The sequence below is a fragment of the Capra hircus genome, chromosome 17, assembly GCF_001704415.2.
Source record: "Capra hircus breed San Clemente chromosome 17, ASM170441v1, whole genome shotgun sequence".
NCBI classification, from domain to species: Eukaryota; Metazoa; Chordata; class Mammalia; order Artiodactyla; family Bovidae; genus Capra; species Capra hircus.
In genome coordinates this window covers 66,516,114-66,619,605 of record NC_030824.1, presented here as the reverse complement: position 1 = coordinate 66,619,605, position 103,492 = coordinate 66,516,114, and the positions used below count along the sequence as shown (strand labels likewise).

Genomic DNA, 103,492 nt, shown 5'->3' with positions numbered 1-103,492 from the left:
AGGTAGCTTCTGTGTAGGTCCCTGATGTCCCCCAGAGGATCAGAGAGAGATTTTAGGGAAGTCTTTACTTCCTGCTGTTTCTGGGCGCTATAGGTCCCCATTTTACTGTAACGGTGTCTTTGGAAAAATAGAAATGAAATAATATATTGGGTAAGCTGCCTCTGAGGGCTGCCCTGGTGGCTTGGATGGTAAAGAATCCACCTGCAATGCAGGAGACCCAGGTTCAATTCCTGGGTCAGGAAGATCCCCTGGAAAAGGGAATGGCTACCCATTTTCTGCCTGGAGAACCCCACGGACAGAGGAGCCTGGTGGGCTACAGTCCCTGGGGTCGTAGAGAGTCGCACTCTACTGAGCGACTTTCACACCTGTCACACACACGCAAGCTGCCTCTGAAGCGTAAAATCTCATGAGGGCCTTTGCAACCGGGCAGAAATTCCAATCCCGGACAAGCGTCTAAATTCCATCACGGCTGACTCTGTTTAAAGGATTCCTGCTTGAAAACTCTTTGTGCATCTTTCCATTCTGCCGTGCTGGCTTGGTTAAGCCCCGCTCCTCCATGTACTGCTGTTCTGGGATGTGTACAATTGCCTAGACATGCTCAATTGGTTTATTTCTGCACTTTATACCAAAAAAAAAAAAAAAGAGTCTGCCCTTGGTAGTGGTTATATTACATACATAACAGTCCACAAATGCATTTTTGCAAGAATATAATTTTGTGTTCTACCTCAACTTATTTTCCATTTCCTGCCCTATTCTGCAGTGTGGCAGAGTTGATCTCTGCCCTTCCTGAGGTTCTCCTGGCCCTGATCCCAAGATTGTGCTGCAGGCCTGGGGTCTCACCGGGCGTGGGGCCCGGCAGCAGGCCTCTGCACACAAAAGTTCCCTGCCACAGCGCCCGTTTGCCCCGGCCCGGCAGCTTGTGGTGCTGTGTCTGGGATGTAGGGCTCCTTGCCCACCAACATGCTTCTTCCCCTTAGGAGTGCCACCAAGCAACAGCGTCCAGCTCCCCTCAACTCCAGGACCCCCAGCTTTCCCCTTCTTTCCGCTTCTTCCTAGCAGTGGGAATTTCTAGTAGCAGGTAAGTCTTCCCTTCGTGTTTCTGGCCAAGGTGCTTTCACTACACCCTCTAATCCTCTCTCCCTCTTGCCTTCAAACCAACGGTTTCCTCTAACTAGGAATCCACTCCCTTCTCTAGGGCTCAAGCCTTTGGGGAAAGAAAAAAACACAATAAAGCCAGTATTTCTGCTTTCCAGCGTGGCCCCCCAAACGGCAAGCAGGAGGCCCCAGCTGAACGGTAAAGGGAACCCCAACTCTCATTTCAAGTCACACTTTCAGCAGGAGATTCTGAACATGAGCATGAAGGATTTTAATTTTATTTATTTATTTAGGGGTGATTAAAAATATGTATTGAAGGGCCACTAGGAGCACAAATTTACAGGCATACAAACAGCTATTCTCAGTTCTCAATGCATGCTCAGCTGTGTCCAACTCTTTGCAGCCCCGTGGACTATAGCCCTGCCAGGCTCCTCTGTCCATGGGATTCTCCAGGCAAGAATACTGGAGTGGGTTGCCATTTGCTTCTCCAGGGGATCTTCCTGATTCAAGGACTGAACCCGGGTCTCCTGTGTATCCTGCACTGCAGGTGGAGTCTTTACACAAAAATGTGTAATCACCCCCAATTTCCAGGAATTTATGTTTTACATCAATTTCTAAAAATCGAAGTACAGTTGATTTATAGCATTGTGTTCGTCTCTGCTGTACAGGGTCTTCGCTGGTGGTCCAGTGGCTACAGTGCAAGGGGCCTGGGATTCGATCCCTGGTCAGGGAATTAGACCCCACGTGCCACAGCAAGGAGTATGCAAGCCACAACCAAAGATCCTTGATGCTGCAGTGAAGACTGAAGGTCCCACGTGCCTCGACTAAGACTCAGCTCAGCCAAAAAAAAAAAAAAATTCTACTGTACAGAAACGTGGTTCAGTGACATACATACATTCTTTTCTGAATTATATATTCTCTCCCATTATGGCTGATCATAGGATATTGAATATAGCTCTGTGGGTTATATGCAGGACTTTGTTGTTTATTCATTTTGTATATAAAAGCTTACATCTCCCCAACCAAGAATTTTTAAGTCTCTAATTAAAGAATACCCTTCTCTCCGAAGTTGCGGTCTAATCTTTATACAAACGTGTGCATACAGTAAAAAGTTGCATGTCTCAAAAATTAGTTCAGGAGTTATTCAAACTCTCTTTTCTGGAGAAAATTAGCAAGGCATTTCTAGGTTTTTGAATAATATTCCCCTTATACTTTAAGATGGCCGAACAGGCCCACACTTCTGGCTTGTCTACTAATTTTTGTAAGAAAGTGAAAAGTAGTTACAAACAACTCACAGGTATAGGAAATCTATTTTCACTCAGTGCGTGTCTAGGAGAAGCATCCTGCTTCCATCCTAAACGTCGTTCCAAACTCGGCATCATTCGGCAGACTTCTAATTATGGTGCAGGGCTGTGGCCATGATGCTTCCCCGTTTCATTTAATGATTGACTCCGTTTCCATCCAAGCAGCTACTTCAGGAGCACTTTAAGATAATTTCATTTTCAGGATATTAATGGACATTTGTATATGAACCTACAGTTTACAGAATACTCTAGATCTATTATTTTTTGGCTCCTCAAAATTACTCTGAGTAGTTGTGGGTTTTTCTGAAGGACTTTCAAAATAGCATCTGCAGCTGACATTTGCGTACAGACAAGTGCTGAGGATGGGCTTACTTAATGAGGGGATTCCCAGCCAGCTCTCTGGGGATGTACAGAAGATGCCTGCCTTTGACATATTAGCATAACCATAACTCCTCCCATTTCTGTCATTTTTGTGGAAATCTGTGAACAGCCTTACTTTGAATATACTACATACTGAAATACTCAAGCGGTTTTGAAAGTATACTAAGAAAAGGGTTATAAAATAAGATCACTGGGAAAAAGAGTTTTAGTTTATACAAGCGTGTGTGCATGCTAAGTTGCTTCAGTCGTGTCCAACTCTTTGCAACTCCATGGACTGTAGCCCACCAGTCTCCTCTGTCCATGGGATTCTCCAGGCAAGAATGCTGGAGTGGGTTGCCGTGCCCTCTTGCAGAGGATCTTCCCTACCCAGGGATCGAACCCAAGTCTCTTATGTCACTTGCATTGGCAGGTGGGTTCTTTACCATGAATGTCACCTGGGACGCCCTAATTTATATACACACACACATATATGTAATTTATATATAATTTCAATATGGAAAACCCCAGTGGCTCAGCAATAAAGAATTCACCTGCAGTGCAGGAGATGCTGCTTCCATCCCTGGGCCGGGAAGATCCCCTGGAAAAGGAAATGGCAACCCACACCAATATTCTTGCCTTGGAGATCCCATGGACAGGGGAGTCTGGTGAGCTACAGTCCATTGGGTCACAAACAGTTGGAAACGACTTTGCAACTAAACAACAGCAACACAATTTAAATATATATGTCACAATCAAAATTGCAAGTAATGAACGTTTCTTGTAAGTTTTACAACCCAGAAGGTATTCAGTCCTAGAGAGTGAGTGAGAGAGAGAGTGAGACAAAACAAGAGAGAGAGAAATCTTGGCTTTCTCTTAATAAGATTTCTAAATCTTGGAACTTCCTCTCCTTAGAGACAGAAAGGGTGAGAACAGAAAACGTGAGCGTTAGAGGCAATCTTTCTTACAAAAATAAACATTTACTCTTTCTCGCACACACACCCGCTACAATGACAGGAAGAGTTCCTCGTTTCTTTTTTGTCTCCAAAATGTGGACGGCAGGCTTCTTTTATCCAGCTGTATTTCCAGGGTGAGTTGACATGGTCCCTGAGACGTTACTACAGCCAGAGATTAGAAGTCGCCATCGAATCCGCTCCCCACCCCTCCCACCCCACCCCAGCCGACCAGACTTTCAGTCTCCTCTGCCCATCCTGGAAGGTACCTTGACGGTCTGTGGACGTCTCTTCCTCCTCGCCCTAATCCAAGCCTCCACTGCTCTGAGCCAAATTATCACACAACCCGTCCCCACCGCCGCCCTGCGCAGCCGCCCCGCGCAGCCACCCCGCAGGCTAGGAGCCTCCCAAACGGACCTGCAGCTGCAGAGCCGGGAAAGAGGCTGTGGACCATGGGACGAAATGCTTAGAACTTCAACTTCTCTCATCCTTTAAAATGACTATTCTTCTGTATTCTATAATCCACCTATGATTTAAGGATAAACTTGCCTATATTGGTGTGCAGGTTGTAACTTTTATTGATGCTGCTGCTGCTGCTGCTGCTAAGTCGCTTCAGTCGTGTCCGACTCTGTGCGACCCCATAGACGGCAGCCCACCAGGCTCCCCCATCCCTGGGGTTCTCCAGGCAAGAACACTGGAGTGGGTTGCCATTTCCTTCACCAATGCATGAAAGTGAAAAGTGAAAGTTAAGTTGCTCAATCGTGTCCGACTCTTAGCGACCCCATGGATTGCAGCCCACCAGGCTCCTCCATCCATGGTATTTTCCAGGCAAGAGTACTGGAGTGAGGTGCATTGCCTTCTCCGAACTTTTATTGATAGTGGCATACTATTTAAAAAGTACAGTGGCCACTACTCTACATGGCAGTCACAGTGAATTTTAAAAGTGCAGATCAGATCTTGTTAATTCTTTAGCTTAAACTGCTCAATGGCTTCCCATCATCCACAGAGCCCAAAGCCTTGGCAGCTCCTACAAACCTGGAAGGCTGTGCCTCGTCCCTGGTCACCCCGCAACCCTGCCCCTGTCCTAGGCGTGGGGCTCTGTCCCCTCTGCCTCTCGGCTCCTCCCCTGAAGCCAGGCTTTTCCCCAAGAGAAAGCGCACACGCCCTGCCCTCTGCCTCTGTGAAGCTTTGTGTGTGTATCTGTTAGTCGCTCAGTTGTGTCTGACTTATTGTGACCCCCGGACTGCAAACCGCCAGGCTCCTCTGTCCAGGGGATTAGGTCTCAGGTGTAGTATCTCTTCCCTGACGACCCCTGCCCTGCACACCATCATCTCTCCCCTATACCAAGTGTCCCTGCGTTCAACTCTCTTAGCACCCTGCATGCTCCATCGTGGGACTTAGCGGGGTTGCTCTTATACAGGTATAGCGCTTTGTTCAATGTCTTCCACACGAGGCCATAATCTTCATGAGAACCTCTTTACCGCTGTAACTCCCAGCACCTCGTTCGGGCACAAAAGAAGAACGGAAGAATGAATTCAAGTAACAACTCCTACGCTCACACTTGATTCCCGAGAGTGGGAGGGCCTGGGAGGGTCCGCAGAGCATCACCGCAGGAAACTCTGGCATTTCTGGGGATCATCTGCCCTGCTCCAGACAACTTAATTCTGGGTCCCAGTGAACCACCTGTTTCTCTATGAGGCCTTTTGAGAGGCCCCTGAACAATCCCGCCCTAGCATCCTCTGGAAAGCTTTATCACATCACTTAGGGATAAGGGAAAAGAGAAAGTCGCTCAGTCGTGTCTGACTCTCTGTGACCCCATGGACTGCGCATGGAATTCCCCAAGCCAGCATACTAGAGTGGGTAGCCTATCCCTTCTCCAGGGGATCTTCCCAAACCAAGAATTGAACCAGGGTCTCCTGCATTTCAGGCAGTCTTTACCAGCTAAGCTATCAGGGAACCACCTCCTTTCCCTTCTGTTTCTGCACCAAGATTGACTGTCTTCAGGACTTGGAGCTTATTGTTTATCTCTGGGACTGGTGTAAAAGAGGCATTTCAAAAGTGACTGGAGATTTCTGGTATTATAGGTCGTTTTATTAAAAAAGAAAAAGAATTGCTTCAACTTGTTTAATTTCCAGAATTCTCAAATAGTTAAATCTATTCCTTAGACCAGGCAAATGCATTGGGAGGGGTATCTTTGTTTTCAAAAATTTTGTTGAAGTAAGGTTGATTTGCAGCGCTGTGTGTTAATTTCTTATTTAACTTATATGCAGAGTACATCATGAGAAACGCTGGGCTGGAAGAAGCACAAGCTGGAATCAGGATTGCAGGGAGAAATATCAATAACCTCAGCTATGCAGATGACACCACCCTTATGGCAGAAAATGAAGAGGAACTAAAGAGCCTCTTGATGACAGTGAAAGTGGAGAGTGAAAAAGTTGGCTTAAAGCTCAACATTCAGAAAACTAAGATCATGGCATCGGGTCCCATCACTTCATGGGAAATAGATGGGGAAACAGTGTCAGACTTTATTTTTATTTTTTGGGGCTTCAAAATCACTGCAGATGGTGACTGCAACTATGAAATTAAAAGATGCTTACTCCTTGGAAGAAAAGTTATGACCAACCTGGATAGCATATTGAAAAGCAGAGACATTACTTTGCCAACAAAGGTCCATCTAGTCAAGACTATGGTTTTTCCTGTGGTCATGTATGGATGTGAGAGTTGGACTGGGAAGAAGGCTGAGCGCTGAAGAATTGATGCTTTTGGACTGTGGTTTTGGAGAAGACTCTTGAGAGTCCCTTGGACTGCAAGGAGATCCAACCAGTCCATTCTGAAGGAGATCAGCCCTGGGATTTTTTTGGAAGGACTGATGCTAAAGCTGAAACTCCAGTACTTTGGCCACCTCATGGGAAGAGTTGACTCATTGGAGGAGAAGGGGATGACAGAGGATGAGATGGCTGGATGGCATCACGGACTCGACGGACGTGAGTCTGAGTGAACTCCGGGAGTTGGTGATGGACAGGGAGGCCTCGCGTGCTGCGATTCATGGGGTCGCAAGGAGTCGGACCGACTGAGCGACTGAACTGAACTGACTGAACTGTGTTGATTTCTGCTGCACAGCACAGTGATCTAGTTACACACGCATGTTCTTTTCCGTGATGGTTTATCACAGGATATTGAATACAGCTTCCTGTGCTCTACGGTAGGACTTTGCTGTTTATCCACCCTATACATACTAGGTTGCATCTGCAAACTAGAAAGACGTAGGAAGGGGAGGATATAAAATGTCGGGTTTCACAGACACAGCACATTTAGGAAATGCTGAATCTAAGGAAAATCAGTGGCCCGTAAGCAGGGTGACCATACAGCCAGCCTGCCTGGCACAGTCCTGATTCCCACCCGTTACTCTGGCTCCATTGGAATCAGCCCTCATGGTCACTCTCAGGAGGGTCCCAGCTGGAATGCCAAACCATATGGTCACCTCCAGTGCGCAAATCCCCATCCCACTACCCCTCCTGCTCCCTCTTTGTTCTCTGTGAGTCTGTTCCTGTTTTGTAGATATGTTCCTTTGTGTCGTGTTTTATATCTCACATGCAAGTGATATCATATGGTATTTGAATTTCTCTGACTTAACTTCGCTTAGTGTGGTAATCTCTAGGCCCATTCACGTTGCTGTAAATGGCATTATTTCACTCTTTTTATGGCTAAGTAATATTCCACTGTGTAAATACACCATAGCTTCTTTATCCATTCATCTGTGGGTGGACAGTTAGATTGGTTCCATGTCTTGGCTCTTTTATTTATTTACTACTGGCTGTGCCGGGCCTTCACTGCTTGCCTGGACTGTCTGTAGTCATGGAGAGGGGGGGCTCCTCTCTTGCTGGGGCGCAGGCCTCTCACTGCGGTGGCTTCCCTTGTTGAGAGCACAGGCGCTAGGGCGCTCGGGCTCCAGTACTTGTGGCACGTGGGCTCAGTAGCTGGTCTCGCAGGCCCTAGAGTGTAGTCTCAGTGGTGGCGACGCTTGAGCTTAGTTGCTCTGAGGCCTGTGGAATTTTCCCAGACCAGGGATTGAACCGGCATCCCCTGCCCTGCAGATGGATTCTTATCTACTGCGCCACCAGGGGAGTTCTTGGCTATTTTAAGTAGTGAACATAGGGGTGTGTGTATCTTTTCAAATGATAGTTTTGCCTGGGTGTATGTCCAGGAGTGGGGCCGCCGGGTCATATGGCAACTCTATTTTTAATTTTTTAAGGAATCGTCATACTGTTCCCCATAACGGCTGTACCAATTTCCACTCTGGGTGGAATATGACTTGCTTTGATGTATTAAGCGCTTCTTAAGAACTGGCTTTGTTGAGGGGGTGGAATAAGAGAGTTAACAGTCTGCCTGGTTCTGCTTTTTTCTTCTCCCTCTCAGAGAAACTAAGTTAAAAAGGAGGGTGACTCAAGGACTGAGCGTAAGCCTGGAATAAACAGAGAGTACATGGACGTTGCTTTTGCCACAGTCATAGGCCATAAGAAAGAAAAGGAAGAAAAAGACATTCCTGATGCTCTTTGCGGTAATTACACAACATGGAAACATTAGGTAGTTAGAAAAATGCTTTCTTGGAACTTAGAATGAATTTAAAACACAACAAGTAATTGTTTCTCTTTTTATGACGCCAACCTCATACAGATCACTTATATTCATACCTAACAGCTTGGTCCCAAACCAAGCATATTTGATTCATGTAGTATCTACCGGATTCTACTCACAGGAGATTCTTAATCTTAGCCCCTGAGATGTTTAACTTTTAAGCTTGGATCCTAATAAGGGTTCAACTTGCTTGCTTCAGTATCAAGAACTGCGGTGGAACAGTTACCATACAAGGGCAGGAAGGCTTCCAGGGGGGACGGGGGCGGGGGCGCGCTCGGGCACAGTGTTATGTAACCACAAGGCGAGTGCTGCGAAGGGGAAAGCTCCCTCTGTCTTCCTTAAAATTATTAAATGCTAAAAATGTCTCAAAGACACCTAACAAGCGCATCTGAGTTGCTGGAGTTAGCAGCTCAAATATAATTAGACCCAGAAAAATCAGTTCAAGCTCATGGGCTCTTGGGACTGCTATTTCAGATAACTTTAGATACTCGGTGTCCCCAAGAGACAGCTGTAAAAATGTATGTACAGTATGTTTCAGTAAGAGAAATGTCATTTCCTTTTTCACTGACAATGAGTTATGAAAGTTGACCTACAGACCGTCTCCAAACGAGCCGCATTCCAACAGCTCCCTCCTAAGTCAGTGGTTGGGCTGGGACATAGTTTCCCATGGAAACAATTTTAGATATGGTGGTTCAGATGGCCAGATATGGCCAAGAAGCCCATTAACCTAATTTTGCTACAAACTCTGACCACCATGTATGTCAGACGATGCTTCTCTGTAAGAAAATGCTTCCTAACTTCTCAGCTGGGATTCCTGTAACTCACCTTTCCTGGCCGGCAGGAGTGGGGGACGCCCTGAATGCAGAGGCTGCTGGGGTGGGCGGTGGAGGCTGGCCCGGGGCGAGGCGGGCTCCTCCACAGCAGCAGCAGGGCCCCCGAGGTGACCGGAGGCCTGGGGGTGCGAGGCCCTGGAGGCAGTGTACCTGTGAAGGAAACCGCCGTCACTGTGTCGGCAGTATTTTCTTTCCTTTTGGCAAGAACTTCCTAAATGCTCAATAGGGTGTGACCACCTTCCACTGAGCACGGACTCTGCGCTAGAGCACAGTGTTCACTGCTGTGTCCACCTCATTTCGCTTGTTTTTCCAAGCAAAGTCAAGATCTTTGAGGCCAGGTGTTTCATCCAGATGTAGAAACAGGGCGGGGTGAGAGGGGGAGGAAGGGCCACAGACGGGTTGGGGAGTGGGCTGTGCGTGCTCTGACGCGTCTGACTGCTTGCGACCCCACAGACTATATGCAGCCCGCCAGGCTGCTCTGTCCATGGGATTCTCCAGGCAGGAATACTGGAGTGGGTGGCCAGGCCCTCCTCCAGGGGACCTTCCTGATTCAGGGATCACACTCACGTCTCCTGCGTCTCCTGCGCTGGCAGGCGGATTCTTTACCTGCTGAGCCACCTGGGAAGCAGGGCAGCCCTGGGGAGTGGGCAGCGAGGCACAAACTACTGGGGCTATGATAGGCTCAGGCCTATTGCGCAACACAAGGAACACAGCCAATATTTTGCAAAAACTGTAGATGCCAAGTAATTTAAACAATCGTATAGAATTTTTAAAAAAGGAAAAAGGAAACAGGGCAGGAAAGCACAGGGATATAAACTTGCCTAAATTCAGAGTGACAGCCCGTATGTGAACTCAAGCTTGTTTGACCCAAATCCATATTGTTTCCCAGGGACTTGGGGAACACTTCCAACAGCCTACTGCTCATTTTCATTCAGTGGTTTTCATTAAGACAGTAATTAACACCTCAGCAAGTGGATAGGATTAATTGATTAAAGAAATGCTAAGAGCTTTATATGTAGATGATGCAAGGATGTATGAGCTGGGAATCGAGTAGATACAGGACATCCGAACATGAACATTACTTAGGCGGCATTACAGAGCCGCTGAGCCGCGCTGCACGAGCGGACATGACTTGTTGTATAGAGCAGTGGCTTACGGGAGCTCCCTGTGGCTGAAGGCCTAGCACAGAAGGCCTCGTGAAGAATGCTGGACTCGAGCTGCTCTCTGAAGAAATGAGTCTAGATGGAGGACATGCCTGATGGAGGGCTCAGATGAGCAAAACTTGCTTGCTAATGATTCTTTAAGAGATAGGACTACCTTGATTTGTTTCATGCTGCAGAGAAGTGCAAAGTTAAGACTGAAAAGTTGGGGCCAGATGGTGCAGAGACCTCTGAGATTTCTTTGTTGTAATTCAACTTCCGGAACAAACAATATAAAAAAATATTTGAACCGGCAACATTCAAAAATAAAATTTATAGAAAGGAGAGGAGGAAGAATTCCTCCCTTTCACACAGACAACCACCAAGTCTCCTGTGCATCCTTTCAGTGTGTGTCTGTGTGTGGACAGAAGCAATCACAAACACATGTGTTATTTTCCCCCTTTACTTGTTTTTCTGACCACACGGCAGTGAAAGCACCAAGTTCTTAACCACTGGACCGTCAGGGGACTTCCTTTCCCCTTTCATTAAAAGGTAGCATATGCTCTGTAGAAATTTTGGATAGAAGTAATTTACCTTTTTTCTTACTATTTGAAATGATTGTTTCCTTATTAAAATATAATGGCATTTCCCACTGTGGATTTATAAAACAAACACTGAGAACTGGGATCCAGGAAAGGGACAGTAACATCCTGAGGTGGGCCTACCCAGCGCCAGCTTTGTATCTGCGGATCTAAATCCTGGGAAGCGGGACTGTGGGTTGATGAGGCGGTCTTCCTCGTCCACACCCGCTGACACCTGTACACTCCTCGCCTGCGCTCTCTTCTGTGTTATAACTCCCTGCTTGTGTGTCTGCCTCATTTGCTTAGTTGGAATCCTTTGAGGCAAGGACTATAGAACTCATTTATCTTTGTATCATCAACTTCTAATACAATGCCTGGTAAACATGAGATTATTAAATGAGTGTTCAAATGATTTCATAAATGGAGAAAAAGCGACTGTGATGTTAAAAAATGACTTAATTTAGCTGAATCCTAGGTTCCTGGTGGCTCAGACGGTAAAGCGTCTGCCTACAATGCGGGAGACCCGGGTTTGATTCCTGGGTGGGGAAGATCCCCTGGAGAAGGAAATGGCAACCCGCTCCAGTATTCTTGCCTGGACGGAGGAGCCCGGTGGGCCACAGAGTCGGACACGACTGAGCGACTTCACCTCACTTTAGGTTATTTGAATAAAAGGAGAAGAAATGGTACCTCCTCTCGGGCAATGTGTTCTGATACAACAGTGTGGAGGTGTGTTAAGAGCAGGCAGTAGAAAGGAAGCGTGAAGCCACTGGGGGGAGGGAAAGAGGACAAAGATGAAGCAAAGCAGGGCCCTCGAGCGACCAGGAGGGAGCTGGGCCGGGGACGGCAGTGGAGACCCAGCCTGGGCAGAAGTGCGGCTGTGAGAGCCACTGGAAGGGGGGGGCGGGAGCTGAGATTATGCTCGAAGAGCTCAAGCTTAAACATAAACCTTTTTTTTTTTTTTAATAGAGAAAATTGAGGAAAGCAGAATTGAGTAGAGAGGCCTGAGTGGTGAAAGTTTGAAATAGTTTTAGGGGCTGAGAGGAAAAGCTGACAGAAAGAAACAGCTGCTTCATAGCCTTTCTGGAGTGAGGCCAGTTATAGCTGAAGTAAGAGTGTTGGTGAGCGATGAAGAGAGTATTCAAAGCGGGAGATGATGAAGTTGTCATTCTTCTGTGTCAAATGCTACATGAGGTGCTCTGGGCCTACAGAGATGAAAAACCAACATGCCCTCAAAGAGCTTTTGTCTAGTAGGGAAAAAACTGTCTTCAAAATATACTTAGTTCCAACGTTACTGCCTTACTTTTTAAATAGTATTATAACATAGTTAACACTGGAATATGGCTTCTACATACTCTGTCCACACATGAGAAAAGCAATCTCTTAGGCACTTTCAGTTATGGTTATGAAGAATAATTGTGGTATACAGGTATATTATTTCCTGAAGCTGTGCTATGTCAAATGTTGACACCATTCCAAAAAAGAAGTTATCTTTCTGGATCTATTAAGAAAATTGTTGTCGTTAAATTTTTAATTGGTTAAAAACAAACAGGTCATTTCAGTCTCCATAAATACAAACTGATTTTATCAGGGTCCTTAAAAGCAAAGTATCTGTCCCAGTTGATCTCAGAATCAAACCAAATCTGCTCTGATGGAAAGTTGCTAAGAAAGTTAAACTCAGTCAGGTGTGGGTCCCCAGAGCTCACACAACACAGGAAACGCATGTGAGCCAGAAGTACGTTGACTTAAACATGGTAACAACCACAACTGGACAGAAAAAAATTACATATCTGTTCAATTTAAATGTGCAAAAAGTTCCCACAGTTACTTTTCCAAATGTCATGAGAAACATGATGCCTTCCAAGTTAGGGCTTGCGAAGTAACTCGCCTTTTCTGCATCAAATCCAATCTCCAAATCAGCAAGGTACATTTTAGAGAGGTTTTCAGAAAGCATTTGGCATTTAACCTTTAAAAGCTAATCTTTAACCTAAAGACACCTGGGCATTACAAATTTTCGTTCTAATTAATAAATTTCAGCTAAAAGGCAGTAATTTTTACAAATCTGTTTTTGATAATAGAGTCTCAGCCATTTTTTTACAAATTGTTTCAATAAAAAATTACTTAGAATTCATTTCTGAAAACCCATTGAAAGAGCAATTTAAAAAGTCCTCAAAGCCATTACCCTTTCTCTTTTTTTCTATAAAACTCAGCTCTATCTTATATTACTTATAGTCTTTGTAGAGGATCAGTTCTTCATGAATAGTCTTCTTGAGTAAAAAACAAACTCAAAAGAGCTTCTCTTTTTCTCTTGTCAAGAACTACCATGAATGCACAAACAGATGTTTGGAAATGTTCTATGAAAATACCGTCTGAAACAGCATGCAGCTGAAAACAAACCAAATGTCTATAAATCTTAGTACATCTTCATGAATAAACAATATATAGCAAGTAAAACAAGTTTCTTGAACAAAATTTTCAAACTCTTAAGTGAAAAGCAAAATAGCATTGATTCATATGTTCAAAATGATCCAATTTTTGGTTTTGTTGTTGAAAATTATAGTTGAATATCTTTAGAAGCCAGGTAATCCCAGTGTTAAATAAATTGTTTCAGAGCAGATGAAAGAAAACTTGCAAATCCTTTTTAAGAAGGATTAACATTAGTATAACACTGATATCCAAACCTGTAGAGATAGCACATAAAAAAAATTATAGACCAGTATCACTTATGAATATTGATGCAAAAACTCTAAATAAACTATTAACATCTATATAATTTCTAACTCTAATATCACATTAAGAAAATAATTCACCATGGCTAAGTAGGTTTTATGCCAGGAATGTACAGATAGTTGAGTGTGAAAAATTTATTAATCATTCACCTCATTAATAGATTTTAAAAGAAAGAGCATATGCTTATCTTCATAGATGGGGGAAAACTTCAACAAAGTTAACAAGCATTCCTGATACAAATTCTTGAGAAAACAGGGTATTTCCTTCACATTACCAATTAAAGGCCAGCATTTTCATTAATGCAGAATTATAAGGTGTTCCTACTGAAGTCAGAAATAAGACAGATGCTCCTGCCTCTACTACAGTTTTATGAGCGGTATTGGCCAATGCAACCAGGTAAGAGAAAACAATGAGAAAAGAATTAAAACTATGCCTATTTGAATATGATAATGATAGGATATCTGGAAAACTTTGGAGAATTAATTAAAAAAAAAAAAGAATTTAGCAAGATGGCAGGATGCAAAATTAATATGCAAAACAGCCTTCAGATACATAAATAACCAGTTAGAAAAAACTCCATTTAAAATGGCAATAAAAGATAAAATACTTAGGAATACATTTAAGAAATGTAAAAATTTTATATGAAGAAAACTATAAAACCACTGGAAAAACAAGTGTGTGTGTTAGTTGCTTAGCTGTGTCTGACTCTTTGCGACCCCATGGCCTGTAGCCCCCCAGGCTCTTCTATCCATGAATTCCCCAGGCCACAATACTGGAGTGGGTTACCATGCCCTTCTCCAGGGGATCTTCCTGACCCAGGGATCGAATGCAGGTCTCCCACAATGCAGGCAGACTGTTTACTGTCCGAGTTAGCAGGGGAGCCCGTCTGTAGGAAACACTAAAAGCATGTTTGAGCATCTAGAAAGACATCGCTTGTTTGTGCATAGAATGTTTCATCATCAAGATGCCAGTTCTATGTTAAACATTTAATACAAAAAATGGCACCAGGATTTTTCTTCTCAAACTTGAAAAGTTGAAACTAAAGTTTGATCTCAAATCACTTTGTCACCTTGGAACAGAAGAGTGACTTCAGGAAGAAAGCTGTACTCGGCCTTCCTCTAAGAACTGAACTCGCCACCCGAGTCAGTCCTCTCACCTCCGGCAGATGCGCTGCCATGGGGGTTGCTGAATCATTCAGTTTTCAAAAGAAGCTAGAAACGCACGTGAAATTTTACATGTGACTGTGTTGACAGCCAGTTTAAATGAAAAGTAAAATACAGGTTAGGCAAAACATGCCTTGCATGTCTATCTAGACCACAGGCTGTCTGCTTCTGATCTTTTGAAAGTTGACAAACTTTTTCTGTAAAGGTTCAGCTGGTAAATATTTCAGGTTTTGTAGGCTACATACCACCTCTGTTGCTTATTCCTATGTTTACATCATTTAAAAAGTGTAAAAAGGCGTTCTTAGCTCCAGGGCTGTAAAAAATGGGCCTTGAAGTTGGCTCCTGGGATGGTAGTTTGCCATTCTTGGTTCATAGAAATCATTAGCCTTGAGATTCAAAGATAGTCACATCACCTGGCCTCTTATCTCTTACAAATAATTTTTTAAAAATCAAGCTGGAGAAAGTATAATATAAATTCACTGCAGTGGGAGAGTTCGTAATGCAGTACGTTTTCCTCCTAGCATACAGACAGTATTCAGAGAGCACATCCTGAAAGGGGATTTATGTGCAATTTTGAGACACCCTCCCATCACCTGTCCCATTGTAACTGCTCTTACGATGGCATATTAGCAGGAAAATGGTTTCTATTTTATTCCAATCGTGTTCTTAAACAAACAAAAAACCCCAAAAACAGTATTATTGGGTTTACAATTTAGATTTTTCTGATCAAGAATTATTAGAGTGGTTCTTGCTTCTTGGCTGTACTTGCCTTTTCTAATCCCTTAGAATCATGTTTAATAAAGTTTAGGGTAATAGTATCAATTTCTGAGACAGGCCAAGAACTTCCTAATCCTATTAGACTAATGATGCGGCAAACATCAGAGGAAAAGTGCTATCCAGTTCATCCTTATGGATTTGTTCCTGGCCCAGCCTCAGAAGTGACATTTCAGTGATCTGACCTGGCTCGGAAAATTGAAACTCATTAGGAGACTATAAAATTTTTCCTAGGGTTCTTTAAAAGATAGGTAGTGAGATTTTAATAACTACATGTGAAGAAGGTTGTTAAGATGGAAATCATCTCAAATGCCTTTTAAACTTCACAATTCATTGAAATGACATCGGGAGTGTCAATCATACAGTACTGAATCAGATTTGATCCTGAATCACTAGCAATTTGACTCTAGGTCTACCGAAGTTGTCCTCAGTCTTCAGGTCAATTACAAAACCAATCCAGGACTAAGGATTACCTAGAGTTTTGCTGGACCAGTGTTCCTGGGCTTCTTAATCAATGTCTCTAATTTCAGGGAAGAACTCAAAAGCAGCTCTTCAAGATTAAGAACCGTGAGGTGCTGCAGTAGGCAAGCCAACAGTTAATAACAGTGGGCCAGCTGTTAATCCAGCCATCTCAAAGATGAAACCACATAAGCTATGCATTAAAAATAGTAGTACTAAAACTAAAAACTCATCGCTCCCTAATTATCTTACATTTTACCCTCATCCATGCTCTAGAGGATTCACATCTACTGTGTCTGCACGGTAAAAAGACTACATGATATTCAGCATCTTTCTCCAATCCGGCACTGCCATCACGTTGGTACTCTGAAATTCTCTATGCTGGGTGTATTTACATCACACAAATAGGCACATTCTAAAAACCAGGCCCCAACTCACTTTCCAAAGACTCGGTTTAGCTAAACATCTACTAGCCCACTGCTGGCTTAGGAGGGTACCACAGTCTCTGGGGGGCTCCTGAACAGACTCCATCTCAATCATTCTCAGGCTGTTGCTCAGCTGCATCCAACTCTTTGCGACCCCATGGACTGTAGCCCACCAGGCTCCTCTGTCCATGGAATTTTTCAGGCAAGAATACTGGAGTGGGTTGCCATTTTTTATCCCCCTTCCCAACCCAGAGATCAAGCCTCTGTCTTGCGTCTCCTGTACTGGGAGGCAGATTCTTTACCACTGTGCCACCTGAGAAGCCTCCATACTACACTTGACCTTAGGCAGATGCTGAGAAGTGATTCTCAGGCTAGCCCCTAAGATAGCAAAAATTAGTATGTCGAAGCTACCTAAATATTTATGAAATAGAATCTTTTAAGCCATCAGAAATGGCTTTCTTTTTGAACATATATACCTTCTCTCTAAAGAGGAAAGTACCTTTTAATTTTTTTAATTAAAACAATTTTTTTGGCCATGACATGCAGACTGTGGGATCTTTGTTCCCTTAGTCTGACCAGGGATCCAGCCTGGGCCCTCAGCAGGAAGAGCACAGTCTCCTGACCACTGGCATGCAGGGATGCGGAATCGCTTCAGTCGTGCCCGATTCTTTGTGACCCTGTGGACTGTAGCTGCCAGGCTCCTCTGTCCATGGGACCCTCCAGGCAAGAGTACTGGAGTGGGTGGCATGCCTCCAGGGCACCTTCCCGATGCAGGGATGGAACCTGTACTTCTTCCGTCTTCTACGTTGGCAGGCGGGTTCTTCACCACTAGCGCCACCTGGGAAGCCTCAACCACCGGACTGCCAGGGAATTGCCAGAAGCATCTTTTCTAAGAAACGGCAAACAAGGTCTGAGAAACTTTGGAATTCCCATTAGTATATTAGGGAAGGGCTTATGATGGGTTATTTTTATTTTTTGTCCTTTGTCTCTTACATCAAATACTTTCTCCTGCGAGAAGAGCTATTGCCCTAAGGCAACATAAACTGGCCTTGAGAACAAAGTTGGACCAGTAAGCTCCCCGCTCACATCCAGGAAGTGCTTAAGTAGGCCCCTGGCAACTCAACACAATTCAAAGACCAGATTCACTAACAAATGGTGTGGATACCATCTGGGTCACTTCAAACATATGGAGTACCTCATCCAAATTACTTAAAAGAACATCAAAATTGGACTGTGTGAAGAAAAATTAAGGCATGTATGCAAAAGGCATTACACACATTAGTCTTTTTTTTCTGATTAGTATGATATTTCTTTTCTTTAAGTTTGTCCTGCAAATACCCTAAATGCCAAAGTTGAACTGGAAAAAGATATACACACAAGACATACATTATTTTTAACCTACTCTTTTTTGAAGGTAGATGGAAAAAAAAAAAAAATCCCTGAACTCTGAGTATGCATGCTATACTAATACCACTATATCATCTTACAAGTGTATAAATTAGGACAAAGGGCATGTTTTGTTCTTTACAGCAGAAAGGCATCAACCATTTAAAAAAAGTAGCTTTCATGTTTGAGGAATTACTACCTAACTCTAAATTTAAGGAACATCAACTTTCTGTATTTTTTCCTGTGGGAAATTTGCAAATATGATGCAATATACTGAGACTCAATCAGACACATTTTCCACTAAATACTGAGAAATATTAATAGTAAAGTAGCCATTAGTTTTGAAAGTTATTTCCAAGCATGTATAATACAGTCTTCAGAGGTACCTTTAGTTCTTAATATTTGAATAAAACTAAAAAATGTTATGTCATGATGGCTTTGATCTATTAAAAAAAATTATTGGTAAGAGTAACAGACTTTACTTGCATTCTCCTAACTCTGATGAGCACTGAGGAGAATCAAAAACAGTGACAACATCCACACTCTGTACTTTATTTAAAATTAACAAAACGATAAAGACAGTTACAGGTAAATGACAATTCAGTACATTTAGCTGGATAGTATAAAAATTTACATATTCACAAGCACATAGCTCCTTCACCATCAACAACAACACGGAATGTTTTAGTCTATGTAGTCAAAGTCTTCTGGAATTCCAAAATTTTTATCAATTTTATTTTCTTCAAATCCAAATTTTCTTTTGGCCCAAGATTTTATGGCAAATATGTTATCTATAAAGAAAATTAAGAAATATTTTTGAGAGTTGGAAACATAATCATAAAATTTCAAATATAATTATACTCATTGAAAAAAATTTCTATTATTTTAGAAGCATCAAAATAAGGAAATTTCTGTATTTTCAAGAGTTATTGTTGTTTAGTCGCTAAGTCATGTCCAACTCTTTTGTGACCCCATGGACTACAGCCGGCCAGGCTCCTCTGTCCATGGGATCTCCTGAGAAAGAATACTGGTGTGGGTTGCCGTTTCCTTCTCCAGGGGATATACCTGATCCAGGGATCGAACCCACATCTCCTGCACTGCAGCTGGGTTCTTTACCACAAAGCCACCAGGGAAACCCATCTTCAAGAGTAACGACAATTAACTTTCAGAATAAAGAAAATATTAGTGATTGTTTTGAATAAACAGATTTCATATTCAAAAAATTCAGTAAATCAGTTGCCACTAAAGAATACCTGACTTAAAGAATAATCCAAAGACAGGGAGAGGCTGATGGTGCCTCTTTAACATCTCCAGAGCAGAGGCAGGGTTCTGTTACCTCAGGAATTAGAGCTGCTCCTGTCCCAGAGGGCACCCCTTTTCTTCCCTCCCCCAGCAGAGAAGTGGCTTCTAGACAGCCAGGCTAGGGAGCAGGGGTGAAGAGGAGGGGGTCACTGAAGGCTAAAAGGAGCAGATATAGCCTTAATGTCTTCTAGGGAATTTAAGTGCATCTTACCACCGAAAAAAGTGTTACATCTATCTAAGGGGACCCGAAGGAAATAAAACCAACTGTGCACAAAGATTTATGATCAAATCTTCATCTCAGTGTAACGAAAGAAAAAAATACAAGTACTCTACACGTCCAATCACCCAGAAGCGTGTCTATGCAAGGCAGGACCAGTGTGGTCACTTGGCAGCACTTAGAGAACAGGAATGATGGTGAGCTTTCTTTTTTTAATTTTAAATATTCTGTTTAATGTACTTATACCATCTTTATAAGGAATATGTACTGACTATAAATATATAAAAACCATGGTATACAACTTTCTGGTTCATAGTGCTCCTTAAAACGTGAAGCGCTGTGTTAGTTGTGATAATGAAACGAAGGGTTAAAATAGGTTCTTTTGGAGTGTTGTTGGCTGAATTAGCACTTCCCCCAAAGCTCCCTCAGAATGTGACTGTATTTGGAAACTGGGTCTTTAAAGAGGTGATTAAATTGAAACCTGGGGTGGACCCTGATCCGATTTAACTGGCAGTGTTGCAAGAAGAGGAGAGTGGACACACTGAGACGCCAGGGACGGGCACTGGAAAGGTCTGCAAGGACACGGAAGAAGCCGGCCATCTGCAAGCCACGGGGGGAGGGCTCAGGACACCACACCTGCCAACACCGTGGTTCTGGACACTCAGCCGCCAGAGCTGTGAGAAAGCCGATCGCTCTAGTTAAGTCACCTGCGCTGAAGTATGCTGTTTCACTGTATGGTATCATTAGGAAGTTACTATATGGAGTTTGATCACTTTCAAGAATAATGTTTTAGGAAGCTGAATTCCAAGTATCAAGTAATAATAATTAGTTTGAATAAAGTTAACCGCTAAGGTGAATACTGCTACATCAAATAGAATGTTAATAAAATATTCTGATTTCTTTAATTGTTATAGAATATCAGTTCAGTTCAGTCGCTCAGTCGTGTCCGACTCTTTGTGACCCCATGAATCGCAGCACGCCAGGCCTCCCTGTCCATCACCAATTCCCGGAGTTCACTCAGACTCATGTCCATTGAGTCGGTGATTCCATCCAGCCATCTCATCCTCGGTTGTCCCCTTCTCCTCCTGCCCCCAATCTCTCCCAGCATCAGAGTCTTTTCCAACTGGTTAACTCTTCATATGAGGTGGCCAAAGTATGGGAGTTTCAGCTTCAGCATCAGTCCTTCCAAAGAACACCCAAGACTGATCTCCTTTAGAATGGACTGGTTGGATCTCCTTGCAGTCCAAGGCACTCTCAAGAGTCTTCTCCAACAAAACAGTTCAAAAGCATCAATTCTTCGGCGCTCGGCTTTCTTTATAGTCCAACTCTCACATCCATCATGACCACTGGAAAAAGCACAGCCTTGACTAGATGGACCTTTGTTGGCAAAGTAATGTCTCTGCTTTTGAATATACTATCTAGGTTGGTCATAACTTTTCTTTCAAGGAATAAGTGTCTTTTAATTTCATGGCTGCAGTCACCATCTGCAGTGACTTTGGAGCCCCCCAAAATGAAGTCTGACACTGTTTGCACTGTTTCCCCATCTATTTCCCATGAAGTGATGGGACCCGATGCCACGATCTTCGTTTTCTGAATGTTGAGCTTTAAGCCAACTTTTTCACTCTCCTCTTTCACTTTCATCAAGAGGCTTTTTAGTTCCTCTTCACTTTCTGCCATAAGGGTGGTGTCATCTGCATCTCTGAGGTTACTGATATTTCTCCCAGCAATCTTGATTCTAGCTTGTGTTTCTTCCAGCCCAGCGTTTCTCATGAGGTGCTCTGTTGAGTTCAGTTCTGTCGCTCAGTCGTGTCTAACTCTTTGCGACCCCATGAACTGCAGCACGCCAGGCCTCCCTGTCCATCACCAACTCCCGGAGTTCACTCAGACTCACGTTCATCAAGTCAGTGATGCCATCCAGCCATCTCATCCTCTGTCGTCCCCTTCTCCTCCTGCCCCCAATCCCTCCCATCATCAAAGTCTTTTCCAATGAGTCAACTCTTCGCATGAGGTGGCCAAAAGCAGGGTGACAATATACAGCCTTGACGTACTCCTTTTCCTATTTGGAACCAGTCTATTGTTCCATGTCCAGTTCTAACTGTTGCTTCCTGACCTGCATATAGGTTTCTCAAGAGGCAGGTCAGGTGGTCTGGTATTCCCATCTCTTTCAGAATTTTCCAGTTTATTGTGATCCACAGTCAAAGGCATAGTCAATAAAGCAGAAATAGATGTTTTTCTGGAACTCTCCTGCTTTTTCCATGATCCAGCGGATGTTGGCAATTTGATCTCTGTTTCCTCTGCCTTTTCTAAAACCAGCTTGAACATCAGGGAGTTCACGGTTCACGTATTGTTGAAGTCTGGCTTGGAGACTTTGAGCATTACTTTACTAGCATGTGAGATGGGTGCAACTGTGCAGTAGTTTGAGCATTCTTTGGCATTGCCTTTGGGACTGGAGTGAAAACTGACCTTTTCCAGTCCTGTGGCCACTGCTGAGTTTTCCAAACTTGCTGGCATATTGAGTGCAGCACTTTCACAGCATCATCTTTCAGGATTTGAAAGAGCTCAGCTGGAATTCCATCACCTCCACTAGCTTTGTTCGTAGTGATGCTTCCTAAGGCCCACTTGACTTCACATTCCAGGATGTCTGGCTCTAGGTGAGTGATCACACCATTGTGATTATCTGGGTTGTGAAGATCTTTTTTGTAGTTCTGTGTATTCTTGCCACCTCTTCTTAATATCTTCTGCTTCTGTTAGGTCCATACCATTTCTGTCCATTATCGAGCCCATCTTTGCATGAAATGTTCTCTTGGTATCTCTAATTTTCTTGAAGAGATCTCTAGTCTTTCCCATTCTGTTGTTTTCCTCTATTTCTTTGCATTGATCGCTGAGGAAGGCTTTCTTATCTCTTCTTGCTATTCTTTGGAACTCTGCATTCAGAGGCTTACATGTTTCCTTTTCTCCTTTGCTTTTTGCTTGTCTTCTTTTCACAGCTATTTGCAAGGCCTCCCCAGACAGCCATTTTACTTTTTTGCATTTCTTTTCCATGGGGATGGTCTTGATCCCTGTCTCTTGTACAATGTCATGAACCTCATTCCATAGTTCATCAGGCACTCTATCTATCAGATCTAGTCCCTTAAATCTATTTCTCACTTCCACTGTATAATCATAAGGGATTTGATTTAGGTCATACCTGAATGGTCTAGCGATTTTCCCTACTTTCTTCAATTTTAGTCTGAATTTGGCAATAAAGAGTTCATGATCTGAGCCACAGTCAGCTCCCAGTCTTTTTTTTGCTGACTGTATACAGCTTCTCCATCTTTGGCTGAAAATAATATAATCAATCTGATTTCAGTGTTGACCATCTGGTGATGTCCATGTGTAGAATCTTCTCATGTTGTTGGAAGAGGGTGTTTGCTATGACCAATGTGTTCTCTTGGCAAAACTCTATTAGCCTTTGCCCAGCTTCATTCCATATTCCAAGGCCAAATTTGCCTGTTACCCCAGGTGTTTCTTGACTTCCTACTTTTGCATTCCGGTCCCCTATAATGAAAAGGACATCTTTTTTGGGTGTTAGTTCTAAAAAGTCTTGTAGGTCTTCACAGAACTGTTCAACTTCAGCTTCTTCAGTGTTACTGGTTGGGGCATAGGCTTAGACTCCTGTGATGGTATGGTTTGCGTTGGAAACGAACAGAGATCACTCTGTCCTTTTTGAGATTGCATCCAAGTACTGCATTTCGGACTCTTGTTGACCATAATGGCTACTCCATTTCTTCTAAGGGATTCCTGCCCACAGTAGTAGATATAATGGTCATCTGAGTTAAATTCACCCATTCCAGTCCATTTTAGTTTGCTGATTCCTAGAATGTTAATGTTCACTCTTGCCATCTCCTGTTTGACCACTTCCAATTTGCCTTGATTCATGGACCTAACATTCCAGGTTCCTATGTAATATTGCTCTTTACAGCACTGGATCTTGCTTCTATCATCAGTCACATCCACAACTGGGTATTGTTTTTGCTTTGGCTCCATCCCTTCATTCTTTCCGGAGTTATTTCTCCACTGATCTCCAGTAGCATATTGGGCACCTACTGACCTGGGGAGTTCCTCTTTCAGTATCCTATTATTTTGCCTTTTCATACTGTTCATGGGGTTCTCAAGGCAAGAATACTGAAGTGGTTTGCAATTCCCTTCTCCAGTGGACCACATTCCGTCAGACCTCTCCACCATGACCCGCCCTTCTTGGGTGGCCCCACACGGCATGGCTTAGTTTCATTGATATTCATGGCATAGAATATCAACAGATACTAAAACAAATCTTTATGTAACAATCTAAACCAAATCTCTACTTTCCATTAGAACCTAAGTGAGAAAACTAATAGCATGAGGTACTCTAGAATGGTCTGTTTAATTTGGTTGATGTCTGCATAATCTATGCATTCTTGAGAGTCACCAACAAATACTGCTACATAAGACAGTTATTAAGTATATTACAGGCCTTGCAGAACATAAAGAACCTATGCCTTCAAATTGACACAAGAAAGAGAAAAATTAACACTAAACAATTCCAAAGTGATATGTATGTTAGAGATAAAAGATCAAGTGTTATATGCACTGTTTCCAGACTCTGTGAGACTCTAAGAATACAGAAAGACTTGCAGAAAAGAAGAGGACAGCTGCGGCACTGCAGGAACCTTTGGATTTCCAGCCGGGATCAGGAGAGGAGGAGGAAACAGGTACTACAGTGAGGCTGGAGCCTCTGCAGGAAGGATACTGGGTCACCTGAGGGCAAGAAACCACTATATAAACCTTCAAAGATGAAGAACAAACAAACAAGCAAAAAGCCTCTCTACACAAGTCTTAATGAATCAAGCGACTGATTCAATATGTCCTTGGGCCACTGGATGTCTGCCTTTAAGACAGTGTTATCTGCAATTTTGATAGTTCATACCTGTCAATTTTTCTGTTGTGTGGAAACATTTATAATTGGATTAAAAACTTTTTCTTTTTTCTTAATTTATTTTTTATTGAAGGATGATTGCTTTATGGAATTTTATTGTTTTCTGTCAAACCTTAACATGAATCAGCCATAGGTATACATATATCCTCTCCCTTTTGAACCTCCCTCCCATCTCCCTCCCCATTCCACCATCTAGGCTGATACAGCGCCCCCCGTTTGAGTTTCCTGAGCCATACAGCAAATTCCCATCGGCTACCAATTCTACATATGGTAATGTAAGTTTCCATGTTACTCTTTCCACACATCTCACCCTCTCCTCCCCTCTCCCATGTCCATAAGTCTATTCTCTATGTCTGTTTCTCCACTGCTGCCTGCAAATAAATTCTTTATTTTTCTAGATTCCGTATATGTGCATTAGACTACGGTATTTATCTTCTCTTTCTGACTCACTTCACTCTGTAAAATAGGTTCTAGGTTCATGTACCTCATCAGAACTGAATCAAACGCATTCCTTTTAATGGCTGAGTGCTATTCCATTGTGTATATGTATCACAGCTTCTTTATCCATTCATCTGTCGATGGACATCTAGGTTGCTTCCATATTCTAGCTATTGTAAACAGTGCTGCAATCAACAGTGGGATACATGTGTCTTTTTCACTTTTGGTTTTCTCACGGTATATGCCTAGGAGTGGGACTGCTGGGTCATATGGTGGCTTTATCCCTAGTTTTTTAAGGAATCTCCATACTGTCTGCCATAGCGGCTGTATCAATTTACATTCCCACCAACAATGCAAGAGCATTCCCTTCTCTCCACACCCTCTCCAGCATTTATTGTTTGTAGACTTTTTGATGTTGGCCATTCTGACCAGTGTGAGGTGATATCTCATTGTGATTTTGATTTTTCTAATAATGAGCGATGTTGAACATCTTTTCATGTGTTTGTTAGCCATCTGTATGTCTTTTTTGGAGAAATGTTTGTTTAGGTCTCTTTTCCACTTTTTGATTGGACTGTTTGTTTTCCTGGTATTGAGTTGTATGAACTGCTTTTATATTTTGGAAATTAATCCTTTGTCAGTTGTTTCATCTGCTGTTATTTTCTCCCGTTCCGAGGGTTGTCTTTTTACCTTGCTTATAGTTTATAGTTTCCTTTGCTGTGCAAAAGCTTTTAAGTTTAACCAGGTCCCACTTGTATACTTTGGGAAAACTTTACTTTTTTAAAAAAAGACACAGCTTTAAGAGGGGTAGAATTTGTGTTAGTTTATATGATGGCAAACACAGGATAAAGGCAGGACTAGGACAGGGAGTATCACACGCGTGGGTCTACACCAGGACGTCACAACACCTATCCCCCTCACTCACCAAGAAGTCTCTCATAAAAAGTCATAAAAACTCCACTATCTTTGTTATCAGGCAAGGTTTTGTGTAATTTCATATATCACATTTAAAGTTACTTAATGTCACAAAACACTATTTATACCCTGATTTCTCATTCTACAAAACTGAAATACTGAACTACTGAAAAGTATATATGCTCAATTTTACATACATTTTAGGAGTTTTTTCATATGAAGAAACCAAATCTTAATAATTATATAACAATCTTTAGTTATAAATAGTACTGATGTTTTCTTTTTGTTTGTTTTGAAAACAGGAAGGTTTTCTGAGGTGTAATGTAACTCCATGATTTTTTTCATAACATTTTTACGTTGGAAGGGGCAAGTCATAAACTCAAATGGAAATATAGTTCTTAACAGCTGTTTCTGCTCTTCTAAAAATATCATCCTTCCTACATGATTTTAAAAGTTTTAGGTTCTTCGTCAGCTAGTAACACAACGGAAAAAGAAGTTGTTCACATTTTTTAAATTATAATTTTTGAAGTTTACGATCAATGGGAAAACATAAAAGGATTTTTTTAAAAGAAAGGAAAAATGGGAGTCTTTGTTTATCAATGTGTCTAATGGTGTGCTAAAGGGCTTACAGACTGTTTTACTGAATCCCTCTGAAATGTTGAGGCAAGTATTATCCACATTGAACAGATGAAGAAGCAAGCTCAGAGAGGTTCAATGAGTCACACAGTAAATAATGAGCGCAACAGGATTCCTTTCAAAGCCAAGTTCCTCTCTCAGCATATACACAGGCCTCCTGTTCCTACTGCTTGTTAACTGCGGGAAATCACTTTGTGACTTTTGATTTATTTTTAACGTAAAAAATCCATTTGCCTTTTTTCCACTCAAAATTTTGTACTTCTCACACCTATACAGTATCACTACATTTACTGGTTACTTGTACTTTATTGGGCACACATGTCACTGGTCCCTTCTATTTACTGTTAGTTGGCTGTTTTTGCCCTCTCTGCTCTTTTCATAAAGCATCATACTATTAGGAAATAACTTTGTAATAAGTAAGACTGCAATTTCATAGGAGCCAAAGGCCAGTTATATTGATTTTAATTCTAAAACAGACAAGGAAAAATGATTCTTAAGCTTTCAGTGAAGCACAGAAGCCTGAATATGGAATCAGGGAAATCTGGCTCAAGTCCCCGTTCTTCCAGCGACTAACCACCTTGGACTTTAGTAAGGCAGCCACTTCAAGCTTTCTGCATCTCGGCATCAATGCGGTCTTATCCACATGCCCCCAGAAACAGAACCAGGATGAGTGACACACACAGCGGCACTAAAGACTTCCCAGGGTGGGAAAGTCCAATCACCATGACTTTATGATTAAATGCTGGAGAAGCATCAGCCTAACTTCCACACAGGCTTTAAGAATAGTGATCATACCAGTATATAATTCACAACAAGCACTATTTATTAATTTTCTTCTAAACTGTAAGACACATAATTAATACCCTATAAATTACCATCTCTTAGAATATTCCTGGCAGACACCAGAGGGTGTATCCATTGGCAAATGGATTAATGGGGCATTTACATGAAAGCAGGTACACAGAGAAGACTATCTCGTGTAGTGGGAGAGAGCCTGGACTCTGAGACCTAATTCTTGTTCCAATGCTCAGCACCTGTGTGACTGTGGGATCCCAGTGGCCTCAGTTTCACCTCTAAAATTAGGGATAATAATCCTATCTACCTCACAAGACTGCTGTGGCGATAAAATGAAAATGCACCATAGACAGGCTTTACAATGCCTAGCTCATAGTCAGTCCTCAACAAATTAATATTATGAACAAGAAGACAAATCTTTCACATTCCACAAAACTCTTAAAAGTTGTATCTTGCATTAATATATATGAAGGTTAAGTGATTAGTCTAAGTGATTTATTGGGGAAAAGCTATATAAAACTTAAACTGAAAGCAATCACTTGTTTTACAAAAATGTCTCATACTTTACAAAATAACTCATAAGACTGTTTTTAATGATCTAAGATATGAAAACTTGATTAATACATACATTTCCAGAAATGTCTTTTCTTAAACGAAACTAGGCACAATCGCTTCTGCATTTGACACCCTAGAAAGTGCAGAAGAGTTTGACTAGTTTATCAGTAGTAACACACTGGTGTATATTACCATTATAATACATACCAGTCCATCTGTTAGCAGCTTCTTTGGCCACTTGATTTGCTTGACCTGAAAAAAACAAAAATCTCAATAAGTGACAATGTATTTCACAAACCTGCTCAACTTCCCAAAGAAATTTTAGATAGCTGCAGTTATATAAGTCATGAACACAAAGTCAACTTGACCAGGATCTCTTTCCTAAATGTCCCCTACTATTATTGTACTTGCTCTTTAAAAACAAAATGTTTAACTGAGATGTTTCTCAAATAATTTGTAACACCAGAAGAGGATAAAATAAGTTTATTGGTAAGCACTTTAGTATATACACATTTGTTGCTGTTTAGTTGCTAAGTCATGTCCAACTCCCTCAAGACCCTATGGATGGAGCCCACCAGGCTCCTCTGTCCACGGGATTTCCCAGGCAAGAACACTGGAGTGGGCTGCTATTTCCTTTTCCAGGGGAATCTTCTGCATTTGGGGATTGAACCCATGTCTCCTGCAGTGGACTGTTTACCACTGAGCCACCAGGGAAGCCCGTATACAAATTAGACCAAAATAAACCTGGCAATAAAATTTTAATGGTCATACAGTAGTGGCCCTGAAGGAGGAAATATTTACTTTATATTTAATTATATATCTTGCTATTAAATGTATCTGTATCTATATTATGTTGTTCAAGTCAATCTACACAGCACATAACAATGCCATGATCAAATGGGTTATAAACATTAGTCATAATGAGAGCATTTATTTATTGAAGTAAGATTTATATACCACAGAACTCACCATATTGAAGCATCCAATTCAGTGATTTTTAGTATATTTACAAGGTTGTACAACCATCACCCCTACCTATCTTCAGAGCTCTCATCACCCGAAAGGAAATCCCACACCTATCAGGAGTCACTCCACAGTCCCACTCCCTCGAGTCTCTGCAGACCACTACTTTCTGTCTCTATGGATTTGCCTATGCTGGATGTTTCATATAAATGAAATTATATGTCTGGCTTCTTTTCACTTGGCACAGTGTTTTCAAGGTTGGGCAACTGTAGTTGTATCAGAACGTCATTCCTTTTCATTATCAAATAATTGTATAGATATCCCACAGTTTGTTTAGCGGCTCATCAGTTGATGGACATTTGGGCTGTTATGACTAATATGGATAACAATTTTTCTGTGAACATGTTTTCAATTCTTTTGGGTATATATATCTGGGAGTGGAATTGCTGGCTCAAATGGTAACTGTATGTACATTTTGGGGAACAGATAACTTGTTTTCCAAAGTGGCTGCATCACTTTAACAACCCCACCAGCAATCCAAGAGTTACAACTTTTCCACAACCTCACCAACAATTACTTTGCTTTCCTTTTATAACAGCCATCCTAACGAGTATCTCCTTGTGTCGAGACCTGCATTTCCCTAATGACACCAGTGATGCCGAGTTTCTTTCCATATGCTCATTGGCCATTTGTGTATTTTCCTTGGAAAAACGTATTCAAATCTTTTGTGTGTTAGCTGCTCAGCTGTGTCCAACTCTTTGTGACCCCGTGGACTATACAGCCCACCAGGCTCTTCTGTCCCTAGAATTTCAAGGTAAGAACACTGGAGTGGGTAGCCATTCCCTTCTCCAGGGGATCTTCCCAACCCAGGGCTCCTGCACCGCAGGCAGATTCTTGACCATGTGAACCACCAGGGAAGCCCATTTGCCTGTGTTTAAACTTTTTATTGTTGCATCAGAAGAGTTCTTTTCAGATATAGGATTTGAAAACTATTTTTTCCTATTCTGTGGGTTTTCTTTTCACTTTCGTGACAACGTATTTTGACATACAAAAGTTGTCAATTTCGATGAAGTCAAATTTGTATACTTTTTATATGACTGCTTGAGCTTTTGATGTCATATTTAAAAAACCAAGGGTACAGACACAGATAGCTATGTGTTTTTCCTCTAAGAGTTCTATAGTTTTAGCTCTTGCATTTAAGTCTCTGCTCCACTTGAGTTAATGTTTGTATACACAGTGAAGTGGGAGGCGAGGATGATTCATTTACATGTGGATAACCAGTGGTGCCCAAGTCATTAGTTGAAAACAGTATTTTGTCCTGATTGAATGGTCTTGGTACCCGTGTTCAAAACTTTGTTTACTTCTGGACTATCAAGTCTATTTCATTAACCTATATGTTTATTCATTTACTAGTACCAAATCACCTCAATTACTCAAGTTTTTAAAAAAATTAATTAATTTTTATTAAATTCATCTTTAAACTTTTTGGCTGCACCCCACAGTATGTGGGATCTTAGTTCCCTGATCAGGATCGAACCCACACCCACACGATATTGGAAGGCATAGTCTTAACCACTAGACTGCCAGACAAGTCCCCAAACTTTTTATTTTGTTCTGGAGTATAGCCAGCTAACAATGTTGTGATAATTTCAGGTGGACAGCAAAGAGACTCAGCCATTATATATACAGGTATCCATTCTCCCCCAAACTCCCCTCCCATCAAGGCTGCCACATAACACTGAGCAGAGCTCCCTGGGCTACACAGTAGGTCCTTGTTGGTTATCCATTTTAACAGCAGTGTATACCTGTCCACCCCAAGCTCCCTAATTGTCCTTTCCTCTCATCCTCCCCCCTGGCAACCCGAAGTTTGTTCTCTGTGAGTCTGTTTCTATTTTGGAAGTAAGTTCATCTGTATCATTTCTTTATAGATTCTGCACATAAGGGATGTCATAGATGCTTCTGCTTCTCTGTCTGACTTATTCACTCAGTGTGACAGTCTCTAGGTCCACCCATGCTGCTGCAAATGGCACTATTTTTTTTGCTGCCTGAGTTGATTACTCAAGTTTTGTAATAAGTTTGGAAATTGCGAAATTTGAGTCTTCCAACTTTTTCTCCAAGATTCTTTTGGCTGCTTTGGGTCTCTTGCATTTTCATATGAATTTTGGAACCAACAACAATTTCTGCAAAAAAAGAAACTGGAATTTTGGAGATTTGAGTTAATCTTTAGATCGACTAGGGGAGTATTTCCACCTTAAAAATATAGATCTTTAACTTCATTAAAAGTTTAGTTTTCAGTACAAGTCTTGTACTTCTTCAGTGAATTTTACTCTTAAGCATTTTATTCATTTTGATGCTATTATAAGTGGAATTTTAACTCAATTTCATTTTCAGGTTGTTTATTGAGGGTTTATAAAATACAAGTATTTTTTTACACACTGATTTTCTATTTTGCCATCAGTTGAACTCACTTGTGAACACTAATAGTTGTACTTTGTTGTTTTATGGATTGTTTAGGGCTAAGATCATGTCAACTGCAAACAGATAGCTTTGCTTTTTTCTTTTTAATACAGATGCTTTTTATTTCTCTTTCTTATCTAATCGCCCTGGCTTGAATTTCCAGTGCAATACTGAATAGAAGTGGTAAGAGTGGGCATCCCTGGAGAAAGCATATAGTCTTTTACCACTCATTATGTTGGCTGTGCATTTTTTACAGAGACCCTTTTATTAGACTGAGGCCGTTCACTTCTATTCTCAGTTTGAGTGTTTTTATCACGAAAGGGTGTTGGATTTTATCAAATATTTTGTCTATTGACACAATCTTATGGCATTCCCCCACCTTTATTCTACCAATATGTTGCATTAGATTGATTTTTGTATGTTGGGTCAACCTTTCATTCCTGATAAATGTCACTTAGTCAGGATGTATAATCTTTATTTACGTACTGCTGGATTTAATTTACTAGTCCTTTCTCCAGAATTTTTACATTTGTAAATGATACTTAACTACAGTTTTTTTCCTTATGATGTCTTTGGTTTGGGTATCAGAGTAACATTGACGTCAAAGAATAAGTTAGGAAGTGTTTTCTCTTTTCTAAGTTTTTTTTTTCCATTGAAGTGATAGAATTCACCAGTATAGACTTAGTTTTTCATTGTGAGAAGCTTTTAATTCCCAGATCAATCTCTTAACGTGTTACACATCTATTTGTTGTTGTTCAGTTGCTCAGTCGGATCTGACTCTTTTGTGACCCCATGGACTGTAGCCCACCAGGCTCCTTTGTCCATGGGATTTCTCAGGCAATAATACTGGAGTGGGTTCCCATCTCCTTTTCCAAGGGATCTTCCTGACCCAGGGATTGAACTCACATCTTCTGCATTGGCAGGCAGCTTCTTTATCACTGAGTCACTAGGGAAGCCTATACATCTGTTTGCAAAGTTCATTTCTACTTGAGATGGTTTTGGTACTTTGTATCCTTTTAGAAACTTGTTCACTTTGTATACCTTGTCAAATTTACTGACATATAAACACTGCTCACAGTATTCCTTTACAATCCTTTTAATATCTATAAGGTCAATAATGATCTTTCTCTTTCATTCCCGATTTTATTAATTTAAATCTTCCTTCTTTCTTGAACAGCCAAAGGTTTGTCAAGTTTGTTGATATGCTAAAAGGACCAACTTTTGGCTTCACTGACTTTCTCTTGTTTTTCTGATTCTCCATTTCTCTTATTTCTGTTCTAGTCATTTTATTTTCTTCCTTATATTTAGTTGGGTTTAATTTGCTCTTCTTTTTCTAGACTAAGATAGAAGGCTAGGCTTTTGAGAGCCGTCCCTATTTTTAACACAATCATTACAATATTAATATAAGTTTTCCACTGAACAATGCCTTCATTGCATCCAGTAAGTTTTTTTTGTTTTCATTTTCACTGTCTCACAGTATTCCCCAGTCTCCCTTGTGATTCTGTTTGAGCCATCCCTCTTACGAGTGGGTTGATTCATTTCAACCTATTTGTAAATTTCTCAAATTTCCTTCTGTTAATTACCTTTTACATTCCACTATTATCAGAAAGCATACTTTGTATTATCAACTTATTTAAATTTATTGAGATATAAGCTTAACATTTGATCTATCTTTAAGAATATTACTTGAGAGGAATAAAGCTTCCCTGTTGGCTCAACTGGTGAAGAATCCACCTGCCAATGCAAGAGGTGCAAGAGACCCAGGTTCGATCCCTGGGTCTTCCCTGGGAAGATCCCCTGGAGAAGGAGATGGCAGCCACTCCAGTATTCTTGCTGGGGAAATCTCATGGACAGAGGAGCCTGGTAGGCTACAGTCCATGGGGTCCACACAGTCCATTGGGTCGCAGAGAGAGAGACACAACCGAGCGACTAAGCACATGAGAAGAGTAAGTCTTCCAGTGTTGCGGAGTGTCCCACAGAGATTCAGCTGGTCTGCAGCTTTAGCCTTCTAATCTCTTAAGTTCCATCTTTTTGTTCCATTCTTCACTCAGAATGGAAAACTGAAATTTTAAACTATTATTGTTGAATTGTCTATCCCCTCAATACTCTGGGGTTTTATGTATTTCAGTTCTCTATTGTTTGCTGTATATGTGTTTATAACTGTCATATCGTCTTGAACAGTTGACCCCTTTATCATCATAATTATAAACTGTACTTCTTTGTCTCCAGCAACAATTGTTGTTTTAAAGTCTATTTTCTCTGGTATTGGTTTAGCCACTCTAGCTCGCTTTTTGGTTACTGTTTTCATGTAATATCTTTTTCCAGCTTTTACTTTTACCATATTTGTGCCTTTGAGTCAAATGTTGAGTCTTTTGTAGACAGTAGTTTATGTGTTTTCAATCTTTCATGCTGATTCCCGCCTTTGAATTCGAGATTTTAATCCACTTACATTTAATATAATTACTGATAAAGTAGGATTTTGAGTGAACTCTGGGAGTTGGTGATGGACAGGGAGGCCTGGCGTGCTGCAATTCATGGGGTCGCAGAGAGTCGGACACAACTGAGCGACTGAACTGAACTGACGGATTTTCATTTGCCAATTGCTATTTATTTTCTATAAGTCATACAAATTTTTCTTCCTCAGTTCCTCCACAATTGCTTCATTTTATGTTAAATGGTAATTTTTAGTATACCATTTTAATTCCTTTATTTCTTTTACCAAATATTTTTGGGTTGTTTTCTTAGTGATTGCCCTAGGGATGACTATTAACATTTTAATTAGAATTACTACTAGTGTCAATAGTATACAGAAGTTTTGCTCCTATATAGCTCCATTTGCTCCCCACTTTTATGCTGTTACTGTCACAAAATGTATTTTATACACTGCATGCCCTAGAACATGTTTATCATTATTGCTTTATGCAGCTGTAATTTAAATTGGATAGGAGAATGTAAGAGATAGGAACAAAAATACACAATACTGTCCTTTAGATTTACTCATATAAATCTGCTGCTTTATTTCTTCATGTTGATCAAGTTACTGTCTACTGTTCTTTCACTGCAACCAGAAGGAATTCTATATTTTTCTTAGTGACAAACTCTTTCAATTATTTACCTGAGAATACCTTAGTCTGTTTTTCATTTTTGAAGAAAAATATTTCCAGATACAGAATTCTTGGTTCACAGCTTTTCCTTTCATCATTTTGAGAATGTCATTTTAATATCTCTGGCATCTATAGCTCCTAAGAATCTGATTGAAGTGAAGTGAAGTCGCTCAGTCGTGTCCAACTCTTTGCGACCCCGTGGACTGTGCCCTACCAGGCTCTTTCGTCCATGGGATTCTCCAGGCAAGAATACTGGAGTGGGTTGCCATTTCCTTCTCCAGGGGATCTTCCCAACCCAGGGACTGAACCCGGGTCTCCCGCCTTGCAGGCAAACGCTTTAACCTCTGAGCCACCAATATGATGAGTTACTTCTTTTTTTATTGCTTTCAATTGACAATTTGATCATTATGAGTTTATGTATGGATCTCTTTGAGGCTGTCCTAACTGGAGTTTGTTGAGCCTTTTCAATGTGTAAATTAATGTTTTTCATCAGATTTGGGACATTTTCAGCTTTTAGTCCCTTGGCAGCTTTCTCTCTCATCTCCTTCTGGGACAGCCATTATGGGAATCTTGGCATTTCTGATATCACAGTTTGTGAGACTCTGTTAATGTTTTTTCATTCTTTCTAATTTCTGTTTCTCAGATTGGATTATGTTAATGGAACCATCTTCAAGTTACTGAAGATAACTTTCTTTTGCCTGCTCAAATCTGCTGTTAATCCTTCCAGTGAATGTTTCAGCTAGCTACTATAGTTTTCAGCTCCAGAATTTCTACTTGGTTCCTTCTTTATTCTACCTCTTTATTTATATTCTCTACAGTAAATACCTTTCATATGAACCCTCAAACATGCAAACGTGTGTTCACATGTCCATGCATGTTAGTTCACATGTCTAGCACAGATTGTCACATGCATGCATCCTCTACAAGTGGCTGTGTTTCTGTGCACTTTACTGTACAGTAGTGTATGCAGTACAGTAATACAATATCTTTATTTCAAGTCCAGGATGTCCAAGAGCAAGCACAAAAGCAGTGGTAATGTAGCTGGTGCTGCTAAGAAGCACCAAGTGGTAATGATGGAAACAAAAGTGAAAATAATTGAGAGTGGAGCAAGGGAAAAAAATGGAATAGGAGGTGCAGAGACAGACAAGGAACAGCTGACGAAATTTTCGACTCAGGAAATGGTAAGGTAGAAGGTTGCACAAGGTTGCAGCAGCTCTTCAGACGCAACCCAATGCTGCCACGTCATCGACTATGATGAGAAAACAAGAGCTGCTACCCAGGCGTCAAGGGAACTTTTTTCAAGAGGGTAGACAGAACTGAAGCTAGCAAGGAAGCAGAACCCGCGCCGTCGTCAGGCATGAGCGAAACTGCAGCTTGCCCTCCATCCCCTGCTGCCGACAGTACTTCAACTCTGCCATCTCCCACCTCCTCTCCAGTCGGTAACTCGTCTTGCCTGTTCACTGGATGCCAGTCCCTAATATGTCAGCTGTTGTACTACACTACTGTGCTTTTCAAGGTACGGCACAGTGAGATTAAAAATGTTTTATTTTTTGTTTTTTAAATGTATTATTTGTGTGAAAAGTATTATAGCCTATTACAGTATATAGTATAGTACTATATAGCCAATTGTGTTGCTTGGTACCTAGACGTTTAACTGTTCGACTTACGAATGCGCTCTTGGAATGGAACTCATTTGTATGTAGGGGATTACTGTATTTGATGAGATATCATTCACAGATTTTCCTTTAGTTCCGTTCAGTTGCTCAGGCATGTCCGACTCTTTGTGACCCCATGGACTGCAGCACGTCAGGCCTCCCTGTCCACCATCAACTCCCAGGGCTTGCTCAAACTCGTACCCATTGAGTTGGTGATACCATCCAATCATCTCATCTGCTGTTGTCCCCTTCTCCTCCCATCTTCAATCTTTCCCAGCATCAGGGTCTTTTCAAATGAGTCAGTTTTTCACATCAGGTAGCCAAAGTACGCGAGTTTCAACTTCAGCATCAGTCCTTCCAATGAATATTCAGGACTGATTTCCTTTAGGATGGACTGGTTAGATCTCCTTGCAGTCCAAGGGACTCTCAAGAGTTTTCTCCAACACCACAGTTCAAAAGCATCAATTCTTTGGCACTCAGCGTTCTTTATAGTCCTACTCTCATATCCATACGTGACCACTGGAAAAACCATAGCTTTGACTAGACAAGACTTTGTTGGCAAAGTAATGTCTCTGCTTTTTAATATGCTGTCTAGGTTGATCAGAGCTTTTCTTCCAAGAAGTAACCATCTTTTAGTTTCATGACTGCAGTCACCATGTGCAGTGATTTTGGAGCCCCCCAAAATAAAAGCTGTCACTGTTTCCATTGTTTCCCCATCTATTTGCCATGAAGTGATGGGACCAGATGCCATGATCTTAATTTTCTGAATGTTGAGTTTTAAGCCACCTTGTCACTCTCCTCTTTTTCACTTTCATCAAGAGGCTCTTTAGTTCTTCTTCGCTTTCTGCCATAAGGGTGGTGTCATCTGAAAATCTGAGGTTATTGATATTTCTCCCAGCAATCCCAATTCCAGCTTATGCTTCATCCAGCCTGGCATTTTGCATGATGTACTCTGCTTTACAAAGATCATTTTTTCTCTTTAAAAAATGTATTTATTTTTGGTTGCACTGGGTCTTCACTGCTGCGTAAGGGCTTTCTCTAGCTGCAGCGTACAGGGGCTCCTCTTTGCTGCAGTGGTGGGGCACGTCAAAGAGCACTTCACTGTGGCCGTCCCTCTCGTTGCAGAGCACAGGCTCTAGGCACATGGGCTGCGGCAGTGCCTAGTGGGCTTGCAGGCTCAGTTGCTCCCCAGCACGTGGACTCTTCCTGGCCTGGGGACGGAACCCGTGTCCCCTGCATTGGCAGCTGGATTTGTATCTGCTGCACCACCAGGGAAGTCCAACATATTTTTCTTTGGCTCTTTTCACACATTTAAACAGCTGATTTAAAGTTCAAAATCATGCATGAGGTATATTTTCTTATTTCGTTACATGTCTTGCAATTTTTCAGTGGAAATTGGACATTTACAATAATATAATGCTTCAACTTTGGAAATCTGATTCTTCCCACCTTCCCAGGGTTGCTGTTGCGGCTACTAGCTATTGTTTAGCTATTGATTTCTCTGAACTAATTCTGTCAAGTCTGTATTTTTTTTTATGTATGGCTAATGAAGTCTCCAATCAGTTTGCTTACTGGTCAGCCAATGACTGAATACAGATTTCCTTAAATACCTGGACTAAATCTTCACATCTCTGCTGAGAGGCTGCATGTGTGTGCTTGAGCATGTTCCAACAATATTCAGTTAGGTGATTTACAACTCTGCTCTAGCCTCCACCTCTACACAGAGCGTCAAGGTCAGCAGGCAGTGGGAAGTTAGGACCGCTTCAGGTCGTCTATGAGAATGAGCATAGCCCAACGTGTGTATGGGCATTTAGATTTGTAGGAATATGTTGATTTCAAAGTATCTAAGAACATCTCTTTTGGCTTTTCCTTTAAAATTTTTTGGTCAGCCCACTGTTTTTGTTAACCTATTCATCACCCAAGAGAGCTGTGAAGTTAAAAACTCTTGCCTGTAACAGTTTTAGACAAATGCTTCCAAGGGGTGCTCCCCTGTTAGTGATGGGCATATTCCAAGTCAGGTGAAAAAAAAGGCAATACTTTCTATTGGTAGCTTTTAGGGGAGCATCAAAGATGGCAAATAATGACAACAATTCTTTGGCATGAGGGTCTTAAAGAGCTCCTGGGTCCATTCTACTCCCTCCGATACTAAGAATGCAGGGCTGTTATTTCTCAAGGTTACTGCTGAGCTGGAGAGCAGGAGATGAGAGTAGGGCAAGGTGAACACCACAAAGTTTGCCCTTTACAGAGATTTGGCCATTTTTCTTGACTAGGTAAGTCTTTAGTTCTGGAAAAGCTGTAATAATTTTTTCCAGTTTTCATGGAAGGGTACATTTTCAAAGGCCCTTACTCCACCGTTTTCATTGTCATCTGGGCATTTACTTCTAAGAAAAATCTCTTAAGCACTTATAAGATTTACTTTCCAAAACTTTCACTGTGAGAATTCATTTTTACTACAATTTATTTTATTTGTTCTTACTTTAATTTAATTAGCATGATGAAATATAAATATTTCCTACAGGGATTATTGAGCAATAAAAGATAATACATAGCTGTATCTACAATGGACATATGGGTTATAGCTATTACCCACAGAAAAATTGTTTCAAAATAAGCCATTATAAACTTAGAGACAAGCCTGATTGTTATAATTTGGGTGCTACAGCCATGCTAAGAACAAAATCCTATTAAAACCAATTTGTGAGACCCATAATCCTTTAATCTGTTCTGCAATAATATGATAGCCAAATCCTGGAAGTCCCTCATTATCAAAAAGCACATTTTAAAAACAATAATCTCATTGAGGAAAGAGGATTTCAGGTCAGTCAAGTTAAAGCCTAAAAAGTTCTCTAGATTTAGTGATAAGAAAATTACTGCCATTTACTACCTACATATTTAAATTTCTTGAATCTGTGGGTTTACAGGTTTAATCAAATTTGAAAAAAATTTAGCCTTTATGTCCTCAGATACTTTTCTGACCTGAAATGTCCCTACTGTGCCCCCATCCCCAATATACACCTCTTCTGGGACTCCAATTACACATATATTAGGGTCACTGAAGTTGTCTCATATTTCACAAACGCTATTTTCATTAAAAATTTTTCTTTTTCTCTGAGTTTCATTCTGGATCATATTTATTGCCATAGTCTTTAAATACACTAATCCTGCAAGTTTAATCTGCTATTAATCCAATCCAGTGCATTTTTCTTTTCAGACAGTGTAGTGTTCATCTCCAGAAGCTTGACTTGGATCTTTTTTTATGTCTTCAATGTTTCTATTTACTTTCTGAACATATAGAATGCATTTAGAATCTGCCTGCAATGCAGGAGACTTGGGTTCAATCCCTGGGTTGGGAAGATCCCCTGGAGAAGAGAAAGGCTATCTACTTCAGTATTCCGGCGTGGAGAATTCCATGGACTGTATAGTCCATGAGGTTGCAAAGAGTCAGACGCGACTGAGCAACTTTCATTTTCACAGTAACTTTTACATTTATGGCCTTCTAATTCCATTATCCAACAACACAAGAGAAGACTCTACACATGGACATCACCAGATGGTCAACACCGAAATCAGATTGACTATATTCTTTGCAGCCAAAGATGGAGAAGCTCTACACAGTCAGCAAAAACAAGACCAGGAGCTGACTGTGGCTCAGATCATGAACTCTTTATTGCCAAATTCAGACTGAAATTGAAGAAAGTAGGGAAAATCGCTAGACCATTCAGGTATGACCTAAATCAAATCCCTTATGATTATACAGTGGAAGTGAGAAATAGATTTAAGGGACTAGATCTGATAGAGTGCCTGATGAACTATGGACGGAGGTTCGTGACACTGTACAGGAGACAGGGATCAAGACCATCCCCATGGAAAAGAAATGCAAAAAAGTAAAATGGCTGTCTGGGGAGGCCTTACAAATAGCTGTGAAAAGAAGACAAGCAAAAAGCAAAGGAGAAAAAGAAAGATATAAGCCTCTGAATGCAGAGTTCCAAAGAATAGCAAGAAGAGATAAGAAAGCCTTCCTCAGCAATCAATGCAAAGAAATAGAGGAAAACAACAGAATGGGAAAGACTAGAGATCTCTTCAGAAAATGAGAGATACCAAGGGAACATTTCATGCAAAGATGGGCTTGATAAAGGACAGAAATGGTATGGACCTAACAGAAGCAGAAGATATTAAGAAGAGGTGGCAAGAATACACAGAACTATACAAAAAAGATCTTCACGACCCAGATAATCACAATGGTGTGATCACTCACCTAGAGCCAGACATCCTGGAATGTGAAGTCAAGTGGGCCTTAGGAAGCATCACTACGAACAAAGCTAGTGGAGGTGATGGAATTCCAGCTGAGCTCTTTCAAATCCTGAAAGATGATGCTGTGAAAGTGCTGCACTCAATATGCCAACAAATTTGGAAAACTCAGCAGTGGCCACAGGACTGGAAAAGGTCAGTTTTCATTCCAATCCCAAAGAAAAGCAATGACAAAGAATGCTCAAACTACTGCACAGTTGCACCCATCTCACATGCTAGTAAAGTAATGCTCAAAATTCTCCAAGCCAGGCTTCAGCAATACGTGAACCGTGAACTTCCAGATGTTCAAGCTGGATTTAGAAAAGGCAGAGGAACCAGAGATCAAATTGCCAACATCCGCTGGATCATGGAAAAAGCAAGAGAGTTCCAGAAAAACATATATTTCTGCTTCACTGACTATGCCAAAACCTTTGACTGTGTGGATCACAATAAACTGTGGAAAATTCTGAAAGAGATGGGAATACCAGACCACGTGACCTGCCTCTTGAGAAATCTGTATGCAGGTCAGGAAGCAACAGTTAGAACTGGACATGGAACAACAGACTGGTTCCAAATAGGAAAAGGAGTACATCAAGGCTGCATATTGTCACCCTGCTTATTTAACTTACATGCGGAGTACGTCATGAGAAACGCTGGGCTGGAAGAAACACAAGCTGGAATCAAGATTGCCGGGAGAAACATGAATAACCTGAGATATGCAGATGACACCACCCTTATGGCAGAAAGTGAAGAGGAACTCAAAAGCCTCTTGATGAAAGTGAAAGAAGAGAGTGAAAAAGTTGGCTTAAAGCTCAACATTCAGAAAACGAAGATCATGGCATCTGGTCCCATCACTTCATGGCAAATAGATGGGGAAACAGTAGAAGCAGTGTCAGACTTTATTTCTGGGGCTCCAAAATCACTGCAGATGGTGACTGCAGCCATGAAACTAAAAGACGCTTACTCCTTGGAAGAAAAGTTATGACCAACCTAGATAGTATATTCAAAAGCAGAGACATTACTTTGCCAACAAAGGTCTGTCTGGTCAAGGCTATGGTTTTTCCAGTGGTCATGTATGGATGTGAGAGTTGGACTGCGAAGAAAGCTGAGCGCCGAAGAATTGATGCTTTTGAACTGTGGTGTTGGAAAAGACTCTTGAGAGTCCCTCGGACTGCGAGGAGATCCATCCAGTCCATTCTGAAGGAGATCAGCCCTGGGATTTCTTTGGAAGGAATGATGCTAAAGCTGAAACTCCAGTACTTTGGCTACCTCATGGGAAGAGTTGACTCATTGGAAAAGACTCTGATGCTGGGAGGGATTGGGGGCCGGAGGAGAAGGGGATGAGAGGATGAGATGGCTGGATGGCATCACCGACTCGATGGACGTGAGTCTAAGTGAACTCCGGGAGTTGGTGATGGACAGGGAGGCCTGGCGTGCTGTGATTCATGGTGTCACCAAGAGTCGGACAGGACTGAGCGACTGAACTGAACTGAATTTCATTATCTGTGTCAATTCTCGATCAGTTTTGACTGAAGGAGTATTCTTCTCACTAATGAACATATTTTTCCTACTTCTTTGTATATGCTTGGTAATCTTTCATTGCAGGCCAGATATTACGAATTTTACACGGCTGGGTGCTGGGTATTTTTGTATATTACTGAGCTTTGTCTGGAATGCATTTAAGTTATTTTGCAATAATTTGATGCTTTCAAGACTTGCTCTTACGGTTTGTGAGCTAGGTTGAGAGTAGAGCTCAGTCCATCTTGGATACTCTACTCAGTGCCTCGTGAAGTACAAATGCTGAGAAGAGACACTGTTCCTGGTCCTGTCGGACTGCCTGGCACTGGTTTCCTGCTGGCCCTCTGCGACCGTTCTTTCCTCAGCTTTGGGCAGTCTCCTCACAAGCGTGCGCGGAACACCTGAGAGGAGCTCTCTCTAGACCCCAGGGCCCTCTGTCTGTGCCACTCTCTGCTCTCCCGCATGCTGTCCCGTGAACTCTGTCCACGCTGGTCTCCTTGACTCCCAGTTTCACCCTGACTCAGGGAGTCTGCAGGGCTCTTCCCAGCTTCTCCTTCCTTGTGCTGCGGCCAGGAAAATCTCTCAAAAAAAAAAAGCTGGGATAATTGTAAGGCCTACTTTGTCTGTTTCCTTTTTCTAGGAATCACTTTTCTTTGCCATCTAATTTCAAGTTTCTTGGAAACCATTATTTCGTATTTTTTGTTTCTATGTGTGCGTAAAGTCAGTACATTACTACTTTATCTTGGCTGAAAGTCAGAGTGCCACATTTGAATAAACTTTTGTGAGCTGTTCTGAATTTTAAGAGCAGAGGACTAGGCATTTCTCTATAAAAGCATGAACTAAAGTTAGTCTAAAAATTCTTTCTATAGGTGTACAGGCTCTGACAGCTATTTTCTTTTCATTCTGATTGTAGTTCTATAGTTTCCATAGGAAAAAATACTCTACCTTCACATCCAAAATATATTTTTGAAATAATGTAATTATCCTAGATATCTACTGTCTATTTAATATGCAATTTTCTATAATTATATATTTTATAAAAATAGATGATTTTTTTAATGGAATGAAAAAGTAATAGCACAAAGCCAGGAAAGACTCTTATCCTCTCATTCTCTGATTAAGGTAAAAAATGTACAATGTGAAAATGTCAAAAGTTCATACATGTGTAATAGATTAATGATTATAAATTTATAGGACCCAAATACAGATTCACGTTATATGGTTGCATAAATAAATACTAAAAGATAATCTAGGTGTGATGCTGATGAAGAGAGAGAAAATCTATTAACTTACTGTAAACCAGAAAATTTTTCTTCTCATTGACTTAGCCCTCCTACCCTGCTTAAAACTCATTCACATTGGCATATTTCCTTGGGTTGAAGAATAAATTACCAAAGTGTTAAATTTAAAGGTTAAGATGGAGAGCAGAATTCAGGCAACTAGTACAAAATTACAGTTGCAACTTCTCTCTCAACTGTGCTAGTCTTCTCTCCAGAAAATCCATCATCTTCAATATACCTGAAACTTCTCCCTTCAAGTTTTATCACCTTTCTAAGAAGTGATGCACTTGCCAAAATTGCTCCTTGGTTCAGAGGTACAAGCAATGTCAAATCTGAAGTTACATGCTCGAAAATAAGTTTCCCACTTCATGAATTAGTCTGGCACAAAATCCCTACTGATTTTCTGCACTATAAGATATACTGGCTTAGGGTCACCGTCAGTGAGGGCCAGAGTGATTCTGAAAGCCTAAGTAAGAGTTTTTAGTTAGTCCTGAGTGGACAGATACAGTCCAACTGGGGAAAGGTCTGTGAAAATGGGAGGCTACAAGTGGAGGTGATATTAGTCACAGTCATCTGCCCAGGGAAAGAGCTGTGGCAATACAAGAGGGACCACAAAGTGAAAAGCAGAAGCCGTGGCTGGGTGTGGCTACGAGCTGTGGGTCCCTAGACAGAAAAGAGAATGAGGCAGGTAAGCAAAGAGTTGACACTTCAAGAAAAAAAGTCCAAGAATTAGACAAAACTAAAGTCAGGAAGGTAGATCCAAGTGAAAGTAATAGACGAACGATCATATTTGGTTCCTGAAACAGAATTTTCAGGATCAACTGCCAGAGGGAATAGCCAGGCTGATCCTGAAAATAAGCCACCAGAAGTATTACAAATCTGGCTAAGAAAACCGTTCTTAAAAATGCTCTTTGACGAGACACTGCTCTGGGCAGGATACACAATATTTGCTGTCCTCTCTAACAAGTAGTCTGTGCTTCCTTTCACGGGCGACTGCCGGCGAGGCCTCGCTTCCTAGGAGAGAACGCCTAACCCGTCTCCTGCTGCGCTGATGTGCCCGTGTACACCGAGGGTCACGGGACAGTAGTTAGAACTTTAATAAAACAGAGTAGAGTGGCTGATTCTGAAGCAGATTTGGGTAGTATCAACAGATTCTTCTGTAGGAAGATGATACATGAAACGAAACCGGGGCAGCATGAAAGAGTCAACATTATCTCCTCAAAGAATTAACAGAAAATGACTGGCACAGACGGTTCTTCTTTCGAAGTCTCCACTTTGCTTTGAAAATCACCCTGGGTAATCGGCTGAATCAGGGCTAATATATATTATCTAGGCCATGTACTACATATATTTGAATGGCCCCTCTTGGAGTTGCGTAAAATGGAATCAATCTCTAAAATTAAGTTTAACTTTAGATTCTACTAACTGAACTGCTTAACATTTTTTTAGTTATAAATAACACCATCAAACTTAACTATAATCAAACTGTCCTCAGGTTAATTTAAAAATACTAAATATTTTTAATTTTCTCTCAAAGCCTTCAATCACATACTATAATATCCATTTTTCTAAATGTTTTACTTGATAATTTCCTAAATGAAAAGAAAATCTGAGACAGAAAAATATGAAAAAAGTCATGCATATTTTTCTAAACAATTAAGTATAATATCTTTCATTTCCTCAAATATTCAAAATTCTATCTTTATATAAATGTACAAAAAATATTGAAAATGCAGCTTTGGGCACTCTGGTTTAAAAGTAAGGAGAAACATCACTGGAATATTCAAATGGAAAATCAACACACCGATTAATTTTCTGCAATTTGTAAACTCAAATCTTTTGGTATTCTTTTCCTATAACAGTGTATTTCTTTCTGGATACAAGGTACTTGAGGTCAACTTAGCTTCTTCTCTGACTCCTCAGTTTCCTGAGCTTACATTTTACCCCACCAACTCTCCTTATTCTTGAACTGCTCAGTTTTGACTGTTCAGTGCTTTAACATTAAGCCTCCTTAATGGAAATATTAATGCAATAGTAATAGCATTAAGGGCTTTATTTTCTCATATACATGGAGAATGGTTACAAGGCAACTAGAAGTATAAAGTATCTTTCATTAGCAAAGTTAAGAACTCTTAGGGACTAACACAAACTTACGTATTTCTTCCACAACCTGTGGGTCACATTCTCTGTACTTTTCTACTTCAGCCTGTAGCTGTTCCTTTTGGTCTCGAAGTGAAGAAAGCTCTTTGGCTAGCATAGTTCGCTCTTCCTGCATCAACATAACATTATGTCCAGTAAGACAAACAAAATGCCATGTTATACGATTATACATTTTATAAACATTTTTATCTTATTTCTCATAACTGATACACACTGGGCTTTTGACAACATTAACATTAGTATACACACACACATACAGTCACAGTATAAGAACAAACTCAATTCTCATTTTTGTCTGCAATCTCCAATTATCTTCTGTATATGTTAACTGAATGGAAACTCAAAGATGATTATTACATGATAATTGTCATTTGTTATTACATGACAAATGGTAATTTTTTGGAGAGTTTCACAAGATTGTGTATACACACACACACACACACACCACTATATATATATATATATATATATGTAAATTTTATGGCAACATCAGACAGTATAAAGTTTTCCTTAGAAAAAGTGTTCTAGATAATTTTCTAGTCTTCAAGAATGATTAACTTTAAAAAATATTTAAAGATATCAGAAACAATAGAACTGTGACCTCCCATCACTTTCCTTTAAAGGTAAACCAAAATAAAACTTTGAAACAAAAAATGATCCAATAAACAGTATCTGAAATTTCTAGCCATGGTTTTCATTAACAGGTAGAAGTCACAGTGCTGTTGGTATTCCGTTTATATGTGTGAAAAATAAGCCCAAACCAAAATCAAATACTGGGAAAGGTTCTGGTATAGAATTATAGGATAAGTGTTACTCGCTCAGTCGTGCCCGACTCTTTGCGACCCCATGTACTGCAGCAGACCAGGCTCCTCTGTCCACGAGATTTTCAGGGCAAGGATACTGGAGTGGGTTGCCATTTCCTTCTCCAACTATAGGATAAGTTTGAGGGAAAACCAAGTAGAGTTCAAGCTCTCTAATGGGACTCGTTTAAGGTCCCTTGCTAGCTTGTATTTTTGCACTTTTGCCTTCAGTTGCTCTCTTTGGCTCCTTTTCCTAGCACTGATGCAACAGAATGCATGTACAGAGCTCTGATGTAGCAGCGTCCAACAGAACTCTGCAACAATAGAACGTTCTAGATCTGTGTTCTCCAGCGCAGGTAGCATTAACTACACGGGGCTACTAAGTACATGAAATGTGACTCTTATTACTGAGAAACTGAATTTTATTGTATTTAATTTTAATTCAAAAGTAAACAGCTATATATGATTATTGTAGGCCACATTAGCACAGTTCAGGAGTGATTTAAAATAACCACAAGATATGATGATCATTATTTGCTATCAATGCCCAAATCATACATAATCCTCAACGAAAAATGAGAGGAGAAAAAGCTAATGAAGCCAGGTGAAGCAGAGTGCTGAGTGTCTGTGTGAACACAGGGACAGCTCTCCACATATCCTGAACTGGGAGCCGTCCCAGACTGGTTATTAGCAACAAGACCTTTGCCACATTACTTAACCTTTTTGTGCTTTCAGTTCCTCAAACGTAAAAATGAAGACAGTAATAGAGGCCACCTACTTGGACTGTTGGCAAAATTCAATACGGAGAATGCCTTTGGAACAATACCTGCCTGGCTCACAGTAAGCAGAATATATATGATAGTTACATCTTCTTCCTTGGCAGCAGCAGCAGCAGCATCACCAGGAATATATCTAATAGGTAGACTAACTCCTGACTAGCGAACTCAGGATGAACGTTAAGAGTTCATCTTTCTCAGGAGTCATTCTTCTGATAGCTGTAGGCACCAACTAGGTTTGCTAGTGGTTTTCCCCCCTAGTTTCGGTGGTTAAAGTGGACTGGGTAATCTTCAGCAGACTGACTATTATGGGGCATGAATATGTCACCATTAGTTGAAGGTGCTTCTATAGGTTATTGCCAAAACAAAGGAAAAAAACCACAATTGAATTTTAAAAAGTGGTAATTGTTGCCAAATGAAGAAATACAAGTTTCAGGTTGTGCTCAGAACTCACCTTCCCTTAAATATTCTATAGCAATTACCATTCTCCAATTCCTGTCCATGGCTGTGCTGACTACTCACATAAAAGAATGTATGTAAAATAACTTTGAAAAGCATAAAGCCATGTAAATCTGTGATGTATTCTTTTGTACAATGTGACAAGTTTTTGAGTCTCTTTCACAAGTGGTACAGAAGCTGAGATGAAGGGCTTAGAGGTTCATGTTGATCTTCAACATTCTTTCAAGTTGTAAGTTCAAACTTGAGATAATGATAAAACTAAAAAGTAAAGTGATTTTTAAAAGCCCCTGCCCCTAATACAATACTTTAGGCAATGGCAACCCACTCCAGTACTCTTGCCCGCAGAGTCCCATGGACAGAGGAGCCTGGTGGGCTGCAGTCCATGGGGTCACTAGGAGTCGGACACGACTGAGTGACCTCACTTTCACTTTTCACATTCATGCATTGGAAAAGGAAATGGCAGCCCCCTCCAGTGATCTTGCCTGGAGAATCCCAGGGACGGGGGACCTGGTGGGCTGCCGTCTATGGGGTAACATAGAGTTGGACACAACTGAAGTGACAAAGAATACAATACTTTAGAGAACACTGTACTTTTTAAAATAAAGTACGTCAATGTTCATTTAAATAATTTTAAAATATTACAAGCCCACAAGGACCCTATATTGACAGTTTTCAATTGGTTCTGTGCCAAGACTTTTAAAAATCGCAACTCTTAAAAATTTACATAAACATTTAAACAGGGCTTACTTTGCGCCAGGCTCTCTTCTAAGTGCTTTGCAAATATTAGCTAGCTTAATCAAACAATAACTCAATGAAGTAGATTTTATTATTCCCCATTTTACAAGTGAGAAAACGGAGGAGAGTGAGTTTAGGAGACGAAAATGCAGGCAGTCTGGCTCCGGGGTTTATGTTTTTTTGCTACCCTGCCGTATACAATACAATAATGATAAATCTAGGTTCACAGTCAGTGGATCTACCAGGCCAAATGTTCACAGCGTTCGCTGGGGCTGGCTTCTTTCCTAGTAGGAGCAGCACCCTCCTCACAGGAAGCACTGCTGCTTTCCCTACACTGAGGACTGGCATTATTAAAGGATGTGCAGATACAGCTTACCGTCTCATGTCTGCCAACTTTAGCTTTCTCGATGCTCTTCTGTAGGTTCGCATACTTTTGGTTTCCCTCAGATAACTATAAAATTGAAACAAATAAAATGGCTTGCTAAGATAAACTGCCTTAATATAAAGTTTATGAATCAAGAAGACAAAATAAGATTTGCCTTCAGCCCAAGTCAGCATAACAAAAAATGTCAAAGACTACTTTGGGAACTGACTTCTCTAACTTGAGGAAAAACAAGTACCATGAATCACTAGGGCAGGCTGAAAAAGTTTAAAATATTTCTTCTTATCCTATACAAAAAAAATGAATATGTTATCAATCTTTTCAGTCTTCATTCATCAGATTCCCTGCCTCCGTCACAAATAACCTGAAGTATACCATTTAAAATTTTAATTTGAAAGTTCAACAAAATCTTTATATAAATTCTCTCTTCAAATTTTATTTCACTTCAGACAATTCTGAAGTGAATTCTTTTTCAAAATTCTTTTTGAAACACTCTGTTTCTTATAGACTGGTAGTACTGTGACCTGTTTCACTAACAGAGAGTCAAAAATGAAATTACTCTTAATTATTCTTCTTAAATAAGGTACTTTGTGAGGAATTATACACTGAGTTCTTAGACAAGAAAAAATCTGTCAGACAAACCTACTGCCAATTTGGGCTTCCCTGGTAGCTCAGTTGGTAAAGAATGGCCTGCAGTGCGAGAGACCCTGGCTTGATCCCTGGATCAGGAAGATCCCCTGGAGAGGGCATAGGCTACCCACTCCAGTACTCATGGGCTTCCTCGGCGGCTCAGATGGTAAAGAATCCGTCTGCAATGCAGGGGACCTGGGCTCAATCCCTGGGTGGGCAAGGGCCCCGGGACGAAGGTATGGCAACCCACTCCAGCACTCTTGCCTAGAGACTTCCCATTGACAGAGGAGCCTGGCAGGCTGTGGTCCACGGGGTCACAAAGAGCTGAACATGACTAAGCACAGCACAGCATTGCCAATATTACATGTTTTAGATACCTTAAAAAAAGCCAGTTTAAGCACTCAAGCTTAGAAAGTAGTAAGTTATACTGAAAATGGATTAAGTAACACAAGCATAAAGAGACCTTAGACACAGAATATTCATTAGCATGTGGTTGAGCCCACATCGAAAGGGACTGGTTAATTTCAGAACACTGCTTCCCGTCTCGATTTTATTAATCTTACCTGGGCCCCAAACTAAATAAATAATCACAGGAAATTCTCTACCACATCTTTTACTGTAAACTAGTTAGAAATCTTAGACTCATTGATTGGGTGAAAGTGAAAGTTGCTCAGTTGTGTCTGACTCTTTGCGACCCCCTGGATTCTACAGTCCATGGAATTCCCTAGGCCAGAATACTGGAGTGGGTAGCCTTTCCCTTCTCCAGGGGATCTTCCCAACCCAGGGATCGAATTCCGGTCTCCCACACTGCAGGCCGATTCTTTGCCAGCTGAGCCACAAGGGAAGCCCCTTGGGTAAGGGCTTTCTTAAAGTATATTCTACTCTTCATTCACTCTTAAGTTATAAACATTTGGAAAATAATTAACAAATGGATGAGCAATTTCTTTTGGCTGATTGTAAAAAAAAAAAAATGACCTTTCACAATATGACTTCATGATATGTAGAGGGTAAATTATACTTAGATACCCTTTTTTGCTTAAAAATCACAAACAGTATCTTCAAAAAGTTGGTAGCTTTACCCTGACTTTAAGAAATCTTCCACTTCTCAATATGCACAAAGGGAATATTGTTAGTATTCCTTTGGTTGTCTAGTCCCTGATTCTAATCCATAGCACAAACAAGATCCATCTGTGATGACATTACCACCAAACCAGTTACACCTCCTCTAGAGAGAGTAATTATCTTCCTAAGTTGAAATACAAAAATCTGCTGTAGAGTTAAGAGCCAAAATAAGCTTTAAAGCCCTAAATTTAGCAAGGAGACCTTGTTCTTTAAAACAAGAGTTCTCATTTATAAAACAACACCATGTTTAAAATGTTAATATTCCACCCTGAAGGACCCACCTGAAATAATTTAATAAATGCATGTAATAGCTACATTTAGGAGTATTTTCCAATGAAAAAATACACATAGGTATTAGTGTAACATTTTTATATTACAAATGTTTAAAAACTAACCAGATAGGTAGACATAAGCCAATATAAATGTAAAAATAAGCCAATAATTAATGGACATATTAATATATCTTAATTACATTAATGAAATGTCTCCCAGATATTGTATGTCTGCTTGTAATTATTTACAACTTAAAAGCTTTTGAAAGAGAGCTAATTCAGGAATTTCTTAACTCTGAAAATAACCTTACGTATTTTAGATGTGATTTCATGATTTGCCACTTTAACCATCTCTGTTAAATGATGGTATCAAATGAGAAGCTTCTGCTGATTATCCTAAGCACTGAAACAGTTTGGTTCAACTCAGCAGGGAAGGAGTCTTGGCTCTATGTTTAGTTCTTAAACTCTCAACTGCTCGAAACAATGAAAGCAACTTCCGTGAGGCAGCCCATGCTATCCGTTTCTCATCTACACATCTCTTAGAAGCAATATTGCCATAGTTCCTAATACATACCGTGGAATTAAACCAAATCTAGGCCTTCAGTGATTAAGAGCCGAGATTTTCAGCCACTGTAGATATAATCTAAACCAGTAGTCCTAAAGTTGAGCACACATCAGGGTCACCCGAAGGACGTGTTAAAGCCCAGGCTGCTGGGCCCCACCTCTTGCTTTGAACAGAAGAGGCCTAGGGCAGAGCCTCACAATGTGCGTTTCTAACATGCTCCCAGGTGATGGGATGCTGACGCTTCTGATTAGGGGCATCACACTTTTGAGAACTACTGAACTACTACAGAAATCTGTTTTTTTGCAGTAACAAATCCAACTAAAATACACAAGATATTAATATATGGGAGAACACTACCTAGTTCATCAGCAAAAATGAATTATTGCTAAGCACTGTAGTCTGGACCAGAAGCAAAGTATCTCAGCATTTGTCACTGAAAGAAACACAAAAGTCCACATTCACAAAATCAGAAAAAGAAGTGATATTCTATAATGAGAAAAAATATTCACCACAGGACTCCTTTAAGGAGCAAACTCTCTTGACATATTTCTGTAACATAAAACAAGAACCAACTACATACTATAACATTCCACTTCCAACTTTCATTAAAGCAAACAACTTTTAAAACCCACGTAACACAGAAAAAACAGCAGCAGCAGCAACAGAAACGACTTATAATTAGTAAGAACAGGATTTCATCTTTAGACTTGAGGAAGGATCTGACAATGCTTCTCTTTAATGCATCCCAGTCCCCTATACAGACTCTGAGGCTTCAGAGACATAATGCCAATGTTTTCTAAAGGGCTAATTCACTGCCTAGAGGAACAGAAAGATTGATTCAAGCTGGCTGCACTGGAATTCTGATTTGCTCCTTTTTAGAAATAAATTTTCAAAGCTTTTGAAAGAAATACAGAAGTCCTCATAGGTGGGCAAGAATGTCAAGGAAGGGAGGTTGGGGAGAAAAGGTAACAGTAACAGAAACCAGGTAAGCCTACTGCTTTATCAAAACTCATGCACAATATGGTATGGAAAAAAAGAGGTTCTACGTCTTGTTTCTCCTAAAAAAAAAAAAAAAAGAGAAAGAGAGACCCAGTATAATTTAAGATTTTATATATTTAAAAAGTCTTGAGTTGCCATGATCTTCTCAACCCAGGGATCGAACCCAGGTCTCCCACATTGCAGGCATATTCTTTACTGTCTGAGACACCAGGGAAGCCCTTTGAGAGACTATGTATGATCAAAAAACCAACCCCCTCAAATTAAAACCTTTAAGAAAACGCACAAAAGTTGCAAATGGTTATCTTTGTACTGTGAAACATAAAATTTTCTATATTGTGATCATATCTAACTATTATTTTAGAAACCCTTTTCCTGGGTAAGGGGGTAGAAGAAAGGGTTAGGTGAGGGAGAGTACCAGGTACAAACTTCCAGCTGCAAAATAAATGACTCATGGGCATGAAACGTACAGTGTGTGGAGTGCAGTCAATCACTCTAATATCTCTGTTAGGTGACATATCCTAACTATACTTATCATGGTGATCAGTTTGAAATGTACAGAAATATACAATCACAAGGCTGTGCAACAGGAACCAACAAAGCATAGTGACTCGGAAAAAGATCAAATCTGTGGTTACCAGAGACGGGGGTATGTGGGGGGAACTGCATGAGGGCAGTCAAAAGGTACTCACTTTTCAAAGAATTCATTCATTTATTTTAATTGGAGACTAATTACTTTACAATATTGTGGTGGTTTTTGCCTTACATCAACATGAATCAGCCACGGGTACACATGTGTCTCCCCATCCTGAACCCCCCAGTCTGTTCCCTACATCTGAAAAGACACAATTCTAGTTATTACTGCAAACCAGGGATATAATGTACAACATGATAAATACAATTAACCCTGTGTATGTTATATATGAAAGTTAAGACAGTAAATCCTAAGTATTCTCATCCAAGAAAAAATTTTTTTCTATTACTTTAATTTGGTATCTATAGGAGACGATGAATATTCACTAAATTTATTGTGGTAATCACTGCATGATGTATGTTAATCAAATCATTATGCTGTACACCTTAAATTTATATAGTTATGCCAACTAGATCTCAATAAAACTAGAAGAAAAATTACTTTCCTATTATAAGCAATATATGAATATATTTTCAAGATATTAAAATGAGTTTTTTAAAAAAAAGACTCAAACATCATAGAACTCAATGAAGTCATTAGGCTGCTTCTTACAAAACTTTAATCATACGATTCTGCAACAGCATTCCTTGAGATTTACCCCAGAATTTCATTCCTTTTAAAGACTAAATAAATATTCCAGTTTTGTATATACCACATTCTGTTTACCGATTCACCTGGTGATTAACCTTTGGGTTGTTCCCACCTTTTCACTACTGGGAATAACACTGCCCTGAACATTGTTACACCAGAGACCTCTTCCTGTTTTCAGTTCTTTGGGGGTATACACTTTGAAGTGGAACTGCTGGGTCATACAGTAATCCTGTTTAACCTTCTGGGGAAACACCATACTGTTTTCCATAATGACTTCACCATTTTACATTCCCATCAGCAATGCACAAGGTTCAATTTCTCCAACACTTAACATTTTTTCTTTCTCATCACAAGCTGTCCTAATGGGTGTGACATAATGCTGAACTTTTGTCATTTTTGTCCTTCATCAACTGTATAAAACAAGTTTTCTCCCTGTAGGTTTCCCCAAAAGGGATACTGGCAATAGCTTAAAAGAATGATAATCTGGTAGCTGAAAAATGACATTCCATTATTGTTTTAATTTGTATGTCTTTGGTTTTCAAGATTTAGCATCTCTTCATATGTCTAGTGGAGAAGGCAACGGCACCCCACTCCAATACTCTTGCCTGGAAAATCCCATGGGCAGAGGAGCCTGGTGGGCTGCAGAGTTGGGCATGACTGAGTGACTTTACTTTCACTTTTCACTTTCATGCACTGGAGAAGGAAATGGCAACCCACTCCAGTGTTCTTGCCTGGAGAATCTTAGGGATGGGGGAGCCTAGTGGGCTGCCATCTATGGGGTCGCAAAGAGTCGGACACGACTGAAGCGACTTAGCAGCAGCAGCAGCAGTATATGTCTAGTGATTATGTAAATGTATTTCTTCACCGACTTCTTTAATAATGTCCTACGACCATTATTTCATTGCATTGTTTACCCTTTTCTCATGTATTTTTAGGGACTATTTATATGTAGAAGATGGCAATTACTTGGTTAGAAATGTTTACCTATTGATGTCATGTTCCAATCTGCAAATTTTAATTCTTTGTGCAAATGCATCAACGTTTTGGCGTTTAGATTCTGCGTCTTGCTTTGAAAAGCCTCTCAAACTAATACTGCACAAATGCTTTCCTTCTATTACTATATTCTTCTGATCTTTCACTCTTTGAAAGGCCTCTGGTTTATTCTGGAAAAGGGCTGGGGTAGGGCTCTTACTTTAATTCATTTCGATGGACACCCAATTATCCCTACACCTTACTGAACAGTCTGGCCTTTTCCTCAGAATTGATAAAGATGTATTGCATCTTATCGTCAAGTAGACAGGTACACAGAAGCCTGCTTATAGCTTCTTTGAATGGCTATCCTTCTCCGTCTATTCTTACACAAATAACAAGTTTTAGAAATATTCATTTGGCTGTGTCGAGGCTTAGTGGTGGCATGCGAGGTCTTTTGCTGTAGGCTCTCCAGCTGTGGGGCAAGGACTCAAAAGTCGCAGCGTGCACGGGCTTGGTTTCTCCACGGCTTGTGGGATCGTAGTTTCCTGACCAGGGATGGGACCCTCATCCCCCTCCGTGAGGTGGACTCTTAACCACTGGGCCACCAGGTAAGACTTGCAAGTTTTAGTTACTATAGTATTATATACTGATGTCTGACAGGGAAAACCCTACCCCATTGTTCTTCCTTTCTGAAAGACTTCCTTGGTCCTTCTTGTTAATATTTCCTTACGTATTTATTTGGCTGTGCCAGGTCTTGGTTGCGGCACGCAGGATTCTAGACATAAGGGATCTTTTTAGTTGTGCAAACTCTCAGTTCTGCGTGTGGGCTATAGTTCCCCGAGCAGGGAATGAACCAGGGCCCCTGTATTGGGAGCATGGAGCCCGAGCCACCGGACCACGAGGGGAGTCCCTCTCAGCCCTTCTTGCAGTTTACCATATGAATATGAGAATTACCCACATAAATCTAGTAGGATTTTGGCTACTGTAACATGTAAGCGATATATAATAAACGGACATTTTTATAGGTGGGTTTAGCCGTTCATGGATATGCTGCTCCTTCACGCACGAGCTCTTTCGCGTCCTTCCGCAGAGTTCTGCAATCTTCTTCAACGACTGTCTTGCCATTTCTGGTTAGGGTTTAATACTGGTTTTGGTGCTGAGGGACAGGCAATGACCCCAGGCCTATGGCTACCATTGTAAGGAATGTTCTTTGCCACTGTGGTTGATTTCAAGTGTTAAATCTGGATAAGATCAGAGTCTTTGTTCAATGATTGTGGGGAACAATTTTCTCCTGCCCTCTGGATTGTAATCCGCATAGCTACAAGGAAGCAAATGGTCCACATTACTGCTGGCAGCCCTCTTGTAACCATGAAGAAAGCCAGCGCGAGGACAAAGGCATTGTATAAGAGGCCAAACCAAGAGAAACAGAGTCAGACTCCAGGTTAAAGTACGTTTACATATGCTCTACCTTTGAAATATTTTAATTTAAATGAGATATAGCATCAAAAGTGCCATTATTGCTCATACCAAGTCAACCTGGATTTTCCACCTTCACTACAGTAAGCATTTTAACTATTACAGCAGATAGTGCTTTAACAATAGCCTGTTTCATATAGTGCTGGCCAGCTATGACAGCTGTGAAATATTTTGGAAGACATCAAATGTCAACAATCTTATTCCTCTGTGCTGGGTTACAGCACTGTAGGAATGAGGAGAATAAAGCAATGTATGCCAGGAAGGCTCTTCATTCAATAAACATTTATGAAGTGCTCACTGTACATATGGTGACAATACTATTGGCTCGAGCCTTTCCGCTGAATACAGTAACAAATAACTCAAGGCATGGATGAGCACTGAATGTTGACTATTTTTGAAATATTTTCTTTATGCTACAAGACAATGCCACATTAAAAGGAAATACTCTCTGAAGCTAGTAAAAATACAGCAGGTTAATATTCCACTTAACCAGGAGATCAAACTTTCAGCAGTGCAACCCTGTGGAACACACTTCAGAACCTGAGAAAAGTATAGCAGGAATCCCAAATAATGGACACAGAAAAAACATGGGAATCCCATCAGGAAAGCAACATAAGGGGAAAGTGAAGCCACTCAGTAAGCACACGCTTGAGAAGAATTCTGACACTCACACGTAACACCTGATGAAGATGAGATCACGATAAACATTAGAGTGTAAAGAAACAAACTGTTAGAGCAGTGCACAGCAAATGGGGTTCGCATTCCTTCAAGCAGAAGTATCAGGAATCTGTTCAGTCAGACAGAGAACTAAATAAACTACAAGGAAAAAAAGGTAAGATGCCTTTAAAACTACTGCAAATGAACTATGAACTATTTTTAGATTCTAGGAAGCAATAAAAATATTAAGAAGGAGTTAAGAGAAACAGAAGATAAAGAGGTCCAACGAAGCCTTATGTCATGAGAGCTAAGCCAGAAATTGCGAGTACAGTCAAAGCCTTATACAGAATCCAACTGGAAGTCAGTCAGATCTTTTGAAAGCCAAAGGCATGCAAAATCCAACTGATACTGAGAGGGAAGTTAGATACAGTTATGGGGGATTACAGACTGTAACCATGAGAACTGGGCTCTAATACGACAAACTCAGAACCAAGGGCTACTAATTGTCTACCAGCTCCCATTATTTCTTAGTAATAGGACCTCAGACAATAGCGAAAATAAATAAGGAATTACTGTCTGTCAATGCCATCAGCAAGAATGTGTCCTAGATAGAGAGTCTCTGTTAAGGAACCCACCTTAAGGCTTCCCTGGCGGCTCAGCGGCGAAGAATCCACCTGCCAGCGCAGGAGACACAGGGGGATCCCACACATCAGAGCAGCTAAGCCCGTGGGCCACAACTACTAAGCCAGCGCTCTAGAACTCAGGAGCTGCAACTACCGAGCCGTGCAGCGCAACAACAGGAGCCACTGCATGAGCCGCACGCCACAGATAAACGGGAGCCCCCACCCTCTGCAATGAGAGCACAGCCCGCTCAGCAGGCAAGACCCAGCACAACCAAGAATCAACATTTAGGTTGGTGCAAAAGCGACTGCCGTTCTGCATTGCTGAAATTTGCTGTTTGATATTGGAATACATTCTTAAATAAATGTGGTTATGTTATTTATCATTTTAATGAACATTCCTTGCTTTATATTTTTATGCTAATGACTTACTACTTCCTGTTTACTTCATATTTATTTTAGACTAGAGAAATGTTGTTAAGGCAAAAAGCAAATTGGACTAATTTTCTTATTCGATTTTTTCTTATTCAGTGGTAGTTCAAGAAGTTTTGCAAAGGAGACGAGAGTCTTGAAGACGAGAAGCACGGTGGCCGGCCCCTGGAAGCTGACGACGACCAACTGAGAGGATCATCAGAGCTGACCCTCCTGCAAGTACATAAGAAGCTGCTGAAGAACTCAATGTCAACCATCCTATGGTCGTTCAGCATTCGGAGCAAGTTGGAAAGGTGAAGAAGTTCAGTAAGTGCGCGCCTCATGAGCTGACTGAAAATAAGAAAAATCATTGTTTAGAAGTGTCTTCTCTTATGCTATGCAACAACAACGAACCATTTCTCAATCGGACTGTGACATGTGATGAAAGAAGATTTTATACGACAACCAGTGACAACCAGCTCGAAGCTCCAAAGCACTTCCCAGAGCCAAGCTTGCACCAAAAAAAGGTCATGGCCACTGTTTGGTGGTCCGCTGCCTGTCTCATCCACTACCGCTTTCTGAATCCCAGCAAAACCATTCCATCTGGGAAGTATGCTCAGCAAACTGATGAGGATGTATCAAAAACTACAACGCCTGCAGCCAGCACTGGTCAACAGAAAGGGAGAACCCTTCCCTAAAACAATGCCCAATCACACATCATACAGCCAATGCTTCAAAAACTGAATGAATTAGGCTACGAAGTTTTGCCTCACCTGGCATATTTACCTGACCTCTCGACAACTGACTACCACTTCTTAAAGCATCTCAACAACTTTTTGCCAGGAAAATGCTTTCACAACCAGCAGGAGGGAGAAAATGCTTTCCGAGAGTTTGTTGAATCCCAAGACACAGATTTTTATGCTACAGGAATAACAAACTTAATCTCATTGGCAAAAATGTACTGATTGTAATGGTTCTTATTTTGATTAATAAAGACGTCTTTGAGCTTAGTAATGATTTAAAATTCAGGGTCTGAAATTGCAATTACTTTTTCACCAACCTAAATAAATAAATAAAATAAAAAGGATGTCTTAAAAAAAAAAAGAAATCCACTTGCGAAGAAAACTCAAAATCTACTTGGAAGGACAACCCTTTAATTATCTGCAATGACAGAACTGTTTAACAAGTAAATTTTTTAAATAAAGGGGAGATTTTAAATTACTTATAAAGATGAGTAGATTTGTAGTATTAATATTTTTGTGTTAAGAAATAACCTATACATATTTTGCATTGCATTTTGCATAACCTGGCTTGATTTAGCCAGTAAAGAATCAGCCTGCAATGCAGGAGACCTGGGTTTGATCTGTGGGTCAGGTCAATCTCCTGGAGGAGGGAATGGAAACCCACTCCACAATTCTTGCCTGGAGAATCTCATAGACAGAGGGGCTGTGCAGGCTACAGTCCATGGGGTCGCAAAGGGTTGGACATGACTAAGCACGCAAGCATTTTGCACTGTACTCATAGGGTAAAACTATAGGTGCAACTTAGTTCCTCCCCACAATCGCCAATAGTTCAGTGAGTGAAGTGCTTCCTTTGCCTCTAAACGAAGAATTGAGAGTCCCATGAATTTCTGATCACTCAATCAAGATATACAATTTTTTTAAGTTGGCAAACAAAGCCTTAATTCAGAAATTAGGATGTCTAACATAACAATCAACACTTCAACTCTTGATTTAAAGCTAAGACTTCTTTTCAGCAACCACAGGCTGCCAGTGGGTTTTACTAGAAAGGGTACATTGTCCTCTCTCCTAGAGTTTCTGTCCTCCCTTCAGTCCAGTGACTGCAGTTTCTGCCTCCTGTCCTCCACCTCTACCAAGCCTGGAGAGCGGGAGAGAGAACAGAACACGTAAAGGGAACTAGAAATACCATACTTAGGTAGCGTTAGGATGCCTCGGTGCTCTTGGGCCTGACATGTCTGCTAGGTCCTTGCGTGGCTGTGCTGCTGGGCTCTTTGCCGGCTTCTCTGCTGGCTTTCCTTATCTGTAACTTCCATGATGCAGGAGACACACTCCAGGGAGGCTGGACAACATTCCCCCTTCACCAACCCCCTTCTCCAGCTTGCCGTGCACTCCCTTCCAGCCTGATTTTTTGATTCATTACACACACACACACACACAGTCTCTCTCTCTCCCCCCATGGAAGGTATCAATGCCCTCTGGAACAGAATGTAATGTGCCTCCCAATGGGCTCCTGTTCTCTCACTTCTGAGAGTTGGTTCAAATAGAGTCCATGGGGGCACTCATGTATTGCAACAAGCTCCAGAATTGCTGGCCCATATTTTTATATATTATAATAACTGACAGAATCTACCAATAGATCTACATAGATGCTAAAATCAGCAAAATTACTTTTACATAAGGAATAACTTATTTTCCTAGTTTTCCAAGAGTATTGGGAAATGATATGCTCACATTTCAGTTCTAACATTTATGAATTCCTCTTGTGAGAATTAAGACTGTCCACTATTTAAACTGCTAATAAAAATGTTACTTAAATACTATTTAAAATGTTTTGATCCAGTAAGTTTTTCAGTGTAAGTAATTTAGTTTCATTAGAACCTACCCATCAAAAAATATAACAAGTTACTTGCTTAGAAGCACTAACGTGCTTAAGTTCAAGTTTCTATGTAACTTAAACATAATTAACAAATTTAAAGCTTTAAATTTCTTTCTAGGCCAGGTTATAATAAACTTCACATAAAACTTATAAAGCCAAAGAAAAAGTCATAAGGAAACAACACTGCTGAGAAATAGTGAGGAGAAAGTAGCTGCCCATAAAGGCTTTTCTCTTCTGAAAAGAAAGATGCTCTTTTCTATTTTTGCCTCATGTACTGGAAAGATTTAAGAGAACTTGGATTTTAAAGGGCTAAAAAAGTAAATGAGAGCTGCTTCTTCCATAGTCTAAGTAGTTCCAGCAGAATGAAGAGGGCATCCTAACACATTTGGATGGCAGCCTAACTCAAGAGCAGAGAGCAGTGAACCACACTAAGATTTGTGGCAAGTTTAAGGGTAGGAAATTTTTGAAAAAGTAGAAGGTATTTAACTTTAAAAGTTATAATAATTAAAAAAAAATTTAATTGAGGTTTTTTTTTTTTGCAACCAATCTAAATTTTTACCAAAGTTATAGACTAGGAAATTCATGGTTATAATTAAACATAAATACTATGGAACCCAAATAAAGCCTTTTATTTGAATCTGATGAAATGCAAGCCTGGAAGTTTGAACCCATGCCCTTTGGTCAAGTAAGAACCATACTTTAAACAAAAAAAGCACCCCACTGACAGAGCTATTTTTGTGAAACTTCCAGATACATAAAACAGCCAGAAACATTATAAATGTTGAAATACTAAAATGTACAAAACACTGATGTAGTTTTTGAAGGCAAAACAAGACAAATAAAACCAGGGCTATCCCAGGAAGCGGAGGATCTGCATGTCTCCGACACCGCCGCCGCCTGGTGGCGTGACATCGAAAGTGCAGCTCCGGTTTTTTGTGGAACAAACCTTTTCCAGGTTGGCTGATTTGGGGAGAAAACAGTTATGAATGAGAATGGCTGTTCCAGACCTGCAATTCATATGAAGCATAGAAGAATGTTTTGGGTATGGTACAGGGAATTCTCTAGCTCTGGAGTCAGGCTTCTCAAACCCATCCAGCAAGTAGCTCCAACAGCAAAGGAGAATAACTGGCGGGGCAGCTCAGAAGCCACCGGCTTTGACGCTGCCAACCCAGAGCCATCTGCTACAAAGGCATACGACAGGACTGGAACTAGGCGATGCTTCATTGATTTATGCGCTCATTCAAGATTTCTCTCTCTGCATCCCAGTAACTGCATTTACATGCTGGTTAAATATGGTTAAGATATTCCTGCTCTCAGAACGTCTGCCATGGTGACATAAAGACTTCGTTCTGCAAAAGAAGTGTATGCAAGACAGTCGAAGCACAAAGGAGTCATCAACTCAGCTGGGGAGGGGATAAAAACTTCCCAGAAGAAAAGCCTTCCGATGCAGGTCTTAAATATCTCTGGTTAATGGACAGCTTGAAGTTTGTTGGTAGACAAGTAAAGAGAGCTAGTCGGGTGCAGCACGTGAAAATACAAGATATGAAATGAACAGAAGTTGTAAACAATTAGGTTAGCTGGCGTGTAGGGTGGGAGAAGGCAGACAGCAGGTTATTAGGCTGGCCAGTGGCAGGAGCCAGATTATAGAGAGCCTTAAAGTCAGGCTGTGGAATCTAGACTTGTTATTTAGAGACGGGAAACTATGCAAAGGGCATTGAAAAAACTACTATAGCACATAAATGAAAGTAAAGACTAGTAACAGGGAGACCAGTAAAGACTAATCAGGCTTCTGGTTTGGATGACTAAGTAGACTGTAGTTTCAGAATCTATAAGACACAGAGGAAGAGGTTTGGCTAAAGAACTGAGTCTTGAACGTCCTGAATGTGGGCTGCCTATCAGCCACTCAAGTAGAGATGTCTAGTAAGTAGCCGAACACATACACAGGTGTGGAGTTCAGTGCAGAGGCACAGGCAGGATATGAAAACCAAGGACTCAAAAGTATACAGGCGGCAACAGAAGCCACAGGAGTAGAGGAGGCCTCCCAGAAGAGTGTGCAAGCGAGGGACAGGAACTGAGGATGGAAGGCTAGGGTCCAGGCTGGGGGTCCTTAGTATGTCAACAGCGGTTGCCTGGATTTGAGGGTTTTCCCCTCGTTTCAAAAAATTTTACAGAAAACAGGTACTTACTTAAGATGTGGCTACAAAAGCTAGCTAAAATCCCATGAATGTACTTCTAAATGGTAATTCTTAAAAAATGAGACTCTCATGGAAAGAATAAACTAATCCTTTGTTACAATTAGGGAGATTAGAGTATTATTTCTAAAACCTAGATTTATATCAACTAAAGTAAGTTAGTACTAGTTATTTCACATCAATTTTGAAAAGCTCTTATTGATGTCATAGGGACTTCTCTGGCTCAGATGGTAAAGTGTCTGCCTACAATGCGGGAGACCTGAGTTCAATCCCTGGGTCAGGAAGATCCTCTGGAGCAGGAAATGGCAACCCACTCCAGTACTCTTGCATGGAAAATCCCATGGACAGAGGAATGTGGTAGGCTACAGTCCATGGGGTTACAAAGAGTTGGACATGACTGAGCAGCTTCACTTACTGGTGTCATACATCTCTCTAGTTAAAGAAATGGGGAAAAATAATTCAAAATGCAATGAGGAGCAGAAATAAATGAAACAGAGACAAAAAACAGAAATAAATCAATAACTAAGAGCTGGTGCACTGAAGAGATAAACAAAACTGATAAACCTTTAGCCAGACTCATCAAGAAGAGATGACTCAAATTCAGAAATGAAAAAGAAGTTACAACTGAAACCACAGAAATACAAAGGATCGTAAGAGATTACTATGAATAATTACATGCCAGTAATATGGGCAACCTAGAAACATAAAATCTCCCAAGACTGAATCAGGGAAAAATAGAAAATATATGGAGATCATTTACCAGTAATAAAATTAAACCAGTTTAAAAGAAAAGGAAAATTTCCAACAAGCAAAAGTTCAGGCTTCATTGGGGAATTCAACCAAGTAAAGAATTAATGCCCAGATCTCTCAAACTATGCTAACGAGGAAGGAACACTTCTGAACTCATTCTGTGAAGTTAGCAATACCCTTATACCAAAACCAAAGACCACACACACACAAAATTACAGGACAATATCACTGATGAACACAGATGCAAAAATCCTCACCAAAATATTAGCAAACTGAATTTGAATTTGACAATACATTAATAGGATCATATACCATGATCAAGTAGAAGTTATTCCAGGGATGCAAGGATGGGTCAATACACACGACTCAGTCAATGTGATGTACAATCTTAACAACCTGAAGAATAAAGATCATATGATTACCTCAGCATGTATAAAAAAGCTTTTGACAAAATTTGACATTCATTTATGATTATAAAAATCCTCAACAAAGTAGATACAGAGGAAACATACCTCAACATAATATAGGCCATTAATGACAAACCTACAGATAACATCATACTTAATGGTGATAGTTCAGTTCAGTTCAGTCGCTCAGTCGTGTCCGACTCTTTGCGACCCCATGAATCGCAGCACGCCAGGCCTCCCTGTCCATCACCAACTCCCGGAGTTCACTCAGACTCACGTCCATCGAGTCCGTGATGCCATACAGCCATCTCATCCTCGGTCGTCCCCTTCTCCTCCTGCCCACAATCCCTCCCAGCATCAGAGTCTTTTCCAATGAGTCAACTCTTCGCATGAGGTGGCCAAAGTACTGGAGCTTCTGCTGTAGCATCACTCTCTCCAAAGAAATCCCAGGGCTGATCTCCTTCAGAATGGACTGGTTGGATCTCCAACAACACAGTTTAAAAGCATCAATTCTTCGGCGCTCAGCCTTCTTCACAGTCCAACTCTCACATCCATACATGACCACTGGAAAAACCGTACCCTTGACTAGACAGACCTTAGTTGGCAAAGTAATGTCTTTGCTTTTGAATATGCTATCTAGGTTGGTCATAACTTTTCTTCCAAGTTGAAAGCATTTCCTTCAAAGATCAGGAACAAGACAATGATGTCCACTCTCACAATTTTTACTCAACATAATATTGGAAGTACTAGCCACAGGAGTCCATCAAGAAAAAGAATACAAATTGGAAAGAAGTAATACTGTCATTACAGTAGACATGACACAATATAAAAAAAATCTCAAAAACTCTACCAAAAATTGTTAGAATAAAAGGACTCATTAAAGCCGCAGGATACTAAATCAACATGAAGATTCTGCTGCGTTTCGATGGTGCTGGTGTTGTTTAGTCACTAAGTTGTGCCTGACTCTTTTGCAACCCCATGGACTGTAGCCCACCAGGCTCCTCTGTCCATAACATTTCCCTGGCAAGAATACTTGAGTGGGTTGCCATTTCCTTCTCCAGGGAATCTTACTGACCTAGGGATTGAATATGCATCTCCTGCACTGCCGATGAATTCCTTACCCCTGAGCCACTGGGAAAGCCCTTTTTTTTCTACACACTAACAATGAACTATCAGAAAGAAAAATTAAGAAAACATTACTTCTTACAGTTGCATCAAAAAATGTGAATCAACTAGGAATGAGTCTAACTAAGGAAGTAAAGGCTTGTACTATGAAAACTGTAAGACACAGATGAAAGAAACTGGACAAACTACACACCATGCTCATGGACTGGAAGAATGTTAACATGACCATTCTCCTCGAGGCAATCTACAGATTCAATGCAATGGATATCAAAATACCATTGGCAATTTTCAGAACTAGAACAAATAATTCCAAAATCTGTAAAAACAACAACAAAACATGAAAGGCCCAAATAGTCAAAACAATCTTAAGAAAGAAGAATAAAATTAGAGGTACCATGCTCCCTGATTTCAAACTACACTACAAAGCTACAGTAATCAAAACAGTATGCCACAAAGAGCAGACTCACAGATCAATGGAACAGAATGCGTTTGTGTGTGCTCAGTTGTGTCCAACTTTCTGTGACTCCATGGACTGTGGCCTACCAGGCTCCTCTGTCCATGCAATTTTCCAGGCAAGAACACTGGAGTGGGTTGCCATTTCTTCCTCCAGATGGAACAGAACAGACAGACTAGAAATGAACCCATGCAATTGCGGTCAATTAATCTATGACATGGAGGAGGCAGTGGCACCCCACTCCAGTACTCTTGCCTGGAAAACCCCATGGACGGAGGAGCCTGGTAGGCTGCAGTCCATGGGGTCGCTAAGAGTCGGACACGACTGAGCAACTTCACTTTCACTTTTCACCTGCATGTATTGGAGAAGTAGATGGCAACCCACTCCAGTGTTCTTGCCTGGAGAATCCCAGCGACGGAGAAGCCTGGTGGGCTGCCGTCTCTGGGGCTGCACAGAATTGGATTCGACTGAAGCAACTTAGCAGTAGCAGCAATCTATGACAAAGGAGGCAAGAATACACAATGTGGAAAAGACAAATCTCTTTGCTCAGAAAACTGGATAGCTACATATACAAGAATCCAACTAAAACTTTTACATACCATATAAACAGAAAGACTTAGATGTAAAACATGAACCCATACAACTATTAGAAGAAAACATGAGCAATATGCTCTGTAACATCAATCTTAGAAAGATTTTTGGAGAGGATATGTCTTCTCAGGCAAGGGAAACAAAAGCAAAACTAAACAAATGGGACTACATCAAACTAAAAAGCTTTTGCACAGTGCAGGACACTAGCAACAAAACAGAAAGGATACCTACTAAAAGCGGCAAGATATTTGCAAATGATACATCCAACAGTGGTGGTTTAGTCTCTAAGTCGTGTCCAATTTATGCAACCCCACGGACTGTAGACTGTGAGGCTCCTCTGTCCATGGGATTCTCTAGGTGGCAATACTGCAGTGGGTTGCCATTTCCCTCTCCAGAGGATCTTCCTGACCCAGGAATCGAACCTGGGTCTCCTGAAATGCAGGCAGATTCTTTACTGTCTGAGCTACAGGGAAGATCCTAAGAATTCATATAACTCAATACTAAAAAACAAATAACTCAATGAGCAGAGTATCTGAATAGATAATTTTCCAAAGAAAATATACAAATGGCCAACAGACAAATGAAAAGATGCTCAAAATCACCAATCAATAAAGAAATGCAAATCAAAACCACAGTGAGGGCTTCCCTGGTGGCTCAGTGGTCAAAAGTCTGCATGCCAACCCAAGGTCACAGGTTCAACCCCTGGTCCAGGAAGATCCCACATGCTGTGGAGCAACTAAGCCCCTGCACCACAACTACTGATCCTGTGTGTCCCAGTTAGAGAGCACCCCTGCTCGACACAAAACTGGAGAAGGCCCATGCACAGCCAGGAAAAAACAAAAGACAGTATCACCTCACACCTCAGAACAGGATCATCGAAAACACAAGAAAGAAGTGTTGGTGAGGATGATGAGAAATGCTGGACTTGATGAAGCACAAGTTGGAATCAAGATTGCCGGGAGAAATATCAATAACCTCAGGTATGCAGATGACACCACCTTTAAGGCAGAAAGTGAAAAAGAACTAAAGAGCCTCTTGATGAAAGTGAAAGAGGAGAATGAAAAAGCTGGCCTAAAACTCAACATTCAGAAAACTAAGATCATGGCATCCAGTCCCATCACTTCATGGCAAATAGATGAAGAAACAGTGGAAACAGTGCTTAGACTTTATTTTGGGGGGCTCCAAAATCACTGCAGATGGTGACTGCAGCCATGAAATTAAAAGACATTTGCTCCTTGGAAGGGAAGTTATGACCAACCTAGACAGCTTATTAAAAAGCAGAGACATTACTTTGCCAACAAAGGTCTGTCTAGTCAAAGCTATGGTTTTACCAGTACTCATGTATGGATGTGAGACTTGGACTATAAAGAAAGCTGAGCGCTGAAGAATTGATGCTTTTGAATTGTGGTGTTGGAGAAAACTCTTGAGAGTCCCTTGGCTTGCAAGGAGATCCAACCAGTCCATCCTAAAGGAAATCAGTCCTGAATATTTATTGGAAGGGCTGAAGCTGAAGCGGAAACCCAATACTTAGGCCACCTGATGCGAAGAACTGGCACATTTGAAAAGACCATGATGCTGGGAAAGATTGAAGGTGGGAGGAGAAGGGGACGACAGAGGAAGAGACGGTTGGATGGCATCACCGACTCAATGGACATGAGTCTGAGTAGGCTCTGGGAGTTGGTGATGGACAGGGAGGCCTGATATGCTGCAGTCCATGGGGTCGCAGAGAGTCGGACATGACTGAGCAACTGAACTGAACTGAGGACATGGAGAAAAGAGAACCCTAGTGCACTGCTGGTGGAAATGTAAACTGGAATTGCCACTACTGAAAAATGGCATGGAGTTTCCTCAAAAATTTAAAACTAGAATTACCATACAACTTAGCAATTCCACTTCTGGGTATTTCTCCAAAGAAACAAAATTACTAATCAAAAAGATACATGTACCCCTATGTTTGCTGCAGCAATAGTCACAATAGCCAAGATATGGGAGCAACGTAAGTGCTCATTGACGGAAAACAAACAGACTTGCCATAAGGTATGATCAAGCACAGGTGGTCTTGGTGAAGAAAGACAGTAGGTTTAAAAATATCCATATGAAAAGTTTGAAAAGCTAAGACCTAAGGCTCTTAATCTTTTCCATCAAGAAGGTAGCAATATCAAAATTCCTAAAAGAACTGGTAATTTTACTTAAGAACTACAAATAGTAAGTAGCTTTGTAATTTAGCTTATTAAAGAGGAGAAATGAAATGTTGCCAACTTTTTTTTTGATTTGTGAACTTAAAGATATCAAATGCCACAAAAATTAAAAGTTCTTTCTTATTTTTTGAAAGAGATAGCAAAAATTATAAATCAAGAATGGAATCATTAAAATGTCTAGTGGTGACTTTTAATCTTTATTAAAAATTACTTAAAAAGGTTATAGCCCAATATAATCAAAATAGAAAGAACTTCCACTGAGAAAAACTGGCATGAATTTGATATATTACTTCTAGTTTTATTGGCTAAGAAAAGTCCATTTTGGAATGCTGGTTAAGTATAGTTAGGAAATTTATAATGTGATTATGCCATTAGGTGATGACTCTCTGGCTTACCACTGCAAAACAGTGGAATTCTCCCATTAACAGAGGTATATGGGGCCAGTAAGCGAGAGATAAATACAAAACTTTCTTTTTAAGAGAGAGAAAGTTGAACTATCTTCTACAAAATAAACACTTTAATAAACTGAATATACCTTGATAATCCTAACTAAAGAAGCAAGTAATTTCACTTCAAAAAAGTTCTGTCACATTCTTCATTTTCTCTTCCCTTCCTTCAAGTAATGAAAACAATGACGAGCAGCAAACTACAAATGCGACAAGCCGTACAGTCCCTGCGCACTCTCCGCTGTCAGGAGTCACTTACCTGCTGTAACAGCTACCACGGAGTGCCTGCAGAGAACTAGGCCTGCAGAGGGTGCACACACATGACCTCACTGGAAGTTTCAATACTGCCACTTTACAGATTAAGAAACTGAGATCCAGAGAGGCTCGGTAACTTGACCAGGTAGTGAATGGCAATGCTGCTAGTTTAATCCCGGTCATCTGGGCAGCAAAGGCTAGGTTTTTCACTGAGAATCCTGTCCCTCTGGGCACCACACTAACACATTAAATTTGTCAACATTCTAAATAAACAACGTCCAGAACAATTTCAAGTGAGGCAACTTTCAAAAAAAAAAAAAAAAACTCATATGCTGGACTCCCCTGGTGGAGCAGTGGTTAACAATGCACCCGCCAATGCAGGGAACATAAGCTCTCTCCCTGCTCCGGGAAGAATCCACACGCCGCGGAGCAAGGAAGCCCCTGCGCCGTAACTATCGAGCCTGTGCATCGCGACCACAGAAGCCCGCACGCTCCAGAGCCTGCGCTCCACAGGGGAAGCCTCCACGGTGAGAAGCCTCCACGGTGAGAAGCCTCCACAGGGGAAGCCTCCACGGTGAGAAGCCTCCACAGCGAGAAGCCTCCACGGTGAGAAGCCTCCACAGCGAGAAGCCTCCACAGTGAGAAGCCTCCACCACGAAAAGCCTCCACAGGGGAAGCCTCCACAGGGGAAGCCTCCACAGGGGAAGCCTCCACCATGAGAAGCCTCCACAGGGGAAGCCTCCACGGTGAGAAGCCTCCACAGGGGAAGCCTCCACGGTGAGAAGCCTCCACGGTGAGAAGCCTCCACAGTGAGAAGCCTCCACAGTGAGAAGCCTCCACCACGAGAAGCCTCCACAGTGAGAAGCCTCCACCGCGAGACGCCTCCACCATGAGACGCCTCCACAGCGAGAAGCCTCCACCACGAGACGCCTCCACAGCGAGAAGCCTCCACCACGAGACGCCTCCACAGGGGAAGCCTCCACGGTGAGAAGCCTCTACCACGAGAAGCCTCCACAGTGAGACGCCTCCACCATGAGAAGCCTCCACAGCGAGAAGCCTCCACCATGAGAAGCCTCCATAGGGGAAGCCTCCACGGTGAGAAGTCTCCACAGGGGAAGCCTCCACATTGAGAAGCCTCCACAGCGAGAAGCCTCCACAGGGGAAGCCTCCACGGTGAGAAGCCTCCACAGGGGAAGCCTCCACAGTGAGAAGCCTCCACAGGGGAAGCCTCCAGAGAGAGAAGCCTCCACCACGAGAAGCCTCCATAGGGGAAGCCTCCACGGTGAGAAGCCTCCACAGCGAGAAGCCTCCACAGGGGAAGCCTCCAGAGAGAGAAGCCCATGCACCACAAACAGAGAGCAGCCCCAGCTCAGCCGCTCAGTCGCGTCCGACTCTTTGCGACCCCATGGACTGCAGCACGCCAGGCCTCCTTGTCCATCACCAACTCCCGGAGCTTGCTCAAACTCAAGTCTGTAGAGTCAGTGATGCCATCCAAACATCTCATCCTCTGTCGGCCCCTTCTCCTCATGACTTCAATCTTTCTCAGCATCAGGGCCTTTTCCATTGAGTCAGTTCTTCACATCAGGTGGCCAAAGTACTGGAGTTTCAGCTTCAGCATCAGTTCTTCCAATGAACACCCAGGGCTGATCTCCTTCAGAATGGACTGGTTGGATCTCCTTGCAGTCCAAGGGACTCTCAAGAGTCTTCTCCAACACCACAGTTCAAAAGCATCAATTCTTCGGTGCTCAGCTTTCTTTATAGTCCTTTATATTTATATATTATAAATATATTTTCATAGATTAGTCCCTGCTCACCACAACTAGAGCAAGCCCGCCTGCAACAACAAAGACCCAGCACAGCCAAAAATAGATTTTTAAAATGTCTTTATAAAAAACTACATTTTGAGCTATACAGCATAGTTACTTAACATTAGTGCTATGAAACAAAGGATGTGAATAAATGGTATTTTTAATAAAGAAAAACCTTTCAATGAAGAAACTAAAATTTCTAAAACAAATAAGAGTCTCTGATACTTTTTTTAAAAGAAAAATCTCAGTAGACAAAATGTGAAGATATATCAACAAAAATATATTTGTACAGCTTCCCTGGTGGCTCAGACAGTAAAGAATCTGCCTGCAATGCAGAAGACCTGGGTTCAATCCCTGGCTTGGGAAGATCCCCTGGAGAAGGAACAGCTATCCACTCCAGTATTCTTGCCAGGAGAATTCCACAGACAGAGGAGCCTGGCAGGCCCCAGTACATCGGGTAGCAAAGAGTTAGGACACGACTGAGCGACTTTCACTTTCACATCAAAAATAGCAAAAAAAAAAAAAAAAGGGATTATCTATACAAGTAAGAAATTGGCCAAGTATTTCTCTATTGAAAGGAAACATCAAAATACAAATATTATTTTGCTGATGCCCTGCATCACCCCTGCAACCAAAGGGAAAAAAGTCAGTGATAAAGCAGAATATTTTCTGTACAGCTCACGTATTCACTGAGAACAGACTATATTACCATTAAACACTACTATCTGATCAGCTGTGCTGCAGGTACAGAACTCTACACTCTCATAAAGTGGCACCCTATTTATAACACTAGGCCTACAGTCCTTGTGGTTGACTGACTCCTCTTAAGCCATTCCCAACCTCCTTCCTTCCTTACCCACTTCCACTCCTAGTTTCCTCTACAGAGAGGAAACCACAGTGTTTAGAGAGACACTGTTTCAGTCTACAGATTGAAGCCAAAGTCTGTTGGAGAGGTCTGAGAAAGTTTTCTTTCATATTCCTGTTAAGAGACAACATTCCTGTAACTTCCCTCTCCCCTCTGCCATACCATTCTTCAGCTATGACAAGAGTAGCTATGCTGGCCATCTCATAACCATAATGGACCCCAAAGATGCAGACGGATACCACTGAGACACTGATCAACATTAACAGATACCTACCTCTTAACTTAATGTGAGAAAGATAAACTTCCATTTATTTAAGCCAATGTTAGTCAGATATTCCATTTATTTCTAGACAAAAGCATTCTTTATCAAACATTTTTATTAAACATCAACTTACAGGCTGATAAGATGGTTTAGAAGCTGGTTAGTTGTCTGCTGTGTTCATTCACTCATTTAAGTTTACATGATTCAATGCCTACTTAGGATTAGTATTAGGTTTGGGGGAGAGAAAATTGAAGACATGGCTTTTATCTTATGTTTGGGACACACACCTAATACAGGAGAGAGGTCTAAATATGACAGGAGCAATAACTGCTCCAGCCATGCCTGAACAAACTTCAGGGATAGCACACAGCGGAACCATAAGATTTTTTTTCTTTTTGTTCTTTCAAAAGTCAAAGTCTAGGTTTACACCAGAAAAATATCAGACCAGCCAGAACCAGTCCTGTTCTGTCCTCTTCAAACGACAAATTGAAGACAGAAGACGCACGAGAGTCAAGGAGGAAAGGAAGAACGTTAGACACTGCTGAGGGTTTCTGAGAAGGGCCCTGATTTACCCTCTCCGGTACTGTACGATTAGCTACCACTACAGAAACAGGAGTGCAACTACAGAGCCCCTGGAAAACCTGGAGGGCACAGGAATAGAGAAAATCTATCACTTTCGATCTAGAACCTGGGAGGAAGCAGCCCCACGGGTACCATCCATACCATCATGGCACAGGAGGTGCAAAGAAGCCCTTTTATCTGGAGCAGAGTGGGCCTGGGACAGCCACTAGCTGGGTAGTTTCACAGTGCACAGCTCTACGTGGCCTCCATACTGCCAACAGGAGCATCTTTCTTAAATAAGGCTCTGATCATTTCACTTCCCTACTCAAAATTCTTCAGCTTCATACACAGAGCCCTTCGTTATCAGGCTTCCCTGGTGGGTCAGTGGTAGAGAATCTGCCTGCCAATGTAGGAGGCACAAATTTGATCCCTAGGTCGGGAAGATCCCCTGGAAAAGGAAATGGTGAACCCACTCCAGTATTCTTGCTTGGGAAATCACAAGGACAGTGGATCCCAGCGAGTTTTAAGTCCATGTGGTCGCAAGAGTTGGACATGACTTAGCGACTGAACAATAACAACATTCACCCCTCACGTTCAACTGAGCAGTACAAAACAACTCAAGATTTTCTCATATATTATGCAGTTCTATACATATCTATCCAGCCTTGGCATATAATAACAAGCTAAAGCACTTATTATGGATTAGTCATTGTTGTAGGCAGTTATACACAACACATTTAATTGTCACAAGCAACCTGTGAAGTAGGAAATACTAGGACCACTTAGCAGAGAAAACAGAGACACAAGACGTTTCTGGTAAATGGAAGAAGTAGGATTTGAGTCTAGAGTCTGGGTCTAGAGTCCATCTTGTAAGTCACTGTGCTCCACTACTTTAACACATGGGTCTCTGTGCCCAGCATGTCCTTCACCCTCAACTCCCTTCTGGACTCACACATCTTTCCAGAACAAACCTAAACATCTCCTTCCTTAACTGTAAAGCCTTTCCTCAGCAGAACGTTCACCCTCTACCATCCTCCCCCATGCTGTACATGATCCCACCGTGTGGCAGGGGTCTGTTGACCAGGGTCTCTCCTCACCAGGCTGTGAGGTCCTGGAGGACCGGAGCGACCTCACTCACCATTAGCCCTCTCAGTCACAACGCCTGCCACAGCAAGCATTCACTATACATTTACCGAACTGAACGAATTTCAATAGAGGTAACACCTATTTTTATTCAAAAATATTTCAAGTTGTCCACACAGCTCGAGTGGACCTATTCTTTGCCCATTCAGTATTAGCAATAAATGATTTTATGTACTGATGGTTCCCAACTTACGATGTTTTGACTGAACGATTTCACACCTTTAGGTGCAAAAGCAGTCCACGTTCAGCAGAAAACAAATTTGGAACTTGGATTTCGGTTCTTGTCCTGGTCTAGTGACAGGCAGTACACGCTCCCCGTGACGCTGCACGCTGGACACAGGCAGTGAGCCACAGCTCCCGTTCAGCTGTGTCACCACCAAGGTACGCAACCAACACACTGACAACCACTGTGTACCCAGACAGCATTTTGTTCACTTTCAGCATTCAATAAATTATATAAGATATTCAACACTTTATTATAAAAGTCTTTGTGACAGATGGTTTTGCCCAACTGTAGGCTAATGTTTAAATGTTCTGAGCCCTTATAAGATAGGCTGGGCTAAACTATGATGCTTGGTGGGTTAGGTGTATTAAATGCATTTTTTGACCTAAAACAGTTTTAACTTCCCATGGGGTTGACAGCATAACCCCACTGTAAGAAGCAGAGGAAGATCTGTACTCATTTCTAAAAATTTGTAAAATTAAAAAAAAAATTATCCTGAGAGTCTCTTAGTGTCTCCCCAAACCCATACCCTGGGTCTGAAATCCAATTCAGTGTGGATTTCAAAATGAAATGCTGGTCATAAATCAAAAACCTGACCCCCAAACTACCTTCCACTAGTAATAAATGGGTTGCAAATCAGAACTTGGATGAAGAACGAAAAAAGGTCTCAGCAGAGCAAGAAAACAAGAGAAAGAGCATGAGTTCCATAGCTCTGACCCTTTAAACAAGGAGGCGTCAGTGAAAAACCAACACACACAGCCGCAGCAGCACCGGTGAGGCTGAGCCAGCGGGCTGCTCTCGCTCAGACTACCTCACACCTTTGTTTCTGCTGACTTTCATTCACGCCCAGCCTCCAGAACCATGAGAAGCAAACTTCTGTTGTTTATAAGCTACCAAATCCGTGGTATTTTGTTACAGCAGCCTGAATGGACTAAGACAAACTCCTAAAACTCCCTGGCTGGCTGCTCAGTAAAGCCTGGCTATCATCAAGAGCATCAGTGGCTCCCTCTGTGCCCCTCAGTAATCTCCTCCCTCCATCTACACTCAGGCAACTTTCAGCTCAGAAATCATTTCTAGGAAGTCTCCCTCAACTACATACACTTCTTTTTCATAAAAGTTAATTAACAATGTCTTTTCATTTAAAGTTAATTAACTATATAAAGTATTTATCTTGCCTCACCAAGTAAATATAAATTATCTCAACACGAAACACACATTTTATCATTTTTTATATTGCTCAAAGAACTTAGTACCGCAAATATACAGAGGAGGAGCATATTGTTTCTGTAGAAGCAGTTAACGCAATCCACACGCAGTTGATAGCTTCTTTGCTATCTCAGAAAATATCTAAAGAGAAACATAAATTATAACCATGAGGCTTTTTTAGACTGCCTTTAATAGTGATCAACACATACAACCTAAAGGCAAGAGAGAAAAATGTTTCCTGATTTAATTTTCAGACTTGCAAAAAAACGCCCATTCTCAAGAGACAAGTACATTCCTGTACTTAATTGGAATCACTGGCAGAACCAAAGCAGAACAGAATGATGGGGGTGGTGGGGGGAACTAAGAGCTCCTGCTCTCTAATCTGGAAGTAATTAACAAGGAACTCAAAAGAAGTTAACATTTTATTTTGGCAATATGTTGAACAAACTGATCTTGCAGTGCAACCCTGAATTCGGAATCTGCTTCAATTCAACATTAACAGTGACTTCTATATATAAAGCCCATGACCTCTTGCAACACTTCTAATCTCTATCGCTCATTTGGCGGCAGTCAGCCACTTAACACTTTTCACTCTCCATTTCCCTCTTTCATGTGTATGCATCTTACCTTCAGCACAGGCTACAGGTTCTTTCTGAGTAAAGCATGTAAAGATATTGATTTCTACTTTTTTGAATTCCCTCCAGTGTCTGGTAAAATGTTTTGCACATAGTAGGCCCTCAAATATTTTTTCTGATTGAACAAATAAACAAGAGTATATACCCCTGGATGAGCACTAATTTCGTCAAACCTCCAGCTGCCATACACAGTGCCTATGCACGCTGGCCCTTCACATACACTACTTAATCCACACAACCCTCTGAAGTAAGTATAATCTCTCTCTCTCTTTTTTTACAAATTTGGGAAATTTTAAGGCTTTAAAAGCTTAAGAAACTTTTCCAAGATCCTTACAACTAGCAAAAAGGTAAGACTGTGATTTCAATCCATCTTTGATTTCTAACTACTTCTCTTCCCACTGAGCTTCACTGTTTCTCTAAAATGATAAGCTCTCTTCAGAACCACAGTTGAGGGGCATTGATACTGGCATTCCTTCTCAAATTTCAGTGGAAAAGTAAAGTAGGTTTAGGCAGTGAAACGGTACTGAGTTCTTGCTTTCTTAAAAAAAGTTATTTACTGCAAATGCCAAATGCTATCAATCTCTTATGAATGACATGTCGAAATCTCACTCTGCAGAACTGAGCACAGAAGGTATAGGACCTACTACTTCTGTGGCGGCCTCTGACTTGAACTGTGGCTGCTGGAGGAAGTGTGTGAGATCAAGCTTTGATCTCCAGCTTGTAAATGAGGCATCGGGAACAGGAGTATGTCACAAAAAACACTGGATCCCAACTTTCAAATCAGCAGGGAGAGGAAAATATTGACAGAAACTAATTAGAACATCCTATCCCTTGTTGAGAATAAACAATGATATTATGTTCACTTATTAAAAATAGATTCATTATACTAGCAAGAATCTCTTGCTTACTTTTTTTGCAAAACTCCTTCACCTGCTAAATAGAATTATGCTAAATCCAGAGGCAAACAAACAAAAAGCATACATTGCTCCAGATTATCTCTGGTTTACAAAGTCAAAAAAGAAATGCTTAATTGGCACTTGCTAGGCCTAATTTCAGGCATGAGTAACTGTCTGGAAGAAGGCAAGATAACATCACCAGAAACACTAACCATAAAGAAACAAGTTGATAGATAAACTGGACTTCCCCAGAACTAAAAATATCGGCTTTTCTAAACACAGGGAAGTAAATGAGAAGACAACCAAAGACTGGGAGAAAACATTTGGAAAGCATTTATCTGATAAAGGATTTGTAACTAGACTGTGCGAAGAATCAACCTGGGGAAATGGAAATTACAAGGTATCACTACACACTCACTAGAAGGGGTGTCATCCCAAGTATCGACGAGCATATGGAGAGACCCAGAACACACACACTCCTGGGAGGAACGAAGACACTTTGGAACACCATCTGGCAACCTCTTAGAAAGCTAATCATACTCCTACCTTATGATCCAGGCATTCTGTTCCTAGGTATTTACCTAATATAAATGAAAACATATGTCCATACAAAAACATATATACATATTCACAGAAGCTTTATTTCTAATAACTCGAAACTAAAACAAACAAAACCCCTAATATCCATCAACAGGTAAACAACTGCTGTACATCTACACAACGAAATGCCACTGAACAATAAAAATGTATGCGTAATATATACAGCAACATGGATACATCTTAGTTATGCTGAGGAAAAGAAGGCAGGAAGAGTACCGCATGATTCACTGATATAAAATTCTAGGAAATATAAAGTGAAAGTGAAGTCGCTCAGTGGTGTCCGACTCTTTGAGACCCCCATGGACTGTAGTCTACCAGGCTCCTCCATGCATGGGATTCTCCAGCCAAGAGTACCAGAGTGGGTTGCCATTTCCTTCTCCAGGAGATCTTCCCAATCCAGGGATCAATCCTGGGTCTCCCACATTGCAGGCAGAGGCTTTACCATCTGAGCCACCAGGGAAGCTAGGAAATGTAAACTAATGTATAACGACAGAAAGTAAATCAGCAGTGGCCTGAGGAATGGGGCAAGGGAAGCAGTGTGTGTCAGGGATCGGGGCTAGGCAGGAGAGAATAGGAACGAATAAATTCTGGGGGTGATGGGTACTCTCTTTAGCTTGATTATGGTGATGGTTCCACGGATGTACACGTATGTCAACACCTAACAGTTTATAAACTTTAAATATGGTTTTGGTATGTCAATTATTCCTCAATAAAGCTATTTAAAAATAAAATAAAAAGATTTACACATTTGAGAAGTTAGAACAATGAAAAATTTGTGGTCTGTATCCTTTAAGATGGTCCCAGTGATTCTTGTCTCTTGGTATTTATGCCCATGTATAATCTCTCCCTCAGTGTGAACTGAATTTAATGATCTGTTTCTAGGGAACAAAATGAGGCAGAGGTGAGTCACTTCCAAGATTAAGTTACAACCACCCCTGTGGTTTCTGTCTCGGACTCTCCACGCACATCTGCTGTGAGGGAAGGCTGCTGCCACACCGTGAGCTGTCCTATGGAGAAACAACCATTCGAGGAGGGAGGGAGGGAGGTGCTAAACACTACCAAGGAATCCAGGCCACCAGCCCAACAGACTTCCAGGAACTGAAGATCTCAGCCCAACAGCCAGCAAGGAACTAAATTCAATAGCCGCTAAGACTGAGTTCAGAAGTAAATCTCTCAGACGTGCCTTCTGATGAGAACGGAGCCCTGGCCAAGTCTGATCACAGCCTCATGCGAGACTTTTTTTTTTAATATGTGTTTATTTGGCTTGGCCAGGCCTCAGCGGTGGCACACATGACCTCTGCTGCATCACGCGGATCTTTCCGGCGGTGCACTGACTCTCTTGTGGCACAGGCTTAGTTGCTCCACAGCGTGTGGGACCTTCCCAGACCAGGGACTGAACCTGAATCCCCTGCACTGGAAGACAGATGCTTCACCACTGGACCACCAGGGAAGCCCCCTCCCATGAGCTTTGAGTCTAACTAAACCATGCCTGGATTCCTGACCCACAGAAATGGTGAGACACTACTGTTTGTTCCTTTAAGTCATGAAGTTCTGGAGCATGCAGTTCTGTTCCACAGCAATAGGTAATATAAGAGCTAAGTCACATTTAAATTAAAAAAAAAATTTAAAGCAAATTTATCCACCTAGAATACATCCTTTTAGAATACAAAGAGAGTATTTGACTAAAACTAGATGAACCAGCTTAATTTTCTTATGCAACGTTAAGTCCAGAGGTGAGGCAGTCCAAGGCTCGTGCAGCGTGTCAAAACGCCACCGGGGACCCGAGCCCTGTCAACTCAGGCCCGGCCATTCCTAGGAACATCGGCACAGTGTGATCTCAGGGCCACATCATGGAAAAGAGGAAGAAAGGGCTCTGCCTTTACCATGAAAGTGACCATTCTCCCAGAAACCGCACAGCCTCTCTTCCCTTACATCTCATTCACCAAATCTCCCACTGCCATTCACAGACGCAAGGGAATCTGGGAAGATTAAGGGTTTTTGCTCCTTCAACATAGTAATGTTTTCTTAGTAATGAAAAAGGGGACAGTGTTTATTGGACAACCAGAAATAGTTGCCAAAGCTATACATTTTATTTACGGTAAGACCAAAACTACTACAGGAGTTTAAAGAAGGGCAAGAACACAGTAAGCTAAGGGAGCTTGAGAAAGCTTCTGAGAAGAGACATTTAGAACTAAGTAGAAAGGAAAGACGAGGGAATTTTCAAAGGGGATAACAAGAACAAAAAAACATGAAGACAGGAAAATGTAATTAGGCCTAAAAAGAAATCACCTTATATAAAGTTTTAATTGCATAAGTTAAAAAAACTGCTGAGTGCTGAATACGTATATTTCCTAGCAAGGAAAAAATGTAGCATCATAAACAGCAAGGTCTTACTGTGTAATAAACTGTAAGGGAAAAGAATCTGAAAAAGAATAAACACACACACACACACACACACACACATAAACCTGCGGTTATCTTTTGAGGTCAGCAATGCCAAGCTGGGTGCAATGTTTGAAGCAGCAGTATCCTCACCAGAAAGGCTTCATGGTATGTCCTGGTAGGAGTTTGGCTGTGTACCTTCCCTCAGTTCCTGCCTACTTTTAGAACTGTGTCCATCCTTCCCAGTGATTCTGCAAGTCCATCTTACATCTTTTAATAAATGTATTTTCTGCTAATGTCAACCAGAGCTAGTTTGTGTTGCTTGTAATTAAGAACACTGACTTTATGGTTCCCCATAAAGTTGAACACAGGAGCATCATTTTAAAAAGTGGTGTTTCAGGAGGATTTTCCTGTGAATAAACACAATCTCACACAACCTTCGGAGAGAAATTAATTTACTACTGTTAATTAACTTTTCCTGTTACTGTTACCTTCCAGAAAATCAGGACTCTTCCTCCCTTCCCAAAAAAAGTCCACAGTACTTTCCCTAAAATTTCACCCTTTGCCTATATAGTAGAGTCCCCTTTTATCTGTGGTTTCAGTTCCCATGGTTTCGGTTACCTGTGGTCAAGTATAGTGTGAAAATATCAGATGGAAAATTCCAGAAATAAACAGTTCAGAAGTCTTAAATTGTGTGCTATTCTGAGTAGCGTGATGAAACCTTGCCCCATCCCACTCCATCCCACATGGGACATGAGTCACTCCTTCGTGCAGCGTATCCTGCCTGTTACTCACTTAGCAGTCATGCTGGCTATGGGGTTGGCTACTGTCATGGTATCACAGACCCTGTGCTCACGTGACCGTTATTCTACTTGATAATGGCTCTGAAGCACAAGAGTGCTGATGCACGCAACTCAGATATGCTAAAGAGAAGCTACAAAGAGCTCCCTTTAAGTGAAAAGGAGAAAGTTCTTAATAAGGAAAGAAAAAAATCGTATGCTGAGCTTGCAAAGACCTCTCTCCCTGACACTGTGAAGAAGGCGAAAGAAATTTGGGCTAGTTCTGCTGTTGTACCTCAAACTGCAAAAGATACAGCCCCAAGGCATGACAAGGGCTTCATGGAGATGGAAAGGGCACTAAATCTGCACAATAAGATGTTTGGAGAGAGAGACCACATTCACATTGTTATTGCTATAGCTGTTCTATTTCACGACCAGTTGTTGTTCATATCTTACTGTGCCTAATTTCTATTTTTTTTTCTGTGCCTAATTTCTAAGTTAAACTGCATCACAGGTATGTATACATAAGAAAAAACGCAGCATGTATATGAGTCAGGACTTTCCATGGTTTCAGGCATCCACTGGGGGTCTTGGCATGTATTGCCTCAGATAAGGGGGGGACCACTGCATCCCAAGTTCTACGTGATAATTCATGCCATCAGTCTTGTAAAGGATACAAAATAGCTCATCAAAAGGTGATGGAATCTTGAACTATACTCTTGGAAACAACCAAGAGCTCCTTTAACAGCTGAATGAGTAAACAAACTGTGGTATGTACAATGGGATGGAATATTATTCATCAGTCAAAAGAAATGAGCTACCAAGCCACCAAAAGACATGGAGGAAACTTAAAATGCACAGTACTAAGTGAAGAAAGCCAGTCTTCTTTCTTCTGAAAAGCCTGTAGAGTATAATGATTCCAACCAGGTGACATTCTGGAAAAAGCAAAACTTTAGAGACCTTAAAAATATCAGTTGTTGCTCAGGGCTAGAGGAGAGAAAAGGATGGAGGACTAAGTAAAGCAAAGGAGATTTTTAGGGCCGTGAACTATGTTGCATGATGCTATTATGTTGGATACATGACGTCTGTAGATTTGTCAAAACTCAGAATGCACAACACAAAGAATGAACCTCTAATGTAAACTAGGGACTTTAGGGAATAATAAGGTATCACCACTGGCTCGTCAACTGTGACCGCTGTATCACACTAATACTGGATGTGAACAGCAAGGGAAACTGCGTATTTGGTTGCAGGGTCATGGGTGTATTTGGGAACTCTCTGTACCCACCCATAAATTTTTCTGTAAACCTAAAAAGAACTGAAATAGTAGAAAACAATATCATGGCATGTGAGATGAGAGTTAGAACATTCTAAGGTCTTTGCTCCCCTTGGAAAAAATGAGATTTTGATTATCTTTAGACTGTGAGTCAAATAATGCATGTTAAAAATTTAACAGAAACCACTAAATAGGAAGAGGATTAAATAAAACAAATTTCTTTCTTAAAAAACAAATCTATTATTTTAAATTGTGGTGGCCTACCTGAGAATCCAGAACCTCCAACTTACGTTTCCTGGCGTGAAGAGCTTTACTTGGAAAAGCCCAATAATAATTAGATGTTCCAATTCTCTCACAGTCAACCATACCATCATCAACCAAGCTTTGAAGGACTTCTTTTACTGACATAGCAGCTAAGAGAGATAAATTTTAAAGACTTCACATTAAGACACATCATATATCAAATTAAAGGCTAATAACTGGGGAAACACTTGCAATAAATATTATAGATTGAGTTAATAAGCTAATAAATAAGGAGCTTTTAAAAATAATTATAAAAAAGGCAAACACTCCAAGAGAAAAACAAAATACATCAATAGGCATCTATAAAACATGCATGGGCAATATACAAGAAAAGTGGTCAAACCATCTAATAATTGAAGAAATGTAAAATAAAGCATGAGATAGGATTTTTTGACTACTTAAAACACTAAAAATTATAATAAAGGATACAGAGATGTAAGTACTCCTCAACATGGTAGAAAAATGTAGCAAGAACAGATTCATGCATAACTCTTACATAGAAATTCCACTTTCACAAATTTAGCTAAAGAAAATAATGCTTCAGGATGCTCGTTAAATCACTGTTTTTCATAGCAAAACCCTGGAAATTAGTACAATAACTGGACTCTAAAAAGAATATTCTGGATAAATACACTATGCATTCATTAAATTTACTTTATAAAATATTTAGTGGCTTGGATATATGTACATCCAAAACGTACTGTATAGAAAACTAGGTTAGAAGACAGTGTTCAGTAATGTGACAGTAGAGATGCAGAATGTAAGGTTAAGAGGGAAATTTTATTTCCTTCTTTTTGCTCATTTTTCTTATTTTTTTTTCCAATAATAAACATGCATTACCTTATTTGCTAAGGAAACTAAAACTACTATAAAAAATTAAGCAATAAATAAAGAAAGAAACTAGATGTTATAGTCAGGGGTAAGACTGAAAATCAGGAAAGAGTTTTAAAAATACCATGTAAAAATACAAAGTCATATTTCACAAATGTTTGAAATTCATAGACCATTCTTACTTTTTTTTTTTAAGTGTTTATTTGGCTGCATTTGTTGGGCTGGTCATGTGGGTGCCCCTAGGCATGTAGGACCTTACTTCCCCAACCAGGGATTGAACCCTAGTCCTCTACATTGCAAGGCAGATTCTTAACCACTGAATCACCAGGGAAGTCTCCATTCTTACTTTTTATTAATAGAACTATACCAAGAAATTATCCATAGAGTCCATTTTAATTTTCCCTAGAGCAGACCCTTAAATTTAATAAAATCCATTAAAAACTTAAAAGATTTAATAAAAAAATAAAATCTCCACCAAATGCAAAACATTCAACCTCATTTATTAAAAAAATACAAACTGAAATGTCAAAGACTTCTAGAAATGATAACAGTTCTGAGAAATGAATTTGAGCATAATAGCCTTTCCTGAAGGCAATTTAAGAATCCATTTAAAAAGCCTGAAACGATACAAGTCTCTTTTTCTACTCTATTTCTAGGGACATTTCCTAATGAAGTAATATGTGGAAAAAAGTTTTCAGCAAGGGGAAAGGAAGGGATGAATAGGTGGAAGAGCACAGAGGATTTTTAGGGAAGGGAAAATACTCTATGTGATATCATAATGGTGGATCCGTGTGTACAAACCCACAGAAGTGCACCACACCAAGAGTGACTACTAATGTGAACTATGGATTCAGTGTGGTTACGACGTGTCTATGCAGGTTCATCAACTGTAACAAACGCATGATGGTGAGTGGTGTTGATAACAGCAGAAGCTATGTATGTGGGGGGCAGGAACTACATGAGAAACACTGTACCTTCCTCTCAGTTTTGCTGTGAACCTAAAAATACTCTAAAAAATAAGCCATTTAGAAAAAAAATTAAGAATGGCATGCTAATTACCTTAACATTAGCAAGAAAATTTGGGAACACATCTAGATGGTCAACAATAGCTAATGGGCTAAGCAAATTATGGCACAGTGGGTGGTCACAGAAAAAACATTAGGAAATGCAGATGCTGTAAACCATGTTTTTTAAGCAAATGACACAGGTAGACGATACAACGTTATATGAAAAAATACATGAACACAAAACGGTATTTGCAGCATGGCTTCCTCTCAGAGAAACGGACAGATATACAACACAAACACAGATACACAGAAGCTCAGAATAAGACATCATAATATACCATGTTACCATTTATACAATGGGATCTTACCCAGCCATTAAAAAAATGAAATGATGCCCTTGCAGCGACATGGATGGACCTAGAGACTGTTACACTGAGTGAAATGAGTCAGACAGAAGGAGAAGCATTGTATGATACCCCTTATACAAATAAACTTACAAAACAGAGAGATACAGAGGCAGAGAGCGAACTGACGTTTGCCGCTACACACTGTTCCATTTAAAACAGATGGTCAGCAGGAGCCCACTGCAGAGCACGTGGAACCCTGCCCAGGGTTATGCGGCAGCCTGGAGGGGTGGGGGGTCTGCGGGAGAGCAGGCACATGTATGTAGGTATGGCTGAGTCCCTCTGCTGTCCACCTGAAACAACCACCACCTGCTAACTGGCTATACGCCAACACAGAAAGAAAAGCTTAAAAAAAGGGGTAATCTCAGTAGAGGGATTGTGAACAACGTTATTTTCATTATATTCTTTATATAACTTCCAAATCTGTTAAACATGTATAGCTTATATAATCAGAAAGCAAGGTTTAAAATATATATATATCATATATAATGGGTTAAGAGTGACTCCTCAAAAGATAAACCCCAGAACCTCTGAATGCAACCTTAATTTGGAAAAGGGTCCATACAGATGTAATTAAGGATATCAAGATAAAATCATCCTGGATTTAGGGTGGGTCCCAAGAGACACATGTCCTTATAAGACACAGAAGGGGAGAGAAAAAGGGGGAGGCCATGTGAAGGCAGAGGCAGAGATTAGAACGATGCGTCTCTAAGCCAAGCACTGCTGGTAACTACCAGAAGCCAGGAGAGAAGCGTTAAGCGGAAACTCCCTCTGAGCCTCCAGAAGGAACCAACCCCGCTGACACCTCTGCTTCAGATTTCTGGCCTCCAGGACTATGAGAGGATAAAAGCTCCATTGTGCTAAGCCACCAAGTTATGGTAATTTGTTACAGAAGCTTCAGAACACTAACACAGCAGGTAAATCCCTTTAACAAATACCAGAACACACATGAACAGTTTTACTTCTTTTGAAGTAAATTATACACATAAACGGGCTTGTGTGTAACGGTGTGTCTGTATACATGTGTGTGTGCATACAAGCACGCATGTATATTCCACCTTAGTTTTCCTAGAGCAGATACTCTGAACACAAGAATCACGGTCATGGCCCAGAAACATTATATAAGGACTTTAACAAACATTCTTCATCTCTAGAAATTTATGCTTCCATGAAGTGAAAGATTCGCAGGAAAGATGACCGGTATCCATCAAAACATTCTGGCACATCTTTGATACTTACTAATGCCTTTTTCCTTGGGAGCAATCTTCTCCATGTCTTTTAGTTGAAATACATCTTTCTGTTTAAAAGAGTTAAAAAAAAATGAAAAACATTTATTTTCTACTATATATTTATATTCACCATAATTATGTTTATAAAATGTTGTATTAGAAAACTATGCCTGGAAATGAACAGTGTAATAGAATCAAGAATTATAGAGCTAGAAGAAGTTGTAATTATCTTGTTCAATACCTTCAACAGAACTTGGACAGATTTTGCATGAACATACAATCCCTTAAAGTAACTGGAGGGCAGAACATAAAGAACATCTTCCCAATGAAGTGTAAAATCTAGTTATGATGAATCATTTGTTAGCATGAGATAGCTGGCTTCTCTGACACTCTGAATTACAGAAAACACAAATAGTGCTTTGCTTAGTATAGACCATTCATCGCAGCTTTAGCAGCTCTAACTAAGACAGACAGCTGTCAAGGTTTGTTTACATTCAAGGTTTCATGGAAGAGCTACCCCTAAATAAGAAAATCGTGCAAATCATGGCTGCCTATCAATCATTAACCTATGCATGCTACATGTCCACCACATGCAAAGCAAACATTGTGGGGAAGATATACACACAGAATATTCAATCTTACGGCTGGAAAAACAAATCTAGGCAGAATACTCCTTTCTTCCTATAATAAGCTTTGGTTGAACTGCTCAAAGGAACTTCGATAATAGAAGTTAAACATTTGAAAAGACTGAAGTATTCAGTAATTAGAATTATTGTGATTATTGTTATGGAAATCTGGGATCTATTTCTCCCAATATAAACTTGAAATGATAACTTCAATAGGATAGAAATTAGGCATCATAAATTTAAAACTTATGCTCATTCAAGGGCCCTATAAGAAACTGAAAAGACTAGAAAAAAATATTCACAAAACATACCTAACAAAAGGACAGTACCCCAGAAATACAACCCCCACAAAAAAGATGACCTGATAGGTGGATGAAGGAATGGACAGATGGATATATATGATAAAGCAAGTGGAGTATAAAAAGAACAGTATCCCAGAAATACAACCCCCACAAAAAAGATGACCTGATAGGTGGATGAAGGAATGGACAGATGGATATATATGATAAAGCAAGTGGAGTATAAAAAGAACAGTATCCCAGAAATACAACCCCTGCAAAAAGAGATGGAATGACAGGTGGATGAAGGAATGGACAGAGGAATATATACGATAAAGCAAGTGGAGTATAAAATGTTAGTGGTGGAATCTAGAGTGGGCATACAGGTATTCACTGTGAAATTCTTTCATATTCAATTATAAAATGTTGGACAAAGTAACTTCATCTCAGTACATTTAAGATTTGGTAAATTCAAGAAAATACTAAGTCATTGGCCCTAGTAATTGATTGTGAAACAAAATTTTGCACACCTGGGGTCAACTATTAAAAGAAAGTTCTGTAGAGTCTCAGAGAACATGCAATAACTTACTAACTTTAGGCACTTTATGCATTATAAAAATCAATTAATCAAACCTATTTGCAAATACCTTAGATTCTCTGGAAAAAGAACATGAATGCACTGAGACATGTGCATACATGTGGTCATCAAGGAACAGCCCCAGACATACCAACTGCCCCACTGGGGTTGCTAGCCTCAGAACTGAAGTGTGGTCATTTAAGAGAACAAAGAAAATGGTCCCAAGTAAATATTGGTTCTCCCCTACATGAAACAGAGATAATAAAGAAAAGAACACAATGGTTCTAATTTTCCAAATCAAAACTATGAATAAAGATACCACTGAAGACACACAGTTATACTACTAAATAAACTTTTAATTAAGCACTTATGACCTAGGCATTGTAATGTTTTACAGATTATTTCATTTAATCCTTATACCAACTCTGTGAAGTAGGTACAAGTTATTTATTAGCCTTTTGCTTCTTCAGTCAAATAACCTGTTTAAAGTTACAAAGCTATTAGGTAAAACAGACTTCGGGTACCAGTTCTCTGTCTTTGAGCTGTACTGTTGCCATCGTCTTAAGATGATGAACAGAGAACTGGTACCCGAAGTCTGTTTAGGAATTCTTTTTCTATTACATTCAGTTCAGTTCAGTCGCTCAGTCGTGTCCGACTCTTTGTGACCCCATGAATTGCAGAACGCCAGGCCTCCCTGTCCATCACCAACTCCCGGAGTTCACCCAAACCCACGTCCATCGAGTCGGTGATGCCATCCAGCCATCTCATCCTCTGTTGTCCCCTTCTCCTCCTGCCCCCAATCCCTCCCAGCATCAGAGTCTCTTCCAATGAGTCAATTCTTCACATCAGGTGGCCAAAGTACTGGAGTTTCAGCTTCAGCATCATTCCTTCCAAAGAACACCCAGGACTGATCTTTAGGATGGACTGGTTGGATCTCCTTGCAGTCCAAGGGACTCTCAAGAGTCTTCTCCAACACCACAGTTCAAAAGCATCAATTCTTCGGTGCTCAGCTTTCTTCACAGTCCAACTCTCACATCCATACATGACTACTGGAAAAACCATAGCCTTGACTAGACGGACCTTAGTTGGCAAAGTAATGTCTCTGCTTTTGAATATGCTATCTAGGTTGGTTATAACTTTCCTTCCAAGGAGTAAACATCTTTTAATTTCATGGCTGCAATCACCAACTGCAGTGATTTTGGAGCCCCCCAAAATAAAGTCTGACACTGTTTCCCCATCTATTTTCCATGAAGTGTTGGGACCAGATGCCATGATATTTGTTATCTGAATGTTGAGCTTTAAGCCACTTTTTCACTCTCCTCTTTCACTTTCATCAAGAGGCTTTTTAGTTCCTCTTCACTTTCTGCCATAAGGGTGGTGTCATCTGCATATCTATTACATTAGCAACTTCAAATAAATCTATGTATGTATTCATATGAATGAACAGGAATATATGAACATATAATATATGTATTCATATGAACAACGAGATCAAACCAGTCATTCCCAAAGGAAATCAACCCTAAATCTGGAAGGACTTTTGCTGAAGCTGAAGCTCCAATACTTTGGCCACCTGATGCAAAGAGCTGACTCACTGGAAAAGACAGTGATGCTGGGAAAGATTGAGGGCAGGAGCAGAAGGGGGCAACAGAGGATGAGATGGTTGGAATGGCATCACTGACTCAATGGACATGAGTTCGACCAAACTCAGGGAGACACTGAAGGACAGCGAAGCCTAGCCTGCTGCCGTTCATGGGGTCACAGAGAGATGGACACAATTTAGCAACTAAACAGCAACAGCAGCAATTCATATGAATGAAAATGTATAGGAATATATGAATCGGAATCAGTCAATTAATACAGTAAATTCTATCTTTCCATAAAAACTTATTGAACTTCTTTAACCTGCTAATACTTGTTACAGTCACAGTATCTTAGTCATCACTGTCTTAATGTTATAGAAAGCAGAGTTGAAAAATGTTTAATCAGAAACAGCAATTTTGTTATTTGAGAAAATTAACAATATCATAAAAGACAAAACAATCTCCCCAGCCTTCCACTGCCTGGTAGGAATTAAATCTATTTTTCTGGCTCTGAGACCATAGGAAAAATATTTCAACTCAGCAGAATAAATAGTCATAATCATCACCTACATCATTAAGATGAGGCTCTGTTCTGGATTGTCAATGACTTTTAATAAGTCATTATATGTATGGAAGATTAGTAAGATTTCACTTAGAGGGCAAACAGTTAAAAAAAAACTCACAATACTTCATTTGTTTTATTGAGAGTCTGCGTTATCAAAATGAAAATATTATCATTATTTTTAATTTCATATATTATTTTGCCATTTCCCGACCTATTTCGTATTTGTAAATAATGAAAACAGCTAGTAGATTGGGCCAAGCTAGACTTTGAAGATCCTGCCAAGACATAAAACATAGGAAATTAATATTTTTATAGGTCGAAAGTCTGGATTTTAACCTAAAAATGAAGCCATCATAAAGCAACACGGTGAATAAGTCTCTGGAGCCAGGAGCCAGGGTTTGACCAGAAACCTCAAACGTACTTCCTGTTAGTGGCAGGCACGAACGCCTGGAATACAGGAAGGCGGTCTAGGGAGCATCGCGGCTCTCACCAGCGGCTCTCAGCCTTCTGACACCAGGGACCAGCTTCATGGAAGGCATTCATCCCACAGACGGGGTTTAGGAGGTAACACGCGCGATGGAGAGCAACGGGGAGCGACAGACGAGGCTTCAGAAGCTTCGCTTGCTTCACCTCCTGCTGTGGCCCAGGTCCGAGGCTGGAGACCCCCTGTGTTATACCACAGCCAGGCTAACAAAGGTAAAGAGGCTGTATTCAGCCCTGTCTTTATAATCAGACGCCCCTCCCTGGGGTTTTATCCTGTCATATCCTAGATTTACTACTATCACTGCTTTATTTGAGATGTCTTCTTTTTTTGAGATACAGGGCTGGTATTTTACACTGTTATCGCAGAAGTCCAGGTCTGTAGAATGAGGATAACAATAGTAGTGATTTCAGAGGGTTAAAAATGATAAAATCAGATAAATACACCAAGTGCTTGAAACAGTGGTGTGCACCCAGGAAGAGCTCAATAGATGTGAGCTATTATCATTATCTTTTTCAGGCAAAAGTGGACACAATATATGCTTCAGAAAGATAATTATGCCACAATGGAGAACAGCATGGAGGTCCCTTAAAAAACTAAGATGGAACCAGCATATGATCCAGCAATCCCACTCCTGGGCATACATGCAGAGAAAGACATGGCCCAAAGGATGCATGCACCCCAATATTTGTGACAGTGCTGTGCGCCACAGCAAGATGACATGGGAGCAAGCTAGATGTCCACAGACAGGAGTGGAGAGAGACGACGCAGTGCAGATACAGGGTGGGGTACCGCTCGGTCACTGAAAAGGCTGAAAGGACGCCATGTGCAGCGACACGGGTGGACCCAGAGATGGTCACACTAAACAAGTGACAAAGAAAGACAAACGTCATAAGTATCACATGATACTGCTTATAGGTGGAATCTAAAAAAAAAGATGCAAACGAACTTATTCACAAAACAGAAACAGACTCACAGACGTAGAAAGCAAACTTATGGTTACTGGGGGGAAGGCTGGAGAGGAGGGACAGACTGCAGTTTGGGATTGACATGTACACACTACTCTATTTAAAAGAGATAACCAACAAGGAGGCGCTGTACAGCATAAGGGACTCTGCTCAATATTCTGTAATAACCTAATTGGGAAAAGGATTTGAAAAGAACAGAGACTTGTATGGTAGTAGTGTTAGTCACTCAGTCGTGTCTGGCTCTTTGCGACCCCATGGACTGTAGCCCGCCAGGCTCCTCTGTCCATGGAGCTCTCCAGGCAAGAATCCTGAAGTAAACTGTCATTTCCTTCTCCAGGGGAATCTTCCTGACCCAGGGACTGAACCCAGGTCTCCTGCACTGCAAGCAGATTCCTTACTGTCTGACTATAGCGAAGCGCAACATTACACGAACATATCATAAAAAAATAAAAACAAACAAATGGCTAACCAGCTATGTGCATTTGAGGTGAATATTTATATATTAATGTCTCAGACTACTGCTGAATTATTTACCCTAGACCTAAAAAAATTTCAATAAAGATCATAAATGTATACATAAACACTTATGTTTACATAAACACACATAGACAGTACCAAAACCACAAGAGAAATTTTTATTAATCTAACCTTAGATTTACTTTAAAAAACCTACTATAATTATTTTACCTCTTACCCATTATAGGAATAAAGCACTATATACGCAGATAACGAGATGTGCTGCATCGATAACTCCTTGTAAAAGGAAATAAGAATGTCACTAGATTTACCACAAATGGTAGGCCTTTCTGATATTATTCCTACAGAAAAACATACCACATTTTTAAAAATCCTACATTACAGCTATCATTATTTGCATCTACCATAATTATTCCTACCATTATTTAACTGACTTATATGTGTGACATTAACTGATGCAAGCTTCCACAACAAGTCAGGGATAGGGTCAAGAACTCTACATCTGAGTCAGGTACAATCCAGGAAGAAATCACTAGGTGAGCCTGATATTAAAGACTAAAGTTTTCTGGCAAGAACATGAAAAATGAAATAGTATGGCATCATATTTAACCTTTCAGAGCCTCAAGGTAATATTTTATACTGGATACTACCCAGCAGTATTTGAAAACTTGCAGATTATACTATCTTTCAATTAAGTTACCAACATAATGCTCTCAAGTGAGGCAGAGTGTGTGCATACGTATTAATATGTATGTGTATGGAGACATCCTTATATACATATGGAGAAACCGTAACACAAATAAATGATCACCAACCGAATTGGAAATGAGAAGTACACAACTGAATAAAGGAGTCTGGCGACACACTCCACACTGAAGCAGACCGAACGTGATGTCCACCTGTGTGCCCGTGTGCCCACTCACGTCCAGCTCTTTCTGACCCCATGCACTGTAGCCCATCAGGCTCCCCTGCCCGGGGGGTCTTCCAGGCAAGAATACTGGAGTGGGCTGCCATTTCCTCCTCCAGGGATCTTCCTGAGCCAGGGACTGAACCTGGGACTCCTGCATTAGCATCTTTACCACTGAGCCACCTGGGAAGCCCCTGCTATCCACACTGAGGTGGAAATCTCAGGGCCACTGCAATGTTAAACTATAAAAACAGTATGTTTTTTTCTATTTTGTTCAGTAATGCATCTAGAACCATGCCTGAAAATTAATAGATGCTTATTTGCTGAATGGATTAATTAATCCACGTTTCTGACTTTGGTACCTGACCATGGAAAGGGGACAACAAGATCAGCCTTTCAGAGACAGAAAAGCATCAGTGTCCTCCTTAAGGGAAGCCTGTTGCTGCCTTATTTATCCTTGTTACATTAGCATCACACGGAAGAGGTGCACGCCTAATACACATTAGCAGAATTAAAATTAATTCAGAGGTGTATTCTGTGGAAAACTGAGAAAATAGAAGAAGTGGCTGACGTGCTCCTTCCTCATTCAAAGTATCCACTCTGCTAGTATGAGTCGCATTTAATCACTGAAGAAAAATAATATATAAGCTCTGAACTATCATCACGCTATATGGAGCTGCCCATAACTGGGTTAATAAAATGTAGGCACTAATTTATATATTAATTTAAATATGAATGTAGTCAAGAGACTTAAGGCTTAGGTTACTTCGACATTTCAAAGAACACTCCATTTTTTAGATTTGGATGATAGCTGTAAAACTCAAAGGTGTATAGTTAGCGCCACAATTTTGGAGAAAGCTGTGTTCCTGACTGAAACCTTCTAAAGTTTAGAAGGGTAATACGGGACACATACAGTGTATGGCAGAACACTGCCAGTATATCACATATGAACATTTCTGCAGCAAAATATACAAATATTCAGATAAACAGTAAATGTGACTGTTTTATGTTAGTCAGGATTAGGTTTGGCTAGCTTGTTAAAGCACTTTTAGTTTTCAGGGCTTACTGGGCTCTTTTCTGTAGACAAGGGACTTTGGATTTATTTCATACTTGTTAACCCAGCCAGAAGCTTCATTACAAGTGTATCTGTAGCATATTTTTCGCCTGTCTCCCATACTCCAAGTCTTGTTAGTTTCTGTAAAATAGCAATCTACAAATTTAAATAGGCTAGACCTATGATGTTTAAACTACTGAACTATTTGTACAGCTTGTTATCAACACAGGGGGTAACAATACATGGCAGTTATTTCTATGCTATAGTTGTAGATTTACAAATCACGTTATAATTTTCCTTCCATCAATATTTGACAACTGAGGCACAACATACTTTGACATCACTTGATGACAAAAACATCTAGAAAGCACTGTTATCACTAATTAGACATTAAGGTCATCATAAATTGTGAACAAAAAAATATCAACTGTGTGTTTTAAAATCTAGGATTATATGGCAAAAGTTAACCCTTGGAACCATTCCCTCAACAAATCCTTGCCCAGGTCAGTAGTACACCACAGTGTTTAATGATGCTGTAGCTAGACACCCAGGATAGAATATTAGCTCCATCATTTACTAGCTCTAGGGCAAATGAACTAAACTTCCTACACCTCTGGATTCTATATCTATAAAATAGGGACAATATAATGCAATGCAAATTGGAAGTGGTCAAACAAGAGATGGCAAGGGTGAACATCGACATTCTAGGAATCAGCGAACTAAAATGGACTGGAATGGGTGAATTTAACTCAGATGACCATTATATCTACTACTGTGGGCAGGAATCCCTCAGAAGAAACGGAGTAGCTACCGTGGTCAACAAGAGAGTCCGAAATGCAGTACTTGGATGCAATCTCAAAAACGACAGAATGGTCTCTGTTCGTCTCCAAGGCAAACCATTCAATATCACAGTTATCCAAGTCTATGCCCCAACCAGTAACGCTGAAGAAACTGAAGTTGAACATTTTTATGAAGACCTACAAGATCTTTTAGAACTAATACCCAAAAAGACGTCCTTTTCATTATAGGGGACTGGAATGCAAAAGTAGGAAGTCAAGAAACACCTGGAGTAACAGGCAAATTTGGCCTAGGAATGCAGAATGAAGCAGGGCAAAGACTAATAGAGTTTTGCCAAGAAAATGCACTGGTCATAGCAAACACTCTCTTCCAACAACACAAGAGAAGACTCTACACATGGACATCACCAGATGGTCAACACCGAAATCAGATTGATTATATTCTTTGCAGCCAAAGACGGAGAAGCTCTATACAGTCAACAAAAACAAGACCAGGAGCTGACTGTGGCTCAGATCATCAACTCCTTACTACCAAATTCAGACTTAAATTGAAGAAAGTAGGGAAAATTGCTAGACCATTCAGGTATGACCTAAATCAAATCCCTTATGATTATACAGTGGAAGTGAGAAATAGATTTAAGGGACTAGATCTGATGGATAGAGTGCCTGATGAACTATGGAATGAGGTTCGTGACATTGTGCAGGAGACAGGGATCAAGACCATCCCCATGGAAAAGAAATGCAAAAAAGCAAAATGGCTGTCTGGGGAGGCCTTACAAATAGCTGTGAAAAGGAGAGAGGCGAAAAGCAAAGGAGAAAAGGAAAGATATAAGCATCTGAATGCAGAGTTCCGAAGAATAGCAAGAAGAGATAAGAAAGGCTTCTTCAGCGATCAATGCAAAGAAATAGAGGAAAACAACAGAATAGGAAAGACTAGAGATCTCTTCAAGAAAATTAGAGATACCAAGGGAACATTTCATGCAAAGATGGGCTCGATAAAGGACAGAAATGGTATGGACCTAACAGAAGCAGAAGATATTAAGAAGAGGTGGCAAGAATACACGGAAGAACTGTACAAAAAAGATCTTCACGACCCAGATAATCATGATGATGTGATCACTCATCTAGAGCCAGACATCTTCGAATGTGAAGTCAAGTGGGCCTTAGAAAGCATCACTACGAACAAAGCTAGTGGAGGTGATGGCATTCCAGTTGAGCTCTTTCAAATCCTGAAAGATGATGCTGTGAAAGTGCTGCACTCAATATGCCAGCAAGTTTGGAAAAGTGAGCAGTGGCCACAGGACTGGAAAAGGTCAGTTTTCATTCCAATTCCAAAGAAAGGCAATGCCAAAGAATGATCAAACTACCACACAATTGCGCTCATCTCACATGCTAGTAAAGTAATGCTCAAAATTCTCCAAGCCAGGCTTTAGCAATACGTGAACCGTGAGCTTCCTGATGTTCAAGCTGGTTTTAGAAAAGGCAGAGGAACCAGAGATCAAATTGCCAACATCTGCTGGATCATGGAAAAAGCAAGAGAGTTCCAGAAAAACATCTATTTCTGCTTTATTGACTATGCCAAAGCCTTTGACTGTGTGGATCACAATAAACTGTGGAAAATTCTGAAAGAGATGGGAATACCAGACCACGTGACCTGCCTCTTGAGAAATCTGTATGCAGGTCAGGAAGCAACAGTTAGAACTGGACATGGAACAACAGACTGGTTCCAAATAGGAAAAGGAGTACATCAAGGCTGTATATTGTCACCCTGCTTATTTAACTTCTATGCGGAGTACATCATGAGAAACGCTGTACTGGAAGAAACACAAGCTGGAATCAAGGTTGCCAGGAGAAATATTAATAACCTCAGATATGCAGATGACACCACCCTTATGGCAGAAAGTGAAGAGAAGCTAAAAAGCCTCTTGATGAAAGAGAAAGAGAAGAGTGAAAAAGTTGGCTTAAAGCTCAACATTCAGAAAACAAAGATCATGGCATCTGGTCCCATCACTTCATGGGAAATAGACGGGGAAACAGTAGAAACAGTGTCAGACTTTATTTTGGGGGGCTCCAAAATCACTGCAGATGGTGACTGCAGCCATGAAATTAAAAGATGCTTACTCCTTGGAAGAAAAGTTATGACCAACCTAGATAGTATATTAAAAAGCAGAGACATTTCTTTGCCGACTAAGGTCCGCCTAGTCAAGGCTATGGTTTTTCCAGGAGTCATGTATGGATGTGAGAGTTGGACCGGGAAGAAGGCTGAGCACCGAAGAATTGATGCTTTTGAAGTGTGGTGTTGGAGAAGACTCTTGAGAGTCCCTTGGACTGCAAGGAGATCCAACCAGTCCATTCTGAAGGAGATCAGCCCTGGGATTTCTTTGGAAGGAATGATGCTAAAGCTGAAGCTCCAGTACTTTGGCCACCTCATGTGAAGAGTTGACTCATTGGAAAAGACTCTGATGCTGAGAGAGATTGGGGGCAGGAGGAGAAGGGGACAACAGAGGATGAGATGGCTGGATGGCATCACGGGCTCGATGGACGTGAGTCTGAGTGAACTCCGGGAGATGGTGATGGACAGGGAGGCCTGGCGTGCTGCGATTCATGAGGTTGCAAAGAGTCAGACACGACTGAGTGACTGAACTGAACTGAACTGACTGATAATGCAATCTGTTACTTCATGAGGTAATTTTAAGGATTAAATGAGCTCATATGTGGAAAGCACTTAGAACAGTGTCTCCCCTGCATCCAGTTAGACTCTATTACACTGTTACCCTGTTTTAACAATATCAAAACATTAACATTATTCTTCTGCTTCCCTGAATTATAATCTAAGCTCCATCAGGGCATGGCCTTTGTCCATCTACTTCACTGTTATGTCTACAGATTCTAGAAGAGTTTCCCACCTTGTTCTAAGTCCTTAATAAATATTTTGGGGCCATTACTATTAATAAATGTCATATCCAGATATAAGTGAACAATACACAGCAGCATAATTAATGTGAAAAAAACAAGATGTGAGACCAAGCAATAACACAAGTTTCTTCTGTCCACAAGTTCTCTGATCATCTGCTTAGCAAACACCACCCTTCCCATTTTAAAGGTGCTGTGAAGCCTTTCCTGTGCCATCTGCATCGAGACTAAGGTGGCCCTCTCATGCTCCTGCAGTGTTTGGCACAGGAGTCCATTTAAGGAACTACCCTCTATACTGTAAAGGAGATTCCTGTATATGTATAAGCAAATCACTTTGCTGTACCTCGAACTAACACAACACTGCTACATCAACTATGTTCCAATATAAAGATTAAAAAAAACTATGGTGCTAGAGGGTAGGGCAGTCTGGATAGAAAAGTGAAAGTCGCTCAGTCGTGTCTGACTCTTTGAGTCCATGGACTGTAGGGTCCATGGAATTCTCCAGGCCAGAATAGTGGAGTGGGTAGCCGTTCCCTTCTCCAGGGGATATTTCCAACTCAGGGATTGAACCCAGGTCTCCCGCATTGCAGGCGGATTCTTTACCAGCTGAGCCACAAGGGAAATCCAAGAATACTGGCATGGGTAGCCTATTCCTTCTCCAGGGGGTCTTCCCGACCCAGGAATCGAACCCGGGCCTCCTGCATTGCAGGCAGATTCTTTACCAACTGAGCTATCAGGGAAGCCCCTGAATAGAAGAGACTCTACAGATACTGGGATAGGGTTCTTTCATGCTCCACAGCCCACAGGAACCACAAACGTTGGCTGAATTTTACTCATTCTTCAGGAAATTGGTCGGTATTGATTTCTAGTGAAAAAGGTACAGTTAACACTGGATGACATATACTTCAAGAGAAAATTGCACGAAGTACTAAAAATCTTAAGGGAAACAACTTACCGTCTCATAAAATATCTCCATCATGCGGGCTCTCTTTTCCTCTGCACTTAGTCCTTTTTTCTTCGACTAAAGTACAAAAGTTAGGCACAAAAGTTAAAAAGTAAACTGCTTTTAAAACAAAAACCAAAAACCAATGCTTTTTAATACAACTTGGTTCGAAACATTATTAGAAATAATGCACAGTCTCGTCTGAGACAAGAGGGTTAATAAATCTCATAGCCAGGCCTTGTGGTAGGTGCTGCCACTATAAAAATAACAACTGTGGCTGAGACAGTCTGGCATTTTGTAGAAATTCAATAGGTATCAAATGATCAATAAATCACTGTATCTAAGTGATACAATGATTTCACTTCAAAAGAGTTAATCTCTCAAAGAAAATAAACGGCCATACAATGCTTCTCATTGATGAACAGGTACATGCATAAACTGCTACCCAAGACAGAATGAATTAATTCTACCCAGGAAAGAGAGAAGAGTTAGCTCGGAAGGCAAGAGATGAGCGGGATTTTGGCAAGTTGAGAAACAGTGAGGAGGGTATCCTGGACAGACCGCACATAGGCACAGGGTTATGGAAGTTCATGGAATGCTCCAGAGAGACAAACACTTAGGGACGCTTATTAAATGAATGAGGGTGTAAGGGAGCGGCAGATGAGATGAGAGAGATTGCCTGGGGCCAGATTACAGCAGGCTGACTGTCCAGTTAGAGAGCAGACTTTACTCCACGCAACTGAGGAGCGACAGGGCGATTTCTAAAGCAGGGAGTCAGAGTACCGTAGCATTGTGGAGGGCAGGCTGGAGGAAGGAAAACATGCATGTAGAATATGAAAGCCTACCTCAGGCGATTATCATCCTACCCTTTAGCCAATCTGAAGTTAAGATAATTAAGATGTAACTGAAATGTACTGCTAATAATAAATTTTACTCTATATTTTATAGAAAGTATATACCTAAAGCTAAAGTCTGATTTTTCAAAAAACCCTATTTCCTCAAAGCAAGTATTTACAGAAAATAACAGAGAATGAGAACCATAATCCCTACCGCTCTCACGGAAGATTCCACATAAATGTTTCTGAAGTAATCTGCATCTTTCTCAAAAATTGCATGGGATTATAAGGGAATATGGGCTTCCCAGGTGGCGCTAGTGGTAAAGAACCCACCTGCCAAGAGATGCAGGTTCGATCCCTGGGTCAGGAAAATTCCCTGGGACAGGGCATGGCAACCCACTCCAGCATTCTCGCCTGGAGAATCCCATGGACAGAGGAGACTGGTCAAGAGTCAAGACATGGCTGAGCGACTTAGCATGCATGCACACACACATGCATAGGTGTATAAAAACTGCTTAGTAAGAACTTTAAAATACACCACTTAAAAAGCAGACATAAATAAATCAATAATAATAAACCTACCCTATCAAAACCTGCATCAGAAATGAAAGCCAACACTAGACAGGGAAAGGAATTTGGAATTGCCGTTGTGAATGCATTCCAGAATACATGGCGTAGAAACGCACACACTCACTTTCACAGCAAATTATCCAGTGTTCCTTGATGACTGTATAGGTGAAATAAGTAGCCTCAAAGTTAGTATTTTTCTCTTTTTCTTCTGTCCATTCTCAAATACTGCAATTCCCCAGGTCCCTTCTCTATTGATCCCCTCATATGCTTTCTTTGATCTTACCTGTTTTCATGCTAAGACCTCAAATCTTTACATCCTGGGCTAGATGGGGGCCTCAACTCCAATCACATTTAATCACTTGCCTGCTGAACAGTCTCAAACTTGGGAAGTCTAAACTGACCTCTTCCTCTCCCACACCTCCTCCCAAACCTGCCCTTCTGGATCTTGAGTTCAGTTAGATGCCACTTGTTACCCAAGCCAGAGGCCTGGTGTCACCCTAGGTTCCTTCATCTCCATTTCATAGACAAGCAGTGACCAAGCCCTGCCAACCTCCGCGCTGAGCTGTTTCTCCACTCTATGCCATCTGCTCCATGCCTCATGCCTCCGCCTAAGCTCAGGCCCACTTTAGATCCGCAGGCTGCTCACCACACTCTGTCCCTCCAAGGCCACACGTCGTGCTGTCGAAAAGCGAATCTAACGATGCCTCTCCCTCGCTTAAACCTTTTCAGGGGCTCCAAACCAACCAGGAGCATCCCGTCACCCTCGAATGACAGACAAGGCTCTCACAGGCCCACCCTCCACCTCAAATTTACCAGAACATGAAGAGCTCAGCACGCTAGGCTGTGATGCAAAAACTACTTGTAGCTCTCCCCTGGCAGCATGCTCTTTCCCATTTCTGTGCCTTTTTTTGGTCCCGTGCCACAAGGCGCAGCTGGTGTGGCCTGGGACTGAATCTGGGCCCTCTGCAGCGATAGTACACCACTGGACCACCAGGGAATCCCCTCTGTGCCTTTTACAAAATCCTGTTCTACCTAAAACACTTTCCTCTCATGCAAATCAAAACCACAGGGAGATGCTCACCACACCTGTCAGAACTGCCGTTATCAAAAAGACCGCGAATAACAAATGCTGGTGGGGACGTGGGGAGAAGGGAACCCGCGTATACTTCGGTGGGAATGTATACTGGCGCAAAAACTGTGGAAAACAGTACAGAGCTTTCTCACAAACCTAAAAATACAATCCACCAATTCCACTCCTGTGTGTATATATCCCAAAGAAGCACAAATTCAAAAAGATACACACACCCCAAGATACACGCACCCCAATGTTCACTGCAGCATTATTTACATTTGCCAAGACATGGAAGTAACCTGTGTTCATCAAGGATGAATGGATAAAGATGTGGTGTACACACACACACACAGATTCTTACGACTCGATCATAAAAAAGCAGCAACATGGGCCGACTTGGAAGGCTAAGTGAAATAAGTCAGAGAAAGAGAAACAATATACGATAACACTTAAATGTGGAATCTAGAAAATACAACAAACTAGTCAACAAAACAAAAAAGCAGCAGACGCCCAGATAAAGAGAACAAACTAGCAGCTGCCACTGGGGAGGAGGAGGGAAGGGCGTACAGGGCTAGGGGGAACGGGGTTATTATGGGATTACACGTGCCCCAGGATTGAGAAAATGGTTTTCTCAGCCTAGAATCTGGAGGTTAAGTCAGGGGCACTGCGGGGCTCCTAGGGCTTCAGTCTGTGGCTGCATCACTGGAGAAAGATCCAGTGCTTTAGGAAAGGCTCCTAACACGTTGGTGTTATAAACTGCTCCTTGAGAGCCTGGGCTCCACAAGAATTTGCCACGCAGAGGCAGGCAATGGGGAGAACCTAGCGTCCTGAGGGCACAGTTTGAGGAAAGCACTCATCACTCAGCTCAGCAGCTTATGAAAGTGACTCAAGAAACATGGAGGAGCTCCCCAGGTGGCACCAGTGGAAAAGATCCTGCCTGCAACGCAGGAGACACAGGACACCTGGCTTTGTTCCCTGGGTCGGGAAATCCCCGGAGGAGGGCCTGGCAACCCACTCCAGTGTTCTTGACTGGAGAATCCCACGGACAGAGGAGCCTGGCGGGTGGCAAAGAATTGGACACAACTTAAGCGACTTAGCATGCACACACGTTATCATCCCTTAACACTGGTTTCAGGCTAATTTATTCATCACTCTCCTTAACCACTACAAAGAATGGTTATCACTAACCATGGTAGGAGAGTATCATGGCCAGAGTTAAAATAACTAATGTAAAAGGATGCCACATTACTTCATATTTAGAAATTTCTCCAAAAAAATCAACTAAGGGCTCACGTAAAATTTAAGATGAAAGAAAATCTCCTGATAGTATAAGTTAGAGATTCATTCAACACTTGACTTCGGAAAATGAAAGGAGTCTTCTCTTATTATAAGTTAAAAAAATCCTAAAGTCAGGAATTCCCTGGAGGGCCAGTGATTTGGGACCCAGCGCTTCTACTGCAGGAGACAGTTTTGATCCCTTGTCAGGAAATTAAGATCCTACATTCTGCGCAGTCCAAAAAAAAAAAAAGAAATCCCAAAGTCAGCCCTGTTGATCACTAGTAAAATTTTGAAAAATTAAAAGTAGATGATAGCTGCTGCCCTCAGAACTAGCAGACCACACACCACGTATCTCCAATTTAAAAAACGTGCTTGGACTTAAAACAATTGTCTACCCTGCAAGCATAACCAAACTGAAGCAAACAGCTATTAATTAACAACCAGGAAGGAGAAGAAAGGTTATCTTTGTATAACACTAAACTTATTTCTTGGACTGCAAGGAGATCAGCCCTGGGATTTCTTTGGAAGGAATGATGCTAAAGCTGAAACTCCAGTACTTTGGCCACCTCATGTGAAGAGTTGACTCACTGGAAAAGACTCTGATGCTGGGAGGGATTGGGGGCAGGAGGAGAAGGGGACAACAGAGTATGAGATGGCTGGATGGCATCACCGACTGGATGGACGTGAGTCTGAGTGAACTCCAGGAGTTGGTGATGGACAGGGAGGCCTGGCGTGCTGCGATTCATGGGGTCGCAAAGAGTCGGACACGACTGAGCAACTGAACTGAACTGAACTGAAACCTACTTCTTACTGATACATGAAAAGTGGGAAACGTGTCTCTTACAAAAAATTTTGTTTCATGTTTCTCCATTACCAGAGGTAAACATCAGAAAAGAGTTAAAGGCACATTAAACCATTTACTATTAGAAGGCGATGCAGGTGTAGAGTCAGTCAGTAAAAAGACAAAAGCAAAAAGTTAACACAGTAGTCAGCTGTATCTGGCTAGTAACTATAAACAGAAATATATGAGGGCGCACTGGTACCAGATTTAAGTGTGTGCTTGTTTGGCTTCCTACATCAATTTATGCCCAGGTGGCTGGGCGTTAGTCTAACCACAAAGAAGCCGTTATCAGTTATGATTACATCTGGACAACTACCTTCAAATAAACACTGAACAACCTAGATCCCCATCCAGCACTAGCTTGGCAAAATAACGGCCACTTAACTTAAATACGATATTAAAATGTTTGATCCATTTCATTAGACGTTGATTCTCTGCTAAGAGAAGGTGGGGGGCAGCGAGAGTAGAAACTCCGAAGGTTTATGAAAATGATTTGATGAGCAGAAAGACATTAAACTCGCAAAACAGAGATGGTTTGGAATCTAACCAAACTGAACTCACTGGGCCACAAGAAGGCCCTGTCTGACCAAGTCAGTGGTTTCATGAGCGTGCTCAGCCGTGTCAGACTCTGTCACCCCGTGGACTGCAGCCCGCCAGGCTCCTCTGTCCGTGGAATTCTCCAGGCAAGAACACTGGAGTGGGTTGCCATTCTCTTCTCTGGGCGTGGGGTGTCCTTCCCACCCAGGGGTCCAACCCGGGTCTCCTGCATTGCAGGCAGATTCTTCCCAGTCTGAGCCACCGGGGAAGTCCGGGGGCTTCCCTAAAACAGCAACTTTGGAAGTGAGTCCTGCTCTTCAGTAAAAAAAGGAGCATTTTCACAGAAATCCTCTAACTGGCATAAAGTGGAGAGTCTTTAGGTCACTTTAGAAATTGTGAGGAATTCTGAAATGTGCTCTACAGGCTACAATGCACAAAACCATTAATCGTCAGGGATCAAGCGAAGCCCTCGCGCCCTCAATGCCGCTTCCCACAAGGCTCTCAAGCGGGGGCGGCGCCTTCTGGAGGCCGGAGGCGGGGAGCCCGGACGCGGCTTCTCAAGCGACTCCTGGCCTTGCTGACAGACTGCTGAGCCTGCGAGACACTCGCGGCACGTCCTCGAACGCTCCGCGATTAATCTAAGCCGCCCGGGAGGGCGCGGGGGGCATGAAGCGGGGTCCCGGCGCTGCAAGCCTGCCTGGACTGGGGCAGCTGCAGCCGGAAAGCGCGGGCCGGACGCGGCGTGTGACCCGGCGGGCGCGCCGGCCCCTGCAGCCACCCTGGGAGCCCGGAGCCGGCCAGGCCGGGGCCCCACGCGGCCGGAGGCTTAGGCGGCCGGGCCGCGGGGAGGAAGGGGCCCGGGAGGCGCGCCCCGGCTCTTACCATGGCGCGGGCGGCTCGTCTTCCGGCGGCGGGACCGGCACGCGGCGAGGGGCGGGGCCGGCTCGGGCGGGTTTGATTTTGGCGCCGACACCGCCCCGAGGGCGGAGCAGCGAGGGGGAGGAGGGGAAGACTGACCAGCCCTCGCTCCTGCGGTGCGCAGCGACCCCTGGCGGCGGCGGCGAGCGGCCGGTCGGGTGGGCGGGGCCCACCCTGAGGGCGGGGCCTGCTTGGTCCCGCCCGTCCGCGCTCCCGAGGCTGACCGACAAGCTCTAGCAGCTGCTTCCGTTTTCCGTCCTCGGTGCTGAGTGTAATCCCGCTTTTTTTTTCGAGGAAGTCTTAAGCCCTCGCCTTTGACTTCATTCTTCATTCAGCGGAAACCGCCCCAAGTTTGCCTTAAGAAACTGATTCCTTTTGGCCCCTGGGCAGGAAATACTGCCTCCGTCCATCCGGATTTGCCTGGTCTGGGGCGGATTTTATTTCTTCTTTTAATTTTATGCCCCAGTTTTTAGCGCTATCCACTACTTTTCCAGATTTAAAAAATCCACTTGTTTATGTTTGCCTTTCTTTTAGGGTTTTTTTTTTAATACAAGAGAATGAATTTCAAATCAAAACAGTCAAAAATATGCTACCTCATTACTTGA

At 41.2% G+C, this 103,492-nt stretch overlaps 1 protein-coding gene across 1 annotated transcript; it reads right to left on the bottom strand.

The window, feature by feature from the left end:
• Positions 18,360 to 102,934, bottom strand: MND1 (meiotic nuclear divisions 1). Its single transcript, XM_018061619.1, has 8 exons — positions 102,852 to 102,934; positions 96,848 to 96,913; positions 84,677 to 84,734; positions 81,157 to 81,305; positions 48,211 to 48,285; positions 45,059 to 45,173; positions 27,848 to 27,892; positions 18,360 to 18,622 (listed from the first exon to the last, which is right to left on the bottom strand). The coding sequence occupies exons 1-8, from the start codon at positions 102,852 to 102,854 to the stop codon at positions 18,516 to 18,518; spliced, it is 618 nt and encodes a 205-aa protein (XP_017917108.1). The 5' UTR covers positions 102,855 to 102,934; the 3' UTR covers positions 18,360 to 18,515.

What these genes read in the sequence shown, in the direction of transcription:
- MND1 (XM_018061619.1), bottom strand. An exon ending in TCCCAAGGAAAAAGGCATTA is followed by an intron (nt 81,306 to 84,676) that starts GTAAGTATCAAA and finishes TATCTCTCTTAG; the next exon opens with CTGCTATGTCAGTAAAAGAA. An exon ending in AGCTGCTAACAGATGGACTG is followed by an intron (nt 18,623 to 27,847) that starts GTATGTATTATA and finishes TTTTCTTTATAG; the next exon opens with ATAACATATTTGCCATAAAA.